This window comes from Gordionus sp. m RMFG-2023, chromosome 1 (genome assembly GCF_954871325.1).
Source record: "Gordionus sp. m RMFG-2023 chromosome 1, tfGorSpeb1-WG-v2, whole genome shotgun sequence".
In the NCBI taxonomy this organism is placed as follows: domain Eukaryota; kingdom Metazoa; phylum Nematomorpha; class Gordioida; order Chordodea; family Parachordodidae; genus Gordionus; species Gordionus sp. m RMFG-2023.
The window spans coordinates 48,166,579-48,310,757 of NC_088775.1; the positions used below are offsets into that span (position 1 = coordinate 48,166,579).

Here is a 144,179-nt window from a genome sequence, read left to right on the forward strand (position 1 = left end):
ATATTAATTTAACATGTTTACAAAACATATCTTTACCCATTTACTAACGATTATGACAATTGTCACTTTTCCATAGTGCACTTTAACTGAAATATTAATTTAACATGTTTACAAAACATATTTTTACCTATTTACTTTAAAAAATCTAGAAAAAGTTCAAAAATAACGATTATGACATTTGTCACTTTTCCATAGTGCACTTTCACTGAAATATTAATTTAACATGTTTACAAAACATATTTTTACCCATAAAAAGTTCAAAAATAACTATTATGACAATTGTCACTTTTCTATAATACACTTTCACTGAAATATTAATTTAATATGTTTACAAAACATATTTTTACCCATTTACTTTAAAAAATCTAAAAAAAGTTCAAAAATAACGATTATGACAATTGTCACTTTTCCATAGTACACTTTAACTGAAATATTAATTTAACATGTTTACAAAACATATTTTTACCCATTTACTTTAAAAAATCTAAAAAAAGTTCAAAAATAACGATTATGACAATTGTCACTTTTCCATAGTACACTTTCACTGAATTATTAATTTAATATGTTTACAAAACATATTTTTACCCATTTACTTTAAAAAATCTAAAAAAGCTCAAAAATAACGATTATGACAATTGTCACTTTTCCATAGTACACTTTTACTGAAATATTAATTTAATATGTTTACAAAACATATTTTTACCCATTTACTATAAAAAATCTAAAAAAAGCTCAAAAATAACGATTATGACAATTGTCACTTTTCCATAGTGCACTTTAACTGAAATATTAATTTAACATGTTTACAAAACATATTTTTACCGTTTTACTTTAAAAAATCTAAAAAAAGTTCAAAAATAACGATTATGACAATTGTCACTTTTCCATGGTGCACTTTCACTGAAATATTAATTTAACATGTTTACAAAACATATTTTTACCCATTTACTTTAAAAAATCTAAAAAAAGTTTAAAAATAATGATTATGACAATTGTCACTTTTCCATAGTACACTTTCACTGAAATATTAATTTAACATGTTTACAAAACATATTTTTACCCATTTACTTTAAAAAATCTAAAAAATATTTAAAAATAACGATTATGACAATTGTCACTTTTCCATAGTACACTTTCACTGAAATATTAATTTAACATGTTTACAAAACATATTTTTATCTATTTGGTTTAAAAAAACTCAAAAAGTTCAAAAATTATGATTATGACATTTGTCACTATTACCTAAAAAATTATCTATCAAAAGATATATAATAGATGAAATTACGTAAAATATAAATATATAATAATCATTTTTAAAATATTTATTAAAAAATATCAATCAAAATAATATATTTAAAAAAATTTATTAAAAAAATATATTAAAAAACATCAATCAAAAAAAATTATTAAAAAAAATCATATAAACACAAAAAATTAAAAATATAAAAAAAAATATCAATCAAAAATATATTTTTTAAAATATTAATTTAAAAAATCATATAACACAAAAAAAAATATCAATCAAAAATATATATTTAAAAAAAAATATCAATCAAAAATATATATTTAAAAATATTAATTTAAAAAATCATATAACACAAAAAAAAAATATCAATCAAAAAAATATATTTAAAAAAATTTATTAAAAAAACATATAACACAAAAAATAAAAAAATTAGCGATCAAAAAGAAAAATATCAATCAAAAAATATATTGTAACAAATTAAAATATATTTAAAAAAAAATATCAATCAAAAAATATATTGTAACAAATTAAAATATATTTAAAAAAAAATATCAATCAAAAAATATATTGTAACAAATTAAAATATATATAAAAAAAAATATAATATTAATCTTAAAAAATTATTAATAATAACGAAAAAATTATTAATAATATAATATTACAAAAATTACACATTGCCTGATTTAACCCGGCAATGTATACTTTGCCGAAATAACAAAATTACCCTACCTACCACTACCTCACATTGCCGAGAAAATTCCGGCAATGTATACATTGCCGGAATTTGCACATTGCCGCTAACATTTATATTGTTCTCAATGCAGAAATTCTATTTTAATACTTGGAAATGGCCGTTTAAGGGCCCATAGTGTGAATGGACAAAGATGCCCTTTTCTGGCTCTGTCCCTTCTACCCCTCTTCTAGCAATCCCTCACAGTTGCCTCTTAAATCCTTTGACACAGTTATCTATTCCATCTACATCAAATTGTGATGATATTACAACTTCAAACATTCTCGAATCTAATCCTGACATTCATATCATTAATTCCTTCATTGACCAATTCCTTGGCCTTCGCAAACCTCGTCTGATCTCCGGAATTCCAAGAGGTGCCAGACAAGTGGTTTCTTCCATCCAATTATGCCCAATGCATTGATAGGCTATTAAAGAACTTCTCTTCTAAGGATGTGTGGTCAGCATTCCTTTTATTTGGTCATAAATCTTTCCAAATTCCTGCTACGAATGGTAATTTTTTTACTAGGAATATTAAACTAGCATCTTCTAATGCTAATTATGAACCACATAATATCAAAACTCATACCTGCAACAAAAAACAGAACGATTTAATTTAGAGGGGAAGCTAATCGATAACAAAATAAACAATTTGGACATAAATGGTGCTCTCAGACTATATAGCTCCTTTGACACACTTGCTCCAGTGGACGCAGTGCCATACCAAAGAATACTAGACAAGTTTCCCCAGACACTGGAAGCTATAATGATTTATGAAATAAAGAACCACCCTTCTCCGATTTTCACTTCGGAAGAAGTGTTTAAATCAGTGAGATCTTTTCAAAAGGACGCGGCTCCTGGATTTGAAGGTATCAAACCTTCATTTCTTCAAGATTTAACTACTCCCATCCTCAATTGGATAAAATAACTCAATTATGCAACAAGGTCATTAATGGTGAGGTCCCAGATTTTGCAAAGACCCTCTTTTTTGGAGCCAAACTTGTCACCTTGAGAAAAAAGAATGGTGATATTAGGCCTATTGTTGTTGATGCTTTATAAGGAGATTGCAAGTTAATAGCTAGCAGAATTTCTGCAGAAGTATCTAATATACTTCTTCCTCTTCAATTTGGGGTTTTTACGAGCTCAGGCTGTGAAGCAGCTACACATATAACGCGTATTTATGCTCAAAATACTACAACTGCTCAACATCTTGTAGAAATCGATTTTACAAATGCTTACAATAGCATTCACAGAAAAGTAATAATTTCACAATTTGTAAAACATTTCCCAATATTTACAAACTATATCCTCTCGTCCTATAAGAAACCATCACATTTGGTATTTGGCCATCATATCATAACCTCTTCTGAAGATATTTAGCAAGGTGAGCCCCTAGACTCCCTATTATTTTGTCTTGGTATCCATCCATGATTTGATTACTAAAATAAACAATGACTGCACGCTGCCCTTACACTTATGGTATATTGATGATGGGGTCATCTCTGGTGAATCTGCAGAGGTGGTAAAGGCTATCAATATTATTAAGGTGACAGCCTCGGACTAGCAATTAATCAAATCAAAACTGTATTGCGATATTAATACAATTCCGCAAAACGTTTTTGGTTTTAAGCATGTCCCCTTGAAAAATCTATCGCATTTGGGCTCTCCCATTGGTGAGGAGTCAGTGAATTCTTTTTTTTAGCGATATGGACGATATTTTTGAAAATTTAAAACGCATTCTTCCTTGTCTTTCGGCTCACAAGGCCTTTTTTTTTAATTCGGAATTTCTTCAACTTCCCTAAAATCCTTTATGCCCTACGATCGAGCCCATTATTTTTAGAGAGGGAGCATTTAGTGACATTCAAGACCAGAATAAAAGTCATCCTTAGCGACTGCTTAAATATCAAATTTACAGACATAGCTTGGCATCAGGCTACACTTCCTTCCAAACATGGCGGTCTTGGTATAAGATCCCCATTGTCGATCTCAATATGTGCGTTCATTGCTACGTATATTAATTGACCAACATCTGTCGGTTCACGATACTTTTTTGAATATAGCTAAGAGAGAATGGGCAAAATCCATCACAACCACAACCCTATTTCCGATCTCTGTAAATCAGAAGGATTGGGATTTACCACTTGTGAAAAACTCCGTTGATTACCTTATTTCTAGTCTCTCACCATTGGCTAGATCCACATTTATTGAACTTATCAAAGATCGGGAGTATGAATTCTTAGATGTTATTCCATCTACCAATCTCATACTCGAATTGGACAACCATGAGCTCAGCTATGCTCTATGTATCAGGCTCAACATTCCCCTTTCAAAACCATATAAATGCAGCAAATGTCATATTGATTATAACAATATGGCGCTGCATCCCTTACATTGTAATTGTAATCCCGGTCGACAAACTCGACACTTGAAGTGCAATCAAATCTCTTGCACGTAGGTCAGCTAGTTTTCCTACCTCAATGGAGCCTTCTGGCTTATTTTCCGATAGTAGGCGTCCTGATGTGGTCACACGTATCCCATGATCTCAAGGAAAGTATCTAATATGGGATTTCTCTTGTCTGGACACTAACTCCCCATCTAATTTTAATGACGGTCTGAACAGAGCTCAAAATTTTAAGATCGGCAAATAGAGCGCTGATTCCTCAAATTACATATTCATACCCATCATTTGCTCCACCTTAACTACACATGGTGATTTGGCTAAAAAATTTTTAAATCGTTGGCCGCCTAATCAGAAAAAATTCTGGGGAGTCTCGCGAAGGTATTTACTTAAGGCAGTGGATCGCAATAGCCATTCTTAAGGCTAATTATGTTTGTTTTATTAATTCGATCTCTTCTGATGATTAGGTGAAGGAGGTTTTGAATAATTTTGTTGCTTTCGCTTTTATTTATTTTGTATTTTACATTTTTTTATGATCTATGCCTCAATATTGTCCTTTTGTTATTATGATTTTTTTTCCGTAATTGTTTACTAATTATACTAACTAGTAGATAGCCCGTCAAAAATGACGGAGAATGAGAATTTTATTCGTTTTTTTAAGAAAGATGTTACCTTTTATTTAAAAATATCCAATTTATATTATTTTTAAACCCCCCCCTCCCCATTTAGGTCAAGTCCAACCAATCATTGAGTCCAACCCTTTAGGACGAGTGGAAACTATTTTTTGAGTCAAAATATATTTAAATGAGCTTTTACCCAATATCAAAATTCTTTGTAAATATATTACTGATTACATAAGACTAACATTTAACATTAAAAAATTTCAAGCCAGGTCCAAACTCATAATATTTGGAAAAAATTTCCAAGCGTCCAAGGCCTTATAATTTTAAAAAAAAATTCTCAAACCTAGCTCAACCCATAATAATTTTGAAAATTTTTTCCTAGCCCGGCCCATAATTTGTAAAAGATATTCCCAAGTCAGATGCAAGCAAATATTAATCTTGAGGAATATTTTCCAAGCCCAGTCCAATCCATAATAATTTTTAAAACTTTTTCCCAAAACCGGAGATAGTTAAATTTCTAAATAATTTATCATCACATGAAGGAGAAATCTCGGATTTACCAATTAGTTGGTTAACTCCTTTTATCAAAAAATTTGATAAGGGCTATATATATCTTTATGTTAAGTACAAAAAAATGCTACTAAATTACAAAAATGCCATTCAATACTAATGAAACTTATATGCAATTTATTTATATATTTTTTAAGAGATTTGTTTTTCTTGCCATATAAATTTAGGTAATTTTTTAAATAAATGATGAGGATTAATTATTATTTTGTGTGTCTGATAAAATTAAGAGCAAATCCTTTTCGAGATACCAAGATAATTATAATAACTATAACTACAATAACTATCGCTACAACAATAATAATCAATCTAATTATGGTAGAAATAATACATGGCATGATAATAATCAAAGAAAACAGATCCAATATGGTGACGGAAATCGTAACATTTACCAATCTTATAACAACAATTCAAATAATTATAGAGGTAGTGACAATAATCAGAGAAAGCAAATACAATTTAACAACAACTTAAATAATTATAGAGGTAGCGACAACAATAATAGAAAACAAATACAATACAACAACAATGATTACAATATGAATATTGAAGAAATTATAGAAGAGAAAGTCCACTCTACAAAGAACAAGGATGATAACGATTTCAATGTTAACAACTTATCTGGGGACATGCTCAATGACAAAGATAATGCATTTATGACTACTTTAAAAGTGAACGATATTGTTACATGTATACAAGTAGACACAGGGTCAAAACACACTATTATACCTCATGGTCTGGCTAAAAAACTTGGTATTAGAGATGTTAAGAAATCCGAGTTACAACTTACCGCTTATGACGGAAATTTAATCAAAATCATAGGCATCACTCAAGTTAAAGTGACTTATGAAGGTATCTCAAAATATTTACAAGCGATAGTAGTCGAATCAAGAAAAAATGCCTTGTTGGGACGTACATGGATCAATGCTTTTAAAAATATTTTAAATAAATTTATAGCAAATGTTGACACAAATCACGAAGATGAAATAAAAAAATTGATTAAAGAGTGTGAATCCAAATTGACTAATGGGCCAATCAACAAAGCAAGTGTCAAGTTACATTTAAGAAGAGATGCCCAACCTAAAATTATACCGCCTAGACGTATTCCTTATTCAAAAATTGATCTTGTAAGCAATGAACTTAAAAAATGGATACATGATAAAATCATTGAGCCGGTGAATGATGTCCGATAGGCAAGTCCTGTTACCGCCGTCTACAAAGATGATGGGAGCATTAGGCTTTGTGCTGATTTTAAGGACACTGTAAATCTAGAAGATTTCAGATACCCTCTACCACGAATCAATGATCTAATAGCTAAACTTTCAGAAGGAAAAAAATTTACGAAGATTGACTTTAAAAATGCTTTCTTACAGATTCCGATTGATAAAAGTTGCAGAAATATTTTAACCATATCTACTCACAAGGGATATTACCAATTTACTAGACTTCCTTTTGGGCTTAAGACCCCATCTGCAATTTTTCAACAGATCATGGATCAAATCTTCGGTGACATGGATGACGTCATATTTTATATTGATGATTTACTTATAACTGGAAAAAACGATGAAGCCCTCCTTAACAACATAAAAAAAGTGTTTGATAGAATATCATCGTTTGGGCTAATACATAACTTCAATAAAAGTGTGTTCTTTAAAAACAAAGTGAAGTTCCTGGGTCATGATATTGACGCCAAGGGGATTCATGCTAATCACGACAAAATTGAAGCAATAATTAATATGCCAGAACCAAAATCAGCTGCTGAATTATCAACATTTCTGGGAATGGCTGGCTACTATAGAAAATTTTTGAACAATTTTGCAGAAATAGCCGATCCACTGTATAAGATTGTCATCAAAGAAAAATGGGCTTGGAACCTAGAACACTTTAAAAGTTTTAATGATCTTAAGAAGTTGATTAGTCTTCCACCTGCTTTGACATATTTTAACCCTGAATTACCTATAGGGATAGCCACTGACGCATCGAAATGTTTAGGAGCTGTATTATTTCATACTGAAAAAGATGGTGAAGAAAAACCTATAGCTTTCGCGTCAAGAACTTTATTAAAATCCGAAATGAACTATACCAATATTGAGCGGGAGGCTCTCGCTATTATGTTCGCTATAAGGAGGTTCCAGGAATACTTAATCGGCACGAAATTGACAATTATTACTGACCATAAACCTCTAGTTCACATCTTTACCAAGGGTCTTAAGGATAATAGCACTATGTCCTTAAGACTTCAGAAGTGGAATATTACATTAGGAGGATATGATTTTAATATAAAGTATAGCCGGTAAATATAATGTTGTTCCTGTGTCTCTCGAGATTACCACAAGAATGTCAAGATGAAACTGTTGAAAATATCACTATAATAAATGAATATGGGGATTTACCTATTAATTTTAATCAAATTCGTGATGAAACTTTGAAAGATATGGAATTAAAACAAGTCATAAATGATATTAAGAACAACAGGTCTATAATGAATAATATTTATAAAAACATTGATTTAGAATTGAATATTATTAAGGATTGTCTTTACAAAAGTAACAGAATCATAATTCCGTCTTCTATGAGAAAAAATATACTACAGTCATTACATGAAGCACTTGGGAGCAGGAAAAATCAAATCCTTAGCCAAAGATTATATGTGGTGGCCTGGTATAAACAATGACATAGTAATGGAAGTGAAAAGTTGTGACGATTGTAACATATATCATGATAATCCTATAAAGATACAAAAACCATGGGTTTCGGCAACCAAACCGTTTGAAAGGATACACGATTATGCGGGTCCGTTTTTCACAAAAAATTGGTTGATAATAGTTGATGCCTACAGCAAATTTCCAATTATTATCCCTGTTAAAAATATTACGACTGATATTACTTTAAAAGAAATTTTTAAAACTATTTCGCTATATGGAAACTAGAGTTACTGATAACTGTACTAACTTTACGAGTAACGATTTTGAAAAATTTTGCAACAATTATGGTATCAAACATGTACTTACATCTGCTTATCACCAGCAATCCAATGGCCAGGTAGAACGCATGGTGAGAACGTTCAAAACACATATGAAAAGGAATATTAAAATTAACCTAGATATCGCACTTGGCAAGTTTTTATTTAATTACAGAAATACGCGTAATGATACTACAGGAGTTACACCATCTCAGAGAATGTTTAATCGAGATATTAGAATAAAATGGGACTTATTAAAACCGTTGGAGGAGAAGGAGAATAAAATAAACGTTACTTTACCATGAAATAGAACCTTTAACGTAAGAGATTTTGTTTGGTACAAAGTACAAGGTGATGATAAATGGTGAAAGGTATGATCACACATAAAGAGAGTGACATGATGTTCCAAATTAAGACAGAGAAAGGTATTTTGAGGAGACATTTAGATCAAATAAGAATTAGAAACTGTTTTAACATACTTATTAATTATGACTCTAAGGATTCTTTTAAGGAGGGAAGTGTGTACAAAAATATAAAAATTACTGATAATAACAATAAAACACCTATTTCTAGACCTGTGCCAATTAAACAAAAACCTGTTTATTTAAAAGACTACATAACTTAAAATATATAATCAATATTAAAATGCGTAAAGTAAATTAAATATTAAAAGGCTTACATTAAAACGCAAAAAATTAAAACGCTGAAAATATTATATAACAATCTTATTGATTTATCATTCTTCATTTATTCTTATATCCAATTTGATGAATTATTATTTCTCATTATTCGTAACTTACTGATGATAATAACAATTTTGAAAAATGATAATAATAACAACTGAGCATTACAAAGTCACGATTTATAAGGACAACTTACGATAAGGATATCAAGCTTGCGATTTAAACAAACCAACGTGGAAAATCGTTTTAAACAAACAAACGTGCAAAATCGATTTAAACAAACCAACGATTGGGACAAGCCAACGATATGATGACTTGTGAAACAACTTGATGAACAAACTAACTACGATAACATAATTAAACTTATGTGAAGGCTTTTTAGAAGAAGGAGAATGTTATATATTCAAATTTGGACAATTCAATTTATATTTGTACTGTTATTACAATTCAATTTATTCAAATTATATTTTTATTTTAGTTACAATTTTATTTTATATGTTAACCTTTTTAATATTATAGTCTAATTTTAATTTGTAAAAAATGTTATATATACCTTACGAAAAGAGAAAGATATCAGTTAATAAAATATATCTCTCCGTAAAATTGTTTTCTCTTCACTTTTCTTCTCAAAATAAATATGGGCTGAATTAATAATTGAATGATATTTATTTTTTGATATCAACCCTTGTAAAAACTCATTTTAAAAATAAAAAATAATAATTTACCAGGATAATAGTTGCTTAATCAGCATCTGTACAATCATTAAGAGGTTAAGACAGGGCTTGTTATCTAAAAAAACATAAGAATAATTTTAAAAATATTAATGTATTAAACCTGAAGAGGAATCAATATTTCAACTCTCTAGAAAGAGTGGGAATATCATCAGAAGCTAAAATTGATGTATTCTAAATGTAAAAAAAATATAAGAATTTATAATTTAATTTACTTGAAAGAATTAAATGATATTTATTTTTTGATATTAGCCCTTGTAAAAACTCATTTCTTGGAAAATAAGGGTGTATGATTTTTATTTGTAAAAACTCATTTTTATAAATAAAATATAATTTACCCTTTCTTCTCAAAATGAATATAAGATGAATTAATAAATGAATGATATTTAATTTTTGATATCATAAATTAAAAATATTATTTACCAGGATTATAGTTGCTTTTTATTTGAGTCTTGCTTTCTTGGATTTCTCAAAATATTTCACCTATAAAAAAAGTAAATAAATAAAATTTTTTATAAATTATAAATATTATTTACCAGGATATAATAGTTGCTTTTTATTTGAGTTTTGCTTTTATAAAAAATAAATAAATTAATAAAAATAAATAAATACGTAGCGATGACATGACGTCACAATGACGTAGTGAGGACATCGGAAAATTATAATATAGATTATATGTTTTTCATTTTATAAATTATACAATTATAAATTAATTAAAAGATTTAAATAAAGACAGTTAATATTTACATGTATTTAATATTTTGATGTTTATTTTTATTTTTTTAATATATTTTTATAAGATGGTTTTTTTAATATATATATTTAAAATTTTATTTTTAAATAAATTGCTATCCAAGATTTTTGCTTAGATGTTTAAATCAAGCAATTATTAGGAAAATTACTTATTTATTTTGGAATAAATATTAGGAAGCAGATTCAAGAATTATGTTGTTATAGGGGGAGGGGTAATTTATAAGATATTAAAATATTATTTTTTGGAACATTTAAAATTAATTAGAATTAACACAATATTTAATTTATTATAACAAATCATATTTTAAAAATATGACAATTTCGAAAACAAATAGTAAAATATTGGAAAATAAAAAAAATTTAAGAGCGAAACTATATTGTATAAAATATTTTAGCTATATAAAGAAGTAAGTAAACCACAATAAATTTTAAATTAAACATTTTATAAAATGTTAATCAGACTATAGTTCATAAACGGAAGCTTAATCCTCTATACGATTGTTGTAATTTTTCAAGATTAAATCTCTATGTATATTAAGCAGAGGTAGTCCATTCAATCTTTCTGATGTCGTAATTCTGAGATAAGTTTATATTTACCGTAACGAAGCAAAGATCCTTACGTTTTTGCTTATTAAATATTGATATTGTTGCCATAATAGTTGTAATATTAATATATTTGGAAAAAGCTAAAATGTATTTTAAAATATGCAATTCGTCCATGGGTTTCTTGGAGGATATTAATCTTTCATACTAAAATTTAAATTCTGAAATGAAATTTTAATTGCCCTAAATGTAATAATTATATTACTTTGACAAAATTATAGTTCATGGCCCTTCTCTGCTATTGCCATTTTAACCATTTGAAAGATGATGAACCAGTAATTCCGATATAATTAAATATTGAGTCTGTGAATAAGTTTGTGAACAATTGGGGCCAAAACCTTTTTAAACACCCCCAAGACCCATCAAAAATAATATTCCACGAGGGTATCATGTTTTAAACACTTACCTTAATTTATTGAATATTAATTTTCAATATTTAGACTAGAGGTGGGCGCGGGCAGTGAAATTACGCGTGACCAATCTATACAATCTCAGGGGGCCCAACTAAAAAAAAATTATGGGGGGCAAAGCCCCCCATACACTCTAATTTGCAGGCTTTCGGCCCGCTTTTGCCCAGCCTTTGGCTAGATTTTATATTAATATATTATACTTTTTTAAAATTAGCTAACTCTGAACAATTATTCTGAATTTTATATTTTGTCATTTATTATATCATGCATACAAAATAAACTAGCATATAAATAATTAAAACAATACAAGACATTTCTAAAATTAATATTTTTTAATACAAAATCTATTTATAACCGTATAAAATATTTTCGATTTATAAAAAAAATTTGCGTCTAGTGATAAAAAAAAGGTTAATTAATTCGTACATATGCCTCAATTGATAATGGTTTTTAAAAACCACATTATATAATATAATTCTTAGCAACTTATATTGACAAAAGGTCCTGAAACTAATATAACTCTCCGTTACCATTTTAGACAATGTTTTATAGAATGGACTAATAAGGAAAAATATATAGGCCTAATCAAATCAACAATTCTTGAAGAAGAGATTATAAACGACCAATCCAATTTATAAACTATATGGTGGTTATTCTCTCAGATGATATGATGGAAGTTAGATAAGTAATCGAGACAATTATTGTGAGATATTAAATTTCCAAAAGATTATCTTTCATTTTTAATAATATATAAACGACTACACAGTTGACCATTATTGCTTAACTAAAATATGCAATCATATGCTCTCAGCAAGCTGTAGTAATAATCTTAACTTATATTACCACACAAATAATAGATGCTGGTTTATTTTCAGTCATAGCCATGATCACGATGTTAACTCATATCAGAATTTATTATGTTAGATAAATTGATAAAACAAACATACTAAAAATCTTTAGAAGAAATTATGTAAATATATTAAAGGTTTAAGTTATTTACCATTGTGATATGATGGAAGCAATTAAGATTATATATTATTGTCGCATCACCTCGAGTTGGTGTATTATATCTTAAAATAAAAGTAGTTAGTAATAATATCAAAAATATACTCTTATTAAAAATTTACCTCGAAACTGTTTTTCAAATAAGAAAAAATAGCTTTCCTAAAAGCACGTAAAAAAGAGAAGAAAATTTAATTTATTACATCCATTGTGGGATGAATAATGAGATGTTTAATTTTTACTAATATTTTTAAATAAATAGAAGGCGTTAAAGATATGAATGCAAATTGTTACTATAAGCATTTTTCATCAAAATTTATTAAAATATTAACTTTAATATATAATATAACTGTCAAATACGCCTGTAAAAGTGGCATTTACCTAATATTTTATTACCAATTATATATAATAGAATTATATTAAGAAATCTCATATACTTATTTGGAACTTTATAATATATTTAGGAAGAGGCAAGCTAATTAAATATAAAAATGAATAAAATAGTTGATTAGTAATTTATATACAATATTAAATTTGTTAATTTAAAATTAATAAATGATTATAGAAATTTAATTAGGGTTATATAATAATTTAAACAATAAAAGTCAATTGAGCTTAAACTGTTAATGCTAAATTAATATTTAGTGAGTGATGTTGATATTCTATTTTTAACACTGAATTTGATTGCAAGCTGACATAGTGAATATATAATTTATATGCATTAACTTATTATAATATTTTAAATAGTATTCATTTAATAAAAATTTAGATAGTCTTATTAATTTTTAAATAAAATTTTAATTTTTAAATAAAATTTTAATTTTTAAATAAAATTTTAATTTTTAAATAAAATTTAGATAGTCTTATTAATTTTTAAATAAAATTTAGATAGTCTTATTAATTTTTAAATAATATAGATTAGATAGGCTTATTAATTTTTAAATAATAAAATTAAATCTATATATTACGTAAGAGAATTATAAAAGAAATCGTTCAGGGGGCAATCAAAACAATTTATTTTTAGTTCAAGGGGATATTAAGGAGCCATTAAAAAAAAATTTTGCTTCAGGGGGCTCGAGCCCCTACGCGGACGTCACGGTCAGGGCGTGAGTGTGAATAAATTTTAAATTCCAAGGCGTGACTGGGCGTGACAGGCCTTCCCAAAATTTTCTCCGGGCGTGATCTAGCGTGAACATAAATTTCCCGTGAATTACGAAAATTTTTATTTTTAAAATTGTTTTTTTATAAATATAAATTTGCAATTTTATAATTATATTATATATTTTCTTATTTAATTTAGTTCTTTATTTATAAACTAAAACATCCGGTATCATTTCGTTAGTTCTATTTTCTTTTTATGTCTAGGCGTTGTTTATCGCGAGACTTTTTGCTAAATTTTGTTTAAACTTTTTAAAGAAATGTCACTTATATTTTATTTGTAAAGATTTTCAATCTTTAAATGCAACAGAAAGTGGAAGATTTTACAAGCTAGGCCAAGAGATAAATGTTGGTGTTACATATGGATAACAAAATATAAAAGTTGTGAACCGGAAAACTCTAATGAATACTATAGGTCTAAATATATACCATGAAATAAAATTTAAGATTAAAAGCAAATAATAATTACTTGTCCATAATCACGGATATTTGGACGGATGACTATAAAAATCTAAGTTTTTTAACCATTAAAGTACATATTATCATTAAGGATTTTAAAACATTTGTTTTGGCCACAAGGGCAATGGATGAAAAAAAACGTCAATATTAAAAGTGTTGTCAATTCAATTTTAGGAGAATATACAGAAGTAGAAAATTACTTAAATAAATGTGTAGTTGTGAGTGATAACGGAGCAAATCTTATAAGTGCATTCAAAGATGACGAAACGCTAGCATGTATATGCCATATACTAAATAATATTATGCATTATATTTTTGACAATTGTTTAACTGAAATAGCCTTAAATATAAATGGTGTAAAAAAAATAGTACAATATTTCGAACAATCTACAGCTAATAGCAAACTAAGCCACACCCTTAAACAAAATGTAATTACGAGATGGAACTCTATATATATCATGATACAGAGTTTATTAAAATTATATTCTGAAATACAGGTGCACTTGTTTAGCAAGCAAGAATTAAATAGATTAGCCACAATTGATATCAGCATCATACACGAGTTAGATAAATTTTTATTAATATTTAAAGAATGCTCGGATAATCTGAGAGCAGATTCTCGTCCCACAATAAATGAAGTTTGTCTATGTAAACAAAAATTAGTAAAATTTTGTTAACCTTCTGAACGTGATACAATAATAATCAAAACCTTAAAATACAGAACAAGATTTCTTTTAAAAGATTATTATGCAGCCACTACATAAGGTAGGCTCAATTCTAAATCCGAATTTCAAAAGACTTAAGTTTTTAATAAAAGAAGAAAAGGATGATATATATATATATAACAATCTTAAAAATGCAAAATGATATAAAATTAGATGATATGCATAAGTCGATGCCAACTATCATTTATAACTTTCCTACTTATCCTAAACTCATAAAAAACTGTATATTCTAAATGGTCAATATCAACTATCATTTATATCTTTCGTAATTCATCCTACACTCATAAAAGAACGTATATTCTAAATGTTAAAGAATTTCTAGATGATTTTGATGAAGCAAGGTGGAAGCAGGAATATTAGTTTCCCTTTTTGAGAAAATTATAGAGTAAAATTTTGTCAGCTGCAAGTTCGGCTTCTAGTGAAAGGTTATTTTCTGTAGTCAATCCGGAAAAAAAAGATGAACATTCTTCTTTTTCTAAATAAATTTCGATTTAAAGATTGTATTTATTTTTGTTATAAATATGGATTATAAAATTAGAGAAATAAATAGAATGAATTCAAAAAAGTGTAAAATTATAGAAATAGTTTTAAAAAATTTAAAACACCGTGAATTTTCGGGCGTGATATTACTTTTCGTGAGCGGGCGGGTCGGGTCAAACATTTTTTATTTGCCACCGCCGCGCCCACCTTTAATTTAGACAATTGGCTTTATCTTTTTTTTATTATCCTATCATTATTTACCCTTACCTGACAAAATCATAACAGTTAAACTTTATTAAAGAAACCATTAATTCATTTGATCTTTCAAATATTTAATTCCAAATCTTCAATAATTAATAAAACTCCTTGAAGTTTAAAATTAACCTAATTACAAAAAAAATGATTTTTGATATTATTGGTAGCTCTTTGTCTTATGAACTCTAATGAAACCTTTGCCCAATTGATGACAACACTTATCAGGCACTTTTATCCTAATCTGAATGTACTTTTTAAACTTCATCAATATATGATCTACTCCTATTAATTTTACTGAGGAAGAGGTAGAAGTAGCTATAAAATATTTAAAAAGATTATACTAGAGGAATTAATGCAATTAGCCCAATTTATCTATTATTAAACCTGCCATTAGGAAGTAATAGTATATTGGCCAATATTACGATCTTATGCAACAAAATCATTTAAGGATAAACTTCATCACAAATTATCCCGATTTTTATTTGGGTCTATCTAGTAACCTGCAAAAATGAAGCTATTTATCACACCTATGTGTTAAAGGTGAACCTAACTCTATACTTTAAAGTAAGTAGAAACGGTGGTGGCTTATAAAAATTTACTAAAAAATAAAGATAACAAAAATATTAAAAAATAAAACTTTTTGCTCCTCTATTTTCTTTGTGAGTATAAAATAAATTAAAAAACAAAATTTTTATAACAATAAATAAAGGGATTCAAATTTAACACTTTTGAAAAATATTACAATTTTTAGAGGAGGGGGGGGGGGCACTTAGCCTCTCTTTAAAATTTGAAAAAGAGGCTAAAAATAAAAAAATTAGCGAGGGGCTTATGCATTACAATACACCCCTAAAGATTAATATATATATATATATATATATAATATTGCAAAGAATGTGACTTATCCTTTTCCAAAATTTGAGAAGTTTTGTACAAAACAAAAAAATTAAAACATATAAATTATATATATTTATACAATTTTATAAAATACTGAATAGATATATTGAAAAATTATAAAATCTGATTCCCAGGTAAAAAAGATAGGCTTCAATAATACAGGTGATTCCATGAATGCTTTCTTTGAATAATAATATGAATATAAAGAAAATCAACAATTTACATTTTTATACCAAAAAATAATAAATTTATATTTAGTGGTAGCCGATAAAAACTTGAAACAGAAATTATATTGTTATTAAAACGTAATAATAATAAATAAAATATATTAATTAGATAATTTTCAAATAACTATTAGAATGCCACTTTTTTGAAACTGATGACAGCGCGCCATTTTTTTGGGGAAATTAGCGAGTGTATTTTTTTGTTATTGAAAATTAGCGGTAGAGGAAAGAAAGGCCCTGCTTTTAAAAGTAGCGTTATAACCTATAGAAGAAAGTATATAAATTAGGTAATAAATAAAAACATGATTGGTATTATAGCAAAATATAAATAATTGGCAAATGACTAAATTAGGATTAATCATAATTTATGTTGTTGAATATGTTGATCGATGTTATTTTATTATTTATTTTGGCAATATTTTTTTTATATATCAATTTGTATTTAAATTTAATCGGTGAAAATTTTATATTAACATTTTTTTTATTACATCAATTTGTATTAGTTATTTTTTTTTATTATTGTTTAAAAAAAAGAAGATATATAAAGAGAAATTGTTTTTGTTGAGAGATAGAAAAAATGTAATTTATCTTTGAAAATAAAAATGTAATTTAAGTAATATAAAGATTAATCTATATATATAATTATAAATAAATATTTGATTTTATAGTAACCATTTCTAGATATTTTTGAATTAGTTACATGAGTGTAAATAATATTTAAATGTTTATATTTTACTGTCTGAGGCGTTAATTTCATATCATATTATATTATGTTCAATTGATTTAAAAAGTATATATTTTACTGTCTGATGATATATTAGATATATAAAAATCGACATCTTTTAAGTTAAAAACAAAGAATAAAATATATTTAATTTTATTATACCAGATTCCATATAAAAAATAAAATTATGTTTATTATGATATTCTCATATATATATTCTAAAATTTCCCAATCAATACGAGCACATCCCAACCGAATCCCTACATTGACCATTGTTATTTTTGGCAGTGCTTGGTACAATTTCTTACCTCCAACTAGATATAATTTGACAGAGAGAATATTTAAAATTTTAATTTTATAGGGCTGAATAGTATTTATGGAATAATCAATTATCCTTATTAAATTCTGTTCATTTGTTTTAATTTAGGAATATTTTATGCAATAATAAATGTGTTCTCTATCTAACAAGTTTAAAGAGTTGGAATAGGATTTTAAAGATTCAAATAAAACCGAGATTATTATTTACGCGAACGGACCCTTATTTTTACCTGAACAAAAATTTGCTAAGTTAAGATATCTGTGAAAATATTCATTAAATTTCTTTTTTTAAAAAAAATTTCAATTTAATAGGGATCTTGGAGAGTGGTGGAAAAGTGATAACTAATAATGATATGTTTGTGTGTTCTACTTGATCTGCAAATGTACAATCACTACTAGTTAGGCATAATTAATGGTGATTTTTTAGTAATATTTTAACATTATAAACAGAAATGGGTTAGTTTTATATTAAAATATAATGTAAAGGTTTATATATTATTTTAGATAAATATTTTTATAAACCTGTAAGCTGTACATATATTCTTATCCATTGAATTCAACTTTTGTCAATTTGTAATTAGAGCTACCGCGATCAACGAGGAAGCCTTGAAAATTGAGTGATTGAATGAAATCTAGAGGATTCTTCGATCTGATGTGATAATCCTGTAAATGATAATGAATTATTTGGGGGAAATGTTTAATATTTTTGAAATTATTTTTAAACATTATTATTAATAATTTAAAATTTTGGTTGAACTTTAATTATCTGCAATAATTCTCGAGTTGAATATATATCACCATCTTGTCGTTGTTTTGACAATTCCCGTAAAATTTCGATAAATTTTTTTGGCTTAAAAAAGATAATTTAATTTTGTTTTAAAATTAGTAAATAAATTGCTAGAAATCAAGTCTCTTTACTTTCTTTTTCACCCTAATATTTTTATCACAATAAATTTTTACACAAGAATTTTAGATTAGATGATAAGATTTCATGAATACCGTTCAACTTGATTGTGATACTTGACAGTTATTTGTAATTTTTAAATGTATAAAAAACGTATACATAAGAGGAACCAACCAAGGACGCACACAGAACCGTTTAACCATTATGATGCAGTCAGATGTTTTCCTTAAATATAAAGGGACCCACAAAAATAGAATTTTTTTTAAATAATACGGTATAAACTATATTTACACAATCCTTATTCATATTTATATATTTTATTCATATATACTTCAAAACTTGAATACTTTATTCCTTAAAAATATCATATTGAAATATTTCCAACAAGATTTTTCGAAATTAGAAATGAAACGACATTTAAACAACGCAAGATGAGGTAAGTGTATGCAAAATTTGTAAATTGGACAAAAAGTAATTACTAACTATGAAAAATCTCCTAAATCTGAGCAAAATCATTTTAAAAAAAGTATATAAAATGATGGAAAATATAAGAAAAATGCAAATAAGGAAATATTTTATAGAAGTGATTGGAGTGGTGATGAGAAGAAATAGACTGGGGTGGTTAGGGTATTCATGGTAGAGATGCACGTTGATGGAGGAAGGAAATTAAGGCTTCGAGGAAAAACCAAGACGACCTGGATAAAAATAAAACGGACGATATGAGGAGAATAGATAGCACAAAGAGCGATGGTCAGGATCGTAAAAAAAGAGAATGGGAATAAGAAGGGAAACGGGGTTAAGAATATCGTTTTAATTTTTTTTAATGTTAAAAGATTGAAACTTTATCGATATAAACATTCAATTAAAATATTGAAAGGAAGAAAATATAGAGGAAGTTAAAAATTAAATAACTTCCAAAATTAGAACGGTTTTCTATAGGCAGCAAATTTCTTGTTATATAAATTCTAAGTATATATGCTTGGAGAATATCATAATAAGTTATAGAAATATTATGAAAACTTCTAAATACATTTCTTTAGAAAATAATTCACTATTTTCTACTAATGAGTTCTTTTTGAAAAAATATTATTTTTAAAAAAAATGTACCATATGTTAGCAAATAATGGAATAAAAAAAGAACGATATCTAAAATCCTAAGTATATGTGAAAATATTTAGATTAATATTCAATCAAGCGATAGAGAGAGAAAATAAACGAAGCTAGTGACAAGGTAAATTCCTAATAATGTAATTGGAGATAAAAATACACTAACAAAATTGTTTTCATTAAGCTATGCGAGTCAACTAGACCATTTTCCATAGATCCAAAATAAAATTCCGTATAGTAAATATGAAATATTAATATTTTGGTTTTAGATATTAGCAACTATATCATTTTAGTTATTAAGAGGAATGAGACAAGGTAACCTTGATAAAGTTTAATTTAAATTTTATGTTAATCTTTTATATTTAGGTTCAGTTTTTATAGATTAGCAATATCGTTTCAAAATATCCGCAATTTATCACCCTTAGATAGCAAGAAACCATCAATAAAAGGTTTTAAATTATATTTAAAAATCACAATGATTTGGGAAATTTAATATAATTAACCACTGCTACATAATATTAGCCATATTTTTAACCTTTCCAGGTTACAATGACAGAATAGTAAAATAAGTTATATAAAAATTATCTATTCAATTAAATCTATTAAACAAAATTAACTAATTTATGCATGGTTGGTGTAATATATTAACTTTAAATAAATTGTATTTTGTTATTTTGGTTTAAGGATACATTTTATGGTAATAGATTAAATACATAAATTATTTTGTAAAAATTTTATTTCATATAAACACCACATTGACGAAGATTACTTTATAAGAGACGTATTAAATTAAAAAGGTTAAAATTATACCTAACGAAAACTTGATATGAAGATATTTCTGAAGAAAAACGAAGAAGCATCAACATCTAGTCAATTCCATATTCCAGAATTCGTCAAAGAAAAAGTGAATATTGAATATTATGTATATAATTTAGAACTCATATTCAAAGTAAAAAATATTGTCGATCAAAATAAAAAAAAGATTTGTTACTAATTTCCAATACCAAATTAATTTAGAGAGCATTAATTTAATAACTTTATTTGATCGTTTGGAGAAAATATTTAAGGATATCTTTAGTATTTCCTACATAGAAATAATTTTTATAATTTAAAAAGAGGCGGAGAAACTATTATAGATTTTTCGATCAAATTAAAAAATATTTGCTCATTATGGAATTTTAAATAGCCTGTTGATTTTTTAAGAGATATTTATATATTAGGAGTAGGGCTACCTGAGTTGGATAAAGAACTTCGGTCAATACAACATGTATTTTAGGAATAATAACTATATTAACGATAATAAATTCAATAATAATAATAGTAATAATGCCAACAAATTCAATCATAATAAATATTATATTCCTAATAATTATAAATCTAGTTATAAACCTAACTTCATACAAAAGAAAGTCATATGCTTTCGATCAGGGTTGGCATGTAGGTTAATTGAGCGGAGGAGTATTTGACTGGTCAAATACTCTAAAATATTATTGGCGAATAAATATTTTATAAATTAATTAGTATGCATTAAAAGCATGTTTATCAATCTTATTAAGTTATAATTTATTAAAAATATATTCGTATCATAAAGGAATCGATAACAAAATAATTTTTTTTAATACTAAAATAAATAAATATAATAATTTAGCTAAGTCATGGTTTATTTTTTAATGAATTTAAATTTTATTTAATATTTCACCCAGTATAAATTATATTGATTCTCATTTATTTTACTTCCATTTGCTACATTTGAATATAAAAATTAATTATATTTTTTACAAAATAATTTATTCAATTCTGGTAAAAAGTTACATATTATATTATATAAAATATTAAGCCAAATTATTGAAATAATTGGCGATAATTATAAAATTGATTAACTTTACAATAATCAAAATCTTTTTTAGTTAAATTTTAATATATTAGGGATTATGGTCAAACCAAAGCATCAAGTTTGAAGACATTTTCAAGAAGTATGCGATGGTAAATCAGTTAAAGCGGTATGCAGGTTTTGCAAGATGTCCTATATTACCCACGTTGATAGAATGGTCAAGCATTTATTGAGCAGCTGTACTATGTGCCCTGCCATAATTAAGGTAAAATTTTATTCAAATTCCAAAATATCAACCTCTATAAAAAATCATATAAATGTAATTTGTAATACTTCTAGCAGCTCTAACGTAGAATTGGGCGAAATTAAGTGAGAATGATTATCAAATCGAAATATTTTGTCTTGTGACTCAAAAAAATTTGATTCCATTATCTCTGACCAATTGATCAATTGTTTGCAAAGGCTGTATATGTGATCAATTTACTTTTCCACATCACTGAAAATCCTTACATCTAAGAATTCTTTAAAAAATTACGTCCTATTTGCTGCTTATCTTTTAGACAAAGCGTCAGGAGATATGGAGGCGAGAGTTGAAGATATAATAGATAAATCTCCTCACTTATCAATTGTATCAGATGGCTGGAGCAACATAAAAAACGTGAGTATTATAAATTATATGGTGATGACGCCTGTTCCAGTATTCTACAAATTTTTAAATAGTGAGGAAAATCGTCATACGGCATATTATATTACCCAAGAATTTAAAAATGTAATTAATGAATTGAATCCGGTAAAATAATATTCTTTAGTTACTGATAATGCCGCTAACATGAAAGCAGCCTAGAATTCTAAAATCTGAATCTATTTAGAATCATATACAATGTTATGGTTGTGCAGCGCATACATTGCAGTTATCCTTTCACGATTGAACGACTTCAGTTACCATATTTCAATAATTAAAAAAATTATTAAATTTTTCAAGAATAAACACATATTAGCTGCAGTATTTTCCCATAATATGAATCAACATGGTTAACCATCTACATTAAGTATAATTAGCCAAACAAGATGGGCATCATCAATAATTGCATGAAGCGAATATAAATATGTAACAAAAGCATCAGTTGTTGTAGAAGCTGTATGTGATATTTGTCCTATAGAAATTACAAAAATATATTAAATGAAGAAATATTTTGAACGAAAAATTTAAAATTTTTAGATATACTTCAAATTTTAGCTACCTCATTAATGAAAGTGCAAGGGGACAAATGTACTTTAGCTCACGTAAAAAACGAGATGCTTGGAAAAACACATAATACAATCCATGATTCTATATTTTCTCCATCTGAAGAAAAAAATTAAAATTATGTTTGAAAAAAGAAAAAATGATCTAAATACATGTGCTAACAATAATGCTTATTTATTGGACCCCCAATATCAAGGGGAGCATCTTACTAGTACTGAACTTGATGAATCATATAATATAATACAAGAATTAGATATTTTACAAGGTGGTGATAATCAAAATATTTTAAGTGATATAATAAATTTCTAAAGTAAAAGCGACATATTTAATAGCCAAAATATGTGGTAAGTGGTAACTTCCATAAGAAACAATCAGATTTCGGCCTCAAGTTGGTGGAACGCATTTTGCCCACCTTGCCCTTTAAGAGAAGTAGCTAATATTTTACTAACATTTCCTAGTTCAACTTCTTCTTCAGAAAGAAATTGGTCAGTTTGGGGAAATATTCATATGAAAAACAGAAATCGATTGAAGACTTCTACAACAGGAAAATGGTAAGAGTATATCATAACTTAAGATTGATTAAAAATATTAAAGAAAATAATGTATTGAATATGAATCGAAACAAGACTCTGCTACGGTGGGCGAAACAACTATGGAATGAATTAAAAAAATATTATGAAATTTAATATTACATAGATTCATTATAATATTATATATATATATATACAAAAGAAACTTAATAATGGCGTAAAAACATTTATTTGAATTTGACCGGTCAAATATCGGCAAAACCAACCACATAGCAAAGATTGTAGAACTCATGCCATACAGATGATTCTACCACGTACACCTCGCCTGTCATTCATTTCCTAACAAAGCTACCATAGATACGAAGATAAATGACTTGCAGTTTACAATGGAATTCGATACCGGAGCTGTGTGTAATGTGATAGATGAAGTTGCCTGGAGTTGCGGCAAACCATCACTATCATATAAATTAGTGGGATATAATAATATCAAAATCAAGTTCTGGGTAAATATACAGTGAAAGTTGAACTAAAAACATTTCAAAACCTATTTGGGTAGTTAAAGGTGAGAATTCCCTTTTTTAAAATGTCTTTTCTTAAAGAATTTGATTTAAAACTTCAAGAAGAAGTTCGGATTATTAATATAAACATGAATGTTTCCACTTTAAATACTATTGCTTCAAAATTTCCTCAAGTTTTTAAGAAAAAATTAAGAGAAATAAAATTCCAACAAGCTGTTTGTTATCCGCATACAACCGAACGCATTACCGATAGCTTTACCAACAAAAAGAGTTCCATTTCCGCTGCGTTGAACCACTGAAGCTGTTGGACAGACATTTAGACGAAGGCATTATCGAAAAGGTAGATCCAACAATTCCAATTACATGGGCTACGCCAACGGTTAATATCTTAAAGAAATCCGGAGCCGTGCGGATATGAGGAGATTTTTGTTTAACAATCAACAAATATTTAGCGATAGATAACGATTTACTATCAACTTTCATTGACCTGACAAATAGGATAGCGGGTGGTAAAATATTTTCGACGATAGATTTAAGAGATGCATTTTTACAATTCGGAGTTAGTCCAAAATGTAGGGACTTTTTAGTAATTTCGACTCATACCGCTACCAAAGAATCTCATTTGGGTTGACTAGCGGTCCGATAATATTTCAACGCTTTATACAAAACCTATTAAAGAGAATTCCTATGATTAGTATATTTTTAGACGACGTAATTATTGCAAGCGAGAATAATTTTGATCATATAGTTAATCTAGAAGAATCATTAAGAAAATTTGATAAGGCTTAACTGAAAACGACGACCGATTAAATTAAAATTGGAGAAAAATCAGCTACTTATTTATGTCATATTATTGACGAATTCGGAATTCACCCAACAGAAGATAAGATTAGTGCCATAAAAAATTGTAAAACACCGTCGTTAAAGAAACGTTCGTTTCTTGGAATGATGAATTACCATGAGTCGTTTCTAAAATATTTACATTCCATTTGTGGGCCTTTAGACCGACTAACGAGTAAAAAATGTTAGTTGGTTTTGGTCAGCTCAAGAAAATGAAATATTTAATAAAGTTAAAAATATATTATCAAAAGATACAATAATTCCTTATTCAGTCTATATCCCTGTCGTGATTTTTTGTGACGCTTCCGAAGATGGTCTAGAAGCTTTAATTGCAAAGATTTCTAACTGGCGAGGAGAAACCGATTGCTTACGCATCGATGACACTTTCAGCGGTTAAAAAGAATTACGCCACCATTGATCGGGAGCCATCGGCGATTATGTTCGCTACGAGAAGTTTCATCATATATTTATGGAAGACATTTTATTTTGGTTACGGATCATAAACCTTTAAAATATATCTTAGGTGAAAAAAGAAACCTAAATAAAATAACAAAACCGTTTAATACGGTGGGCGACGAATCTGTTAAATTATGACTATGAGATAATTCATAGACCTGGTAATTAAAACATATGCGCCGACGCTCTATCCCGTTTGGGGGTAGAGAGAACAAAAACCAATGAAGTTAGAAAAAAATTCGAAGATGAAATCAGATAATTAAAAATTAATTTAATAGAAGATTTATCTTTCACTAGCAGTAAAGTCGTAAGTGAAACGAGCAATGATATCTATCTGAAAGAGTTTATTAAATTAATTTAAAATAATTGGTATATAGATAATATAAATAATTATTCGGAGATTCTAAAAAATTTATTTTAATTAAAGATATTTTGTTCGAAGAAGGATTAGTAATTTATAAAGATAGAATTATCATTCCCGATAATCTAAAGAAGGAGGTTTTAAATTTTATTCATCAAGGACATCCTGGGATAGTGGTGATAAAATCATTATGTAGATACTATGTTTTGTGGACGAATCTTGATCGTGATGTTGAAGAGTTTGTTAAAAGATGCAAGAGTTGTCAGGAAGGAAGGCCGGGATCCAGAGAAGTGCCGTTATGCCATTAGAACATTCCTACCCGACCTTAGGCCCCGTATTTGGAGAGTATAGGTTAATTTGCGTATACGCTTTCACCAAATGGGTTGAAGTTGCAATTTTAACTCATATTAATTCGGCGAGATCGCTAGATTTGGGTTACCTCTCGACATTGTCTCAGAAAACGGTACTCAGTTTACTAGATCTAAATTAAAAACATTTCTTTTTAAAAACAACATAATTTTAGATAAGCCTCTTATAGCCCCAAATCGAATGGTTTGGCTGATATACTTGCGATAAAGACGCGTTTATAAGCTGGAAGGAGATGTGGAACTCCGGACCAGTTAAATTTAGAGAATATTTTAATTACTCACCAAAATATACAACCAGTAAATCCACTGCCGAAATGATGTTTGGAAGGCTGCTCAGGACCATGCTAGATCAATGTAAACTATCTACGATGGAAAAGACTGAAAAAGCATTATAGAAATAAAAATATTAAAAAGATAGGAACGTTGAACCACGTGAATTTGAAGAGAAGAAAAAGATATGGGTAGAAAAACGAAAGGACTGCGGGATGGCATGAAGGGACAGTGGTTCAACGCAAAAGTGCGATATTGTATGATGTCGAGTCTGAGGGTATTATAAAAAAAACAAGCATGCCGACCAACTGAGGGATGCTTATGTACAAGCTAAGGAAATATCCACAACAATGACTGAAGATTTGGAAGATGCAAAACAAAATGAAAATACAACTCTTAAAAAAAGAGTTTCGAAACCCCCATTACGTTATCATGATGAATTCAATGAGGAAAACTGTAATGTATTAACTTTAAATAAATTGTATTTTGTTATTTTGGTTTAAGGATACATTCTATGGTAATAGATATATAAACGATTTATTATTATATATATTTTCTATTTTATTTCATTATATATATATAATAGCTGATAGCCCGTCAAGAATGACGGGTAATCAGAATAATAGTCAAATGAGAGGAATAGATGATCCGTATTCATCCTTACAAGATTTCTATAAATTTTTAGAGAAAAGACCAAATATATTATGAAAAATATGGACTAAAAAAAATATGATTTGTGAGTTATGATATTTATAATTTCTTTTAAGAAATTTTCCACATCCAGGCGCAATGGCTTTTGCTTTCTCACTCCGTTTAAAATCTACATTCTTCTCAAAATATCATTTAAAAGCTTTTAAAACCTTCCTAAATACTCTTTTAAAAAAAGATCTGCCATCATAGATTCGAATCAATTAAGAGGGCACCTGATTATCTCACAAATACTGTGGTGGTGTCCACCCCATTGCAATGGGCTATTTAGAAGATTATTTGCAAAAATAATTGCCATGGGTCAAAACCCAGTGTCTTAACTTATTAAGTATTCAATTAGGATTTGGTGTTAAGGGAGAAGGCATAGCTTCGCATGCCATTTGTAGTCCAAAATCCTCCTTCTAACATGGCTATTATCAAAGTAGACTTTAAAAATGTTTTCAATAGCAAATTTTGTGAACATTTCATAAATTGTTTTTATCCCAAATTTCCTGTTTATTCAAAATTCCTAGAGACATACAACATTAAAACTCCTTTATTCAGCCCACATGTCAAAGATTCTGACTAAAGGATTCAGTAAGGGGAAAACGTCCTAGTTTATATTTCCTTGGTATTCATTATCTTAAATCTAATTTGATTTGGATATAAATATTTGGTATCTTGATGATGGAATAATCTGTGATGCTCTTCCTAAAATAATTGGTTTTCAATTTCTTGAAACCAATTTTAGAAGACTCATTCTTAATAAGTCCAAATCCGAAATCTGTTTCCATGATAACAATATACAAAACCCTCAGCAAAATTAAATTTTTTATTTACATAAATAATAAAAATTAAAAAAAATAAGGAAATTAATTTAAAAAAGGTACACAAAGTTGGATTAACAAAAAAATGCATGCTGGGATTCGAACCCAAAGCCATTAGATTCGTAAGCGACACTTTGCCGACTAGGCCACAGACGTTTTTCAAACTTGAGGACTTTTTAAATATATATGATAAATTGTGACACTGTGACTATCACACCGCTTTTATGTATATTATTATAGATAGATAGATATATGTTTATGATGTATAAGATGGTAATGTTAGATATTTTTTAATGGATGCTTTGATGAATAAGTGTTTGATATGGTATGATGCTTAAAAATACTATTGACTATTACGTTGTGAAAAATTTTAAAATATAAGAATACTATTTAATAGTTTAAATTTTAAAATAGCAACAAATTTTGAATCGTATGTGAATATGTAACACTTAATTATTTTATCTTCTATTTAATTAATTTTGCCAGATTAAATAAAAAAAAATCTTTACTGGGATTCGAACCCCATAACCTTCAAATTTGTGAACGAGCCTCTTGCCGATTAGGCCAAAGATGCTTTTAAAAAATCGTGTTTAAATATATATTATAAATTGTGACACTGTGATAGTGACACGGCTTTTATATATATTATTATTATAGATTATAGATAGATATTATTAGATGTTAATTTTTTATTATATAATTTATAAATTTAAGTAAAAAACATTAAAATAATACATAAAAAGCCAAATCAACCTATATAATAATTTTTATACATTGGACAGGCAAGTTAAACAAAATTTTTAAATAAGTGAGCAAGCAGGTGTACCAAAACTTGCCCATTGAAAACCTCTAATCAGGATGACATCAGAAACAGCAGATCATAATGGATTTTACCTCTGCCAAAGAATCCATTTATAAATGATATGCGTCTGCCACTTTTATTTTCCCATGCATTTACCACCAGATCTGCAAATCACAACATTTTCAGGTCCAATGGGAATTTAGTTAACATCTCAAAGGACGGAACCATCAAGTTGGATTAAGAAAAAAAATTATTGTTGAGATTCGAACCTAAGCCTATCAGATTTTTAATCGACGCTCTTACCGATTAGGCCATAGACACTTTTCAAAATTCACGATTTTTGTGATGTGACTCTGACACTGAGAGTGTGACGGCTTTTATATATATTATAGATATTTAAGTTAGTTCTAGTATATATATATATATATGATGATTTATAAGATGGTAATGGAAGATGAATGAATGATTGATAAGATATGATTCTATGGTGATTTTTATTGGACGAATATTTTTTTAAAAATATAAGAATCAGAGACCTGCAGGCCCGTCCCTAAGCCCGGGTACCAGGGCCGGGTCGTATTTTAAATTTTTAAAAATACCCGGGCCGGGCCGTATTTTTTTAAAAAATTTATACAACATGAATTATTATATTCGTCAATTATATATGGTTATAATGATTATATATAGTTATGATTAATATAATGTTTGGTGAAAGTTAACACTAGCTAACACTCATAGTATCTATTACATAATAAAATTATAGTTTTCCTGCCATGGAATAAATACGCAAAGGATTAAATACATTATTATATAATATATGTTATATTATTAATTAAAATATCATTTTTACTTTTTTATAAATACATAGTATTCTCAAAATATTATCTACACAAATTTTTTATAGTATCAATTTGTAATATACTAAATATCTGTTAAGAATAAAAAAATAAATAATATAGTGTTGTTAAACGGCTCGAGCCGATTTTTAAAAACGGCCAACTCAGTTTTTTATCCAGAAAAATATTATGCAAGCCTGAAAATTTTGCTCATAGAAGGAGCAAAGGTTTAGACATATAGTATCGAAATTTCGAGGCTTAGTCAATATTTTTCTGGCGAAAATATTGAGAACCGTTTAACAACATCAGCATAATATACTTGCTTATTAAATGATAATAATCGCCGAAAAATATGATAAAATACGAAATAATGAATTTTATGTATATACCAGATCGAATATAATTTAAAAAAATTCCGAGCCGGGCCCCCAAATTTTTTTTTTAAATATCCGGGCCGGGCCTAAAATTTTTTAAACTCGGGCCGGGCCGTAAAAAATTTTTGAAAAAAAATCCGGGCTGGGACGTACAAATGGTACCTCTGCAGGTCTCTGATAAGAATACCTATTTAATTTGAATTTTAAAGTAGCTACAAACTTTGAATCGTATCTATTTGATTAATTTTGCCAGATTAAGAAAAAAAAATATTTAGCCAGATTAAGACAAAATTTTTTTGCTGGGATTCGAAACTAAGTCCATTAGATTTGTAAACGACGCTCTTACCGATTGGGCCACAGACACTTTTCAAAATTAACGATTTTTTAAATGTATATATTATAAATTATGAAAGTGCGACTGTCACAGTGTGAGTGTCACAGCGTGACATAGATATCAAAGATCTGCAGAGGTACCATTAGCTCGGCCTGGATTTTTTTTTCAAAAATTTTCTTCGGCCCGCCTTGGTCCCAATTTTTTCAAAATATTATTTATTTTTGATTCTTATAGCTAATAATGGCGATTTCAAATATTTGCTTTTAAAATATACGGCCCAGCCCGGCTCGGATATTTTTTTTAAAAAAAATTTTAGGCGGCCCGGAAAGGGTATATTAAAAAAATTAAAATACGTGCAGGTCTCTGATATATATTATTAAACACCACAGCTGGCATCGAACAAATATAGCTTTAAATTAAAGAATCGCGGCCAAAAGGTTTCGAATATTTATCTCAAACATATATTATTCTTTCTAGTTGATTCTAGTTTTCCTTTCTGAAAATTCATATATTATTTGCAACCATTCTGATGCAAAGAAAGTTATATTTAAATAATTGAGTTTTAATTGGAGGTGTACCGAAATAGAAAAAAAGAAAGAAAAATCTTAAATTCATAATTTTAGTAATATTTCATCATTATATATTTTTTAAAATATTTATTTTAAATTTCAAATAATCACTTGTTTAATAAAGATATATTAAAACTAATAGAATCGGAATATTTTTTAAAAAATAATATATTAAAAATTATATGAACTAAAATATTAAAAACAAGAAGGGGGAGGGGGCGGGAGGAATAAATAGATATATTGTAAATATTGTCTGTCATAGAGCTGAGAACGGAGATAATATTGAATCTGCATATCTCGAGAGGTATCTTCCTAGGTAAATTTTCGTTGGGATCTCCAGTGATGACTTTTTATTAAAGTTTTTAAGAAGATCGCTTCTTCCCAGAAGTTTTCTAATGTGGTAGTAACAAAGGGTAAAAAAATACGCTTTCTAATTGTGAATATGTGTTGCCTTTGGATTTCAACAACCGCAATGCATTCATATTGTGCGATAGATTTCGCAAACGAATCTATAAGGTATAATCACATACCAAAGATTGGTCTTTCGACCAAGGCGTAGAGACAAGGTCTGCTCTTTTGTTGTGAGATATTTAGTTTTGAATTTTTTTTTAGAAGAGAATGAAATATACAAGAATTTTAAAAAAATAAAATACCAATCTAAAAATATAGAGAAGCGCGAGAGACAAGTTATTTTATTTAATAAAAAATAATTTTCACAAACCCCGACCATTTTTATAAAAATAAAAATTTATAGCAAAATTGATTTAAAAAGAATCAACTAAATTTTAGAAGATAGGTATCGGCCAATAAACATGATATAGATGAAAGAAACCAAGAACATAGACCGATACTAGGCTGCATCTCTGCTCTAAATAAATCTTGATATTAAATAACGGGGCGGGGCAAAAATTTTCTAGGCTGATATTGCTGTTACGCCTCAGAATAATTATTAATTACAACATTTACCTGAGCCTTATAACTCTTTCCACAAGAATTATTAATATTCGTTATGCTGTTATAGAATTCGACCTTGTTTTCCATCACAGTCATGGGCCTGTTAGCTCCCCACATACTGTGTTTCATGATGTTGATTATATCGATGGCATCTTTTTCATCGGCTTTTCCCCTTAAATCTAATTTAGCTCTGGCCTTTATGTGTAAAAATAATCAGTAAAATAGAAATTAGTATTTAAAAAATGTATATTTACATAGGCATATTCAGGATTTTTCTGGGGGGGGGGGGCACTATTAGGTGGGTTTATTTCATAATTTTATCGGAGGTCTTTACGACCACTTATTGAAGGTCTTGTAAATATTAAATTTTAATAAGTTTTGAAATATAGCCTTTAATTAAAAAAGTTATTAATTTTTACTAGTTTTTCTTTTAAATTATATTTTATAGTAAAATATTATATACATTAACGAGGAAAATTTTTATTATCTTAAAATGATATTTATGAATTAAGATGGAGGGTTAAGATTCTGTATATTTATGTGTATTAAATATAAAAAAATTTAATCAATGATTTATCCTCTATTTTAATTAACTCATACTTTCATAATTCTGTTATAATAAAAATAATTTCCTTTTTTGAATTTTGAATAAATGAACTTCGGTGAGTCTAATCAGCGATTCCAATTGCCTAATGGTGATGGGTATTCCCAACATATCGCAGCTTTTAGTCCTCAGTTCGAGGTAAAACTCTCTGATTAAACTTTTGGCCCCGGGCATTAATTCGACGTTCGTCACATATGTTTTAGCATATTTCAAGTATTTTTTAAGCAGAACAGTCGGCAAAAGGGATTTCTTTTTGACAATGTAAGATTCTCGAAATTGAGCTATATTCTTATCGTTAATCGTTACATTTGGCTCCAAATCCTATATGATTTTTAATTTTGCGGGAAAGTATTATTTGTTTAGATATAAATGTGTGGTAAACAAGTAAGGTTTACCAATGAACTAAGTGCTTTTAAACAAAATGGATTTTTTTTGAAAATATCCACTCTGTATGATAAAGACATAACATTTCCTTATAAAATGAAAATCTACCTCTAAACACTGCTTACCGCTAAGATGTGGGAGTTTAAAGCGGAGAAAAATGCCTCATTTATTTTTAAATATCTCGAGAAATAATTATATTAGAGCAATAATTTAAATTCTATTATATAGTTTAATAATATTTCTGTAATATGCAGGGACTCGAACATTTATTTATAACGGTTTAGTTTGGTTACGGTTCAATATATAAAGATTCATAATGGTTAAGGTTCTTAAAAAAAATGTATAAAGGTTCGATTCTGTTCACCTAATTTTAAAGGTTTATAAAGATTCAAGGCGGTTATATAAAAAAAATTTATATTATTTTTATTGAAGCAACAGCATTGAATATGATTTTAATTAATAATTATGAATATTATTTATTACAATTTTTGCCATCACTTAAGTTAATATATTGTTTATTTATAAAATAGATGAAATAAATTAATTTTTATTATAAGTATCTATGAATAATATATAAAAATCATAACACTGTAAAAAAATTTTATTAATGTGTTTTTATCCATTTTTTAACCCTGATCATAGAATTCAATGCCTGCTAAATAGAAAATATTATGGTTAGATTTTGATATTGATGGGAAAATAAGCATCAATTTTTTTATAAGTAGGAATTCATGTTCTTTAGAATGGTGCATATGAATAGGTTCCAAATTAGCTCTATGGTCACCTTTAAGAATGATTTTGCACTTATCTATATCACAGGCTGATTCATTTAGGAGAATATTATAAGTAAAAAAGGAACGGACAGGGTTTCTGGTGAGGACCATTTAAATTTTTTCTAAAGAAAATTAAAGTAATATTTATATTATCAACGTACAATAAAAAATATGAGGTCAGAGCAAACAAATATTGTAAAATTATGATATTGATAAACGAATTAGAATATACCATGAATTTGTAAAGCGACAGCATATGGATATTATTAGTTAAATGATTTACAATCCCTCACATCTAAAAAATAATATAAAAAATAGATTTGAACAACTTTGCAAATACTTGCATTCCAAGATAATACAAAATCTATAAAATAAAGGCTATAACAATAGTAATGCTTTAAAATACAAATGCCAAAATTCTATAAAATAATATATAAAACTAAAACCTAAATTTGGTCATTTTAAAATTTATATGGTAATAATGGGTTTCCATCAAACTACTTAAGGGTAGGTGGTGCTATTATGCTTAAATTAATTAAATAAATGCAATTAAATCGAAAATCTACAAATTGGTTATTTGGACATTTTGCATACAAAATAGGAATATGGCTCAATACTATAAGATGCAGTTAAAAATTGAGGATCAATTTAAGTCATAGTGAAAAAAATTAATACATACTTTTTATGGATATTAAATAAATATTATGATAATTCAATCATAAAATATTTAAAAAAAATATATATATATTCATATTTGTAAAAGTCAATTTTATATATTATCATATTTTTTGATAGTATATAAAAAATGGTAACTCCCCGCCAAGTTACACCACTAATAAGAGATCTTCAAAACCCGATTCTATCAGAATACCCAACCTACCGATCGGACCAGTTTGGGTCAGAAAATTATGATTAACTTTTATTTTCGTATAGAATTAATGTTATGTTGGGTTGAATTTTTCTTAAAAAAAAATTTGGGGTTAGGTCGGGAAAATGCCTTTTTTCATACGAATCGGGTCAAATTGATCCCTTAAAGGTTTTAATTTATAACATGACAAAAAATATTAAATATATTTATATGATATAAAACTTTGAATACGTTGCTAAAATAGGAAGTAGTCTTAATCTGAAGATCCCCGTGATTTTTTGCGGATTGAATTAAATTTTTATGGCTGAATTCGCTATGCAAGGCTATCACATGTTCAGAGAGCATTGCGTCCATTTCCTGATTAGCCCGATCAGTCATAACGAATATCAAATCGAATCTTGACAGGAGAGACGCACTCATTCTAATATACCGTTAGGCATGATAACGCAATAAAAATTATGTGATGTGATAAATTATTAAATACAACAGAGAATATTTTAATTTAAATAAAAAAAAACATGAGAGTTCACAATTAAATTTACTTTATAATTTTTTTTATTAATTTATAAACTTTAGTCATTTCTTACTATATATGAAATAAATAATTGTGGTTCTTCAATAATTTATTTAAATATTTTTGTGTTCGTAATATAAAATCACTATGGTAAAATTAAAACTAAAAATGTAAAATAAGAAATTTGTAGTCTTTTTAGGATGTTTTAAAACAAATATACAAAAAATAATGGTTATTAATTGCGCTGATAAGCTTAAAAATTAACAGTTATCGTTATTAAAAAAAATATACAGTTACCATCGTCACCTCAAAAAAGGTTTAATGGTTATGTTACCGTTGTTTATAACATGCAACGGTTACAAAAGCTCTTCGTTACATAATTAAAAAAAAGAATATATTGAATAGAAAAATAAAGAATTTAATATTCATTTCTTTCTAAAATTTAAAATAAAAAAGCATATAAACGAAACAAGTTTATTCGTAATTTATTGTTTTCTTGAAATTAATATTCATTTCTTTCTAAAATTTAAAATAAAAAAGCATATAAACGAAACAAGTTTATTCGTAATTTATTGTTTTCTTTTCCGTTTAATAGCGCATTTCAGCCAGCTTCCCTTTTGATTCCCTTTCTTCATTTTTCACTGTACTGGACATCGCTATATGTAGGATCCATTTTTATCATGTCATCCGTTATCACTTTCATCTCTGTCCTTTTGGGTCTTCCTCGATTGATCTCTTTACTTTCAAGGTGCATCTTTTATCTAATCAACTTTCGCCCAACATGCTCAAATAACCTCAGTATTTTTCTCCCACCGTTCCAACGTTCTATTCCAATTTTCTTGTAATCATTGTTTGTTTTTCTCCCTCACTCCCTCATACATACCCCACACTACCATCTAATCATTCTCATCTCCTTTTTTTCGAATTTAGCTTCACGTGCCATTTTCATTGCCAGTGATTGAACCATCGACTATACAACTTCTCAGATAGCTTACGTAAGCTTTTCCCTTTCAACTTTAGAGACTTTTTATTTCTTAGAATAGACGACATCGTTCGAAACTTTTCCTCCGCATATCTGATCCTTGCAACAACAACATAATTATCTGGCTTTAACTTACAATAACATAAGAATCTCACTTTTTACAAAGATTATCCTTTACCAATATCCTCCGAGATTGAATGTCTATCCTCCTTTTCCATCACAAGGCCAAATGCCGTATTCCTACATGTAAAGTAACTCGACCAATCATTATCTTTGTCTTTTCTGTATTCATTTTTAGCCTTTTGCGTCCATAGCCATCTTCTATCCAATAATTTTATCCTTCAGTTCTTCCTCGTTGTTAGTCACACGGTCATCAGTCTATAATAGCCCCCATGGAAGTCTTCCGCGCATCTCTCTATAACCGCGCACATTACTGGGATAAATAAACATACAGAACGAATCCTTCGTGTAGTCCTCTTCATGTACTTCAATCCGTTTTTTGCCCCCCCCCCATATGTTGCCATTGCCATAATCAGCCATTCTTCTATGCCTGATTTTATCAAGGCCCATCTACAGTGGTATATTGCTTAAAAATTTGGATGGGGTGGGAAAGCTACGATTTTTTCTATATCAAAAATATGATATATATAAAATCGATTTTTTTTAATATTATGAATAGAATAAATTTTTTATTTATTTATATTTTGAAAATAATGTCACAAATTTAATACCACCGATATTTATACAAATTAAAAAATATATAAATATGAATTTAAAAATTTTCATTAATCTTTCATTTCTCCGTTTCCTTTGGGCTGTATTTTTTTTAAAAGGTTTCATTCACCTGCGATAATTTCTTTTCCATATTTTGATATATGGATCTATTTCAATATCGAAAATCCATTAATAATGAACCTTAAATTTGACAAATTATTTACTCAACTAGCTCGATTATCTACAATGATCAAAATAACAAGATGAAAGCCCCATACTTGAGCTATTTCAGGATAAAGTATCACACTGCTAAGAAATTTTTCATTAGGAATATCTTCATCGATATATTGCCAAAACCCAGCAATCGTTTCATATTCATTTCATTTGAATATTTTTTTTATTGCTTCTTGCCAAATCACACATCTAAGTTTTTAGGCCAATTTGATTTTTGAATAAAGAATATATCGAACACATATAAATAAAATATTCTAATAATTTTACCCCTCGTTTTCAAGGCTATTAATTAGACAGGACTGTATGATACTTTTTACTTATATCATAAATTGTTAATTTTTAATTTAATTAAGTCTAGAATTTTTTTAATGGTATATTTTTAAATAAAAGTTTAATTAATGAATCGAGCGACATCAGTAAATATTTACCTATAATACCGCGTCTATATGAGAGGAGGGTAGGAGTGATTTGACTTCATTTTTATGGAGGGGGGGGGGGGGTAACCCTCCAAAGGAGGGTATATAAATTTATTTCTCATTAATTCACATATACAATTTTAATAGTTTGAAGTTTTACACGCTCGTGGTAAATGCTTAGATACGGTTAGTAACAACTAGTTAACTATAACTATATCCAATTAATATTTATTTGTTATTCCAAGTCTAATTAATAATGAGGCCTGAAAAGTTTTAGAATTGTTGATTTTTTAAAGTAATATCATGGGGTTGTTATAGCATAATGGGCAGGCAAATATTGAGAAAGAAGGGCACAAATTTTTAGGGGGATGGGAGTAGATTTTGGAGGGAGTTCATCTCTAATGAATTTTCTGTCATGTAGATGCTGCATATATAATATTTTATTGCCAGTGATTTATTTATTTTTAAATCTGTCAATCAATAAAAAAAAAAGTTCTTTGACAAAAGAACATCGAAGAACTTATAAAAATATATCACAATTTATTATTTCTTTCAAAATAAATTGAAGAATCCTAACAAATAATAACCTCTATTTCAAATTTTAAACATATAAAAGATTTTGTTATTGGACTGTTTCTTGCCTGTAGTGTTGTTAAATCGGCTCCATCCTAACAGTCAGAAATATTCGATAAGCCATGAGACAAGAAAATTTTTTTCAAGGTGGAACTATCTTTAAGTTTAAACTTTGATAGAGGCTAAGATGATCGTTTTCTCTTAAAAATTTGGTCTAACCTTTTTAGAGTTGGCTCAAAACCTACGAAAAATGGAGCTATTTATCACGATTACTTGTTGATGGTGAACTTCACTTTATATCTTAATAAAGCAGAAGTGGCGAAGACTTTTCTATAAAAATAATATGACTTTTTGATTCACTATCTTCTGTGTCTAAAAAATATATAAAAAAGATTTTTAAACATATATCAAATAATACTTTAAAAAAAATATCAAAATTCTTTGAGGTGGCTCAGCCTCTCCGCAAAATTTAAAATGGGGGCAAAAAAATACTAGGGGAATTGTCTCCGTAACCCCCCCCCCTTGGCAATATACCCCTGCCCATAGTAAACTGGGGCGGCATTTTGTAAAACACCTTCCAACAAACCCATGATAAAAAAGGCCTTTTTATTTTCAATTTAATTCATTGTAAATATAAATTCCATTTCAGGTAAATATTTAAGTCTATTTTTTCATTGTATTTCTCCCAGTTAAAATAAGACAGCGCCATGGTCTATTAACTATTGAAGATTGTGAAAATGAAGAAATTCAATTACCTATTGCTTTTGAATTTCTTGTTTTTTGTTAAACAATACAATCAGGCATTCCATTTTTAAAGTTTAATATATTTTTATTATAAAATATTTAGTTAAGAAAGATTAGTTTTATTTTACAAAAATAGTAAATATTTTTATTTTACGAATAACAAAAGTTACGTTACACAAACAAATATAACGGTTATAGAAATTCTTTTTTAAATCTTCATAGGAGAATTATGTAAGAGTTTTATCCTGTAACGAAGCGCTATTTGTAACTTTTTGCCCAATCCTAGCACTGATTAATATTATAAACATCGACACTGGTTTATCTTCTAACTCTAACACGATTTAACATGAGAAAATTCAATTTAAAATTCTTATAAATAAGATAATAAATCCATTGACTGTTAAGACAATTATATTAAGAACTTTGTTATCATTTTTGAGTTTTATTAAACAATATTTAACAAATTTTTGTTTTCTCAAAAATTTCAAAATTAACACTTAAATCAACAACACTATGATGGCATAACGTTATTTTCGATATAATTAAATAATATAATCACGAGACCTGCAGAAGTCAAAAATTTTAAACCGGCTCGAGATTTCTTTAGCCGGCCCGTAATTTTCAACAAGAGTAATTTTAGCTGAATTTTGTAAATGGTTTCAAAAGGAAATAAAAAATATAAGCAGTAAATGAATATGAAACACTCAGTTATATGATTTTCTAGCGAAAATAATTTAAATTTATCTTTTATAAAATGGGACTGGCTCATATTTTTAATTTTTCAAAATTTTTTAGAATATACAATTTTTTAGCCCATCCCGGGCCTGCAGGTCTCTTATATAATCTATAAATTGAATGGGCGAGGGAAATCAAACTTCAAATTTTCCCCAATGCTCTTAGAATTATCATAATGACCTGAGCCATGAGGATTAGCGGCCGAAATTATGGAACCTCTAGATGGGAGTGTACAATTTATGCCTAAAAACAAAATTGATTTTTTAAAAAATGAATATATTTTATAAGAATATAAATTGAGCCTTGGTTTTTTCGAATTAATATAGTAAATCTTTTAAAAAAATTAAGAACATTAGAAAATATACAAATATTTATTTATAAAAAATCTAGCAATCATTTTAAGGTTGTTAATTTATTAGCTAACCCAATTTTTATTTAAAATGATATATGATGTGAATTTTGCGGTCAAGTAATTGTAATGAATAATTGCAAAAAAATTTTTAAATCCTAATATTTTATGCTAAATATTAATATTTAATATATTAAATTTAATATATATGAATATAAATTTACCTGCTTTAGCTAAACTAACGCTCTGTTGTTCCATACATTCCAAAAGAGATAACCTTTGCGCATTGGGCATTTTATCCAACTCGTCTATGCAGCATACCCCGCCGTTATCGCTCAATATCAAGGCTCCGGCTTCGATTGAATAATCTCCTGAATATTATCAAAAAAATTATAAAATACTTAAAATTACTTCGAATTCTATTTATATTATTAACTTAGGGGGTTATATTAGCCTGGAAAATTAGCCTTCCATAATATTTGCCATAGGAAAATTAATCCATTCCAAAAAGAACCCCTTCCTTTAAAAAAAATGTTTATTTAAAAGTTTCAAAACTTTCGCATTATTGAAATCATATTTAAAAAATTTGAAATTTTCTAGAATTATGTTTTGGATATGTTTCTATTTTTGCAAGCTTATTTATTTATCATTAAAATTTCAAGTTTGTAAATTCATTTCTTTGATGTTTTGGGCAAGGCCTAATTTGAAAATAAGAACAATTAGGCCACCTTAAAACTTATTACTTAATTACAATTGCTGAATTAAATTAATCGTTTAGTTAAGGTCCGTGAAGTTGGCCCGACAATTTTTGATTTTCAATGGTTTATCAGTTGGTGTGATTAGTACCCAATTTGTATCGATTTGTACCGTTTTAGTTCGATTTGTACCGTTTTAGTTCGATTTGTACCATCACCGTTTTTGAGATATTCAAAGAACAAAATGGGGGGCCAACTTCACGACAGCCCCCCAACTTTTGAACTTAAAAATAAAAAGTGAATAGGTCGATAGATGATTTGCACCGTTTTCAGTTCGATTTGTATCATCACCGTTTTCCAGCTATTGACAGTTGAAAATATGGCGCCAAAAATAAAAAACACTCAAAATTTATTTTTTTAAAATTTTTTTTAACGTACAAGGGTAGAGAATTTTTTTCTCTTCCTAATGATGCCTCAAATTAAGCTTTATCTTTATTATTTATTTCGGAAATCAAATTTTAAACCTTATATTATAGCGTGAAGTTAGCCCCCCCCCGATATTCAAAATTTGAGATTTTTCAAATTTTTAAAACGAGATTGATTTATACCCGATTTGTACCGTTTCAAACTCAATTTGTACTATTACCGTTTTCCATCTATTGACCGTTAAAGATATGGCGCCAAAAATAAAAAACACTCATTTCGAAATAAATAATGAAGATAAAGCTTAATTTGAGGCATCATTAGGAAGAGAAAAAATTCTCTACCGTTGTACGTTAAAAATTTTTTAAAAAAATAAATGTTGAGTGTTTTTTTATTTTTGGCGCCACGGTCAATAGCTGGAAAATGGTAATAGTACAAATCGAGTTTGAAACGGTACAAATCGGGTACAAATCAATCCCGTTTTAAAAATTTGAAAAATCTCAAATTTTGAATATCGGGGGGGGGGGGCTAACTTCACGCTATAATATAAGGTTTAAAATTTGATTTCCGAAATAAATAATAAAGATAAAGCTTAATTTGAGGCATCATTAGGAAGAGAAAAAAATTCTCTACCCTTGTACGTTAAAAAAAATTTTAAAAAAATAAATTTTGAGTTTCTTATCCGCTCCTTGCTTAGGCTCTCCTTTATTTTTATTGTTTATGAGACCTTTTCTAGTAACTTTATAAAAAAACGAAATGTAAAAGGAAAAATAACCCAATGATAATGACCAGCTCAAGGAAGAAAAGTAAAATATTTTTTCTTAAATTTTAAGGGAACAGATAGCTCTAATTTTAAAAATTTTACAATCAATTTATTAAATCAACGTGTTTCAATGGAGACTATTTATGTATTCAAAAATCTTTTAAATTTTTTTTTATATTTTATTTTTAAATTTCATACTCTGTTTTAATTGATTTGTGAAGAATTTTTAATTGAAATAGTGTAAAAATTATAATAAATTTTTTTTTAATCATAACCAGAATTTCCATCCTTCGTGAGAGTTATGGTAAGACCTGCCTGGGTTGTTGAATTACCACAAACGTATATACCATTAGGTGCCAAATTGGTTATAGCTTTTAACATCTTTATGATAAAAAAATTCTTTTATAAATTTTACTCGTGAACGTTAGCCCAGCCCCCCCCCCCCAACCCCAACTCTATATATTAGCTTCCAATTAATCTAATATTTTCCTATAGAATGGTCATTCCAGGTCAAATCGATCGAAAAAGACACATTTTCAGCAGACCCCTTTTAAAATTGTTAAAATCTTCTATATTATTTAGATAGGTAAAAAAAATGAGAAAGCTGTTTATTTTAGCTCGGGGCCTTAAAAATGCGCAATTCTTTTTTCGATAGACCTTTAGAGATTTTTTTGTCTACAACATAATATTTATTTATACTATAAATAGTATTTGAGATAAACAGATTCGAAAGTCGTTATTTTTCGCACCTTTGAGGTCCTGTATCTTGAGAATCAGATGTGCTAGCAAGTCAATATATAAGGCTACATCATTTTTTACCTGTCTAAACAATTCCAAAATTTTTAACAATTTGAAAAGGGGTCGACTCATGATCGATTTGTCATGGAATAGGAAATAACAAAAAAATAATTAGACCAACTATATAAAGCAATCATTCACTTTGTAAGCGTAATTAATAGACATATTAAATAGAAAATGTTTTTTACCTGGCTTTTACCTATACCGGGATCCCCGACCAACAAGATGTGTATTTCGCTACGAATGGACAACTGTTTCATGTTACAGGCATATTTCTCGACACCCCCAAACAAGGCTAAAAGTAACGCCGATTTAACGATCTTCAATAAAAAAAATGTATGAGTCATAGGAAAAGGTATAAATGGTAATTAAGAAACTCCAAGAGGGGGCACTATAGCCCGTTTTTTTCTATTATATGGCAAGAGCCACTACATATAAAAAAAGAATAATAACAAGTTAGTGTAATTCAAAACATAATGTAGAGATTACAATTGTAACATTAACAAGATAGAATGATAGGAATAAATAAATTCAATTTAAAAAAAATCATTCATAGAAAATAAAAATTTTTTTAATAATATGAATGAAGGTTTTTCAAAAGAAATGGGATATTAAACAAATTAATGTCAAATCGGATTTTAAGCTAATGTTTATTTAATCTATACAACTTATAGTGTACTCTTGTGTTAAAACCTTATGACCATATATAGTAGGACATAGCGAGTCACGGAGTAAGTTAAAGGTGTTGGGATTTGCCTGGATCTTTTTGATAGCGTACAAGTCTTTCAGGCTAAATTCTAGTTTTTGCTCGTAAAATGGGTCCAGTCTGTCACTAACTAAAATTATAAGATTCGATCAATGTTATTTCGATTGCGTAATTCAAAAGTTTTAAATATTAATTCAATATTTTAATCGCGACTAGTAAAAGCAGGCCCGTAGCCATGAAGAGCTCTGGGACAATGTCGCCTTTTTTATTCCTCGGGAAATAAACTAGTTTTGGTGAATTCGTCGGTTACCATGATGATTCTTCTAAACTTCTTGAACAAGAAAAGATAAGTTAGTCAATATTAGCAAGATTTAATTATTTAAACAATTAAAATACATTTTTGCAAACAACTTCCTGCTTATCACGCGATGATACCTAAACGTTAATTAGACCAATACATGTCAACTATTAATACAATATTGGAAAAATATTGAAAGAAGATGAATAACTTTACATGAAGAAGATAAATACTTTTTCAAAATACCTATTTTGATTTTCCCAGTTAAGTTTAAGATATTAAAAATGGCAAATTACTTCCTACCCATCACGTGATCATACTTAATCAATTATAGATCTATACATATCAAATATTAAAATAGATCCAAAGAAGAAAAAATAATTAGAAAAATGTTGAAAACTTTAGAGTGGGTTTTATGGTTATTCCCGAAAATGGCGCCCATACACTTTGAAATCGAAAATGTAAATATAAGTTAATATTGAAATTAATAAATAATCGATCATCTTTTTTTAGTATTATTATAACTATTTAATCCTGATTTAGATTTTTCCTATGGAAATTCACAATGATATTCTAATCAATACCTTTCCATAAATATTACTAATAAGGCATGGGCTTTATCTATCTTTTTTATTTCCCATGGACATTTAACCAAGTGGCTTTCCAACTTACGCACACTTTGGTTACATTGTTTGTTATTGAAACATATTTGTGGGTTAAAAGAAAGGATAAGAAATATTTCAGTGAAAGTATTATAATAACAATCATATAATAAAAATTATAATGAACTAATCTTATTTAGATAAAATTAATCTTTTTGATTTGGTCAAATAACCACATTTTAAAAATGATTAGTTTGCTTGTTTGATTTGTGTGATATTTTGTTATAAACAATTGATTTATCCTCAGAAAAAGGGGGTTATAAATCATATTTATCATAATATAATTTAAAAACTAGCCTCTAGTGTAGAAAGGAGGAGAGGGAGAGTTTCAAAATAATTAAACAATTGCCACAAAACTAATCATTAAGATATTTTAATTAAGGGTATTATAACGTATATTTTAAATTAGGGGAATGCATCAGAACACTCAATTGGGAAATAACAGTAGCTAAAATTAAAAATATTAAACTCCATTATTTATTAGTCATAAAAATAAAATTGTAAATTTGGTTTAAAAGTTTTATTTGAGGATATTCATAATAGTATTCGTTTTAAAAAATGAATGATTTTCTTCCCGACTCACTGATATCGACTAGTTAATTTTTTGTTTGCACATATTGAAGTTCTGATTGACAGTCAGCTTTTCATTTGAAAAAATATCAAATAAGCTTAAACTTATCAATATATATTTTTTCAATAATTTCCTGACCGGATCTCTTGATGAATTAACTATCTACAAAAAAATAGTATACTAAGGTAATTAAAATTATGATAAATGATATTTTTCAATCTAAATCTATAACTTCTCTAATTGAAATATTAGTATTTAGTTTAAATCGCGATTTAAATCAAAAAAATCGATATTTTAATTTTAAAAAAGTCACAAGTTTTGCCAACCTTATCTCTTAGGTTACCCGCAATTTTTTAATCCAGTTAGATGGAATTTGAGAGGGTTCAAGCGTAGCTCTGCTATTAAAAAAAAATGACGATTACGTTTGCTATGACTAGACCTGCACACAGCCGGCTCATGCCGGCAATTTTATTCACGCCGGAAAAGCCGTAGATTATGATAAGAGGCGCGGCCAGGCTAGCCGCCAATTTTTTTGTGGAGGCGGCGTGGCCTGCATAATTTTTAGAATGCTATTTATATTTATATATTATTTAAATTTGAATATTAACATTAATAAGATTAAAATATGAATTGTACTCTTTTGGCACATAATAAATTCATGTAATGATTTACATTCCTTCATATTCATGCATCATATTTAAAATTACACAAATATTAATACATCTTAATTTTTTATATGGACTTTCACATTTTAAACCACCCTAGTTTGTTTATTGCCAGCTCTGATCGAGTTTTTTTAGCATCTCTTTTATGTTTTGATATGCTGCTAGATTTGATGCCATTTATTCTATAAATAATAAAAGAATAACTGATTTCCTAAAAGTTTGAAATTAAAATAAAATTATTATTAAAAAATAAATTGTCTATAAAAATAAAAATATGATATTTTATTACTCGATAGATTTGCCTGATATATCTATAAAGGTGCATTTTTAAACCTGATTGATTCTGGATCAAAATACTCTTCTTTCTCTTTTGATTTATGGACAGATCATTTCAAGCGTCGAAATTATATGACGTGTAGTCTTAGTCATTTAAATGAAAATTTTGATTTAAAAAATTTTACCTAGGCCACTAGAAAAGTGAAGCAAAGGCATACTGGTGAAACTATATTATCTGAGATCGATCGTATAGAAAAAGAATTCGATGTAAAAAATCAAATAATACAGATGTTGGGGCTAACATTAAAAGAAGCGTCAGATTGGAAGATTATGAGCATCATTTGTGCTTAGGGTATGGACTTCATGATTTAGTTATAGTGAATGGCATAAAAAAGTTGCAAGAATTAATATTCTGATTATAAAAAATTAGAAAAATCATTTCAGCCCTCAGATATCGAACAGCTGATTTGAAATGTGAAATTAAAGATTGATTCTGATCCATTGATAAACATTTTGATATCTCTGGTGAGGCTAATAATATAAATTGCATTGCATCTACATATCTAATTAATATGAAAAGCTTTAAAGTTAAATTGCCCTACCTTCTGCAACAGTATATTAATTATACTAGAAAATATCCGTGGTGTTAAGAAAATTTTTATAAATATTATTCTCAATAAAATTGGTAAACAATCCTTATAATTTTAATAATTAATGAATGAACTTTACACATTATTAACTCCATTCAGAGAGAAAAGCTTCCATAAGTTTTCAATTATCGAACTTCAAGTAATTTATTTTATATTATATTTTTATTAATAAAATTATATTTTAAACATTAGATATTAGCGACACTACTTGATCCGAGATTTTAAAATCTTTAAATTGTTACAGAATATTTAAATTCGAATTCTACGACATTATTGCAATTTTTATAGACATTTAAAACTTTTAGGGTATAATAGAAATGCACAGAGTGAGATTCAAGTTGAAGATAATGGGCAAACATCCAGTTCATATATAGCTAAAATAGATCGTAAAAATTCCCTTCCAAGCAACGATTATAACAACATTAGCAATATAGAGCAAGATCAGCCAACATAATATAACAGAAGAGGATGTACTAATATTTTGGAAAAAAAAGGAACTTCCTAGACTTGCTAATTTAGCTAGGAAGGTTCTGTATACCTGCAACCAGTACACCCAGGTGACGAATTTTTTTAATCGCTGTAATACTCAAGGCAAAAAGAAAAAAAATACTATTTATTCATGACAATTATAATTTTAAAAAATCTGATTTAATTTATTATATTTATTACTTTATATTTTGTTTACATTCCAAATTTATATTTAATTTTTTTAATAAAGGTCAATAGAATGTTACTAATATGTGCTATTTATGTGACTCTGATCTGAGTAAAAATGCAATTCCTTAGTCTATTTCTGAGAAAGATAAAATACATAAATTTAAATAGGAGTGAGACAGAAAATAATTTAAGAAATAAATTAATTTATATATGTTAGAACTGAGAGTGCCCAAATAAATTAAAAAATAAATGTAATACATTGAATTATAAATTAAATTCATTAAAAATTTTTAAAAATAGCATGCTGCGACTGCCGCTAATTTATTAGGCGGTTACAATGGCTCGCCACTTAACGCCGATAAATAAATTTTTTTAAACCGCCATCGTCAATTGAGGCTTCGGCACATAGGTCTCGTTATGCCATATAAATATTAAAATAATACAAAAAAATTTATAGAGGACGTTTTAGGATAAAAAAGTGATTACTATTACAAATTTCGTGGAGTGTAACTGAACTATCCTCAGGCACTGGAAATACTCAGCAGGCACCTTACATTATAATTACTTATTACCATAATATTTTTAACGTTCTTAATAGTAAATAATATTTAGTAAGAGTAGGGATTCGAACTTTTATCTATAACGGTTCAGTATGTAAAAAATTATACAAGTACGGTTCGATTACGGTTTTTAAATTTTTTTTATAAATTTTCGATTAGTTTCTGCTAGTAAAGGTTCATTACGATTAGAAATTTTTTTCTAAATTATTTTTATTGAAGCAACCATCGTATAATGATTTTATTTATAAATATTATTTATTAAAATTTTTGCCATCTCTTAAGTTATTAATATTGTTTATTTATAAAATAGATGAAATTAATTTATTTTTATTATAAGTATCTATGAATAATATATATGAATCATACCCCATTTCTAAATATATTATTTGACGTATAAGTAATATATTTTCTAATATAAGTGGATTCCTACTTGATCGTTGTGACGACAACACAAAAGGCCCTTTTAACAGAAACTTGTGTTGAAGGAAACGCAAGTACTATAAAAGCAAGTTTATATAAATTTGGATATTCAAATTTTGATTCCCAATACATAAAAACTGATGATTTTTTAGATTAATTAAATACAACTAAATCAAAAATTGGTTATTTAGATATTTTGCATACTAAAATATAGGAAATAAGAATGCTCTAATATTATATGAAGCAGTTAAAAGATTGTAGATCAATTCAAATCATAGTGAAAAATTAATAAAAACCTTATGGACATTAAACAAATATTTTGATCATTTAATAATTATAAATAACGACGCAGATATGGTATAATAAATACACCAAAAGGAAAAGAATGTAATAAAAGGTAAAATTATTTATTTTATTTTGGCTGAAACCGGTTCAAATCGGTTTAACTTTTTTTCTAAAGATTCTTTTTACTCCTTCAAGAAATATTTACATCGGTTCGGTTATGGTTCAGATATCTATAAAGATTTATAACGGTTTAGCGGTTCATTCGTTCACTCAGGGTCCCTGAGTAAGAATAAATATGACATGATAGGAACATAGAAAACTAGTGTATATTTATTTTATAATATAAAATATAGAAAGATGGTAAGATGACTAAGTTATAGCCGCTTTCGGGTAAGTCATGGCTTATAAAAAATAACTATTTAAGTTAATAATCCTGCAAAACTATCAAAGATATATAATGTTATTATTTCTAGGAAATTTTAAATTTATCGTTTATATAGCTGCAAGTTCCAATTTTTTATCCAATTTTCGCTAGTTTGTAATATGCTATTTTATTTTATCAAAGTAAGAAGAACAACACTGATTGTGAAACTTTAAAATATATTGTGATGCCAATAAATCTTCAATCGCCCATCGTCTATCTTCATGTTTGATTGGGATTTTTTTTTTATTTCCGTCAAATTTCTATTATATAGAACCTACAACCAGAAGGATTAACTGACTTTCGATTTGCCAACTTTGACCGTAGCTATGAATGGATTGCGCTATCCCCAGCAATCTCAGTCTTCATATATCTTCCGAACCATCGAGCATATCAATTGGTCTTCGTATTGGTTACAATATAGTTTATTCTTTCAACTGTTTTCTTTGCAGCATAAGAGTTGAAGAAAATGGTTACCATCCATTGAACTGCCGATTCCCTAAAGGCTGCCATCCCAGGAATAGCGTAGTCAACAATATAATATTCAAAGTACTAAAAAAGAGTCAATATAACATGCACCCACGAATCCTTAGGTCAAGAGGCCATACGGTTTAACCCTAATTCCATGGGAAATGGGTACCACTCTGCTTGGGATTACACTTGTGTAGACATATTTGCTAACTCAAACACATATGAAAACTCTTTTTTAGTGGAGGAAATAAAAAAAATATTTCGAGTTAAACAATATTAAATTCGTTACTGTTGTCACATCAACCCTCAGAAACTAGTCATGAGGCACTTTATTTCCTAGAGGAGATAGTAAAAATAATTATACGTGCGAATCAAAAGAATATTTTTATATTCGCCAGAACATTGGCTTAGAAAATTTACCGGTCAAATTTACATCAATTCATGACTCCATGTGGCCTATGTTCCTTCGTTTATAATTTTTATTAGTCTTTTGTTAAATATATTTACTTTTTTTGTTTTGTTTTAACTATATCTAATGAAAAATTAAGTCCGATGAATGTAGCATCTAACGGACATCATCATCTCCATAATTAAATACGTTAAATGAAGGCCAATTAGACACAAAATTACAATTAACCTAAGTCGCCAGGCTTTAATACCTTCATTATGAAACAACGGAGATGAAGTTAGGGAACAATAAACGTTCTGATAACATCCCTTGGAAATTGAGTCGGTCCGTTGTTTGGGACTACTCATTAATAGATACTTGCAACCACAAATGATAGCAAGTATTTTACAGAAAGTACAGAATCTAATAAAATATTTAAATACTCATCATCAAATCATAATTTTATCCCGTTAATTACCACTATTGGAAATTTGGGGGATCTCTCCTAAAATTTATAAAAATAATCGGTAGCATAATTCCCGAAAGTTTCTATATTCTATAAAAAATCGGATTAGAAGTATGTCAGTCAAATTTGATCATAATATGGGTACATGCTTATTAGATAATGTTTTTTAAACATATTTTATTTAAAATGTTTTTTTTTTACATATTACATATTTTTTTAGTTTATTTATTAAACATGGAAATGCTAAGTATAGCTATGCAGATAAATCTATTTCAAAAAGTATTTGTCAAATTATTTGTATTTAAATACTTTCTTCAAAAATTTACATTTCTTTAAAATATTTTAATCTTGTTGAAATACTCTTTTTCGTATTTTTTAAAAAATTGCCCAACCATACCCATGGAAGGCTCAATGTGTAGAAACTTAATGGAAATTTTATTCCGCTGATTGATAAATTCGATTTTGAAAAATTAGTTCATAAAATAAAAAACAACAAATACAATTCTTACAAAAATTGTTTTTTTTTTAAATTTTACTTTCATATGATTATTATATTTGAAAATAAAGATGTTATATCTTTAAATTAATATCAAATATGTAAAAAATTAAGTAAATATATTCTTAGTATTTTATGTGGCTTTAAGCTACTAGCTAAACGCATAGTGTTTTGTGAAAGATTTTATAATTAATAAATTCACATACTAGATAATCAGTTAGTCTAGTCAATTACGTTCAAATAAGCGTAATTGCTAGCTTCATATTATGCAAATGCAACATAATTAAATGAATAAACAAAAATAGTTAATGAATAAACAAAAATAGTTAATGAATATATAACAACATGTTTAGTTATTAATATAAATTGATAATACTAAGAGTCTGTTGAAAGATATCATTCTCTTCATTCCAATTGAGATTACGGATGGAATTGGCCTCGATGTACAGGGAAAACATACACTTTTCCTTTTTCCCTTTTATTACAAAGGTTAAAATAAATATATTCAAACCATTATTTCAAATAATATTTGAAAATTTTTATTATGCTATCTATTCTCATTATTTTTATATGTTATAAAAAATAGACATGCTATTAAACATAATAAAAATTAATAAAGGCGCTAGAAAAAAAATCTTATGTTTGTTAGGTCCATTCATTATAAAGCTATCATTTTAACCTCTCCCATTTTTATTTTTATTATACTTATAAGCTATAATTGACAACTTAATGGATTATTCAGTGAACCTAACCTATTATGTTTAATCATTCCAGATCAAAGATCTTCATGAGCCAGACCGGCTTTTAAATAAATATATTACATAGACTATAAAGCATTAATTAGACAGGGTTTATTCTGGGATATACAAAACCTGCATTATACAAGTAAACCAATACAACTAAACCCGCATAAAAGTTATTTAATTCAATCATCGGCTTTATACAACAACAAATGTTAAATTATATATTTATAAGGAATATTTTTTACCATCAGATTGAGAAGCTTTAACGATGCCGCTTAATGTAATTTGATCACCAGGCAGGCAGATATCTATCAAATCCCTATATAACAAACATTCTATGCTCCTTGGAATTCTTCCAACCTCCCTTTCTACTTCAGTTTTGTTTTCTTTTAACGAGTCCTCTTCGTTCAACTCTTGCAACCTTTATAAAAAATGCAAGACAGAGATAATAGATATATGTACGTCTCATTTTAAAGTTTTAATTCGTACATTATTAAGTCAAATACCATTTTTATAGTCTTTAAAAGAGTTCCTATTAGACCAAAATGAATATTCAAAAACAATATAGGAATAATAAAATTAATTTTTATTTCGCTTATAGATAGAGATATGGAAATTCTTTTTTTAAGCCCAAGCCGACCCGTGGTCAAGTGACAATTTTTTTAAATCTAGGACCAGACCCAGTTTGTTGAGACCTGAATCTCAAAAGCATATAAGGAAAAAATCTAACTTAAAATAATTATTTTATTCTCTATTTTAATGTTATGCATTAAATTCAGGGTTGTGCATTTGACCGGTCAAATACGATTCGGTCAATTGACAGATACTTGACCGGTCAAATTCAAATATGTTTTTTTACGCCAATTAACTTAATTTTGTATATATAAAATATTATAATGAATCTATGTAATATTAAATTCCATAATATTTTTTTAATTCATTCCAGTTATTTCGTCCTCCGCGGATGAGTCTTGTTCCGATTCATACTCAATATCATTATTTTCTTTACTATTTTTAATCAATCTTAAGTAATGATATACTCTTACCAATTTTCCTGCTGTAAAAGTCTTCAATCAATTTCTGTTTTTAGTATGAATATTTCCCCAAACTGACCAATATCTTTCTGGAAGAAGTTGAACTAGGAAATGTTAGTAAAATATTAGCTACTTCTCTTAATGGACAAGGTGGGCAAAAAGCATTCGACCAACTTGAGGACGAAATCTGATTGTTTCTTATTTCACATATTTTGACTATTTTTACTTCAGAAACTTATTATATAACTTAAAACATTTTGATTATCACGACCATGTAAAATACCTAATTATTATATTATATCACATATTTCATAAAATTCAGTACTAGTAAGATGTTCCCTTGATATTGGGGGTCCAATAAATAAGAAGCATTGTGATGACATGAATTTAGATTATTTTTTCTCTTTTCAAACATAACTTTAATTTTATTTTCTTCAGATGGAGAAAATATAGAATCATGGCATGATTGTTTTATGTGCCAGGGATGCGAACCAGAAATTTTTTTTGCCCGGGTTCGGTTTAAGGTTAAAAAAAATAAGTGAGTTCGGTTAGGGTTCGGTTCAGGGAAATATTTTTGATCCCGGGTTCAGCTCGGGTTTAAGACTTTTGAATTCATAAAAAAACAATATTCTATATTTAAATCATAATTAAAAAACTAGACATAAATTTGGTATAAAAAATAAATTTTTTATTTTATTTATAGGCAAAATATAGTTAAAAATACAAAGCATAGTCATGTATACATTTAAAAAATTTTATTTAGACGTATTTCTTTAAATTAACAATATCCAATATAATAATTTTTAATTTGACTTGTTCACTTTCATTTTCCTCTAATTAATAATCTTTGAGAATAAGTTAAAAATAAAAAATAAATGGTGTAAATGAATTTAATTGTTTAAAATTTATTAACAATCCAATAGGAATCTTTAAGAATAAATTTTAAAAAATTTAAAAATAGAGTAAATGAATTAAGTTGTTTAAAATTTATTAACACTTCACTTAATTGGAAATTTGAAAATATTATAAAATGTCAAGTAAATTATTAATATTTGTATTTACAATTATACAAATATTATATTAATTTAAACAATACACTGAACCCGGGTTCAAATAAAATTCCCTGATTCGATTCGGGGTTTTGAAAATTTTATAATCGGTTCGGGTTCAAATTTTTTTCCCAAAAACCCGGGTTTTTCCAAATTAAGCATCCGTTTACGTGAGCTAAAGTACATTTATCCCCTTGCACTTTCAACAATAAAGTAGCTAAAATGTTGAGTATATCTAAAAAATTTAAATTTTTCGTCGAAAATATTTCTTCATTTAATATATTATTTGTAATTTCTATAGGACAAATATCACATACAGCTTCTTCAACAACTGATGCTTTTAGAGTTACATATTTGTATTCGCTCCATACATTTTATTAACGATGCCTATCTTGTTCGGATTATTGTGCTTAATGTAAATGGTATGTTGATTCTTACGGGAAATGTGTTTATTCTTGAAAAATTTAACATTTTTAATTATCGAAATATGGTAACTGAAGTCGTTCAATCGTGAAAGAATAACTGCAATGTATGCGCTGCACAACCATAACATTGTATGTATTATAACATTTTATAGGATTAAAATAGATTCAGATTTTAGAATTCTCCAGGCTGTTAGCGGTATTATCAGTAACTAATTAATATACTTTTACCGATTCAATTCATGAATTACATTTTAAAATTCCTGGGATAATCTGCCGTAAGGCGATTTTCCTCAGTATTTAAAAATTTATAGCTGGAACAGGCGTCATCACCATATAATTTATAATACTCTAGTTTCTGATGTTGTCCCAGCCATTTGGTACAACTGCTAAGTGAAGAGCTTTATCTATTACATCTGCAACTCTCACCTCCATATCTCCTGATGCTTTGTCTAGAAGATATATAGACAGCTGCCTTTGCCTGGGTAAAGTGTAAATAGAACTTCTTTTTTTAAAATATTCTTGGATGTAGGGATTTTCAGTGTTGTTGAAAGGTAAATTGCTCGCATATACAGCCTTTGCAAACAATTGATCGAGCTCATTTTTTTCTTTGGTATTCATTCTAACTATGAAACTGGTTATATAAGATTGAGATATAAATTTAATTGCCTTGCTTGTAGATTGATCAGAGATAATAAAATCAAATTCTCCTGAGTCACAAGATAAAAATCAATTTGATAATTATTCTCACTAATTTCACCCAATTCTTCATTAGAACTAAAAGTATTACAAATTACATGTGTGTGATTTTTTGTCGAGGTTGATAATTTGGAATTTGAATAAAATTTTTCCTTAATTATGACAGGGCACATAGTAGAGCTGTTTAATAAATGCTTGACCATTCTATCAATGTGGGTAATATAGGACATCTTGCAAAACTTGCATACCGCTTTAACTGATTTACTATCGCATACTTCTTGAAAAATTTTTTCAAATGCTTTGGTTAGACCATAATCCCTAATATATTAAAATTTAACTATAAAAGATTTTGATTATTGTAAAGTTAATCAAAATTATTTTATAATTATCGACCAATTATTTCAATAATTTGCTTAATATTATATAAAATATAATATATATAACTTTTTACCAAAATTGAATAAATTATTTTGAAATCTGACCAGAACAACTAAAAAGAAAATTACAAATTCAAATGTAGCAAGTGGAAGTAAAATTAATGAATTAATATAATTTATACTTGGCTAAATATTAAATAAAATTTAAATTTATTAAAAAATTAATCATGACAGCTTTCTTATATCTATTTTTTTTAGTAATAAAAATTATATTGTTTTTATATTGTAAAATTTTTTAAATTTTAATATAAAATTACCATTAAAACGATTCCTTCGATACAAATATATTTTTAAATAAATTGTAACCTAATAAGATTGATAAATATCCTTTTAATAGTGCGCACAAATTGAGCGTTTACGTTTTGCCGTAATTTTTAAATTAAAAAACGTAACGCGTCCCTTGTTTAAATGGAGGTTGTCTTTTTATTAATATCCGTCGATTCAAAATTTTATATAAGTTCAAAAAAGGATTTATCTTTGAAAATTATTATCGTATGCGTTCTTATTTCTTTAATTTCTAAATATTCCTTTTTAGGATATAAGTAGGTTATTTATATTACATTTTATATAATATTACAAAACGAAGAATAAAAAAAGTATAGAAAAAGCAAACCTATTTGGGTTTTTTAAAATGGTTGCTAACGCCAAACGGTAATTTTAACAATTTGAACAAGGCTATTTGAAATGCATTTACGCTTGCAACGCAGCGTTTGAAACGCTCAATATGTGCGCACTATAATTACTAGTTAATTATATTAAAATATTTAATCGCCAATAATATTTTAGAGTATTTGACCGGTCAAATACTCCTTCGATCAATTGACCGATATGCCAACCCTGATTAAATTTAAATAATAAGCAATAAGTTGGATAATTTCAAGTTTTATTTATCTATTTTATTCTATTTTACAAAATATGAAATGAAAATAATGAATAAAAAATATTTCCCACCTCTAACTTTTCTTATTTTTCAAATATATTTTAATTGTGATAAGCAATCGGGTAAAATAGCTTCTTGAATATCAATAAATGACCATAATTAATAGCATTGGTTATAAAAAAAATTAGGTGGTTAGATCATAAATTTTAAATAATTGATAAGGTCATCTAAAATCCTGCCTTCAGTCTCAACGTGGTAGGGGAATGGCAACATTTTAAGATGGCTAATTGAGGTTAAAGGGTTCCCCCTGATCTGAGATAGAATAAGATAATCGTATCTTCGATGGGTTGTAAAAGTCAACAAAGAGATTGATGTTAGGAAGAGCATCAGATCAAACTTGCTCCATAATCATATATTCGTTACAAATGTCTAAGGCAAGGAATGATTGGATGAGTAGATGCCATCTGATTGAAATCGAGGGAACAAGACCTAGAGATCGACGACAAAAGATGATAGTAATATATAATTACATGAAAATACTAGATTCGATCACGATGCCCAGAATGACGGAAAATAGACAAAATGGATTAGAAGAAAACAGGCTTACCCGGTGAATCAATAGCCACTAAGCTAAGACAAAAATCTTTCAATAATAAGTATAAATAAAATGGAATTTGAGGCATTAAAAGATAAATGTATAAAAATTTTAAATATAATACATAATAAAACGTGTCACAGTGCATTTTGTGAAAAATGCAAAAATCATGAGTAAGAATCGAACTAGCAACTAAAAGGCTTATTTATTTTCAAATTGTTTATCTTTTACTATCATAGATTTTTTATATTTAGAAATTTGTCACAAGTGGATAGTAGATATACTAATTGTGGATATATAATAATTAGGGGTGTATCGATACTAATTTTTGAAGGTCGATTTGATATTAAATTGGTATTTGCCGAATACCTATCAGATATTATATCTGATTTTGTATTCTGTATTTAATTTTTAATGCATCTACTCATCCCATATTTTTTAATAGTATAACATCTATAATTTAACTATACCATGACATAAGTCATTTAAATGTATTATAATGATCAGTTATAGTTTATATTCATGAATCTAAAAATATATAAGATATTTTTATTGATAAATCATTTATTTTGAGGTCAAGGGTAAAACAATTTATTTCGTAGGAGAACCCTGAGGCCATGCCAGGCCGTCTAACTATTTTATTTAATGATTATAATTGCTATATATAAAACAATGGCGGTGTAATTTACAATCGCGGATTGATATGATAATATGTTTATTTATTTATGTATTTGTATGATTGACGTCCGGGGAAAAATTTTTGGGGATCAAGTGGTCAAGGGTAAAACAAAATAAATGATTTATCAATAAAAATATCTTATAAAATTTGAAATATTTTTTTTAAATTAAGACGCCATTTTATGGGATTGGATCGGAAATTATTTTAATATCTGCCGATAACGGATATTTTAAAATAAGTGAAAATTGGCCCAATCCGATAAAAAATATGGGTACAGCCCTAATAATATCTTTATTGAATATTTGATAATAGTAATATTATATCTTTTCCATAATATTGCCGTAATTGAGAATATTCAATAAGTAAAATAATAATCGATAATATAATGTAATAATTAAGGTTTTATTATGAATAATATATTAAATCTAAGGCATGACATTTTAAAAATCACTAAAACGCCAATCACGACATCTTCCCCCTTTAATAATCCTACAAGTTCACATTAGCCTGGGAGAAGGCGTCATGACTGATTCACAAACTCTCGATAAATTTATAACATTTACGCATACCCACATGAATACAAAGCTTTCCACTATACATACACTTTCCACTTTCTCTCTCTTCTGAAACTATGCATACTACTTTCATAAAGAACCCAACTCCCGCTTTGAAATCAATTGGATGCATAGTTTCCACATATCATCCATAATTTTTAACACAATGACATATATCATAAATACATAATTCTTTCACACCCTTAATGTATATCATCTACATAATTTCCGCTCATTAATATAAAAAAAAATCATATATCTAATTATTTCTCCAATCTTCCATTCCCCAACAATATTTCATCTATCTTGTTTTATATCTAAATTGACGTATAGCTTGTTTTTCTTATATCACGGTAATTTCGACTCATCTTTGGTAGGTTCTGTTGCCACCCTTTCGTCCTTAACGATATCCTTTCTTCCCTAGTTCCCTTGCATGTACCAACGTTCAATTCTTATTTTCTCAACCAACTACATCTCCCACATGACCATAATTTATCCCTTAAACCTATGGCTTCCAGGTATCATCTATGCTTCCTCCTCCTTTTCTTCAAATATTTTTTTTTATCCTTTCTTTTTCGATTACAACAATAGCTGTTATTGGTGGGTTCGTTATAAACTTAAGATACAGGAAGGGGAAAGAGAATTGGATACCTGATTTAATGTCGAGGTTATCCATCTGATATGCGAAGATTGGGATAGTGTGAGAAATAGGAATAGGATAAGTAAGAGGGAGAATGGTGGGTTAAAGAAGTAAAGCAGGAAAATAACCATGTAAATGTAATAAGGCTAAGGAAGTCGAAAAAATGTGTAAATTGGGAAGTGATAGAAGAGGCGACAAGGCAGGGTTTAGAATTGAAAAAAAAGTGAAAAGTAGTTTGTAAGTGGATGTAGAAGGAAGTAGGAGGAAGGAGTTGAGCATAGTGGAGGGAAATGTTATGCAGGGGTATATGGCTATAATACTGAAGTCTTTAAGGGGCATGGTGTATGGAGATTGCATACTGGATGTAAGGAGGTGGAGAAAGAGAAGCGCGAGAGTACGGTGGCCGCAAATGAATTCAGATATTGTGAGAGTAACGCGGGGGTGTGAAATCGGTAAGGAGTGAACAAATGTACCGGGTAGGGATAAAAAAGATATATGAGAAAAGGCAAAGCGTGCTGGTGAATGAGTGCATGTGGATTTTTCGGAGTTGGATAAGTACCTTTTTTTTGATGGTAATGCCCATAGCAAATGGATAGATCTTAATTGGGTAACTGTATTGACGACGAAGATAGTAATAAAGAATATTAAAGATTTTTTTGGTGGTATAATTGAGACTACAGTTTTGGATGCGGAGAGGGGTGGTATTTCAGGGTAGGGGATTTAAAGAATTTATAGACAGGGTGGGGATAATACATATTTTGACACCACCCAATTATCCAAGGTCAAATGGACAAGCGGAAGTGAGAAAAAGAGGAATAGGACATGGTTGAGGAGGAGAATTGATGTTTGGGATTGGAATGCCAGCATGGAGTGGACCGTGCAAGTGGGAATGTAATAATTAAAGTTGACACTTCAAAGATAGCTAAACCATCAATCACGACAGAAATCAAAAAGGATTTACTTTTTTACAAAAATGATTTGGAAAGTTTTTTTAGATTTTAAAATAGTTATATTTAAGCGAGCAGAAACCCCTTTAAGAAAGAAGTGTGAATTATATTTCCTCTTTTATTTAATGATGGGAGAATCTAAAATTTGCCTATCTCATGAGTATGAGTAACAACTTTTATTTTCATAGGAGATAAATCCGAATTTTTTATTTTATAACATTTGCAGAAAAAGTTTAACCGTAATGACGCTATAGGCTATAGAAGCCCTGTAAATAAGGAAAAAATCAAATAAAAAATTAAATTGTTTAGGCATCTGTTGCCAACGACCTATTATGATAAAGATAATGTATAGGAAAGATCAGGGCTAGTATGAGCTATTTTTATCAGGATCATCATAGATCCGAAAATAATCGTCATATCTGAATTTACAAAACATCGCGAGATGGGCCAAAAAATTACTACTTATTTTTTTTAAACATGAGAAAAATTTAAAGGAATATGAGGTTAATTTGTTTAGATTATTTCAATAATTACTTTGGCGACCAACCTTTTAATGAAGGATGTGACGAATAGAGAAACATCAAAAGATAAAGGGCTAATGGTGAGTGTATCTGTAGCTAGAATGGCCTTATTTTATAAGTTCCAAGAATAGAGCGGGACGGAAGTCATCCAAACCCCCCGTTGTTTTCATTTAAGGAATTAAGAGAAGAGTAAAATTCATCTTAGTGCGTTGAGATTGAGTCTAGGGTTGGTATATCATATTGGGTGCGGGAATAATGATAACTATCAGGATTGGTCTAACCTTGAATTCATAGTGGCGCGATTGCGATTTAACAGCTGATTGATTTTTAAAATCTGTTTATGAGATCAATTTTTATTTGTTAATATTAATTTTATCTTTAATTCAAATTTTAATAATAATCTAAGAAATAATGATTTTAATAGAGAACAATTGATCTCATAAACAGATTTTAAAAATCAATCAGCTGTTAAATCGCGATCGCAATCGCGCCACTATGAATTCAAGGTAAGGGTGTCAATTTATCATCTAATATGACTTGACTGGTTGCACAGAAAGGTCGTCAAGGATCAATTTCTCATTGTAGAGCTTGACTTTGTGATAGGATTCGATTATTAGAGTGATTAAGTATGGTTTAATATTTTTCGATTATTAAGTTCTCATCCCTTTGCATACATATGTTAGACTAAGAGATGTAGAGGTGGCATTATTTTGTTAGTGCTTTGCATAAGACAATCAGAGACCTGCAGGCCCGGCCCTAAACCCGGCCCAGCCGTATTTTAAATTTTTTTAAATATACCCGGGCCGGGCCTAAAAATATTTTTTTTAAACATATCCGGGCCGGGCCTAAAAAATTTTTTTAAAAATATATCCGGGCCGGGCCTTAATATTTTTTATAAAAATTTTTACATTATGAGTTAATGGTTATAAGATTATATTATATTATAGTTATGATTAATATAATATTGGGTGATGGTTAACACTACCTAACACCCACAGATCGATCTAATTATTAATTTCCTGCAAATTTATTCAAAGTATAATATATTTTTTTATAATTCATATCTAAATTTTTACAACATATTTTACCAAAACAATCAAATAAAGGAATATCTTAAATAAGCCCCAATATTCAAGTATTATTAATATATTTTTTTATAATTCATATCTAAATTTTTAGAATATATTTTACCAAAACAATCAAATAAAGGAATATCACTTCTTGAAGTTTGTAATACCTTTCAAAGCGAAAAAGGAGAAATAAAATTGATTTTACTTAATATAAGGCATTTTTTAATTGAAAAATTTGTTTTACACAAGTATCATTTTATTTCTCTTTTTCTCTGTCCCAAATTCAAGCAATTACGTATGTTGTCAGGGACAGATCGCAAGATGACGGAAAACTATATAAAAGATAATATTAAATTACAAGAGGCTCAGGAAGTAAATGAAATACCATCGACCAGTCAAATTACGACTGTTGTTAAACAAACTGAATCGTTTTATTACAAATGGGGCGATGGTAATTCTGGTAATATGTCAATACCCGATGATGAATATTATAATTACATAAATAAAAAAATAGATGAAACATTTAAGGTGGATAATTTGTTAGAGTGGTGGGCGGTTCATCAAAGCGAATAAGAAGTAATCTTCAACCTGAAAAGGTAGATATGCTTCTCTTTCTTCATGATAATTTGTGAATTTTTAATATCTTTCTTGAGTATAGGGTTTCGTCAATCATGCTGGTTTTTTACTTTGCAAACTGTCAAATATTTATTGCATTTATTATATTTACCTTGAGTCATGAAAGTTTTTAATCCAACATTTTTCATTATTTTTTTTTACAATATTATATAATACAATTATCTTCTTTTGTTAAAAATTTATATTATAAAATAAATTAAATTAATATTGTGCAATTAGATTATATTTTCAAAATACTATTTATTATACATGCATTTTTTTAAATAGCGATTTATTTTTATTTTATAAATTAAATTGTAAATGAAATACAATATATTATATTCTCAAAATATTTTCCATTTTTATAAATTAAATATTAGTTTTATTTTTTTTAAATGCAATATAAAATATAGTATATGCTCAAAATATTATTACCATTTTTATGAATATTAGTTTTATTTTTATAAATGCAATATAAAATATAGTATATGCTCAAAACATCCATTTTTATAAATAACAGTTTTATAATTTTTATAAATTCAATATAATATTCTCAAAATATTAATGTATTTTTTAAATAATAAGCGATAATATTCGCTGAAAAATATGGTAAAATACCTCATAGGTGAATTTTTGTATATACCAGGTCGAATATAATTTTAAAAAATTCCGAGCCGGGCCTGAAATTTTTTTTAAAAAAAATATCCGGGCCGCGCCTAAAAAATTTAAAACCGGGCCGGACCGTGCAAATGGTGTCTCTGCAGGTCTCTGACTAAAATAAAGATAACCTCTCTACAGTTGAGGGAATAAGATTAAAGGATACGTTGATAAGTAGTGATGATAAGAAAGAGGATGATTGTTAGCAATCTTTGGGTATATATAAAAATGGGTAGTTTAGTTATCAAAATCCACGAAAATGTAGTGTGGGTGATTGGAATGCAGTAGCTAGCTACGAAGTAAATGAATTCGGCAAGCTAACCAGAGTTTGGACAACAAGAGCCATCAAAGATTTTGAGAAAGGTCTAATCATTTTTGAGGACCTAAACCTTTAGGCAAATAACTGATTTATTCATAGCAGCCGGGTAGGATTATGTGTTAGACAGTTTGATACAGAAAAATTTTAACTAAAAAACTTTTAAATATTTTATTCAGCATTAAAAATTGTGACATTAATATTAAACTGATTATTAACTGAATTTAATCTTGTAAAACAAGTATCAATATCTGAATTTGGTCAATGAAAATATATGATTCATTACAATTAAATTTCAAACAATATGTGTTTATAGGTTAAATTTCGGTTAATAAGAGAAAATTAAATGATTTAAAACAGCTGCAGGAACAGCTATTTTTATATAAAATATGCATAATCGAAAATATTAGAATATTTGTTTGGAGCACTAAAAAAATCTATTATTTTTATAATCGTATCGCATATTTTTTATCAACACATACATATGTTTTCAAATTTTATCATAGCGTTAACATCATAACGCTTCATATTTATAAATTTATACATATTTATTGACATTATTTTTTAATAACGCAACGCTTGAACATAACGCGTTTACTATAAATGAGTAGTGCTGTAAACGTTACCACAAAAAAGAAACGCGTTACCGTTACTCGTTACCTTTTCAAAAAAGGAACGCGCGTTACCGACTTTTCAAAAAAGTAACGGGCTACTCGTTACTTAAAAAAGTTAAATATATACAAAAATAATATTAATTTTTTCCGACAATATATAATAAAATAAAACTATACAAAAAGAATTAAAAAAATATTCATATATTTAATTATAATATACATAAAATTATAAAAAAATAATATATTTTAAGATAACATCTTTATGTAACAATTTTTTATTTATTTTTAGTAACAATTGATTTCAAAATTTTGATCAGACAAACAAGAGTGCTTAGTGCTCAACACAGCTGGTTAAATAATGGGATGTTATATATAGTATTTTAATAATAAATAAAATCTATAATGAAATTCTCTGTAAAATATTGTTATTGGATTAATCCTAGCTACGCCACTTTTTCATATATATTTATTATTTAAATAAAGTTTTTTAAAATCATTATTTTTTATTCTTTAAATTTATTAACAATTATAGTCAAACCAAGCAATACTAAACAAGAAATAGAAGATATAAAAAACTTAATATAACACTTTGAACCAACACCAATATTTTGTTAATTTTGGGTTTTTAATGTTGGTTTCCAGCCCAATACTGTAGTATAATTTAATTATTTATATTTAGGGCTGTGCCGATCCACATATTTTCACCGATATGATCCGATATTGCTCCAAAACTTATGCGATACTGATACCGATCAGATATTTATATTGTTTTTTACCACCCCCCTTTGAACCAAATGTAATTAAGAAATCAATATTTTTTATGCAAAAAATCAAATTATGCATTTAATTTAATTTTTTTTAATTCTACAATTAAGACTATAATTTAAAAAACATATATTTGATACTATATCCATTTTATGTTGTTATGAATTATAAAATTGTATTTAATATATAAAATTATAGTATATTAGATTTTTTAAAATAAATACGAGTCTCTAGATTTTCTGGCAATAAGCTTCTACGATATGGAGTATCTATATTCCCTGCAATAATGTAGGTAAACTATGATGTCTGAAATTTAATTTTGACTTTAGCATCATAATTTGTTCCATAGATAACGCATTTTGCAAAATTATCTTTGTCTTTTGTAAAATATTTCCATAATTCAGATACCATATTTAAAAATATTCTTTTATTTAAAGTATAATTAATAAAATTGGCGTTATTATTTAAAAAGATTTAAAATTATTAAAACTTTGGGTGTTCCTTTCTATTTTAATAAAAAAAAACTTTTAAAATATTATCAATCTATTTTAAAAAAGAATAAAATTTAAAGGGTGTTGTGCCTTTGCATTATTTAAAAAAAATTAGAAAATATTATAATAATGTAAAATAAATATACATAACATAAAATAAAATAACAAAAAAAAGAAAAGTAAAAAGATCGGATCGGTTTTTACGGGTATCGGCCCGATCCGATATTTTTTAGAAAATTATAAATATCGGTGCCGATCCGATCCGATATTTAATATCGACATAGCCCTACTTATATTTTAATTCCATGATAAATTTTTCAAAATATTATGAAAGAATATTATTCTATTATTAAATTAATATTTAAAATAATGATATATTAATTTATCTTTTTACCTTCAAATGCTTTTTTAAGTTTGAACTGCTGGACATTGAGGTTGAAATATTTGTGTTGTGATATAATTTACATTTCGAAAGTGTAGACTTGGTACCATTAATTTTCTTTATTGGTTTATGTTAAATAATCTGATTTTCTTTGTTATACCTTTAGGTGAAATAATTTTTATCTTATATTAACATTTTTTTTATATCATATTATTAACATTACATTTTTTTGATATCAATTTGTATTTAAATTTAAACGAACATTTTTATTTTACATAATTGGTTATTTATTTATTTTTAAAAAAAGATATAAAAGGAAAATTGTTTTTGGTTAAAAGGGAGATAATAAAAATGTAATTCATAAAAATAAAATGTAATTTTTAATAATAAAATAAAATTATTATGAATATTCTAATAATATATAATAGAGAATTCTATCTAAATACATCATGGAGGCCAAATTATGTCCGAACTTCGCGTAAGTATTATCTCAAAATTCGATCTTGATTTTATTATACATGAATTCTATATTACGCTTTTATAGATTATAATTCTTTTACGATGGATGCATTAAATAATTTCACATATATGACCGAATTCGTCAAGCTGGATTTCCCTAAATTTAGTAACGATGACAGCGCTTATATAGGGAAATTGCAAAATTTCTTCGACACTAGCAAGATCTTCAACAGAGAAAAGGCCGCGTTGTTTTTCCAAAGTCTTCCAGATGATGAATTCAATAACATGGAGCAATTTGCACGGAAGCAGACTTCCAGGACCCAATCGCTCTTCTTGGCAAATTCAAGCTACAACATCCGTAGAAGACTGAGAACGTCAAACTCTCATTATTTTATGCTGCCACTCAAGGCAAGGATGAGACGTTCTCAGCTTGGGTCACACGCATAGCAAGACTCAATAAAGAATGCAAATTCAATGGCTTTCAGCGCATTATTGAGAAAGTGAGAGTTGCTCGAATTCCAAAGATGTCAGGAAAGCGGTCAGGAGCTCTATGATTATAGAAGATTACAATCTAGGTCTAGAGGAATACACCGCGGAGCCAAGTGACATCAAGGGCGTGATGAAATTGTTTCATTTGCACCTAGAGTACAAGAGGTTAATCACATGGGCAGAGCCAAAAATAGCCACGTAATCATAAAACCCATTCAGGACTCTCATGCACATAGTAAATCTCTTACCAAGCAACCCCAGCTCATCAATGACAATCGCCACGGACAACATTTCGATGAACGTTACGATTGCTGAAACAAACGATACGATGGATGGCACGACAACTTCCACGACAATCGTTTTGATCAAAGCTACGATAATTGTCACTATAACCGCAACCGTTTCGACAATTGCAACGATTACTACTACGACGACTCATACACAGACCTTAAAGAATATAATCTGCAGAATTTGGAAGTGTACAATCTGGGGGTTAACGATACCAGATATGACGCGTACAACGTAACGGTGAGCATCAACAACATAACCACGTTGATGCAAGTAGACACCCAAGGTACACTATACTTCCGAAGCATACAGCTAAGACTGAAGGCATAACCACGATACGTAAGACGGATATGAAACTGACATGGTATGACGGCAACGCCATCAAGATATTAGGTCTGGTCAATGTGAACGTTAAGTTTGAAGGTAACCCACAAACGCTGGAGGCCATAGTTGTGGATTGTGATAAAATCCCCCTGCTAGGGCGTATGTGGCTCCACGCCTTCAACAACATATTAAAAACGTTCTTAGTGGGTAATGTAGAGAATGATCTCGAGAAGGTGATCTCGACAACAAAAAAAGACCTCGAATCACCTTACTCCTACAAACCCAAAGTGGTCAGACAAGAGAAAATCCACTTGAAGCTCGATGCCGTGCCTAAGATCATACCTACAAGGAGAGTTCCATATGCCAGGGTTGATGCGATGACTAGTGAATTGGACGGCTGGCTGAAGGACAACATAAACCTTGATCGAGAGGATAGATTCCCGATGCCATGCACAAGCGATCCGATTGGGAAGTTAGCTAAGGGCTGCCTTTACCTCACCAAGCCATCGTTCGGTTTGAAAAGAAGACTGCACCATGAACATGGGTGGCGTATTGCGTGGCGATCATGAACGTTAAGGACGTTACCACTCAACATATCCAAGGAAATCATAAGCCGGATTTCTTTGGAGGGTGGAATGTTAAATAATCTGATTTTGTTTGTTATACCTTTCGGTGAAATAATTTTTATCTTATATTAACATTTTTTTTATATCATATTAACATTACATTTTTTTGATATCAATTTGTATTTATATTTAAACGAGCATTTTTATTTTACATAATATGTTATTTATTTATTGTTAAAGAAAAGATATAAAAGGAAAATTGTTTTTGGTTAAAAGGGAGATAATAAAAATGTAATTCATAAAAATAAAAGAAAATTATCATGAATATTCTAATATCTAAATACATCAGTTTAAAATATATTTCAAATTGGGGCCAGGGAAGGGTTAAATCATCTTCATCTGAAGAAGTAAGTGCTATGGACATAATATTCTTAAAATAAATTATAAGAATAATAATATCATAATTAACATTTACTTTGAATTTTGATTGAATATTAATTTCGACATAAATTTAACAACGAGAATTTAAAATAAAAATGAAGGCAGTGGTTGATATGAATTAAAACTCGGATTAAATTATTTATATTAATAATTAAAAAATAAAAAATAATAAAAGTAATTTTATAATACAATAAAATATGTTTTTCTTTTTGTTTATATTTTTTAAGAAAAAATATAAAGTAACGAGTAACGCTTTGCGTTACCGTTACTCAAAAAAAGAAACGCGTTCCGTTACTCGTTACCTCTAGAAGAAGGTAACGAATAGCGTTACTTAACGTTATTTCACAGCACTATAAATGAGGCCTTAATGAAAATTAGAAACCCTGACCAGGCATTGTAATGTATAAATGATTACTTTATTTTTTTAAGAAAAATTGAATATGCACTTTTAAATAAATATTACATTTTTTGTTTAAACCTGAATTGATTTTAAACTCGTTGACAGTATCTTTCCTTCTATAATATTTTATTTTCAATTGTAAATAAAATAATTTATTGATGAATAAAATATTTTAGATGTATCTAAATCAAATAATTTTTCATTTCAAAATTAAGAGTACATTAGATAAAATTTGTCTTTTAAAAATTGTTAATAAATAGCGACACTAAATTTTTTCTTCTTTACGAATAATTCGAATATTGTTCGTTTGGAATAATATTCGAATAATTGAAATATTCCGATTGTGCAAATTTCTGATTTAAATAAAAGTGTGCAAAAAATGTTTAAACGACTAAAAGCGAAGAGAGAATAAATATGAAACAAAGAATAAAAGTTTTTTTAATTTAAAATATAAGAGAAAGCAAACAAGACCATCGAATTCGTACTTTATCGTTTGCGAATTAATGAACTGGTTAAAGGAAGAATCAAGCAAGGGAGAAAAACTGCGGCTATTGCATGCATCCGCATTACAGTGATTCGGATATGATAGCTTTCCATCTGTTAAAACACGTGCCTGTTTAATTTTTTATTTTATGAAATTTAAAATTTTGATAAAAATAATTATTGTGTTTGCTGAATTATACTTTTGTAGAAGATCTGCATATTTATCATGAGCTTTATAATTTATATTTTGTATAGTTCCTGCAAATTTATTATATTATTCAATTTGAATGGTGGGCAAAATAAAAGAATAATTATTTATAAACGATTTTTGTTTTTAGTTTATATTATTTTTTCGAAGGCGCTTTTTTTAAGTTTAAACTTTTTGTAAATTTTTTTATGTATAATTTTTTGATATCTAATTTTAACTTTTTACTTTATTTTATAGTTTTATTATAACTTTGTAAGTAAAATATTATATAACTTGTTTAATTCATTTTATTAACTCGTTGGCATTTGTTTCGATTTCAAAATGGTTAACTTTAAAGTTGGTTTCACGTCTTCATCTTTTGGAGCAAATTTCTTTAAAATATTTTTTTGAAAATCTTACGCATTCTAATGGTATATTTCCCAAATGCCCATCACCTTCTTTTACCCCCCCCCCTCACCCCATTCACTTATATGAACGTTTTTCACCCTTTATTTATTAAAAAATATCGATCTTCCTAAAATTAATTCAGATATAATTTCTTATTCAAAATTAATTTAGAGACAAGGTAAATTTTTGATAAATTTTCACTCCATGATTTTGTTTGTAAAAGAAATTTATATAACTTTTTTCTACAAGGAAAAATAAATTTTGAAAAAAGAAGAATATTTGCAATTTTTTATATAGTTGAGCCAGGCATGAGTTAAATTTTTTAATCGGCAAGACTTATTTCCACTATGGGAAATTTTTAATATTACGAATTAACTATATTGTGATAAAAAAATAATATAGATTTTGCCGAACCCCTCAATCGTTTAACAGGTCCATGATTCCTTTTGATATTTTAATGTTTAATACACGATGTTATACTAACGAATATAGTATACCTAATTTACCTAAAAATATCTTACTATTCTCCACAAATAGTAGTAACTAGTGTTGTAAATGAACGCGTTTATTTTGAAACTCGTTTTTTTGAAAAAAATGATGAACGGCGTTTTTTTTTATTTTTGACGAACTTTGAACGTGAACACATTCCTTTTTTTATGACGAACGCGTTCGAATTTAAAATTCGTTCAATTTTAAAAACAATTTTTATTTTTTATTTATTTGAAAAATTTAATATTAATCCGAATTTTTTAAGAAAAAAAGTCTTATATTTTATAATCAACTGTTTTTCCTTTTTCACATTTCAATTTTTTTTATTGAATATTATTTATATTTTAATTTAATAGACTAGCATAAAAATGGATATTATTATTTCATGATCATCTGATTCTGAAAATTCAAAATCCTATGGCCCAAATATGATAAATATTTTACAGTTAACATCCTATAAAAGGAACTACAATATTTACCAAATGTAAAATATGCCTAAAAAGTTGTATATCAGTTTAAAAATCTTCAAGTTCCAATTTAAAACGACATCTGATTGTAATATAAATTATTTTATTTTATATAATATAATATAACTAAGTAAAATCATTATATTTGAAGAAAAAAGGCATTTGGGCTATTTGACCCCAACAATAATTATAGTTATTTTAAAATTTAAAAAAAATTAAGTCGAAATTATGGTCAACCAATTGATAAACGCAGTATTAAATGAGATTAATAAAAAGTATTAAACCTATCGCTATCAAATTAATTATATATTTTATTTTTTTTAAAGATATGAACACATATATATGAAGATCAATATATTTTTCTGCAATTATACATCCAGTATTAAAGCTTCTATGGTTATGGACGTTGTTAATCGGCTTAGCCGAGGTTCGAACAGAGCTGACCCAAATTTTGGGTCGTTTTTTCCGACTCCGACTCAAAGTTTGGGTCGTTTTTTCGACTTCGACTCAAAGTTTGGCTAGTTTTTTTCGACCAAGCCGAAAAAAACGACCTCGACACCAAAATATGGGTCGTTTTTTTAACTCAAAGTTTGGGTCGTTTTTTTCGACACAGAGATGAAGTTTGGGTCGTTTTTTTCGACACAGAGATGAAGTTTGGGTCGTTTTTTTCGACACAGACATGAAGTTTGGGTCGTTTTTTTCCACTCCGATTCAAAGTTTAGGTCGTTTTTTCGACTCAAATTCAAACTTCAGGTCTTTTTTTACGACTCTTATTTAAATTTTTTTTAAGAAAATGGTTAAAAATAGATTTTGTAAAATGTTAAATTAAAATTTCAGTGAAGATGTACCATAGGAAAGTGATTGTAATAATCGTTATTTATGAACTTTTTTGATTTTTTAAGGCAAATGGGTAAAAATAGATATTGTATACATGTTAAATTAAAACTTCAGTGAAGATGCACCATAGGAAAGTGACAATTGTCATAATCGTAATTTTTGAACTTTTTTGATTTTTTTAAAGCAATTGGGTAAAAATATATTATGTAAACTTGTTAAATTATTTCGGTGAAGATGTACCATAGGAAAGTGACAATTATCATAATCGTAATTTTTGAACTTTTTTAAGACAAATTGGTAAAAATAAATATTGTAAACATGTTAAATTAAAATTTCAGTGAAAATGTACCATAGGAAAATGACAATTATCATAATCGTAATTTTTGAACTTTTTTAAGACAAATGGATAAATAGATATTGTAAACATGTTAAATTAAAATTTCAATGAAGATGTACCATAGGTAGGTGACAATTGTCATAATCGTCATTTTTGACTTTTTTTAAGGCAAATGGGTAAAAATATATTATGTAAACATGTTAAATTAAAATTTCAGTGAAGATGTATCATAGGGAAGTAACAATTGTCATAATCGTCATTTTTGAGCTTTTTAGAATTTAGATGTTCCTTGGGAAAATGACAATTATCATAATCGGTATTTTTAAACATATTAGATTTTTTTTGACGCTAATGGGCAAAAATATTTATTTTTAATATGTTAAATTAAAATTTCACATAAGATGTACCATCTAAAAGTGACAATTGTCATAATCGTTATTTTTAAACTTTTTTGAATTTTTTTAAGACAAATGGGCAAAAATAGATATTGTTAACATGTTAAATTAAAATCTCAGTGAAGATGCCCCATATAAATGTGACAAATTGTCATAATCATTATTATTATACTATTTTAAATTTAATTGAAGCAAATAGATAAAAATATATACCGTAATATTTCCAGTGATGAAAAACCATGAAAAAATTATAATAGCCATGTTGGTAATTTTTTTCAAATAGATAAAAATATATACTGTAAACATGTTAAATCAAGATTTCAGTGATGAAAAAATTATAATAGCCATGTTGGTAATTTTTTTGGAATATTTTGAAGAAAATGGCAAAAATATAAATTATAAACTAGTTAATTAATTTTTCAATAAAATGTGCCATAGAAAAGTGACAAAAGTCATAATTATTTTTAAACTCTATTATCAAATAGTAAAAATCTTATTGGTAACATGTTATATTAATATTTTAGTGTAGAAGAACCCTAGATAAAGATTCATGGTGGCAAACTATCTCATATAAATACTTATTTATTTTTGAAAAACTGATTTTATTTAAAATTAGTATTTTTTTAAAAGGGACAAGTCAATAATTTAGCCAAAAATAATAACTAAGCCTCAGATTCCGATAATAGATGTTTAGACCTTAATACCATCTATGAGAAAAATGGTTAGCATAATATTCTAAGTACAATTTAAATAAAAATTGTTAGTATAAAGTGTCGAAAAATAACGTTCAACACTTTCCTGGCTACATGGAGTATCTATAAAATTTAGCTTCCTGCGTTATTGGGGATTGTTACGGCTTCCATTTTTTTTAAAAAAAATATTTTTTGAATGTTTTTTTAAATTTTAACTTTTGGCTATAAAAAATACATTATTTGCATATAATATATTTAATTATTATTTCTTGTTGTCGCTTCCTATCTTTAGAATATATTTATTTACCACTTTGACTAAACTGCAAATGTTAAGTTAAATTGCAAAGGCCAAAGTTAACTGCCCGTGCTTATGTAAAAATTTTCATATATTATCTATTATTTGTAATGAGATTTATTTTCCTATGATATAAATAACTTATAAAAATTTAAATTATTAGATATATTTAATAATCAAGGAATATACAATAATAGTTGAATTTTCTTTATCTCATAATAAATAGTTTAAATCCTTTAATATAATTATATTAAAAATATTTATAATTAAATTTTAAATTTCAATAATATTAAATCCGCAAGTTGGCGTGTATTATTTTAAAATACTATATAAAAAAAATATAATCATTTAAAAATGTTATATATCAGAATTTACTCGCTAAAACATTAAAGGTTCATTTTAATAAGCTGAATTATCATAATACGCATGGTGGAGGGCTATGTATAATATTTAAAACAAAGTTATGCCGGTAAATTGTTATCATGGAAACAGATTTCGGATTTGGATTTATTAAGAATGAGTCTTTTAAAATTGGCTTCAAGATATTGAAAACCAATATTTTAAGAAGAACATCACAGATTGTTCCATCATCAAGATGCCAAATAATTATATCCAAATCAAATTTAGATTTAAGATAATGGATGTGATAATAATACCAAGGTAAAATAAACGAGAACGTTTTCCCCTTGCTGGATCCCTTTGTCAGAATCTATGACATGTGGGCTGAGTAAAGAAGTTTTAATGTTACAGTATGTCTCTAGGAATTTTGAATAATCATTTGGGATAAAAACAATTTATGAAATTCACAAAATTTGCTATTGAAAGCATTTTTAAAGTCTATTTTGATAATAGCCATGTTAGGAGGAGGATTTAGGAATACAAATGACATGCGAAACTATGCCTTCTCCCTTAACACCAAATCCTAATTAATAAGTATACGTAATAAGTTAAGACCCTGGGTTTTGACCCATGGCAATTATTTTTGCCAATAATCTTCTAAATAGCCCATTGCAATGGGGTGGACACCACCATAGTATTTGTGAGATAATCAGGTGCCCCCATAATTGATTCGAATCTATGACGGCAGGTCTTTTTTTAAAAGAGTATTTAGGAAGGTTTTACGAAGTGAGAGAGCAAAAACCATTACGTCTGGATGTGGAAAATTTCTTAAAAGAATTAATAAATATCATAACTCACAAATCATATTTTTTCCCCCATATTTTTCATAATATATTTGGCTTTTTCTCTAAAAATTTATAGAAATCTTGGAAGGATGAATACGGATAATCTATTCCTCTCATTTGACTATTATTCTGATTCATCCATCGTCAAATGAAGGTAAAATTTATAATTTATCCATATGGAGAAAATTCTGATTACCCGTCATTCTTGACGGTCTATCAGCTAGTATTGTAATAATGGCAATAAAAACAAAGTGACTATTTAGGAAAAATATCACTAGCAAGTATGCAAAAATTATTTAAAAAAAATTAATTTATCTTACTTATCCTTTAAAATGTGCTCATATTTAATTTATAAAAACCTATATTTGTTCTTGCAATTTTTCGAATCAATTTTTGATAAATAATATATGGAATTTATCTTACTTTTTAGGTAATAATATAATATGATTTTAAAATATAATAAACAAAAGATAATTTAAAATTTTTTATAGAATAATAATACGCCATCTTGCGGATTTAATAATAATGAAATTTATTTTAATATAATTTTAAACGAATTATTATGAGATAAGAGAAAATTCAACTATTAATGTATATTTCTTTATTATTGAATATATCAAATAATTTAATTTTTTATATGTTATTTATATCATAGGAAAATGAATCAAATTTAAGCATTTGCAGTTTACCTTAGCATTTGCAGTTTACCTTAGCATTTGCAGTTTACCTTAGCATTTGCAGTTTACCTTAGCATTTGCAGTTTACCTTAGCATTTGCAGTTTAGTCAAACCCTTTATTTACTATATTTTTTTAAATTAAATAGTACATATTAATATTTATACCATATATTTATATATTATTTTTTAAATTATTTGCAATCTTATTATTTATTTATTTTTTCAAGCATTGTTTCTTTTTATATTTTAAAAAAAATTTCTTTTTTCAAATAAGCAGCCAAAAATAAATTATAATTACCAGAGTTGTTAAGGCTCCTTTTTAAAAATAGCTAACTCCCGCTCCTAACTTCTCAAAAGAAGCTAGCTCCCCTCCAAGTAATGGAGTGCCACTCAATCCTTTCCTTTGATTTTCATTCTTTTAGAAAGTACAAAACAAAATAATAATTTTTTTATCAAAAAAGTTTTATTTTTAAATATGTTTTTCTTTTATATATTAGAAATTTAAATAATTATTAAATATTAATTTAATTATCTGGTGGAATTATAAGCACTATAAAAAAATTCATTCACTCATTCATTTTATTTAAAATTCATGTTTATATATAGAAAACACATTATTATTGAAAATGGACTAAAATGAAAATAATAAACAACACAAGTAATACCAAGCCCCATTAAAATAATTTATGATTTTTTCATATTCATATCATTTTATTTATTTATCTTGAGTTAAATTAACTATTCTAACCCAGAACTAAGTATAAGTATTAATCCTCCTCCCAACTAAAATGAACCATATTTGTTTCACAAACATAATCCAATGTAAATGTTTAAGGATTTTTCTGAACTAGAGTGGAATCTTTACTTAAAATATATTGATTATTAATGATCTTATCATTCAAACATAACATCATTATATGACATAGATCATTAATATTAAAAAAAATATATAGATAATCTTGATAGCTATTTTATTAAATATAAATTCTAATTTTATATTAAAATCTATATTTTTTTTTATATTATCATGCATAAAAATACATAGTAAAAAAAGAAAATACAAAAGTGAAGCAGAAAAACTTCATGAGAAATCTTGTAACGAACTTAAGATTGCTGGTGAAAATCCAAAACAGCAAAAGTTGTCTTTTTTCAATATAGCAACTACAAACTTATAAAAAACATCTTCATATCTTGAAACTTCTTCAGACTCCCCTTTATGCACCAAAAAAGGTGATAGTACAACGTTGCCTGACATTCTAGTCAATACCATAAAAAGTTCACTATCACATCTAAAAAAGTCATCCATCTTTATGTTTATTACAAGTATCTTCACCCATTATAAATTTTGATTCATGTTCTAATATACTGATTTTTCTCATGCTCAAACAAACGACAAAAATAGCATATTTAACATGCTCAGAGACTCCAGCTTCTTATTTACCTTTACATGATAGGACAATTTCACCAAATATTCCAATATCATTTCCTTCAAATGATAATAGCATTCCTATTCTATCCCTAACTTTAAAGGAACCTTCATCTTTATCTACATTACAAATACCTTCATCTTTCTACATTACAAATACCTTCATCTTTATCTACATTACAAATACCTTCATCTATATCTACATTACAAATACCTACATCTATCAATTCTAGTCGAATACCCGGCTTTTCATGCACAGAAGCAGCAAATTAAAAAAAAAGATCTCACCTATTAAGTCAAATTTATTTCATTTAAATTCAAATCTTTTTTATACCAACATCCAATCCAACCTGTGGACCTGAGACTAAATACATCGCGTTTGTATTATAGAGTAGTTATGGAAGATAAAGTATCACGAAATTGGCTTGCTATAATTAATCATGAAATTAAAGCTATTTACTGCTCAATTTGTATAGCTTTTACTGGTTATGAAAATTCATTTTCAAAAGGGTGCACCAATTTTAAATATATATTCTGTTATTGAAAAGTCAAATTCTGTCGATTTTGAGCCGTGCGTAACTTCTTTTTTTACAAATATATTATATTATTAGATTTCGTTTATTATAAAAATATTTCAGAGCTTTTATTTAATTATTTTCAATATTTTATTTTTTTGTTTTATAAATATTTTGTTAAAGAATATTTTTCCTCAGCCTTCCATATTAATAAAAAAATAAAAATATATATAAAACAATTAAGATTTAGTAAATATATTACAAGAAATAATAAGAATTATGATATAAAATTATGATATAAAATTATTACTAATATATAAAAATATGGGAAGATTATTTTAAATCATTTATTTATTAGGGATAGGCTTGTTGCTGGCCATTAAATGAATGAAATAATATATGTAATAAAGTTCATAAATTAATGAAGAATAATGCATTCAACTCAAAGGACGAGTAATTCTTTTAAAATGATCATATACATAAATATTAAAAATATAAAAATTATTTTAAATTTTAATATAGTATTTTAGATTTCAAATAAAATCTTATATTTCCAGGCCGCAGACTAGGTAAAAGCGGACCGTAGGCCCTTTTTCTTAAGAAATCTCCCACGAGGCCTTTAGTCTCCCAGTCCGCCCTTGATATTATCCCAGTTTCAAAGGGCAAGCTGAGAGGATGGTAGCCCTTGTTAAAAATTGGATTTAAAAGGCCAGAAAGCAAAATAATGATAACTGGTTAGCGCGTCTGTATTATAACAATTCGCGTAACCGAGAAGGTATAAAACCTTCTGAATTATTTCTGGGTCGAAGAACAAATGTACCATTAGATTTATTGAGACCCAAAAAGATCTATGCATACCCTGTGATTGGTATGAAAAAACAAAATTTAGTGAGAGCCAAATAGTGGGCATGTATATTTGTCAATAAAGAGAATAAGTGGGTTAAGGGCAGGGTATAAAACTATATAGGATCGAGATTAAATAAAATCATACTAATAAATGGCATTACCATCATTATACATAATGATCAAGTGCGTTTAGGAGGAAAAATGTAAAGTGCAATATTGTGAATTTCATTTGTCTTCACCATAAAATGGTAGTTTACAGTTTGCATAATATTATAGTTTAATATAAGTAACACCGATGAACTTTATAGTACAAAAGTGGGTAAATTAATACGATATAATATCGTAGTGTAACATGCATAGGAAAAGTTAAGTTTATTATGTAGCAACTGTGTACTTGGTGAATACAAAAGTAGGTTGTTCCATGTATAATGATATAATATTTTTGCTGAAATAGCATAAAAAATTATAATTTTATTATATTCATGCAAGAACAATTGTTCATTATATCCGTTTAATAGCATTTTGTTGGATTAATGGTAATTAGTAAAATTGGTTAAAGAATATTGATAATTAACATCATTATCATGAAAGTGAAAAAAAATAAATAAAACTTGGTTGGTAATATTGATGGCAGGTTCAATGAAGTTTTTTCTCCTTTGGATTAGTTTTTTTTCGTTTTATTACACACATCACATTTTTGACTCAATAATAATCACTAATATTAATTAATAATCAAATCATATTTATATCATTATTTTTTTGAAATTCTTTTCGGAAAATTATTTAATAAAAATTTAATCGCTTCTCATTGTTGTGTTTGTAAAAATTATGTTTTTTTTATTTGTGCGCGACTTTGTTAAGGTCGTTTATTTTTTTTACCTTTCATTCAATATTTATTTTTGTGTTATAAGAAAAAAGACACAATATGTAATAACTTTTTGGGGGTCGCGATTATTATTTTCGATTTTTGTAAAAAAGAAGAAATATATATAGAGATAAAAATAGTTTTGAAATTATTACTATGTTTTTTTGTCGCGATTGGATTTTCATAGAAAATAATAAAGTATTTAAACCAAAATAGATTTTATTGGGATTCTACGAATTTTTGGTAAAATATTTAAATCAAAATAGGTTTTATTTTAAGAGTTCTACAAAACTCATGTTTTAACCAATTCGAAACTCTTGGATTTCGAGTCTTGTTATGTCCAGATAACCATAAAAATACCTAAAATGGAATGGATATTAAAACTTCTACCAAAGATGATTTGACTAATGCCGTAAAAAAAGGCGATGTTTTAGATGTCAAACGGAGGTACATTTGATTAAGCAGAAATGGATAAGACTACTATCGGCCAATAAAAGAGGGTTAGATATATCGGAAATAGATCCAGGGCTATCCTCCCGCAAGATAGATCCAGGCCCATTCTCTAGCAATACTACTATGTAAGTATGTAAAAATCAAGAAAGAAAGAAAGATACTGCTAATAAAGATATGAACAATGTTACAATAAAGGAACTAACAATGCTAGCCATTTATAAAGATTAATGATAAATTTTTTTGATTTATATGTTATTTTTTAAATATATATTATTATAATACAGGAAACAGTGCGTGCCTCTTGCCCGTGAAGGGGTGGCATGTCATAGGATTCTGAAATATGAATTATTTTAAGTTTTTGATATTATTATATAATAGATATGTCAATCAAAAATTCTATAATTTTTGATTGGTTATTAATTAAAAATATTGTTAGTATAAGATATAAAAGTTGTATGGATATATTTTTTTAATATTAATGTTCAGAACAAATTTATATGAAAAAGAATAAAATTGCAGCTATTTAATAAAAAATTGTAGTTACATTGATCTTAAGTAAGTATAATAAAATATTTCAAAGATTCAAGGGCTAATAAAATAACTTCATCATGTTTTAATCTTTTCTTTGTTTCCAATATTTTATCAAAAAGGATATCTATAAGGGATGCCTTTGCCTCAGAATCACTAAAATCATCAAAGTAAATAAATATTTTATCCATCGTCTTAACAACAAACGTTGCTCTGGTTCGGGACAATCCTGCCGTTGTCAACGTGATTATTTATTATTTTGGAAAAATTGTTTTCGCTGCCCTCACTCTATATAAAAAATATATACAAGACTAGTTAAAAAGTTCATGATAAAATTGCCTGAAATTCAGTGTGGGTTGGGTACTCTATATATGCTGAAATAAATTTCCCATCCAATCAGATTTTTCAAAATTAAAAATTGATATCAGTAATGGATTCAAAATTAAGAGATTTCAAATCCCCATGGATACCATATCCCAATACGACATATATAGAATATTTTGTCTAAATTCATTATTATTATTTTTATCGAAATTTTAAAATATATAAAATAAAAAAAATGCAAATGGACTTGGGCACTATAATTTGAGTAATAATTTGAATCCATGTTAATTATATTTTGAACTTAAATAATTAGTAAAACCTGGATAGTTTTGCATTTGAAGCATTCGAAGGCAAGTTTATAGCATTTCGGTTTGATGGCACCTACCCTAATGACGTTACCCTTAATACAAATGTATTTTTGATAAAGATTTGATTTTAATTCTTTGTAAGATATCAAAAGATCGAATCGGGTGAATCTGGCTTCTATATAAGGTACCTCGGTTTCGTCGTCAAATTTGGCAACTTTTGTATTAAAAAAAGATTATAATTAATAGCAAAAATTTTTGAGCGAGCCTTTCTTATGAGAAATTTAATAAAAATAATTGAAAGGAAATTTTTTTAAATTTGTAAAAAAATTTTGAGAAAATCAACAATAAAACCTCAGCGTTTCAGTTATTATTCCAGGAATAATATAAGACATTTAGTATCAAAAAATGAATAAAGCACTTACAAGCAGAGTCTGGACACCACTATTTTTTCAGGTTAAGTACAAGCCCAGATCCCGATTTTTTTTAGAATGGTCGGTAAGGATCGAGGTTCAAAATTTTTTTTAAAATGGCGCTCGGTAAGGGTCCAGACAAGCCTAGCCCAAGATTGGTTCGATCCAAATCTATTATAAATAAAAATTACTATAATTTCGAATATTTTTTAGTCTAGCCAAAGTTATATAACTTTGATATTCTTTAGCCATCAAGAAATGCAGAGCACAGTTATTATGGAGAATCAATCGTTAGATAATTTGCTTACAAATGCATCTTCGTAAGAAAAATTTCAAAACAATGTAGATTGTGCAGGATATGTATTATGGTACCATATTCCTTTAATACTATTGCAAAAAATCACTATAGTATTGTTAAAGATTTCTTATCCTTTGTCAGAGATTTTCTTAAACACGTAGAAATATCTTTCATTCAAAATGAAATTGCATAAGACAAATATGCCATACTTGTTGGTTTTAAATAATATCGCCTAAAACATTACACAAAATAAGGCTTTCTGGAAACTTTTATTTCTTAAAATTATGATAACAATATTTGAGAGTAGAATTAAAGTTTGTAATTATATTATAATGTTAAATATAAAATAGAAATGCAGATCAAAATACATGCCTTTTATTTTGTCTTAAGGCTGATGAGACAAAAGATGCATGAGGTTGTGAAAACATGAGCATAATTATTCGCTATATTTTTTCTGGAGAAATCAAAAAAAATTTAATCGGAATTACTAATTTACAGTGTCTTATTGCTGAAAGCATTACTGATTGCATTTTAAAGCAACTTAATGCGTTAAATATTAATTCAATGAATATAATAAGCCAGGCATATGATGGTGCAAACGTTATGTCTGGCCGAAATGGAGGGGTGCAAACCCTGCTTCAAAAAAAATTAATAAAACTAACCATAAGTTGCACCTTGTGGTTAAAATTGGTACAATAATATTGTTGTCATTTCTAATTTTTTTAATTTATCCAATGCATTGTATAATTTTTTTAGGCGTTTTAACGTATCCTGTAAATATACAGGCCATACTCTTAGAGACTTTTAGACCAGAGGTAGACTGATAATTTAGAAACATCTCGAATTATTTATGAGAATTTTGAGGTTGGTGAAATATTATTTTACTTTTCTAATAGAACTTTTAATTCAGAGGTTTCCACTCATGATTCAATCGAAGCCTCTGGTCTTTTATCTCAATGTGATAATATAAATTACGTAATTTTAGCCATTATTATCTATGAAATATTAATAACAATAGATTCACTAAATAAGTATCTACAGTCAGTAGGTACTAATCTAGTGATGCTAAAAATTGTATTGAATCCAATCAATATCTAAAAATAAAAAAGAGATAATTCTTTTGATTTGATTAGAATTAAAACTATAAAACTTTTAGCAAAATTTAATTTAACCCCCCAAAAATCATCAAGGGTACGTAAAACGCCTTTAGATTTTCAAGATTTTTTAGTCGAGACAAAATTACAATTTGATTGTGAAAAAGACTCCAATTAGAGTTCTTTAAAAAAGTTATTATGAAATTTTAGATTTATAGATCGTTTTACAGATTTACCGAAGATGATTATAATTTGTTATCATGTTTTAATACTTTGTCTCCCCTTGATCCGGATTTTTTATACCAGATAAAATGGCTCCATTAGAGTCATTATTAAACTTAAATTGAAACACTACATCTGAAATGAAAGTAACTAAAGAATTATTAGTCAAGGAAGTTAAAAAAACACCTAATTTTGAAATCTTAAATATAATGTATAAAAAAAAATATTATCTCGCATTTAAAGAATTATATAAATGCTACTCAGCAGTCATTATCATTGGAGTGTCAACGGCTTCTTGTAAGGCCTCATTCTCTACACTAAAGAGAGTTTTATCTAGCACTAGAGAATCAATGAAAGATCAATGTAAGCAAAATTTAGTGTTGATGGCTTATGAAAAAAAGATAACACAAAATTTATCATTTAAATTATTTATGCTACTTAAAAATAAAAATCGTCATTATTATATTATAGTATTATTTTGTATATTCATATTATAGTATTATATTGTATTTATATTACATTTTCAAATTTTTAATAAAAATAGCTAAAAAATTTATATGTAAGATTAATTATTTGTTATATTTAAAAAAAAATAGTGCCCCCCTCCCAAGTAAAAAGCTGCCCCCCTCCACCAGGAAATTCCTGGCTACGGCCCTGGGGAAGGGGGGAGAGCAAAAATTTTGGAGGGCGAGTTGGGAAATTTTTTAACATCATAAAACGAATTTTTGAGTTATTTGAATATAAAATTAAAATCTACAAATGATTTTTTTTGAAAAATGATAAGTTAATTTAATGATTTTATAAATATGTTGATATCAGGTGCGTACGCAGCGAAGGGAGGGCAGAGTGACAAATCCCCTCTTCAAAAAATCCAGATGCCAGTTTAAATATTATTCAAAGATATTATTGATTACTGCATATATATTTCATTTTAATTTATTTATCACAAATACACTACTAATTCATTCTACGAATTAATATCGATTTCAAAATTTCCTTGGCGTTATATTTATCCATCATTTTAAAATTTCTCAAATCATTAACTGCGAAACTAAGGTACAATGGTTCAAAAATATTATATCGATATGATTGACACTATGAGAATAGCTAAAAGAAGCATTATATTGGCTAAGGAAATTAGGGCATATGTAGATGACAAATTTTAGCGCTGTGCCAATATTTAAATGACCTGTTTATATATACGTATATCTTAGAATTGGCACTAAATTGATAGCTTATTTTTTTATGTATAAGCATCTTGGAATATCGATATAAAATTAAAACTTGTTATAAAACAATTATCATAAGAATCAGAATTCTTGATAGGCAAAAAATTGTTAAAAACCGATCAACAACATAATCATTTCATTTGCAGATGCTCACTTTTCATTAAAATAATTTTATTTGGTAAATTATTTAAAATTTTTATTAACATTAAAAGATGGTTATGCATTAAAAATTTACTTCTTGTCTTGTGGCATTTACAAGATATACTATACACATTTATAACATATTTTTATATCGGAACAGCCCTAATGAATTTCATAAATTATCTAGCTCGACTCGAAACAAGGCAAGCTTATCGTTCCAATAATAATATAGGATCAGTCGAAGAATACCACAGAATAAATCTCTTTATTCCCCTCTTGGATACTTTTATAGCTAAAATGAATGAAATTTCTCAATTAATCAGGCAGCACTTAAAAATCTGCAAATATTATTACAGCATAATTCTTCCGAATCTATTTCAAATCTTGTAAGAGAAAAAATTAAATATTTGGTATTTTTAATTCGGGGATGTTAAAGTATCCCATGATGTATTACTAGCTGAATGCAAACTATGGTGTAAAAGGTTAGATATGATTGATAATGTTCCAAAAAGCGATATAGATGTTTCGAATAATTTTAAACCCATTTTATACTATTTTCTTAATGTATAAAAATTTTTATAAATATTTCTACTAATTGAAAGAATATTTCCTTCTTTAACAAAAAACATACCCGAGAAGAAGTGTTGTTAAATGTCTCGATTGGAACCAATTTTTAAAAACCAGAAAAATATTGCAGCCTCGAGATCTAGCAAATTGATGTCCAAACCTTTGTACCTGAGCAAAATCTTAAGGCTAGCGTAATATTTTTCTGAATAATATATTAGGTTAACTTTAAAATCGGCATAAATTGAGCCGTTTAAAAACATTACTAAGAAATACTAACTATGAAAATAGATTGAATGGGTGTTCGCCTTTCTTAATAAACATAGGGAGTTTAACACCAAGCACATCACTGACTTTAACTCAAGAATATTGAATTTTACATTATAAATTTATAATAAGTTTCTAAATTTACCATTTTTAGATACACCCTATTTTTTTAATGAATATTTTGGAAATTTATATAAATGTAATAATTTGTGCATTCTATATTTCCAATATTTTTTTAAAATATATTTAAATTTATATATCATAAAGTTCTTTATCGATAAATTTATCATATAATGATTCATATGCTGATATACATTTAATATTTTACAATTAATTTATATTTGAATATGTGTATTAGAAATTGTCAATTTTCACTAATATTATTGTTAAATGGTTTGATTTAAGTTTTTTAAATCGGCTTATATCATAAAGTTCTTTATCGATACATTTATCATATAATGATTCATACGCTGATATACATTTAATATTTTACAATCAATTTATATTTGAATATGTGTATTAGAAATTCTCAATATTCACTAGTATTATTGTTAAATGGCTTGATTTAAGTTTTTTTAAATCGGCTTAAATCGAGCCGCCTAACAACACTAGTCCTAATATGAAACTTAAAATATTCATAGTCCTTAAATAATTTTCATAAATAAATTTAATTATCCACCCCCCCCCCTCTCCCCGTAACAAATTCCTGCGTACGCGCCTGGTTGATATATTTTAATTGTGTATGATAATATAGGGATTCAATTATAAAATATATTTAATTAAAATATTTATAACTATATTACAAAAGATATTATGATCAATGATTGAGCAGTGTAAAACTAATAAGAAAATAAAGCATTAAAAATATAATTTTAGTTGAGATGTATTTCTAAATGCCTTGAAAACATTTCGAAACTTAATAGTTTCAGTATGTTTTTTTCATGTCCTAGTAAAATCAAGTTACCCTTTTTTATATCACTACTCGAACGTTTACTTGATTTAATAATTATTTTTAATGATGAAAAAGGTGGATTATATAAACTAATGCATAATATTGGAAAAACATTTGGAAGTGCATTTTTATATGGATATAAAAATTTGACAAAATGACGTAACACAATCTTTATAATTTTCTAAACTTTTAACAAATAATTATTTAACAACCTTAAATTCATTTACTAATCCTTTTTCAGTAATATTCTTTTTTAGGAAAATTAAAATGGTCAACTTCAAATTGTTAATATTTACACCAGAGACCTGCAGGTCTGGCCTAAAGCCCGGCCTGGGTACACGAACCGGGCTGTATTTTAATTTTTTATATAGCCGGTGTAGCAGTAAAGGATATTTTCCTGTTACTAAGTATTCTTTTATTGTTTAATGTTTATCTTATCTTATTGTTTGATATTTATCTGTTATTGTTTGATATTTATCTGTTATTGCTTGATATAAATTTATAATTATAATTTTAAATGTACCAATTTAAGCAGTAAAGGATATTTTCCTGTTACTAAGTATTCTTTTATTGTTAGATATTTATATGTTATTGCTTGATATAAATTTATAATTATAGTTTTAAATGTTAATTATAATTTTAAATGTACCAATTTAAGCAGTAAAGGATATTTTCCTGTTACTAAGTATTCTTTTATTGTTAGATATTTATCTGTTATTGCTTGATATAAATTTATAATTATAATTTTAAATGTACCAATTTAAGCAGTAAAGGATATTTTCCTGTTACTAAGTATTCTTTTATTTATAAATTTATATCAAACAATAACAGATAAATATCTAACAATTAAATACTTAGTAACAGGAAAATATCCTTTACTGCTTAAATTGATAACAGATAAATATCAAACAATAAGATAAGATAAACATTAAACAATAAAAGAATACTTAGTAACAGGAAAATATCCTTTACTGCTTAAAATTTAAATATATATTTAATATAGGCATCTTCAGATCATTTTAATTGTATTAAAATGTAATATATACTCAATTTTTTGTGATAATTATGTTTCCTTTTTTGTAATATTTTTTCTTTTTATAATATTTTTCTTGTTTTTTTTGAAATAAAATTATGTAGCCAGTTTAACATTATTGCAATAAAATAAAGTTTCAGTTTAAAAGAATAATTTAAAACATTAAGATTTTAATTTTAAATTTTATTTAATATATTTCTATATAAAAAATTTTTGTATGTCATAAATATGTGTTAAATTTTAATCACCTAAAAATATAATTGTTTATGAATCTAAAAAATAAAATGACGATTTTATGAAGCCAACAGGAAATGATTAAAACATAATCAGAGTGATAGATATTGATTGAGATTCTTTGATGTAATAGAAACCCTCATTTGTCTATGATTTGCTTAAGCTTTTGTCTTTTAAAATTTTAAGGCTTGAGATCCCATTAATACGATGATACATACATTGTATTTAATTAAAATTTTCTGAAGGATGGAGTTGAATAAACATAATTTTAACCTTAGGAAGAAAATTATAACAAATAATGGGTTAACAGATAAAAATTATATAGGATATCAAGAATTGTAAAATAAATAAATTCCCTGAAATAATTATATAAGAGAATAGAAAATCATTTTTATAAACAATTAAATATATTTAAAACTATTAAATCTATTTTAAATAAATTTTTTTACAAATCAAAAATGGCCGCCAATATTTTTGAAGCGATGAAAAAATATATAATAATAAATATTTTACAATTTTAATGGCCGCCAATATATTTGAAACGATGAAGAAATATATAATGAATAAATATTTTACAATTTTAATGGCCGCCAATATATTTGAAACGATGAAAAAATAGATAGTGAATAGATAATTTACAATTTCAATGGCCGCCAATATATTTGAAGCGATGAAAACATATCTTAAAAATGAATCCCGGAAAAAAACCCCAGAAAAAAAAACCCCGAAATTTTTTTTCGAATTTACTTAAGATCTAATAATATCGGTATATTTTTATTTGGATTTAATAAGGTATTGATAAATTAGTATTTTAGAAAAAAATATTATAAAAATAATAAATTTCTTTAGGCCCCAATTCATTACTTAAAGATTTCTCATATACCTTCTATAAAAAATGCTTAAACAAGAAAAAATTACTTATTTTCGTAAAAATTATTAGCTATAGTAATAAATACAATATCCATCCTTAATTAGAGGAGACTGGGGTTAGTCGAACCAATTTTTACAAAATGGCTATAGCTCCTGTTTTTTATAGATAATTTAAAAAATAACATCTTAAGAATATAATCATTTTTTTTTAAATTTTATTTTTTGTAAAAGTAAAAATTTTGTTCAACAAGCCCCAATAGCGGGGTAAGGCAAACCACTTCAAGGGGCTTGTTAAACCTTTGGTTTTTTTAGGCCATAATAAATTGAAATGCATTTTTATTTATTAATAATGATATGTATAGAATAATTTTATTGTTCAAAATATAATAATACTTATAAATTGAAGCTAATTATATATAATATTTGAAACTTAATTTTGGCTAATTTAATAAACATTTTGGACATAAAAAAATATGAATTTAAGGAGAGATTAAGATTTCTTAGCATAAATCCTAAATACCAATCATAAACAGCCATGAAATTGCCTTTTCAAGATTTTAAAATTTTTTTCATTATTAACTGCCATAATTGACGTGTATGGTTTAGCAAAGCCAGCTAGCTCTAAATTGACAAATAATGATTGAAATAATATTTAGATTTGATAAATACTCATAAAACTTACCCACATTATAGAAGAGTGTTTAAACTTTGCAATAAAATTTAATTTAAATATAAATGATTATATATTTTAATAAAAATTAAAATTCCGTCATGTAAAATCTTTTGAAAATTTCATCAAAATGTTATTTCTTAAATAAAATTTTTGGTAATTAATTATTTCAAAATATTTTTTTGTCCATAGATGTATACTAATGAAAACTATATTAGGATAAAATTTTAACCTTCTGGTGTATTTAATTTTAAAATGAGATTAGGTGGTTTGTCAAGCCCCGGGGTTTACCTAACCCCGGTCTCCCCTACTATATAGTAGACTAAATTTGACAAAATTTGCAATAAGATCTGTTTATTTTATTGATAAATCATTATAATTATGATAATTATACACTATAAAAAAACTAATAGTTATTGTGAATATACTATAAAAAACTCTACCAGTAGTACAACGCCATTTTATAATTCACTCAATTTAACCAACACAACTCTAAAACTAAAATAATAAATTTTCAACTTCAAATTTTATTGGTTAAATATATTTTAAAAAACGTAAAGTAATTAAAGTCATCATAATTATAAAATCTAGTCCCTTTTATACTTTTGGAGATCACGAGTTTTACACGTGATTATAAAATCAGGCGACTATTTATAAATTTGATAAATATTAAACGAAATAATTTTTAAAAATAAATAATAATATTATGACAAATATGACACGCTCTCCATAAATGAACTCATTCGACACCCATATTGTTCGCTCCGTTGTGATTTTAGAATATACATTTTAGAAATCTAATTCATCATGATTTTTCTCATTTAACCATCAAATTTGATACAAAATTTTCTAGAATATATATATTACGTCAGTTGATTCCTTATCTGAATAAAATAGAATGTCATAATATTTCATAAGAACCAACATGAATTTATCTTCCTTCCCATATCTTTGATAAGTGGTTTCCTTTTCAAAATCTCAATAGTTTCGCTAAAGCAGGAATTGGCTGTATCGTTTATGATCGAATATTAGTTATCTGGAACCAACTTTAATAATTTGCCTCCGTAATCCTCAACTAATTAGAACGAATATTGTTATTTGTACCCAACGTTAGTGATTTGACTTCGTAGTACCGAGTTTGAAAGAATTTTAGCAATTTGCACCAACGTCAATGATTTGTCTCGTCTTTATTGAGCTTGATTGAACAAATGTTTCCCAAAATTTCTTTTTTTTATGTGAGTTGATAATCTATGACCATTGGCACAATCAATTCTTGATTTATTTATTTTTTTAAAAAAAATGCCCCTTCTACTTTTTCTTTGTAATACAAAATAATTCTTCACATATGATCGTCGATCTTCATCCCTTCACTCTATTTGGTTCGATAAACTCGTTCTCTTTCCTTTTTACTTCACCGCTCCGTCTAATAATTCACCGATATATAAAAAAATATTCAAGCTTTACCCATATTTTAAGGTCAAAATTTCCTATACTAATACTATTAACATTTTTATCGAAATTTTAAACATCATTTTTGTATCCTTCCTCTTTTAAAATTCATTCCAATATATTGAACTTTTATAAAATTTCGAACAACTCTTTTGTATCCCCGTTAAAATCCATCTCAATATATTAAACTTTTACGGAAATTATAAACGTCTCCTTTGTATCTCTCCTTTTAAAATTCAACCCACATATACATATCTCAGTATCCCCCGATTCCCCAATGAGTTCCCCAAATATTTCCCAATGAATCCCCCCGAATACACCCCAATGAGTCCCCTGATTCCCCCCGAATACTCCCCCATAAATCCCCCTCCCCGAATACTCCCCAATCCACTTTTTTAAAACAAGAAAAATATTTAACCTCGAATTCATTATTTTTTTAAAAAAAATCTTTTTTTATCCAACCCGCTGTTATATTCTACTCAATTAACCAAAAATACGTTCTAAATTAATTTTTTTTTTCAACAAAATTAATTTTTTTATCAGCCCAATTCCTTTTATTCCTTCACATTTTTATCCCAAATTAAAAGTAAAAAAGATATTAAATATCTTTTTCTTAAAAAATTTTTTTTTTAGCATCTTCCTTTATCTTAATTATATTCTTTGTAAATCATCACTCTTAATAAGAAACCCCCTATTTTATAAAAAGAAACATTTTCCTCTCATGATATTTATCGCCTTCGTGAATATTTTTCCTATTTGGAGCCAACTCATTTTTTTTAAATTATTTTATCCTTCGACTTGTTATTTTAACCCATTAGTATCCACCTCACTCCCTTTTTTTTTAAAAAAAATTGCTATCTCTTGTGAACTCGATCGCTTTGTTATTTTGAAAATTTTTTTAGCATCGCCACATAACTACATATTAAAGTATATTTTCCAGCACTTGCCATTTTCGCTTTTTTCAACGCTTATATTTAGCAATATTATTGTAAACTTTCGCCACTACATTAGTTCGCACAAGTTAATTTAAAATTCTCGCTCTCATTAATTTCTAATTTTGGCTCCTACACAAATTAATTGACCTTAGCGCATATACTGTTCTCTTAATTCACCGCAGCACTACATTGAAATCTATAAGTATTTGTCTAGCACTATGATTTTCATTATTTTATATGCACCCCACAAAAAGGTGCAACGCACATTTCTAAATTCTAAACCAATAATTCCTCTCTCATTACATCCTTTGTCGTTGATTTCACATTTATATATTTCTCTTTTCTCTTTTAATATAAATCTCCCCCATAATTGTATTTTACTTTCGCTTTTTGCGCTCTCAATTTACGTTCTCTCCAATTTAATTCAACACGCATTTGTACACTTTATTTTCCATAATTAATAAAATCACTCAAAAATTTCAACAATAATCCTTTTTTTAAAGCCAAATTACTTATTTTATTTTTAGATTAATACCACATTTTTTCAATACCTTCACAACAATAACTAACCATACATTAACTTTCCCATATCTCTAGGTAATATTCATCGCTTTAAATATAATTTATTAATGTAATGCTATCACATTCCCCGTAAGTTTCGGTCACGGCACCATTATGATAAATATATACTATAAAAAAAACTAATCGTTATTGTTAATATACTATAAAAAACTCTACCAGTAGTACAACGCCATTTTATAACTCACTCAATTTACCCAACACAACTCTAAAACTAAAATTAATAAATTTTTAACTTCAAATTTTATTGATTAAATATATTTTAAAAAACTAAAAGTTATCATACTTATAAAATCTAGTCTCTTTTATACTTTTGGAGATCACGAGTTTTACACGTGATTATAAAATCAGCTATTTAAAATTTGATAAATATTAAACAAAATAATTTTTAAAAAATAAATAATAAAAATTATATAATATTCACAATAACGGTTAGTTTTTTTTATAGTTATAATTATCATAATAGTGCTGTGACCGAAACTTAAGGGGAATGTGATAGCGTTGCATTAATAGATTATATTTAAAGCGGTGAATGTTACCTAGAGATATGGGAAAGTTATAGTATGGTTAGTTTATTGTTGAGAACGAAATAAATTGAGAGCGCAAAAAGCGAAAGTAAAATACAATTGTGGGGGAAATTTATATTAATAGAGAAAAGAGAAATATATAAATGTGAAATCAACGACCAAGGATGTAATGAGAGAGGAATTATTAGTTTCGAATTTAAAAATGTGCGTTGCACCTTTTTGTGGGGTGCATATAAAATAATGAAAATCATAATGCGAGACAAGTACTTATAGATTTCAATGAATAGTGCTGCGGTGAATTAAGAGAACAGTATAACAGTGCGCTAAGGTCAAATAATTTGTGTAGGAGCCAAAATTATAAATTAACGAGAGCGAGAATTTTAAATTAACTTGTGCGAACTAATGTAGTGGCGAAAGTTTAGAATAATATTGCTAAATAAAATATCGTCGAAAAAAAGCGAAAATGGCAAGTGATATGTAGCTGTGTGGCGAAGCTAAAAAAATTTTCAAAATAACAAAGCGATCGAGTTCACAAGATATAGCAAATTTTTTTAAAAAAAAGGGGAGTGAGGTGGATACTAATGGGTTAAAATAACAAGTCGAAGGATAAAATAATTTTAAAAAAATGAGTTGGCTCCAAATAGGAAAAATATTCACGAAGGCGATAAATATTATGAGAGGAAAATGTTTCTTTATATAAAATAGGGGGTTTCTTAAAAAGAGTGATGATTTACAAAGAATATAATTAAGATAAAGGAAGATGCTAAAAAAAAATTTTAAAGGAGAAAGATATTTAATATTTTTTTACCTTTAATTTGGGATAAAAATGTGAAGGAATAAAATCATTATGGAATATTAGAGATTGGGTTGATAAAAAAATTAATTTTGTTGAAAAAATTTAATTTAGAAGGTATTTTTGGTTAATTGAGTAGAATATAACAGCGGGTTGGATAAAAAAAAATTTTTTAAAAAAAATAATGAATTCAAGGTTAAATATTTTTCTTGTTTTAAAAAAGCGGATTGGGGAGTATTCGGAGGATTCATGGGGGAGTATTCGGGAGACTCATTGGGGAGTATTCGGGGGGATTCATTGGGAAATATTCGGGGAACTCATTGGGGAATCGGGGGATTGTACTGAAATATGCATATGTGGGTTGAATTTTAAAAGGAGAGATACAAAGGAGACGTTTAAAATTTCCGTAAAAGTTTAATATATTGAGATGGATTATAACGGGGATACAAAAGAGTGGAAATTTTTTAAAAGTTCAATATATTGGAATGAATTTTAAAAGAAGGTTACAAAATGGTGTTTAAAATTTCGGTAAAAATGTTAATAGTATTAATATAGGAAATTTTGACCTTATATGGGTAAGGTGCTTGAATATTTTTTAATATATCGGCGAATTATTAGACGGAGCGGTGAAGTAAAAAGGAAAGAGAACGAGTTGATCTAACCAAATAGAGTGAAGGGATGAAGATCGACGATCATATGTGAAGAATTATTTTGTATTACAAAGAAAAAGTAGAAGGGGTATTTTTTTTAAAAAAATAAATAAATCAAGAATTGATTGTGCCAATGGTCATAGATTATCAACTCGCAAAAAAAAAGAAATTTTGGGAAATATTTGTTCAAGCTCAATAAAGACTACGGAGACAAATCATTAACGTTGGTGCAAATTGCTAAAATTCTTTCAAACTTGGTACTACGAAGTCAAATTACTAACGTTGGGTACAAATAACAATATTTGTACTCATTCGTTGAGTATTATGGAGGCAAATAATTAAAGTTGGTTCAAGATAACTAATATTGGATCATAAACGATACAGCCAATTTTTGCTTTAGCGAAACTATTGAGATTTTGAAAAGGAAACCACTTATCAAAGATATAGGAAGGAAGATAAATTCATGATGGTTCTTATGAAATATTATGACATTCTATTTTATTCAGATAAGGAATCAACTGGGGTAAGTAAAAAATATATATTCTAGAAAATTTTATATCAAATTTGATGGTTAAATGAGAAAAATTATGAATTAGATTTCTAAAATATATATTCTAAAATCACATCGGAGCGAACAATATGGGTGTCGAATGAGTTCATTTATGGAGGGCGTGTCATATTTGTCATATTATTATTATTTATTTTTAAAAATTATTTCGTTTAATATTTATCAAATTTATAAATGGTCGCCTGATTTTATAATCACGTGTAAAACTTGTGATCTCCAAAAGTATAAAAGGGACTAGATTTTATAATTATGATGACTTTAATTACTTTACGTTTTTTTAAATATATTTAACCAATAAAATTTGAAGTTGAAAATTTATTAATTTTAGTTTTAAAGTTGTGTTGGTAAATTGTTAGAGTTATAAAATGGCGTAGTACTACTGGTAGAAATTTTAAATAGTATATAATTTTGACAATAACGGTTGTTTTTTTTATAGTGTATAATTATCATATGTATATATAAATTTAATAATTTAGAATAATAATTATATGGGTTGACATAGAATATTGAAGGAAATCTCCCTCATAAAAATCTGGATGGCTTCGCACTACATCACGGTATTCCTCGCAAAGTTTCTTTAGCCGATTTTGGGTATTGTAACTCTGCGATTTTGCTTTCGGTGTCCAACTACCTACACGCCATTGTTCAAATTTGGTTTCATCGGCAGCCACCTCGCATTTCATTTTTTTAATGAATACCCAGATTGATGGGTGTTTATTCCCAACTAGATTAGAAAAACGATGATTACAACCTTGAGAATTGCTTCTTGTAACCTTCCTTGATACTCCATTGATGTAATTTTTATCGAAATATTCAAGAATATCCTTACCATTGCTGGGAGTAACCGATCCAAGGAATGCCATTGCATTGCCCATATCACATAAAGGAACAAATGAAGCCGTCCATCATGCCACAAAAGAAGCTTTGGGCTTCATCAGTTCTGTATTTGCTTTCCAGACCTAGCTTTTGAATTTTTCTATGGGTACTTTGACACAAATGGTAAAAGCATCCTCTAATTATGATGTGATCCCCTAATTGAAAAAATAAATATAAATAATTTAAAATATTAATAATCATACCAATTACAGTTTTAACCGCGTTCATAGCAGACTTTTCGAAATCCATGTATATATAATGAATCAGAAAATAAATCTCGTTCTTGACATTTAGACATTATTACTTAGAATATTTTTTCGTAAGTATTTTGTGTTTTTTTTGGAGTTTAATAGCTGTTAATGATTGTAGCATTCGCTTATAAAATTATTTATCAATAATAATTATTGCTAGGAAAAAATTAAGTGAAAATTGAGAAGAAAAAAATTGAGAAAAGATCATAAAGATTAACAATGACTTAAACAAAATGGAAAGAAAAATATAAATTGAGAAAAAAATTTAAGAAAAATTGACAAGAAAAATTTTTTTAAAAATAACGATTTTCTTTTTTTATGAATTTTTTTCCCATGGGGTTTTTTTTCCTATTACCCTTAAAAATCAATACGGTATTGATTCTACAATACCAAAATATCACTATGGTATTGAATCTACAATGATAATATCAATATGGTATTGAAATTACAATGGGTAATGATATCACAATCCTACACCGGGCCAGGCCTGAAAATTTTTTTAAAAAAATACCTGGGACGGGCCATATATTTTAAATCTCATAAGATATAAAATTTAAAATTAAATATAATATAATATATTTTTAAAAAGACCGATCGGGGCTTAAGAATATAAAACCCGGGTCGGGCCGAAATAAATTTTTGAAAAAAAAACCCGGGTCAGGCCTTGCAAATAATAATTCTGCAGATCTCTGGTTTATACAAAAAAAAATGGAAATTTTTTGGTCTTAGGATCCTCTTTTTCTATATATTCTGCAATTATCATGTTTTTAAAGACCCCTTTTTCAACTTTCTTCCAGTTGGTAAAACCCGTTTTGGTATAGGTTCATTCACCGTTGTTTAAGTTATAGACCCTACAAGGAAAGCAAAAAATGCATCTGCTTTAATTAATTATTCTACATTTGCATTTATAAAACTTTAGAAGAAAATCTTCCATTATTAGTAGCAGTTTTTTTGAGTGATGTTGGCATAGTTTGTAATATCTGATTTATATCAGTTGGTTTTAAAAAATATTTGTAATAAAGATAACTTAAAGATCTAACTTCATCTCTTTGTTTCGGAAACTCAGATTCATTTTACTTATTCTGAATTTTGGCACCCTTTATCATTTTCCCTTCATCCACCAAATTAACTACATTTACATTTTCTCTTTGTTCCTCATTAAAATATGTGGTGCGGTTGGCGCTATTAAGCTTCTTAGCTAGTGTTGTTAAAAAAGTCCAATTCGCGATTTATAAAAATGGTCCGATTAAAATTTTAAACAAAATAATATTATGTAAGCTTAGAGATTTTTCTCAGATAGTGTAGCAAGGTTTCGACCTCTAATTGCCAAATCTCAAGGTTTGCATAATATTATTTTGGCTAAAATTTTAATCGGGCCGTTTTTAAAATTGACCCAAATCGGGTTTAACAACACTAATTTCAGCAGATATGAATATTTAGTCTTTTTAAACTGATAGTGGTTTGGACAGCAGTTATTTCTCTCCTATTACAATCTTTTTTAAAAAAAATTAAACCAAAAAATATTCTGACCCAAATGAATATTTGAAAAAAAAAATTTGAGGGGAGAGGGGGGGGGGGGGGGGGGTTGGGGCAAATTTTTTTGGAGAGGTGGAGGCTGTTTGAAATTGGGGTGACTCCCACCCAAACACGCCTAGAATAGAGCCTGTAATGAACATGTTTTATTAATAAATAAATAAGGATATCCTTGTCCCATAAAATTTACAGTCTAATGATGCATATATTGGTTTAAAATTTAATTTATATATATATATTTGAAATCCTCATCTTATTTTAATTCTAAATTAAAAATTTGCATACATATAATGTTAATTATTTTAACAATTAAATAGGTTTTTATATACTTAAAATCCTTATAAAATTTTAAATCTAATAATGTGTATATCGATTATAGAATATTGTTTTCGAAAATATACTTTCGGATTTTTGAATCTATATTTTATTAGATTTTCAATAAAATAATTAGTTGGAAAAATATATCTTTATAAAAACTTTAGAGAGGTATATTTTGGGAAAAATAAATTTCAAAATATTTCTAATTTCCATGAAATTCTTATATTTGTAGACATTTATAATGTTCAATCATATGTATAAATTAAATAAAATTTCGAGGAAATTTTAAAATATATTTATCTCTTTATGTTTCGGTTTTGCAGCCGATAAATTATTTTGAATGGTTAAAAATATAGGATCGATAACTTATAAATATTTTAATATTATATTTCAAAATTATATATATAATTAATCAAATACATGTTAATTTAAATCTTATGCATATGCTATTCTAAAAAAAATATTTTGTGAAACTAGGGAATCTTACGGTTAAAATGTCAACATATGAATGAATTTATCCTTATGGCTAAGCATTTATATTTATTTAATAAATACTTCATTTAGAGAATATCATAGACTTTATTCAATTTATAGAATTCCTTGTATAAAATTGTTTTTTAATATATAAAAAAATTATAACTATATAAAAATTTTGTTTTTTAATATATAAAAAAATTTATAATTAAAGAAAAATTTTTAATAAACTTTTCAATTCCAAAAATTATCACTGCATATTAGCGTAGAATCCTTAAAAACAATATTTTGACTAAAACAACGTAAAACCTGTCTCCACCAAATATATAAATCTGCAGGTCCAATTCCTAAGCATTCAATGCACCTTTTTTAAGTTCTTTTTAATCTTTTTCTTTATTTTTTTTTATATTTTTAATATATTCTTATTTGTTTTTTTAATATATTTTTAATTTTATATTGGTCATATTTGTATTTAATTTTTTTATTTTATATATTAAAAATTTATTTTAAAATTCTTTAATGCACAGTTATAAAAATAAAACAAAACAATGATAAAAATATTAAAAGAATATTAAAATTATCATTAACGTACTATATCTATAATCTATATAAAAATATATAATTAAAAGAAGGGAAATTAAAAATAATTTGAAAAAAAAATAAAATTAGGTATGGTCGGCGGAACTTAATGACACATGTATGGATATGCAATTGGATCGACAGATTTCGATTGATATTCTTTGTCGAAGGTAAAAGCCTTCTTTTGGAACATTTGTGATTAAGCGTAACCTTTACCCTATCGTTTTGAATAATTTTAGGGCTTGGGGTCCAAATGATCCACAGGTGTCTGAGCCTACCGTAACAAACAAAACATTGTTAAGGTAGCTATATTTATTTGTTTTTGTATTTTGCGCTTTTGTGGTGGAGTTAGCAGAAAAAGATTTGGCAAAACGATCTACACACATATAATTCTAAGCGAGAGGTAAACCTTTCTCCAAGGAACTAGCGTCATACAATCCGGTCTGGTTTGATTATCAGGGCTGAGACCAGAAGGTTCCAGCGTTGAAGAAATATTTGTGGATTTCAAGGTTCTATTAATGATTGAATTGATGGCATAGTGCCTAGGTAATCTGCCTTTGTAGTGGGTGGTGTCCAAGATTATCAATGTGAGTTTTACTAGGACACATGATGTAGGCGTTAAGACTTCGCAGCCTTAACGAAGACCTATAGCTATTCTGAGTTCTTGGTTGGTAAGTAACAAGCCTATATTAGAGCATGTACACCTAACTATTTATATCCAAGGTGGCATGGGTGAAGCTGGAATTATTTGATCTGGCAAAAGTCGTATTGTTGTCATTATGCAAAATTGGGGTTGGGTTTAGGTGGAGAAAGAAAGATGGAGAATTTCTTTGAACAGCTTTGAAGTGTAAGTATTCGACGCAATGCTGTATCAATGGTAAATTCCAGTATCTTTGTTTTATAGAAATTGGATATGAGCGGTTTGGGGCATTTTTGCTCCAGAGGTCTAGTGCTGCAGTATGATGTGGGTAGTCCCCAAGTGTGTATCGAAATTTAGCAAATGAAGATAAAAAGGCTGAAATGCTCAGGAATATGGGGAATTGGATACCTATACCACCTAGCTTTGGTGGAAGGCAGCTTGCATCCAGGAGAATGATGAGAATTCGATATTTAAAATAGATTCGAGAGTATTTTTTAAATGGACTTGAGGGTCTAAGATATTTCAGAGGACGTGAAAATTGTTGATAAACGAAAGGTATGTAAAATATTTGGAATGAATAGAAAATTATTAAATAAATAAAAAGCCTGATGAGCAGTAAATGTTTTAAAATATTTTTCATTCTATTGATTTGACAAGGAATTCTTTCTAAAATGAAATATAGCATTTTTTCCTCCAATGGGTGAACCTAAGTGGGTAAAGCTAGACTATAATAAAATTTTCGGGTGGGTAGTAAATTCACACTTAATAGGGTTTAGTGACAGTCCTGTTATAGGGGTTAAGCGATTTATAATTGTAGGAATTTTTATGATTTCATTATAGGGGCCCGCTAGTTCATCATCCAGGTACCAAACATTTAATTTAGGTCATAATTTGAAGAGATTTCTTTTATGATTAGTTGAATACCCTGACTGAATAATGAATGACCTAAAGGATCTCCTTGTTGGATGCCTTGGTTAGAGAGAATGATAGAATTAAATTTTAAAAAAGTGGATTGGTTGTAACATGCCGCAATGTATGTTAACTAATCTGGGAATATTTCACAGAAACATGTGTATTATGGAGGATGACACGTGTCGCGGAGTATATACAGGAGCAAATCATTTTAAAAATTATTCGCTAGAAGAATGACCCTATTACATTAGGTCTTATGTCCCCATTTGTTTTATTTAGGGATATTAAGCGGGCTCCAAAAATGATGGGCTGAATGATTTTATATTTGAAAAATATGATTGAGCAATACGGTAAATTGTGTAAGTGTATTTGATATAGGGGTAAAGTTGGTTTAATTATATCTTGTAGATAAATGACTCGAAAGCCATCAATGCCTCCAGAAGAATCTTTAATGACATGATTGCATCCAAAATCTCCACCTCAGTTAGTGGAATGGGATTATTAGATGGTGGAAGGATGATTTGTGAAAAATTTTGAGGATATTTAGAATTCATGGCCAGGAAAGTTTTATCATCATTGGGCGCCAAAGAATCACTGGATAAAGCTATGTTGATAGCTGAATTTACATCGCATAGATTTTATTTTCAATAAGCTTAGCCTTTTTTTTTATCTGTCAAAAGATTGAAAGAATTATAGGTTGTTTGGGTATATCAAATAGCTAGTATCATTTGAATTTAATGTTTTTTTGATGTTTTGTGTTAAATTTGATTTTGATGTTGAAAGGTGTAGATTTAAATATGTAATGATAAAAGTTTAATCCAATTATCTAAACTTTTAATATTATTATTTAAGGAGGTTAAAATAGCTAATAGTTTTTGTGAAAATAGAATTCGAGCACCTTTTGGAATGCGAGCTATTGTGGGTGGGAAACTTTCCTTCATAAATTTCCCTAACCATTCATGTGCCTGAACAATAGAGGTTGAACTAATATTATTATCTGGGCTTGGAGATATAGATGTAGGGAATGTTTCTGTATTGAAGGTATTGTTGAAACTTGAAATTGTAAGAATTGGTTCCATATTAATACTATTAATAATGGCAGGATAAGAAGATGAAGGCATAGCAGGTTCATTATTGTTAAAGAAAGTCACTGATGAAGGACATCTGTTAGTATATTTACTATGACAAATAATTTTATTCCCTTTTATTAGGGATACAATTATTTTGCATGTGGGACTTAACACCATGTTTCATATTATTTTTATAAATAATTAAGATTATGGCGTAATTTGTATTGAAAGATTCTTGATTTACAAAACAAAACTTATCTAAACTTACGTGATACGTGATAAAATAAAAGCGTTTTCGCCCTCTGGTTGTGGATACAACAGAGACGTTAGGTTTTCCTCAAAAATCCATCAAATTGGATAGTTAATTAAGGGGAAGAAATCACACGTGGGCAAGCCGCACATACTTATACGCACAACAGTCCGAGAACTGATGTTTAAACTTCTATAGACTAATAACAAAAGGAATTGAGCAAAACAAAAGCCTATACCCGAAATAACAAAAGCCTATACCCGATATCTAAAATTCAATTAGAGTCAGCTGGCTGGATAGGTGATTTATTGTGTTAATATAGTTGAAATATAAAGTATAAAACCGCTTTTTTTAAAATAAAATTTTTTAAAAAATATCAGATTTAAATACTCATGATGAATTGATTATAGAAATTGAGACACGATAACAAAAATCCGATATATGAAATATATAAAAGATAAATAACGTGTATAAAACGAGAATGATGAAGGAGGTGGTTAATGACAACATGGACAATGGCAATAATGATAACTATTACATATGAAGATATAAATTATAGAAATTCATATATAATTATAATAATAAATAAATTTATTACAATATTATACTTATACAAATTTTAAACAAATGCATTCACATTTACAAAGTTATATTAAATAAATTTATTAATTATGCTATAAATTATAAATATATACATATACATCAGGGTTGGCATATCGGTCAATTGACCAGAGGAGTATTTGACCGGTATAATATTCTAAAATATTATTAGCAGATAAATATTTTGATATAATTAGCTAGTATGTATTAAAAGCATGTTTATCAATCTTATTAGGTTACAATTTATTTAATATATTTGTATAATGAAGGAATCGTTTTAATTACGTGGATCAATTAATAAAACCTATGCAAATATTTAGAGTCTTAATTGGTCCTAAATATTCTTCAAACCAGACATCAGCGGAATCAAAGGTTAATGAGTTATAAGCAAAATAAGGAAAGTGTGAAATTTTGAAGCTGGCTGAACGATTTGAGTATCAAATACCGAAAATTATACCATTGTGTAGCCCGTTAATTGTTCCTAATTAATCTTCTACACGGAGAGCAGCGGAATAAACCGTCACTGAGTTATGAGCAAAATAAGAAAGTGTTGGCACTTTTCCAAAACCTAAAATAAAGATTATATTTTGAAACTTGGCAATTATTTAGTATTCAGTATCTACGTTAATAATCTCCAAACCGGATATCGGTATCACTAACCGTAACCGTTTTAAAGAGGTAAAGTTAGCGGAATTATTTTTAAAAAGTGAGGATCAATTACAGAATATTATGCCAATGTGTACCCCGTTAACTGATCCTCCAGAATCTTTAAACCTTATACAAGCGGAATGAACCGTTCTGAGTTATGAGCAAAATAAAAAATGTTGGAACTTTGCCAAAACCGATAATAAAAAAAATTATGTTTTGAAAATTGGCAATTATTTAGTATTCAATATGTGCATTAATAATCTCCTAACCGGATATTGGTATCCCTAACCGTAACCCAATTATAACCGTTGTTTTAAACGTGAAGTTAGCGGAATTATTTTTAGAAAGGTGAGGATCAATTACCGAAAATTATGCCAAAGTGCAGTGCGTTATTTGATCCTCCAGAATCTTTAAACACACCAGTGGAATGAACCGTTCGTGAGTTATGAGCAAAATAAAAAATGTTGGCACTTTGCCAAAACCTAAAATATCGAGGCGATAATATTTTTCTGATTAAAATATTGAGTTAGCTTTTTAAAAATCGGCTCAAATCGAGCCGTTGAACAACACTAGAACGCCATTCGTTATCTTCTTCTAGAAGTAACGAGTAACGATAATGCGTTTCTTTTTTCTGAGTAACGGTAACCAAAAACGATACTCGTCACCTATAATATTTTCTTAAAAAATATTAAAAATAGAAAAACATTATTTTATTGTATAATAAAATTACTTTTATTTATTTTTTAATATAAATAATTTAAACCGAGTTTTTAATTCATATCAACTACCATTCCTTCATTTTTATTTTAAATTCTTGTTGTTAAATTTTTAGTCGAATGTTAATCTAATAAATATTCAATCAAAATTCAAAGTAAATGTTAATTAATATTATATATTATTATTCTATTTTATAATTTATTTTAAGAATATTATGTCCATAGTACTTACTTTTTCAGATGATGATTTAACCCTTTCTTGGTCCAATAAAGAAAATTAAGGGTACAAAGTCTACACTTTGTAAATGTAAGTTATGTCCCAACGCAAATTTAGCCTCAATGTCCAGCATATCAAACTAAAAAATATGAAGATAAAAAGATGAATTATTATATTATTATTTAAAAAATTACTTTAATAAAGAATATTAAATCATGGGTATTATAAAATAACCATTAAAAAAAATATTCTTTCATAATATTATGAAAAGCTTAATCATTACATTAAAACCCAAGATTAACAAAATATTGGTCTTGGTACAAAATATTATATTGGTTTAAACAATATCTTCTATTTCTTATTTTAGTATTGCTATTGGTTTCTCCCCAAATTGTTAATAAATTTAAAGAATAAAAGTGATTTTAAAAAACTTTGTCTAATAAATATGTATTTTAAATAAATATGGAATAGAACTATGAATTAATATTGTTTTAGAGAACTGAACTTAGATATTTTTCCTGATTCCTTTTTAAATGATAATTCTGAATTCTGAAAAAGATAAGAAATTGAAAAATTTTTTTGGCAATTATGATTTCAATTTTGAATGTTTTCCTTGACAATAAGCTTAGTGAAAAATGCAATTAAATTTTTAAAAGATTTATCTTCAATTATTGAAAAAGCTAAGTTATTTTTAATAAAAAATTCAGAAATTAATAACATTTTAATTAAAAAATTATAGACTGTACATTCCTCAAAAATGAAAGAGATTAATGAACATTTAAATAATAATAAAAATAAAAAAAATTGAAGCCAATCAACTCACACTCATTAGGGTGCAGAATTCATCTATATCAAAAATAAAAATAGCTAGCACAATAAGCTGTTGATGAATTATTTTTAATTTTGTAATTGAAGAATTACAATCATTTTCAATTGTAGAGAGCACTGCATTTATTAATATTATCAAATTGCAGCCAACTAAAAATGTGATATCTAGGCCTACCCTCGTATTAAAAATTAACAAAGCATATGACACTATGGCAAAGAAATTAGCGGATGTTTATCATTGGTATATAAATATATATTTCATAGATTGATAATACTGTTTTTTATAAATGTTTTTATTTAGGGATGATGATATACTGGCTACACTCAGACACTCTTGAGAGGGTTTCAGCCAGCTTAGCTTGTAAAAGGCTAAACCAAAAACATACATTTGATTATCTAGCAAAAATAATCTTTGAAATTTTACCACATATAAGATACAAAATAAAGTGACCAAATGCATTGCCGAAAATGCTAGAAATTATATAAAAGCTTTCAAGTAAAAATGTATAATATATTTTAGGGATGTACCGATTTTTTTATCGGATCGGATTGAGCCGATATTTCACCCATTTTAAAATATCGGTTATCGGCCAATATTATAAAATTTTCCAATCCGATATAAAATGGCGTCTTTAACAAAAATAAAAAGTTATAAAATTTTTAAAAAAGTTTATATCTAAAATCATTTATTTTTATAAATAAAATCGAAATCTCTTTTTGTATATTTTTTTAATAATAATAATTAATAAACATTCTGCCATATTGTTATTTTTTTCGCGCATTCTGTTTATAAAAGTGTGCGATAATCTCTTTAGAATCTGTTTTTAGTGAAGCTGGTTGACAGTTACAATCGCCGCAGGCTGACCTCTGATAAATTTGAAATTTTGGTATTTCTGAAAATAAATCTTCGATATATTAATGTTAAATATTATTTTAAATATTTATTTCAAATTTCATAATATATTTGTTTATTACTTATATAGATTAATGTTATATAAAAGTGATTTAACAATAAAAATATTTTATATACTTTTAGAATTGCAAATAAATTGAATATAAAATATAACTGATCATTAATATATTTAAATGACATAAGTTATGGTATAGTTAAATTATAGATGTTATACTAATAAAAAGTATATTAAAAATTAAAACCATTGGTATCTTTACAAAATACAAAAATAGATATGATATCGGATCGGTAATAAGCCGATATCAATTTAATATTGGGAATATCGGATCGGATCGGCCTCCAAAAAGTGGTATTAGTACACCCCTAATATGTTTATTAAAAATTTATTAGAGTATATGAACAAGGAGAGGAATCGGATGATGAAACAGTTCCTCTGCCATTTGATCTAAATGAAAATCAAAATACTAATGATAGTATTGAATACTTACCTAAGCATCATTCCTGTTTAGCACACACTTTAAATCTCATTGCAAGTGTTAATATTGAAAAGGTAGGTAATGATGTCCATTTTTAAACCATTTCAAAAATTACATTTTCTAAGTGTAAGATATTGTGGAATAAACATGGGTCTTCAAACTGTGCAACCATTTTTAAAGAAAACATGGGAAGATATCTGATTAAACCGGTTATAACAAGATGGAACTCTCTTTATAACTCCGTGAAATTAATATATAGTCTTATTAAGGAGAATTGCTAAAAATTTGGCGAATGAGATAAATCTGAATTACAAAGATTTTCAAATGACGACAAGTCATTCATGAATGAATATTGTATGGTTAGTGTTAATTAAGAAATATGATATGTATATATATGATTTTGTAGGTTATGGAACCGATTGCTACCTCTTTCAATTTTAAAGAGAGAAGAAAAAATGCATTTGGGATATCTCACTCCCACGATAACTATTATAATATTAAAACTTTAAAAAAGGCTTTAAACAATTTCAAGTTATAAGCCACTTATTAATTCAATCCTGGAAGCAAATATTGCTTACAATTTATATTTTGATTATTTTTATTTTCAATAGATTCAAATGCATCTATAAAGATGAATATATACTATCCGCAGTAATTCACCCGCTATTTAAATTGGATTGGCCCTGTATAAAATTAGAGATCAACAAAGGAAGAATGCTAGAACTTATTTCCAGTTTGAGAAAAGATCTTGATAAAGAAAGAGCAGACTTAATTCCTTTGTTCAACACACATACATGAATATTTTCTGATAAAGATAAAAAAAAAATTTGATGAGGAAATGAATGAATATCCTTGTGAAGATGATCTATTGAGCTTTTTTCAAAATAAAGATAATTCTTTAAATATTTTTAATAAATTCCACAAATTAAAATTTTTATTTATTAAATATAATACAACTCTCCCATCCTCTGCACTAATTGAATGTGTGTTTAGCATGCCAATTGTATTGAGCATAGCTCTTGTTTGTCTGATCAAAATTTTGAACATCAATAATTGCTAAAAATAATTAAAAAATTGACAAATTATATTATCCAATTTTTGTATAATTTTATTTATTTTATAATTATATATATGAAATTTTTTTTTATAAAATGATCATATCTTATATATTCTTTTTGTATAATTTTATTCATATTATATATTGTAGAAAAAAATAAATATTTTTTTGTATATATTTAATTTTTTAAGTAACTAGCAACCCGTTACTTTTTTGAATAGTCAGTTATGCGTGTTCCTTTTATAAAAAGGTAACGAGTAATGGCAACCCCTTCCTTTTTCAGGCGCAGTAATGGTAAGGCGTTTCTTTTTTGTAGTAATGTTTACAGCACTATTAAATAAAAATACTCAGCAGTAAGGATAAATCCATGTAGACATATTAAAAGCATATGCATAAATTTAAATTAACATTTTTTTGATTAATTATATTTGTCATTTTAAAATATAATTTTAAAATAAATATTAGAATTTTTTTAAGTTGAAAAAAATATCAACCCAATAATTTATCAGCTGCAAACCCGAAATATAAAGAGATAAGTATTGGGATTTCAAATATATAAGAATATCCCAATTAATTTATTAATAAAACATGCTCATTCTTTTAAATATAATATTGTCTCAAAATATTACAAGTTTTTATTTTAAAAAATTTTTCCAAAAATATATAATATAAAAAAATTATTTTATATATTTTTGAAGTTAACCCATTAAAATGATTTTGAAACAAATTATTTGACTCGTCATCGAGATATGTTTTTTAGACTAAGGAATGTCTGGAAAATATTCTAAATTTTAGAATAATTATAAGAAAAGGTGAAAGAATTTTCATTTTTTTTTCAAAAAGACTCCATAGAAATTTTTATAAGTCAATGGCAAGTAAACTATAGAAAAAATAAGTTTATAAATATATTTTTTAGATGAGATGAAAGATTCCATTTTAACAGTTTTGATAATTTTATAAAGTAACAAAAATGTATTATATTACTCATAAAAAAGTAATTGTTACATAGCTCTTTTTTCCATTCCAATATAGGAATTCAAAGATATATTATATAATGTAAAGCTACCTATAGTAACTTAATTTTAATTCTAACTTTTTTCCCATCTATATTGAATATTGTAAGTGTGCCATATTGAATTAATATTATATCTAACTGAATTACATTTGTATAAATAAATTTAACTTTTCAAAATATCACAATATATTGATTAAATTTATTTTAACATTATGATAAGCTATTGGGACATTTTAAATATTTTATATATAATCATATGTACCTATGTACATCAGTAATCATTGAGTAGTTCAAATAAATAAAGAATAGTTTTGAATATAATTAATTTATAAGAGAGAATTAAATAAGAACTATGCAGTAATAATTCCAAAATAAAAATTTTACAGGTTTTATTTATTCTAAAATATTACCTTGATTTTCAGGGTTATTATTTTCATGAGTGGAAGAGTTTTGAATTGCACTATCTTCTTCATCTTTATCTTTCTTTGAAAATATCTTAGGAAAATATTTATTTTATAACAATTTTATTCTATCTTACATGATCAATTTTAATTAAAATATACAAGATAAATATATTAAAATTATCTAGGTTGAATATAAGATAAATTAAATACAATAAAAACTACAATTATTTTTTAAATAACACTAATAAAAGTTATTTCAATAAGCAATAGGTTGACACAGACTGGCCATCCCATGTAAATTTTTAAAAAGTATTTTAACTCAGATCATAAAAGTATTTTGAATAAGTTGTCTGGACTCAAAAATATTTATTCCAACAAAACTTTAGAATGGGCTTTGACCTATGCCAACCATTAATAAGCAATTAAAATTATTATTATTTATTACATGATAGCATGAAAATCCCATGCATTTTATAACTTTTTCAGGATCCTCATATAACTTTGATTTAAAATTTTCAAAATAATTTTTTATACCTATTATATAAATTTTAAAAAAATATAAAAGGAAAAATAATATCCTATTCAAGATAAATTAATAAATAAATACTTAGATGATCTGATACATATTGAACATCTAGATGTATGGCTCCTTTACTGGCAATTTTCTCCTAAAAATATATTGTTCATATATACAAAAAGCAAAATTAACTTTGTTAAACTTTTCACTTTTTAAAAAATTTATAAAAATTCCAATTAATTCTATGTATTCCAATTTCTCTTAATAAAAATTATAAAAAAAATATAATATATTTTTAAATACCCTCACAAAAATAGTTATTCAATCCAATAAACTTATTGTTTTGTGGTTTTTTTGGTAAAGAATAGTTCGTAATCTCTGATATTACTGGAGTTTCTAATAATAGATATAAAATATTACAAAATTTATTATTTTATTTTTATCTGTACTTTTCCCAAAATATTTATTTTTTCGCATTCAAAATATTTTTAAATCTTATGCGTGTATGGTGGTTATGTGTAATTTTTTAGTTTTTTTTTTAAAGATTAAACATTAAAAAAATTTCCAAATGGATAAAAAATTTCAACAATAAAAAATATTTAAGCTCATAGATAGCATTCAATAATAAATAGAGATGAGATTTGATTTATATATTGCTATTGAAATTAACTGTTTTAAATAGAAACATTGTATTGTAACTTAAGATTTTGATGAGATTTTACCACCTAAAATTTTTTAACTTTATGGCTTCATTAACAAAATTCTTTAAATGGTCCTAACCAATGGGATAAAAATAACTCGGTTAACAGGGGGTATTTATTAAATTTTAGTGTCTCCATTTGGCTGATGAAGTCTGGAAGGAAATTGCTGGCTGCAAATATATCTATACATGCATAATTTCAAGCTAATACTTTTTCTTTGAATGGTATAATAGTTATGTAATATGGTCTTTTTCCATCAGTTAGGTTGAGTCTTATGGGTTCCAAAAAGATGGGTACCCTGTTATATTGATTTTAGCGAGAATTTATTGTGATAGCCTACGACTTAACTACACTCTGTATTAAATACAAGCTTACCAAAGAACATTTGTACCCTAAACCGTTAAACTACTGTTATGCGGAGTTCTTCAGCAATAATATGAAGTTCCAAATTTAGGAACCAAGGCAACTTAAAATCTGGCATCACTTCCAGATAACAAGTTCGAAATAAGGAAAGCTACAGAACGAGCAATTAAGAGGTTAAGGATTTTTATAGGGATTTATTCTCCATCTCGAAAGAGATAAGAATACCATAATTTAATAAAAGTAGAAAAGACCAAAAATCATGTGACATTCTGTGAATTAGACATGTTAAATTTATCATATTTACCACGGTCTAATCCATATTTCTGTTAAAATTATCACATTTATTTATATACCAATATCAATATCCAAATCTTTCATTTAATTAATTATCTTACATATATATATATACAGTCATAAACATAATATTAACAATATCTAAATATTTCATCAGCGTCTACATGACAGAATTTTCACTGGATGCAAACCCCCTTCAAAAACCTTTGCCTACCCTCCTAAAAAATTTACCACCTGCCAAATATCAATATTATGTAAATATAAAGGATTTGTTTTGTAAATACAAAGGATTTATTTTGTAAATACAAAGGATTTATTTTATAAATACAAAGGATTTATTTTGTAAATACAAAGGATTTATTTTGTAAATACAAAGGATTTATTTTGTAAATACAAAGGATTTATTTTGTAAATACAAAGGATTTATTTTGTAAATACAAAGGATTTATTTTGTAAATACAAAGGATTTATTTTGTAAATACAAAGGATTTATTTTGTAAATACAAAGGATTTATTTTGTAAATATAAAGGATTAATTTTGTAAATATAAAGGATTTATTTTTTAGATAAATCAAGTAAAACCTCGATTATTTACAATGAATTCATTATTATAGCATTATGAGCTTGCTAAAATATCAATTTAAAAGGATAGTAGAATTTGGAAAACAATGTATTGCAATATATAGATTTGGTTGATGAATTATATTATAATAGTTCTATAATAAAAGTATTAATTTCCTATTTCATCTCAAATTTAATAGATAACCCCCCAAAAAATATATTCTACCCCCATTAAAGCCGCCTACCCCCTACTCTCCTCAAAAAAATAGGATGCAAATTGTTCCTACCCCTCCCGCTCATGTAGACGTTGTTAATACCATACTAATCTTACAAAATGCAGACAAAGGAAAAATTAGGTGGTGTGAAGAATAAAAAAACAATATCATTTTTTCCAAAATATATTAACTAAACGTATATTAATATCATTAACAAATTAACAGATATAACAAGAAAATAGTTTTTTTTTAATAAGAAAAATGTTATTTTTATTTTTTGTCAGCATCTAAAATATATAAAAAAAACCTTAACTCTGTTTAAGCCAACAATTGTACTAGAGTTATTTTCGGCAAGAAGAAAAATTCCCAAGGTAATATTAAACTTGACCTTTACAGGGCTTCCATTGTATAGAAACTCACATTACAAGCAAACAAAATATGTAAACAATCGTTTTATCCTCATTCATTCGAATATCATAGATAAGATAATTTTAAATTTTTCAATAATCCATTTTAATTGTATTGAAACCAAAGTTTTATAATTTGTTTGAACCAAAACCCATTTAAAAGATTATTAAAACAAACCCCACTTTAAAGTTGATTGAAACCAAAACATATTTTAAATTTATTAGAACCAAGTACCATTTTTAAATATTTTAAAACTAAAACCCATTTCAAAAGTTATTGGAACCAGTATTCATTCTAAAATTTACTCGAACATTTTTAAATTTATTGGAACCAAAACCCATCTTATAATTTTTTGAAAGCAAAGCCCATTTTAAAATTTATTGGCACCATAACTCATCATTACTTCTCCCCTCAATTTCAATTAAGAATCTGGATATTGGTCTGAAATAAACAGTAAAAATAATAAAAAATAGTTAATTAAATATTTTATTTTTTATATAAGTGTGGCCATAGGCGTAGCCAAGATTTTCTTAAGGGGGGAGGGGATTAAAAAATTTCTGGAGCGAAGCCCTTAGACACCATTTTGGGTGGGCTTTCGGCTGGGTTTTTATAGTCTATATATAGTCATAAAATATTTTTTTTACAAGATAGAAGGTTAATTTTAATAATAAAACAAAGTTTGGAACAAATATGAAATATATTTTTATTAGTTTATATAAAACTAGTAGAAAGCCCGTCAAAAATGACGGGAAATAAGATTTTTATTCATTTTTTACGATAGATGTCATGCCAGGTTCAAGCTCACAATATTAGGAAGCATCCAAGATCTTATAATTATAAAAAGGTTTATCAAGCCCAGCTCAACCCTTAATAATTTGTAAAAGATATTCCCAAGTCAGGTGCAAGCTAATATTTTTTGAGGTTCCAAGCACAGTCCTACCCATTATAATTTTGAAAATTTATTCCCGTCTTGGTGATAGTTAAATTTTTAATATCATCACATGAACGGGAAATATCTGATTTACCAATTAGTCTAATATGGAAAAAAAACATGTAAATTCCAAATTAAGGGAAACTGGGAAGGCAACCACTTATTAGAGAATCGTGACAAATAAAATAAAAATAACCGACTCTTATACTTTTTTGTAATATGATCAATTAAAATTATATCTAAAAAATATATTGTTTATTATATAAGGTTATTGTTGTTTTTCAGATATATTTAATGTATGTCTTGCATTTCTGAAATAATTTGTCAAAGAATTTGATAAGGGATATATATTTTTTTATGTTAAGTAAAAAAAAAATGCTGTCTATTTAAATTACAAAAATGCCATTAAACACTAATGAAACTTATATGCAAATTATTTATATATTTTTTAAGATATTTTTTTTTATTGACATATAAATTTAGGATAATTTTTTAAAAAAATAATGAGGATTATATATTATGTATTTGATAAAATTAAGAGCAAATCCTTGTTGACATTTTAATTTTTGATGGAAAAAGCGACAAAATAAATCTGGGCGGTCGTCTGGAGAGGAAATAATTAATGTATAATTTTATATCATTTAGGGTTGTAGATGAAAGTAATGACGGATTAACAAACCAGTGTACAAAACACATTACGTCCTGATAAAGATGATATGCCCATGCCTTGGGATACTGGCAAAAGAAGAACGCAACGATATTTCTGTCAATTTCAGCATTGGTATCCCCATCTAAAATAGAATCATGAACGACAATGTTAACTCAGCCATAAAACGGTCGTAAGTATTGTTATAAAGGCCACGACAGAACTACTGCATATTTTTCCATTAATAAAGTTGATGAAATTGGCTGTATTGTACATTCAAGTTTGAACACGCCAAAACGATATTTCTGTCAATGTCAGCATTGGTATCCCCTTCTATAGAATCATGAACGACAATGATAACTCAACCATAAAACTGTCGTAAGTATTGTTATAAAGGCCACGACAGAACTACTGGATATTTTTCCATTAATAAAGTTGATGAAATTGGCCGTACTGTAGATTCAAGTTTGAACATTCCTCTAAATATTCATGAAAGTTTCTCAGAGAATCGGTTAAAGTAATATTTATATTAACTCCTAGTGAAGTGAATGATAGTACAGAGTTAAATGTTTATATTTTAAAAAAATAGGCGGAGGTGGCATAGGGATTGTGGTAGTGGTGATAGAAATATCATTTGGAGAACTGGGTTAAAATAAACATAGATATAAAATATAAGATAAAAAAAAACAAAATAAGCCTCCAGATGAGTTCATTTCAAATGTAGTTCTTTATTATTTTGTCTACCAGTAACTCTAGAACGGGTAAGGCGTTTATTTAATCGTCATTATTTTCTTCGCTTATCTTTAATAATAGATTCATCATGTTTTGTAGCAATGTGAGAAATTAGGGTTAGCCTAGACAAATAAAGAAATCAGGCAAAAATATAAATAAACTATTGTTGAAATTAAACAAACATTAAAATAATGTAAAATTGGTAGATGGATCAATATTAGATGCATATTTCTAGTAGTTGGAGGGCTATCATCAAAGAAATTTTTTGGGAGACTTATCAAGCCTATTATGATATTCTAAAAGTTAAAAAATAACATGAAGAATGTAATGTTATTAATATTAAGGTTAATTAATTGTAAGGTAATTAAAAAATAAGATTATAAAATGAGGGGAAATGAAGGTATAAATTATTATATTATAAAAATAATAAAAATTAAATTAAAGGAATTGATAAGGTTTTGAGAAATAGTGGTATAGAGATAGAAAGAAAAGAATGAGATTATAAAATTTAGTGATGAATAAATTCATTAAGGGAGAGGGAAAAAATCAGGAAGGAGTTATTTATAAGAATTGGAGATTATAAATAAGTTAGGGAAAGAATATTTAAATATTTGAATAAACTTGATTATCTTCTTAATTATTGGTTATGAAAGAAAAATATGAGTATAAAAAATTGTAATGTAAGTACTGACAAAAATTATGAGTATTTTTAAAATAAATATACAAGTTGAGTATTTTGTAGAGATTTCATTAATGTGTAATTGATAATATGAGATGAAAATTGATAAGGTAATCTAAAAAATAAAGAAAGGATTAAGTAAAATAAAAAGTTAACCTGAATCTTTTTATTCACACATTTATTTCATTCATATTTAGAAAGTTGAGGGAATATTGTTTATATCAATTCAAAGACGATTTTTCAAATATCTCAATCCATGTTAGGTATGTGTACACCATCAATTCTCGAAATTTCATTCATCTGTTTGTATAAAATAAATAAATAAAATCAACAAATAAAATAAATACGTACCGATGACATGACATAGCGATGACATGACGTAGCGATGGCATGACATAGCAGTGGCATGACATAGCAGTGGCATGACATAGCGATGACATGACGTCACGATGACGTAGTGAGGACATCGGAAAATTATAATATAGATATAATAAATTATTTATATATACATTAATACAAAAGCAGGGTAATAATTTATTCCAATTTAGTCAAATTTCTTTATAAAAAAGTAAGTAGGCATATAGTTGATATTCCTCTATTATATAGAATTGGTTAGATAATATTAGGTAAAATTCTACTTCAGACATATTTGACAGTTATAGAATATATTACAATTAATATTTTAATAAACTTTGCTAATCAATGTTTTTGAATAAATATAAGCAACAAGTTGCATTCAATTATTTAACGCATCTATCTATTTTTTAATAAAAAAATGATATTTAAAATAAATCTTCATATTATTCATCCCACAATGAATATACCTTATTAGATATTGACGCTACTGAAATATAGAATTATTTTTTTCATTTATATTCTTTAAAAGATATTTTCTGATGTCCTTATCAATATTTTATAGTCTTCTATAAATATATAATTAACTATTGGTAAAAATTATTTGATTGTCATATGATAATTGATAATATTAGATATACTGTAAATCTACGACATATCAGTGACGTCACTAGGGGGAGTGGGGGAAGACAGGGGCTCGAGCCCCCTAAAAAAATTGAATAGCCCCCTGAAGCAATAAAATTTTTTTTTAAATGGCTCCATAATATCTTGAACTAAAAATAAATTTTGATTGCCCCCTGAACAATTTTTTTTATAATTCTTTAGTAGTATATAGATTTAATTTTTTTATTTAAAAATTAAATAGACTATCTAAATTTTTATTAAATGAATATTATTTTAATTATTAGATTAGATTAATACATATAAATTATATTTTCCTTATATCAGCTTACAATCAAATTTTATGTTAAAATAGAATATCAATAGCATTCACTAAATATTAATTTAGCATTAACAGTTGAAGCTTAATTGACTTATATTATATAAATTATTATATAACCCTAATTAAATATATATAATCATTAATTAATTGAACAAATTTAATATTGTAATTAGCCGAGTTCAAAATCACTAATCAACTATTTTATTCATTTTTAAATTTAATTACCATCCATCTTCCTAAAAATATTTTCAAGGTCCAATTAAGTATACGAGATTTCTTTATAAAAAGTAAGTAGACATATAGTTTATAATCCTCTATTATATATAACTGGCTATAAAATATTAGGTAAAATGCCACTTTTACAGACGTATTTGACAGTTATATAATATATTAAAGTCAGGATTGGGCAGTATCGCGGATATTTGTATCTAAGTATCTTGTATCTTTTATTAAATTTTGGAAAGTATCTTGTATCCAGTATCGAAGATACATATTATTTAAAAGTATTTGTATCTTAACCAACTTTGTATTCAAAAAGATACAGATACTTTAAAAAAAAATTATATTAGTTAATTTAAATAGTATAAAATTTAAAATGATATTGTTTTAAAATTTAAATGAAAAATTTAATAAGAAGTTAGATATTTTAAGGTAATGTATGATATACGACGTTGGTCGTCATATAGCAATTTGCTAACAATTAGAACTACCATATTTTATTTGAATCGTTTTATATCCGTCTATTAAAGAAAATAGAATAATATGTTTATCTTCGTCTTCAGATGATTCTCCAACCAAAAAATATAACTATAAATTTAAATTAAGTATTTTAAATGGGAATTTTTTTCAAGTACTTCAACATGATCAAAATAAAATTACCACAGAATCTAAAGAATGCCACTAATTTATAGGTGGTATCATATTCATTATCATTTCATATTCCATATATATCTGTTGCTAAATTTAGAAGTATTTTTAAATAAATTTTTATATTATTGATTGATAATGAAATTAAAATTATATATAAAAAATCAATGAAAAGGATAAGAACTCTAATATTGATAAAAAAAGAGGTTGTTAATTTGAATAATAGGCCAAAATTTAATCAAAATTTTTGGGGCACCATTTTTATATGATAGATAGTACTTAGCAATATTTAATCCACCTTTCATATGTATTTTTTTTAATTTTTACATATATGCTTAAAATATAATTTTCTTTATAAAATTAATTAAAAGAAATATTTATTAAATATAACGCAATATTACCCTCCTCTGCCCCCGTTGAACGATTATTTAGCTTTACTAATATGGTTAACAAACCAAATCGTCAAACATTGAACGATAAATTATTTGAAAAATTAATAATATTAAAAAACAATGCTGATTTATGATGCTGATATATTAATATACTAATCATATTATTATTAAAATAAATATCGCATTATCTTATATAATAAATTTGTTATTTTCTACAATTTATTTTCATTTTTATAAATTTATATTATAGATAAGAAAATAAAGCTTTATACATTTTGATTTTGACTTTTTAAAGTTTTTTTAAAAAAGTATCTTGTATCTTAGACACTTTTTTAAAAAAAAGATACAAGTATCTTGTATCTTATATCTTATTGAAATTTTTCCAAAGTATCTAGTATCTTGTATATTAAATACAAAATTTTATAAAGTATCTGTATCTGTATCCGAATACAATTTTCTGAAAATTTACCCAACCCTGTACAGTTAATATTTAACAAATTTTACTAATAAATGCTTTTGATCAGGGATGTGAACCCCTCGACAAAAAAAAGGGTCCGGGTCCGGGTTCGGGTCCGGTAATAAATTTAAAAAGGACCCGGGTCCAGGGTTCGGGTCCGGGTTCAGAGGAAACATAAAAATAATGACTCAAAATAAGACTTTTTTTCATTCATTTTTTATTATACTTTAATATAAACACATTTAAAATTCGAAATGATATAATTTATATTTTAAATATAAATTTCAATCGCACAATCATGATATCTTCTAAAATATCATCCTTCAGATTTCCACGTAAATTAGTCAACGATGAAAATCCACGTTCTACGCTTACCTAAAATAGATAGTCATTTTTATAATACATAAATTATTGTACTTGTGTCGCCGGTACAGCCATGACGATTCTAGAAAAGGTATATTTGAAGAATTTTAAAATGTTTGCATCTCTATTTATTCTCATAACTTCCGAGAACTTTTCTATTAAAGATACAATAGATATTTTTTGCTCCTTTCTATCAGATGATAATTTAATTTTTTTTTATCTATCTAATATTAAAATTTCCAGATCATCAATATCGTTATCATTATCAATGTTATCGCTACAACCAGTAGATATTGTTGTAACCACCAATGTATTGTAAATAATAGAGTTTTGGATATGCCATAAATCTTCAAGATGGTCTATAGCCATTTGTTATTGCTCACTACTTAATAAAACGATATCGCGGGTCTAAATATATCGAAGCATATACAACACTATTTTGTAAATATTGTTGCTCTCTTATTTTCGTATTTTCTAATACTTCATTTGAAAAAGAACTTGTTAATCAACATAATTGTTCTGCTTGCACTCGTAATGTTGTTATTTTTAAAGGAACCAGCACACTAGTAAGCTCTTTTACTTGATTCCAATCATCTTCTGACAAAATGATTTCACATGCTCCTGTGATAAAATCATTACAGAAATCTTTCAAACTTAATAATCGCTCTAGCATCATACATATAGAGGACCAACGTGTTGTGCAATCTAAAATTGCCATTTACATTTTCATGGATTTTAATATTCTAACAATTGTGGGAATTCTTAAATATTTTACAACATCCCTTGCTTTATCAATTATAGTTTTAAAGTGACTATTTTTTAGGGAGATTCCACGAAAAAAATTAATAAAAAAAATTTTACATTATTTTTTAAAAATTAATAAAATTATAAAAATTTTATATTATTTTTTTAAAAATTAATAAAATTATAAAAATTTTATATTATTTTTTAAAAATTATATTTTTACATTAATTTAAAAAAAAAAATTTTAAGTTAAAAATTTTTAACACCCTGAATCCTTGGACCCTCCACTTTTTAAAAGGGTATGACTAAATACTGTCTTGCTAAACTGTCTTTCTAAAAAGCAATTAATCATAATCAATCATAATTTGATGATATAATATCTTTTAAAAAAAAAATTTCAAAAAAATATTTTTTATATTTTACATAAATCAATTTTTAATTAATTAAAAAATTGATATTAAATATCAAATAATTTAAAATTCTATTTTTACTTATTGTTATTGGGGAAAAATATATTTACTAGCTTATTACAACTTTTTTATTTTTCAATTACAAAATTTAACAAATTTATATCCATAAGAGGGCGTTAAGTACATAAATATGAAAATATATTCTTAGGAAACCAGAATAAATATTGGATAGCGCTTTTTTTGTATTTGGGTGTAAATACATGTGAAAAACCTAAAAAGAATTTAAAAAATATGGGTTTCTTTGAGAATTAATTAATGAGTAGGTTTAGAATCGAAAAATTGTAGAAAGTTTGTAAGGAACATATTGCTGGCGTTATTGATCAAAATTGCTTCATAAAAATTTATTTATTTCTTTTCTTTCATTCTTTCTTTCTTTCTTTCTTTCTTTCTTTCTTTCTTTCTTTCTTTCTTTCTTTCTTTCTTTCTTTCTTTCTTTCTTTCTTTCTTTCTTTCTTTCTTTCTTTCTTTCTTTCTTTACTTTATTTATTTCTTTCTTTCTTTCTTTCTTTCTTTCTTTCTTTCTTTCTTTCTTTCTTTCTTTCTTTCTTTCTTTCTTTCTTTCTTTCTTTCTTTCTTTCTTTCTTTCTTTCTTTCTTTCTTTCCGAAACTTCAAAATAGTCTTAACCCCTCCGATATCAGCGATATTCAACTTCTTCAATTATACGATAAATATGGCGGATATGAATGGCTCGAGGCACTTCCAAGCCTAACCCTTGATAATCTCTTAACCAATGACCAACTGAGAGTTACCATAGGATTTCGACTAGGATGCTCGCTAACACATTCACACACTTGCCACCTTTGCAACCTACCCGTACAACCAAATGCAAGACACTTCCTAAACTGCTCCCGTAGCCAAGGTCGCCACCTTCGGCATAAAGCAATAAATAAAATCATCCATAACGCTCTCAATAAAGCTAAAATTCCTAACATTCTAGAACCAACAAACCTCTCTCTACAAGATGGTCTCAGACCTGACGGTTTAACCTGCATCCCATGGTCCAATGGGAAATCCCTAATTTGGGACGCTACCTGTGTCTCTTCCTTTCCCTCATCAATTAATTCAAATCCTCTTACTAATGGCGAAAATAAAAAAATCAATAAATACTCAATATTAAATAATTTTATTTTTCAACCCATAGCATCTCAACTAATGGTAATTTCTCCCAATCAACATATTCATTCATAACAAACGAAAAACGCGAGTCAATCTTCCTAAAACAAAAAATACATTTAGAAATTTTTAAACATAATTATACATGTTTTTTAGGTACATTTTTACTATAAGCTCTTTTTAGAGCCATCGATATTCCCATAATTTATATTTTAATAATATATATTTTTTTTAAAAGAAAAAGAAAGGAAAAAGCAAAATAAAATATATTAAGTTTTAAAAAAAAAAAAATTTAGAATATTTCCATTCATTCTAGTAAGCATCATTAACCTACTTTTTGCATATCAATATTGTTTGGTATAAAAAGCATTAAAAAATGAAAATTTTGACAGCATGATCATAATATTGATAAAGAGTGATGTGAGTTTTTAGGTAAAAACCTAATAATTAATAAATATCGTAATAGTTTTCTCTATTTTGAGAATATAAATAATTATTAGAAAATAGTAGATTTTTATTAAATTTAGATTTTATAAATTTATATTGGGCATTTTGCTTTAAAAAAATTAATTGATTTATTGAATAATCTTCAATGGCTATAAAAGATAATTTCCAGATAAAACTAGTAGCATATTTTAAATTTACCTTGATTGCTTGGAGTTCCTTAATGGATTATTAATGATGCTAAGATTAAAATTTCCAGGTTAACAAGATAGCATATTTTAAATTTTCTTTGGTTGGTTGGAGTTCCTGAATGGATTATATCAAGTGATGCTAAGATTAAAATTTCCAGGTTAACAAGATAGCATATTTTAAATTTACTTTGGTTGGTTGGAGTTCCTGAATGGATTATATCAAGTGATGCTAAAATTTCCAGGTTAACAAGATAGCATATTTTAAATTTACCTTGATTAGTTGGAGTTCCTGAATGGATTATATCAAGTGATGATAAGATTAAAATTTCCAGGTTAACAAGATAGCATATTTTAAATTTACCTTGATTAGTTGGAGTTCCTGAATGGATTATCAATTGATGCTAAGATTAAAATTTCTAGGTTAACAGCATATTTTAAATTTACCTTGATTAGTTGGAGTTCCTGAATGGATTATCAATTGATGCTAAGATTAAAATTTCCAGGTTAACAAGATAGTATATTTTAAATTTACCTTGATTAGTTGGAGTTCCTGAATGGATTATCAATTGATGCTAAGAAGAAAATTTCCAGGTTAACAAGATAGCATATTAATAATATATTCTAAGAAGAAAATTTCCAGGTTAACAAGATAACATAATAGTAATATATTCTATAATTTACCTGGGTTGGTTATGGTCTCAAATGATGCTGGAGAAAATATTTTAGATAAACTTTCTAAGCAGGCAAGAGCCATAATATGATTATTTTATATAAGATTAACAAAAAATATACCAGTGCATTGTTTGGATATATGAATGATATTGTTTTTAAATATCCCTTTACCCACACATAATGGCCTGGTGCATTTGTAATACATAGTAATATTATAACTATCATATTTTCTAAAATGTGAAGGAATCATAAGGTAATATTTATATATTAAGTATATTGTTAAATTGAGCATAAAAATTTTAAGCTTAAGCAAAATTTAGGAAAAAGTCACGCGACAAAACACAAAAAAAAGTATATCATACGGAACGATATGATCGCCAATATCATTGATTGAGAACAGATACTTCTATCCAACATAATATGTGGGTCTACTATTGGGTATTAAAATCCATCGATTATCCATTAATATTTTTATTATATCATCTGAGAATTCATAACTGTACTTCATCATTTTTGGATGCAGGCCTTTAAGAATATAATAATTATATACATTCAATCTTTCAAATTAGCATGTGTTGTTCACCATTTGCCATGAAAGCAGGGATTTATCAATATAATTTTATGTATTCAAACTTTCAAATTAGAAGCTATCAATTTTACATTAGACATAATGCTATTATAATATGTGATGGTATTAAGTTATTTTAAATTCTATCAATTCTCTTATAGTTGGTAAAAGAAACAAGTAAAATATAAGTTTAATAAAATTTTATTTCTACTTTAAAAAATAAAATAATAATAAATTAAATTATAATATGTATATCAACGACTGGTATATATACTGGTATTTGTAACAAAACATTTAAATTAATACTCAATAAATTATTTTACAAATTTGAATAAACAACACAATATGTAACAAAACATTTAAATTAATACTCAATTAATTATTTTACAAATTTGAATAAACAACACTATTAACATTCCCCTCCTCGACAAAGCATCAAGTTGCTGCTCAGAGGGCGCATAAGTCTGTCTGATGGCGAGAGTCCATACGTTTTTGTAGGTTAGAAAAGTTGCTGTACGTTATCATTATTATAAGGATCAAGTTTGAATATATGGAATAAAATTTTGGAATAAAAGAATTTGGAATAAAATTTTTGGAATATAAGAATTTGGAAAAAAATTTTTGGAATAGAAGAATTTGGAATAAACTTTTTGGAATAAAAGAATTTGGAATAAAATTTTTGGAATAGAAGAATTTGGAATAAAATTTTTGGAATAGGGAATGATGTAGAATAAAAATTTTGTAATATGGAATGATGAATATATAGAATTCCATAAGAATGATAAATCAACAAAGATTATTATATAATATTCGCGTATTATGAAATTTTGCGTTTTATATTTTATTAAAAATTTAAGTTACAAAATCTTTTAAATAAAAAGGTTTTTGTTTAATTCTCAACGGTCTGAAAGGTACCTTGTTATTTTCACTTACTTCTACACTTCCCTCCTTATAAGAATTCTTAGGGTAACTTTCAAAATATTTAAATCTATTAAAACATTCTCTTTTACGCAATTGGTCTAATTGTCTCCTCACAACACCTTTATCCGTATTCACCTGGAACATGGTGTCACTCTCTTTCTGCGTGATGTTGCCTTTGCACCACGTGTCATCGCTCTGTTTCTTGTACCAAACGAAATCTCCTATATTAAAGGTTCGATTTCTCGGTAGCGATATATTAACTTTGTCAATTTTTATCCTCCAATGGTTTTAATAAGTCCCATTTTATTCTAATATCGCGGTTAAACACTCTTTTGGATGGTGTGACACCTGTAGTATTATTCGGTGTATTTCTGTAATTAAACAAGAATCTGTCCAGTGCAGTTTCTAAGTCAATCTTTATGTTTCTTTTCATGTGAGCTTTAAATGTTCTCACCATACGTTCAGCTTGTCCATTAGATTGCTGATGGTAGGCGGATGTTAGTACATGTTTTATTCCATAGTTACTACAAAATATCTCAAAGTCTTTGCTTGTAAAGTTGGTACCGTTATCTGTAACAATGGTTTCAGGTATGCCAAATAGTGAAATAGTTCTAAAAATTTCTTTCAACGTAAATTCAGTCGTGATGTTTTTCACGGGAACTATAATTGGGAATTTACTATAGGCATCGACGATTATTAACCAATTTTTTGTAAAAAATGGACCCGCATAGTCTACGTGAATCCTTTCAAAAGGTTTCGTCGCCAATACCCATGGATTTTGTATTTTCTTTGGATTGTCGTGAAAAATATTACAATCGTCGCAACTTCTAACTTCCAAATCAATGTCGTTGACCATACCAGACCACCACATGCGATCTTTGGCTAAGGATTTAATTTTACCTGCTCCCATATGACCTTCATGTAGTGCCTTTAATATGTTCTTTCTCAGACTTGTTGGAATTATTATTTTGTTGCTTTTGTACAGACAATTTTTAATAATACTAAGTTCATATTCAATATTTTGATAAGTTTTGTTTTTGATAGGCACATTATTTCTTATATCGTTAATAACTTGAGATAATTCAAAATCTTTGGACGTTTCATCACGTATTCGGTCAAAACTAAGAGGTATATCGCCAAAGTCATTTATAATTGCGATATCATCAATAACGTCATCATCAATTACTTGTGGTAGTCTTGAGAGGCAATCGGGAACAACATTGTATTTACCAGCTTTATATCTGATGTTAAAGTCGTAACCCCCCAAAATTATACTCCACTTCTGTAACCTTAATGACATAAACCTCTTTTAGATGCATCAGTCGCAATTCCGATGGGTAATTCAGGATTAAAGTACGTCAAAGATGGAGGAAGGCTAATCAACGTCTTAAGATCATCAAAACTTTTGGAGTGTTCTAAATTCCACTCCCATTTTTCCTTGTTGACAATCTTGTATAAAGGATCAGCTATTTCAGCAAAGTTGTTCAAAAATTTTCTGTAGTATCCCGCCATACCCAGAAACGTTGACAATTCCGCAGCTGATTTAGGTTCCGGCATTCTAACGATCGCCTCAATCTTGTCGTGGTTGGCGTGGATCCCATTGGCGTCGATATCGTGTCCTAAGAACCTCAGACTTTTTTTGAAGAATAAGCTTTTTGCAAAATTAGGCACTAAGCCATAAGATAATATTCTTTCAAAAACTCTTTTTATGTTGTTGAAATGAGCTTCGTCACTACTTCCCGTTATTAATAGGTCATCAATATAAAAAATGACATCTTTCATGTCACCGAAAATTTGATCCATAATCTGTTGGAAAACTGCAGAAGAAGTCTTTAACCCAAAAGGAAGTCTAGTAAACCGGTAGTATCCCCTGTGTGTGGATATGGTTAGTATATTTCTGCAGTTTATGTCGATAGGGATTTGTAAGAACGCGTCTTTGAAATCGATCTTGCTAAATTTCTTCCCCTCCTTGAGCTTAGCTATAAGATCGTTTATTCTTGGAAGTGGGTATCTTAAGTCTTCAAGAGCAGGATTAATAGTGTCTTTGAAATCGGCGCAAACCCTAACGCTCCAATTTTCTTTGTAGACAGCGGTTATAGGACTTGCCCATCGAACATCCGTCACCGGCTCAATGACTCCCTCGTCTATCCATCTTGTAAGTTCTTTAGTTACAGCATCTATTTTTGAATAAGGTATACGCCTTGGTGGTATTATCTTAGGTTTGGCATCATTTCGTAAATGTATCTTGACGTTAACTTAGTTGATTGGTTTGGTAGTCAGTTTAAATTCACAATCTTTTATTAATTTATTTATTCCATCTTCATAATTGATATCGATGTTTGCTATAAACTTGTTCAAAATATTTCTAAAGGCATTGATCCACATTCGTCCCAATAATGCATTTTTATTAGACTTTACGTTCCCTGCTAGCAAGTGTTTGGCGATACCATCGTAGCTTATTTTAACTTGAGTTACGCCGATAATTTCAATTAAGTTTCCATCATAAGCTGAGAGTTGTAGAGTGGACTTTTTAAGATCTTTAATACCATTTGTTTAGCCATTTCATGAGGTATAATTGTGAATTTAGATCCAGTATCGACTTGCATTGTAACGGTAACATCGTTTATTTTTAAGGAAGTCATAAATGCATTGTCATTGAGTTTATGCTCGGTTAAATTGTTGATATTAAAATCACTATCATTATTATTTTGTGTAACATCATTTTTATTTTCCACAATCTCTTCAATATTTATATTGCAATTGTTGCTATTACTTTGGCTCTGATCATGATATTGTATTTGTTTTCTTAGATTATAGTTTTTCCATGTATTGTTTCCACCATCTCTATTATTGTTATGACAGGCATTATTTCTATCATAATTGTTTGAATTGCTATTATCGTGCCACCTGAAGTTTCTTCCGTTATAGTTTGAATTGTTGTTGTTTTGCCAGGCATTGTTTCTATCATAATTGTTTGCATTATTGTTATTGTGCCACATGGAGTTTTAGTTTGAATTGTTGTTGTTTTGCCAGGCATTGTTTCTATCATAATTGTTTGCATTATTGTTATTGTGCCATATGGAGTTTCTTCCGTAATAGTTTGAATTGTTATTCGAAGATTGGTTATTACGAAAATTTCTGGAGTTACCCTCACTGTCTCGAAAATTATTGTTTTGATAGTTTCGGCTAGCATTATCATTAGGCCTAAAATCATTATAATTCCTCTTCTTAAAATCAAAATTTTCCTTACGAGTGTTACGTCCATTATAATTAAAATTATTTTCTCTAAAATTATTACGTTCATTATCATTAGAATTATTCTCATTATTACTAAAAGTACTTTTGCATGGTATTTTATCAATATTTGAATTAAATTTTTTTTTATTTTTATCCAATTTTTTATCATTGTCTACATAATTTGTATCGCTAACGTCTGGTTTAATATTACTACCATCTAACTCAACTCCTAATTTAATCATCTCATCTACAGTCCAATCCTTATGCTTATTCAGCTTCCTTCTGATATGATCGTTTAAAGTAGACGTTATCAATTTCTCCTTAATTCTACTGTCATCTATGAAATTGCACTTCTTATGTAATTTATGTATTCTATAGAAAAATGTGTAAAAAGACTCGTCGTCACGTTGTACCGCTAAGTTAAAATTTTTTGTTTTGGAAATCTGAGATAAGGATCGCATTTAGCAGTAAGTTTGTTGTCCATAATAAAAATTTCACTTTAAGAAAATACTATATGTTTTAAGTTATGAATTTCATATCGAACAAAAAAATTGAGTTCAACGTCAAACGGAATTAAATAATTCAATGTCTTTAAATTTTATATCGTTAAAGCAAATCAAAAAAAAATCCAATGCTTTAATTTTGAGTCGTCAAAGGAAATTAGATAATTCAATCTCGTTGAATTTTAAGTCGTCAAAGGAAATTGGATAATTCATTAAATTTAAGTTTTTAAAGAAAACTAGATTATTCTAAATCTTTAATTTTAAGTTATAAAAGAAAATCAGATAATATTTTGTCTTTATATTTAAATTATCAGAAAACTATAACATAAAATGTCTAATTCGTAATAAATTTATATACTATCATTTGTAGCATAATAAGCGTATCAAAATATAAATTGGCGTAAAATTGTAAGTTTTAACATTTTGCGATCACGCAATTTACCTTTTGTTTATGTATAAGTATATGTCCTTCGAATTTTATTTTCTTTTTACATTTGTTTTTTAATTTAAGGCAAATTTTTTATATATCATTTATTTACTTCTTTTTTTTTACAAAAACGTGCCGGGGCACCATAAAAGAAACGGATTCAGGTCTAAATCGCACTAATCAAAATAGCATAAACATACTCACTTTATGTTACCACTAGAAAATTTAAATAATAAATAACATATATTATAAATATTTGTTTAGAAAGATTAATAGATAAAAAATATATACATGTGTAATAAATATTACATATATATTATATTAAATAAATATAATAAAATATTAAATATATACTTAAATATTACATACATATATAATTAATAAATATACCATATATAATTTACCTACATATTATAAATATGCTGTTATTATAATATATAATCAATATGTTACTTAAATATATATATCTTAAATAAATATTTTAAAATATTAAATATATTTAAATATTATTTATATGTATATTACAAGTATAATAAATTCATATACCATATATAATTTACCTACATATTATAAATATAATCTTATTATAATTTAGGTATATATTATCTTAAATAATATCGATATACAGTAAAATTAAATATATATATCTTAAGTAAATATATTTAAATATTATTTATATGTATATTACATGTATAATAAATATATATACCATATATAATTTACCTACATATTACATATATGATGCAGTGGCGTAGCTACGGGGGTGGTTTTCGGGTTTGGAGATTATTTTTAGATTATAAGTTCAAAAGACTTAAAAGTGATTTTATATCAATTATATTTTTCTGGTTTTGATGTTTGTGGAAGGATATTATATTACTATTGAAATTATTCTGGATAGTATTATTATAAAGTCATTGAGAATAATCTACTAAATTATAATAACATATTATTGATGTATTAAAATATATTTATTATATATTATCGAAGATATGGTTATTTGTAAGATAAACCCGGCCGAAGGCCTTTGCAAAAGAGCCGAAGGCCCGTTAAAGGGGATCTGGGAGGCGAAACCCCCCAGCTATATGTATGGACCCCCTCTAAGGAAAATTCCTAGCTACGCCATTCATATGATGTTACTATAATTTAGGTGTATAACAAGTTTACTACTAGGGAAGCAATCGAAATTTTTTTTAATTTTTATTTATTAGTAAAACCATAATAAAATAAAATTAAAATTAAGTAGAATTCATCTTTGTTTTTGAGTAAAATGTGCTAAATTATCAAAGTTATTGCTAGATTTCAATTTTTTTAATAATTTTTTTTCAATCGAAATAAAAAATAGATTTAAAATTTAAAAATATTTTTAATTTATTTATTAAAAGTTAGTGGAATATCATAAAATTATTTTACAAATTTCTAAATTAATTGCTTAAAATAATTTGGTGCATCAATGGTATTGTTTATAATTATTAGGTGTCAAGGCTAAGCGAAGATTTATAAATTCCCTTGCATGATAAAAATATCCTTCACAATCTTAAACTGATATCTATAGATGTTTTAATATTATATATATTTTTTTATTATATTAGTCTTAATATTTTTATAATATATATTTATTTAAATTATATGCTCATACATATGAGGAAAATTAGCACTTATTTTTATTTTTTAGATAAATAAAACGTTAAATAAAAGTATATCAAAATTTATCTATAAACAGATACAGATACCTCTGAAGTAGTATATAGATACAGATACTTTTTATACAACTATGATAATCCTAATAAATTTATAATTACAATTATTGAACATTAATTATTGCTTTTAAAAATGAAAAATATTCTTACTCATGATATAGTTTATATTTTTGTTTGTAGAGCGATAACTATTTTTATCTATTTTTTTGTTTATTTTTTTTGTAGAGCGATAATACTTTTATCGATTTTTTTTTGTTTAATTGTTTTTTATGTAGAGCGATAACTATTTGTATCAATAATATTTTGTTAGTTTTTTTTTCGCAATAAAAATTTGATTAATATTTTATTGTTTGTAGAAATATATATAAAGTGAAGAAAAAATAAAATATAAATAATATAGTTGTTTTCATTCATTTTTTCCCCTTGCTACAAAATATTTTGTTTTTTAAAAAAAATTGCAAAGAGAAAAGTAAAATTAAAATTAATACCGGAAAAAAGAAGTAAAATAAATTTACGTTAATTAAAATTTATATATTACTATCATCCGATTTTAATAATACTTTTAAAAAAGTGATAGTGCCTATTTAAAATTTTATGATAAAAACTTTCTTTCAATGGTTCAATGGATCCTTGTTTTGATACAATCTTCATCATTAGATTTCTCTCTAATGGGGTTGATAATAAATCTAAAAGCCCTAATCTCAATCATTCAGTGGACTAATCTTTTAAGATGTTTTGTTTATAATTCCATATTAAATTAACTGAAGGTCCAACCCTATTAAATTATTTAAAAATTAATATTATTTAGAGTGACCAAATAGATATTTTATACCTTAATAATGTTAATATAAAAAAATAATAATTTAATATACAAAATATGGTTAAGGACATCTAGTTAATAAAATATTAATATTCATGATATTTGATTAAGTCTCTTAAATATATTATTTAGTTTTTATTTATTTTGTTAAAATATATTTCAATAAATAAAAATATTACCAATAGAGCATTATATGTACCAGGATTAGTTGAATGTTGCTTTTATACAAGTAAATGATAATGGCAAATGTTAAAATATCGAGTGTGAAATTATTTAACTTCTTTAATAAATTTCTAAATGTTATTGTTATCTTCGTAACTTATTGTCTTAAACCTAGCAAAAACATTTTTAAAAAAATTCACTAATAAATCTTTTATTTTTTGATAAAATATTTTATTTATGTATGTATATAAAAAAATCAACATTTACAAATTTATTGTTATAAAATAAAACTATAATAAAATTAAAAACGGATATTTATTGATAGTTTTAATATTTAAAATTTACTAAAAAAGAAATTTTATCTAAAAATTCTGTAATATCAGAAGTTCTTTCATATATTTGTGTTAAATTTGTAATATGCTCATCGATTCTTTCATATTTTCTATTTCTTCGCCGCACTCTAGATCTAATTATTGATCTGGATAATTTTGAAGTCGTTAGAATGTTGATGACCTATTAAAGTTTTTATAAGAATGTAAACATTTGGGTGAGCGTGTGCCGTTTTTCTTTTTAAGGCATGATGAAACCCCTCTAGATGATTTTTGGTGCGGGGACCATCGACTTTATATCTAAATTATATAAAAATTTTAAAAATTAATTAATTATATTTTAAATGCCTTGTCCATATGCCATGAGGAAATATGGCATTAAGGCCTAGCCATGTCGTATCCATATACTCCATAAAATCCATGAGCATGGGATTTTCAGACGCCATAATATAACAATTTTGCCTTACCCTAGATATATCTTCCTCCTTACAAAAAGGCAAAGTTGTCATGCGCCTAACAACTTTGTGAACATTGGAGTGGTTCAGGTACAAGCTTACCAACCCTAAAGAATGACATCTTCGCCATAACGCTTGCGAATAATGGAAAAAACATCTTATACAAAATTATATTAGAATATAAATCATAAATTTAACCCTTTATAATCATGCTAGGAAATACAAACTTGAGAGCTGATATAGAAGCTGCCTCAAAGTCTGTTTGGCCAAATCAAGGATTAAAGGTTATCTGGCGTTCGGCGCAAAAATTAGTAATAATTTGAAAAAGCCGGATATTTTCTTTTGTCTTGTCCGGAAGGAGAGCGTAAATAATAGGTATCATAACACCTTCATACATAACATGCAAGGTATAAAGTTGATAAAATAATGTAGGAGCTTCATGAAAAGTTCCATCCATGTAGATCTTGTTAGAACCCTCGGTCAAACGCAACATGGAATCAGTACCAAAAACATATAAGTTACCTGTTCCATGGATTAGAAAACGTTCATTGCGAGTTGTCATAGCATATTCTGCTGATAACTCAATATCCAAAATTGAATGAGGCATAGGGGGCCGATATTTCATAAGGAGTCAGTCTATGTGACTCCTCAAAGATATAAATGATGGTATCGCCTCAGAATAGTTTTCTATTTCTGGATCCTCCAAACATCTCTTATTCATAGTTTGTTGATAAATGTGTAATATTTATATTTCGATAGTTTAATTTCAATAATATTAAATGTAATTAGTTGCAGTTATATTTCAAAAACTAGTTACATAATAAGTTACTTTATACAACATTCATAAACGCATATATTTAACATAAAAATTTGGATATAATAATTATAATCAATTATTTGAAAAAAATATACAATTTATTTATATAAAAAAAATAATTAAACCGAAAAAAATATCGGACCCTAAATCTCCGGGTATACAGGCCAGGACGTATTTTAATTTTTTTTTAAATATACTCAGGCAGGGCCTGAAATTTTTTTAAAAAAAAATACTTGTGCCAGGCAGTATACTTTAAAACCAAATATTTGAAATAGCCATTATTAGCTATAAAAATCAAAAATAAATATGATATATTTTTAAAATGTCCGAACCAGACCTGATAGTAAGTAATTAATTTAGTAGTTTATTCAAAAATAATTAAGTCTTTGTCGTTTTCATAATTATGTTCTATGATTTAATTTAGCAAAATTAAAAAAAAACATTAATAAAATTATTTTAGCATATCCTTTATACTTAATATTCTTTACATAACATGACCCTTTTTAAGAAACCCCTTTTTTTATAAATAAATATTCTCTTCGCATAATTATATCCAATTTTAAACTCGTGAATATATTCTTCCCTTTAGAACCAACTCATTTTTTTATTATTTTCTCCTTCGCGTCTGATTTGTTATTTCAACCCATTAGTATTCACCTCATTCCTTTTTTTGTGGCTATATTCAATGTATATTTTAAAAAAAATCAAGCCTCTCCCCCTCTAAAGCTTTATTTAAAAATATTTTTTTAGTTTTTCTAGCGCTTGCTACTTCCCTTTTTATTTATATTCAACGCTTTCGTCGCTACATTATTTTTGAACACTTTAATTAAAAATTCTCGCTCTCGTTAAAACTTTGGCTTCTACCAAATTAATTCATTTTAGAGCACCATTATGCCGTTCTCTTTATTTATCACCGCACTATTCCATGAAATCTCCAAATATTTGTCTCGCAAGATGATTTTGAATATTTTATACCCCACAAAGTACAACTCATTTCTAATCTAGAAACTAATCATTTCACTCTTATTACATCCCTCGTCGTTTTTTAAACCAAAATTTATTATCTCTTCACACATTGGTCACAAACAAAATTGTTTATCTCTGCAAAAAATTATACATTCATATAAATTGAAATCTCTTTCCCCTTCGAGCATTAACTTTCGGCACTACTCTGAATTTCAATACTTATACATTTTCACTCCCACATTTATATATTTCTGTATTAATATCAAGCTCTCCCACAATTTTACTATGAGCGTTTTGAGCTCTCTATATAATTTATTTCTTTGACTCCAAAATAATTTAACACAGCATTTGTACACTTTATTTTCAATAATTATTAATTAAACAAATCAAAAATTCCAACAATATATTTTTTAAAACTAAATTTCATTTAAAACAATTATTGATCACAGATGATCCAAAAAAGGCCATATCAATCAAAATTTGTCGATCCAAATGTATATTTATACATGGGTCATTAAGCCCCGCCGACAAAACCATTTCTCTTCTTTTAATTATACATTAATACCTAGAATATAGATAGAGTATTATAATTTTAATAAATAATATTAAAATAATAAAAAATATATTAAAAATGAAATATATTATTTAGATTATAGAGAGAAATGTTATGCAAGCTTTAGATTTTGATCATAGGTGGCACAGTGGGTTGAACATCTAAAACAAAATCTCGAGGCTTACATAATCTGGATAAAATATTGAGTTAGCCGTGTTTATTAAAATGAGCTGTTTAACAACACTATCATTTTGTATAATAACAATGAACCAATTTTAAAAGATAAAATATATTTTTTATTATATAAATAATATATAGATAGAGCCTATAACTAGCCAAGATGCTAGTACAAGTGACTTATCACAAATTTCTGATATATCTACATCAAGTAATTTAAATATTTCGAATATATTCAAAATGACTCCGACGAAATCTCGTCGGAAATGTATATACTGCAATACACATTATAGTTTAAATACAGCCACAAGTACGTATTTTTAAAATTTAATATACAATTATAATATATATTTTTAGCAAATTTAAAACGACATATTTCTATATCCCATTCTCATCTAAGAATAGAAAATAAAAATAAAAAAATTAATTCTTTAGTAGGAATAAGGAAATTACTTCCTCATGAAAATACGCAATTAAACAAATTGATTATAAGATATATAATAAAAAATAACATCTCATTTAATAAAATAGAATCTCCATTTTTCCGAGATATTTTCTCATTTATATTTAAAAATGAGAAGATTTGGTGCAGACAAACTGCTGCCTGCTATGTAAAAGATTTATATCATAAATCTAAAAATAAAATTATTAAAGACCTTAAACAGGTAAATAGTAAAATCAGCCTGACAACTGACTTATGGACAGGAATAAATTCCTTCTCATATTTATCAATAACAATACATTATATTGATAATGATTGGAAATTTGTTAATCTCCTACTTGATTTAATTGAATTACCTCACCCACATACGGGGACAGAAATATCACAATCTATCCAAGCTTCTCTCGAATCATTTAAAATTCATGATAAAGTTATGGCGGTTACTCATGATAATGCTAAAAACATGTTAGCAGCATCGCGTATATTGAGTGAAACTTATACAGAGTTATATGGTTCATCTTTGTATAACCATAGGTGTCTTGCTCACATAATAAATATTATTGTGGGTGAGGGAATGATTGTTTTGAATGATAAATTAGAAAAAATAAATAAATTTGTCAAAAAATTGCACACATCACCAAAATATATGAAAGAATTTTTAGACATAACTGGAGGTATACGCATACCACTTGATGTCGTAACTAGATGGAATTCTAAATTTTTGATGATATCCTCTATTAACAAAGTAATTATGTTTACTTTTTATGTTTAATATTTTTTTTATAGAATTTAGATGCAGTCAATAAATTGGGGAAAAAAGGGAGCCACCAAGATGGCCAATTATTTATAAATAATGAAGAATCAATTTTTTTAAAAGATGTAGAGGATTTTTTAAAACCCTTTTACAAGATTACTTTAGAAGCTTCATCAGCTACAAATACAACCATTGGCTCATCTGTATTATTCATAAACTGCATTGAAAATATTTTAAATGATTATATTACTGGTGATACCGTATTGAAAAATACAGCGGAGGTGATGTTAACAAAATGTCAAAAATATATTAAACATATGACATCAATTTCCAATTTTATATCAAGTATATTGGACCCTAAAACAAAGCAGAAATTTTTACCTAAATTTATAAATAAATCGGAATTTTTTCATCAATTTAAAACTTTATATACGAAATATAACAACACATCAAAGTCATCAGCCTCTGAAAATGATATCTTGGATAATGAGGCATTACCATTTTCTGTAAGCATGCATAACATTCTAAGAAAGTAAATATATGATTACATATATATATATATATTTATTATTTAGGGGTGCGTTACAAAATGATCCATTGACCGACGAAATATCGCTTTATTTAAGAGAAGATGTAGCAAGTCCAATAACAAATGTATTAGAATGGTGGTCGAATAATAAAAATTCATATCCTAATTTATCTTTAATGGCTAAAGATTTCTTAGCTCAACAAACCACGAGTGTTGCTAGCGAAAGAATCTTTAGTAAGGCAGTCGAATGTATAACTAAAAAGAGAAATAAAATGTCGTCAACAACACTCAAACATTGCATATCTCTAAATTGTTGGGAAGTTGATATTGAATAAAAATTTATTTTTTAAATGTATATGGCAGTAGTATTATAATGTAACTTATTAATTATATAATAATGGTTTACATAAAAAAGCGCAAATATTCTTTATATTGTTTTTCAATATATAAAATTTAAATATTCGTATATTAATAAAATACCATAAATTCATGTGTTAATTTTTGTTATTGAACTCGTCATTACCAGATAAGTCCTATTTTTTAAAATATTCTTGAGTCATAAATAAATTTTTAAATGAGAATTATCAGCTTATGAATTAATTTACTAAAATATTTTTAATATTCATTATCATCTTTATTAAAAAAACACTGAAAAGTTTTTAAAGGAGATTTATCAGCAACTTAATTAATTTTTCGTAACTTTAGTAAAGGTGATAGACAATAACCTTGAAGCAATATTTATTGATTGATTGTCCGAAAAATAGATGAAATGTTATAATATAAGGCATTTTCAATCATGGAAAAAGATTGTGAAATGAAATTGTAAATAATTTTCATATGTTTTTTTTTCGTCTTGCCTTTCTTTCTTTCTCTGGCTCATAGGAAATTTAAATATGCCTATTCTTTAAATTTTTTAAGTATCTAATAAAAAAATGAATCAGTTTCATCGATACAACACCACTACAAAAATCTCAGTATATAGAAAGGATAAAAGAATTTACGATTGAAATTAATTATGATCAAAATATTTATGGTATTATAAAATAATATTTATTAATATTAATTAAATTATAGTTATTATGCAAAAGAAATTAATGGTGCCAGATAGGCGCTAAAATTATTTAAAATAAGAAATAAAATCTTAAAATGTGATGAATTATTCAATTTAGGCAAATAAATAAACAAAACAACTTATAAAAATAAGGAAAAATATATGAAAATTTCAGAATATACTATTTTTTAAATTAAATTTTATTTTTTGATTTTAAAAACATAATAATTGAAAAATCATTTTTCTAAAATTAAGGTATGATATGGTTATTTATTGAATTAATTCATATATCAATTTTCACGTGGAACCAGATACTGGATTAAGAATAAAAAAAATGAATTAGAAGTTGCAATCATCAGATAATTCCGATGATCGATCATAATCACTCTTATCTAGGTTTGATTTTGAACCTCAAATATCAATATTGAAAAAGATATTTTTGTATAATTTATTTTCTAGGTTTTCAAAGATATTTTATTTATTTTAAACATTTATAAGTTTAAAAAAAATCAATTGATAGTTAAATATATATATCATATTGAATCCTTTAAATAAATTGTAATTTACACCCTTCTTTTGTGTGATATAATCTTGACTTCATTTATAATTGAATTTTCTTTGCTTTTGGGAAAAAGTGTAAAATTAAATTTTAATCCACGTCGATGTTAGTTACATACAAAAAAATCCAAAAAGTATTTTTAATCTAATTACCTTCTCTCAACATTAATATCCAAAAAAGTAATCGGTACTTTAGTATTAAAAATGAAGCATATATTTTTTAATGTTTACCTAATAAATTTTAAATAACTAATAAAAGTTTAAATTTTTAAATCGGTCCGTTATCACTTTTAAAATTAGATGGAAGGGCGTAAGCTAAATCCTAGCTCGTTTCAGCAATGATTCTAAAGATCTTAAAATTAACGAATATATTAATTGTCATATGTCACATCCTCATTTAAATTTCAAATTAACATGTTTACAATTTATTTTACTCTGTTACTTCAAAAAAGTTAAAAAAATAATGATTATGAGAATTATCACTAGTCTATGGTATATCTTCACTGAAATTTTAATATAACATGTTTACAATATATATTTTTACACATTTGCTTCAAAAAATTTCAAAAAAACATATAAATGACGATTATGACAATTGTCACTTTTCTATGGTATATCTTCACTGAAATTTTAATATAAAATGTTTACAATATATATTTTTACCCATTTGCTTCAAAAAATTTCAAAAAAACATATAAATGACGATTATGACAATTGTCACTTTTCTATGGTACATCTTCACTGAAATTTAAATATAACATGTTTACAATATATATTTTTACCCATTTGCTTCAAAAAATTTCAAAAAAACCTATAAATGACGATTGTGACAATTGTCACTTTTCTATGGTACATCTTCACTGAAATTTAAATATAACATGTTTACAATATATATTTTTACCCATATGCTTCAAAAAAACTTAAAAATGACGATTATGACAATTGTCACTTTTCTATGGTACATCTTCACTGAAATTTTGATTCAACATGTTTACAATATATATACCTTGCTTTAAAATAATTTAAAAAAAGTTCAAAAATAACAATTTATAATTTTAACCTGTTCCTTCAAAGAAAAATAAATTCAAAAAATATTAAAAATAACTTATATATAACTCATATAGTTATTTTAATGACAAATTCTCACTTTACTTCTTTTTGTTTATCTTCTCTGATTAGTCGACTAAATTAGTCGCTTTTAGTCGACTAATTAGTCGTTTTTAGTCGACTAATTAGTCGTTTTTAGTCGACTAATTAGTCTTTTTTAGTCGACTAATTAGTCGTTTTAGTCGACTAATCGACTAATTTAGTCGCTAAAGTTTTTAGTCGATTTCCTCGACTACGACTATTAGTCTTAGTCGGAAGAAATCAACTAATTAACAACACTACCCGAAGCAATATAAGCACCATCAAATATGCATTTAGCATGACAATCAGCTACTCTACAACGATATTTTATAATGTCCCTATTTTGACAGTGAAATCTATATAGATAGTTCTGAAATAAGAGTAACATTTTCCCCTTTTGGCTTTTGACAAAACGAGCCTCTAGTTAATTAAAAATAATATTAATGCAATTTATTATAATTATTTTTACCATAAATATTTGAATTTAAGTCTAATAAGACTTGGGCTATGTCAAGAGGGGAATCTAGATTTGTGTCAGGCACTATGGGAGAAACTTGTGCTTCCAAATATGGAATACCATTGGATGAAACTAGATTATAAAGAAAATCGTCAAGTTAAGAATTTTTAAAATTTTTATTTACTTGAGATATCAGGCACTATGAGAGAAACTTGTGGTTCCAAATGTGGAATACCATTGGATGAAACTAGATTATAAAGAAAATTGTCAAATTAAGAATTTTGAAAATTTTTATTTACTTAAGATATCAGGCAAAATCACAGAATCTTGTGATTATGTTTATGGAAGACTAAGATGGGTGTTATTTTATTAAAAATAAAGATGTTTAAATATCTTAAATATTTATTTTATTACATTTACACTTCGCTGTGTGTTCTATCGTGATTATTATGTCCTTTAATGAGAGCTTAGCTCTACCAGAACAATTATCACGACAACTTAAGTGTATAAATTTTTTGTTGGCACTTTTTGTACTCGTACCCTAAATAAATTATTAAATGATTTCCTTTTTGAGTTTTCTTAAAAGTAAAAAAATATATAAAACAATATTACTTCAAATTTAATATTTTGAATCTTAAGGTAACATTCCAAATTATTGGCAACAGTGGCTATCATCTATAAATATTTGAATTATTTTTAAAAATTTATTAAGAATATATAAATCTATATTAAATCAGTGCTATTATAATTATTAGAGTAATACATATAAATTAAATTGTTACTGTTAACAATTGTAAAAATGGAATATCAAGATCACTCACAATGTCAAATATAGTATTGATAGTTTAAGCTTAATTGATTTATATTTTACAATCTTAATTAATTAAATATAATCATTTATTAATTGAAAATAAAATTAATCCAATTTAATGGTGTGATTTGTGTTGTCAAGTTTAATATCAATAATCAACTAAATCACTCTTTTTTAAATTTAAGCCTTTAAGAAAATTTCTAAAATTTAAATCAGTATCCAAAACTTCTTAGTGAAAACTCTAACTATATTTAATTAATACATCTTTATAAATTATATCATGATCATTAAGTTCAATATCAAAATTTAAGCCTCTAAGAAAATTTCTAAAATTTAAACCAGTATACAAAACTTCTTAGTCAAAGTCAGTATTCAAAACTTCTTAGTGAAAACTCTAACTATATTTAATTAATAAATCTTTATAAATTATATTATGATCATTAAGTTCAATATCAAAATTTAAGCCTTTACTAAAATTTAAACCAGCATACAAAACTTCTTAGTCAAAGTCAGTATTCAAAACTTTTGAGTGAAAACTCTAACTATATTTAATTAATACATCTTTATAAATTATATTATGATCATTAATTTCAATATCAAAATTTAAGCCTCTAAGAAAATTTCTAAAATTTAAACCAGTATACAAAACTTCTTAGTCAAAGTCAGTATTCAAAACTTCTTAGTCAAAGTCAGTATTCAAAACTTCTTAGTGAAAACTCTAACTATATTTAATTAATACATCTTTATAAATTATATTATGATCATTAAGTTCAATATCAAATCAGTATTCAAAACTTCTTAGTGAAAACTCTAACTATATTTAATTAATAAATCTTTATAAATTATATTATGATCATTAAGTTCAATATCAAAATTTAAGCCTTTACTAAAATTTAAACCAGCATACAAAACTTCTTAGTCAAAGTCAGTATTCAAAACTTTTGAGTGAAAACTCTAACTATATTTAATTAATACATCTTTATAAATTATATTATGATCATTAATTTCAATATCAAAATTTAAGCCTCTAAGAAAATTTCTAAAATTTAAACCAGTATACAAAACTTCTTAGTCAAAGTCAGTATTCAAAACTTCTTAGTCAAAGTCAGTATTCAAAACTTCTTAGTGAAAACTCTAATATATTTAATTAATACATCTTTATAAATTATATTATGATCATTAAGTTCAATATCAAATCAGTATTCAAAACTTCTTAGTAAAACTCTAACTATATTTAATTAATAAATCTTTATAAATTATATTATGATCATTAAGTTCAATATCAAAATTTAAGCCTTTACTAAAATTTAAACCAGCATACAAAACTTCTTAGTCAAAGTCAGTATTCAAAACTTTTGAGTGAAAATAACTATATTTAATTAATACATCTTTATAAATTATATTATGATCATTAAGTTCAATATCAAAATTTAAGCCTCTAAGAAAATTTCTAAAATTTAAACCAGTATACAAAACTTCTTAGTCAAAGTCAGTATTCAAAACTTCTTAGTGAAAACTCTAACTATATTTAATTAATACATCTTTATAAATTATATTATGATCATTAAGTTCAATATCAAAACTTCTTAGTAAAAACTCTAACTATATTTAATTAATACATCTTTATAAATTATATTATGATCATTAAGTTCAATATCAAATCAGTATTCAAAACTTCTTAGTGAAAACTCTAACTATATTTAATTAATACATCTTTATAAATTATATTATGATCATTTTCAATATCAAAATTTAAGCCTAAGAAAATTTCTAAAAAACCAGTATACAAAACTTTATATATTACTTGCACTTTTAATTTTTTATCGCTTCAGATATGGCGGCCATTTTTGAATATGTTATTTTGAAGACGTTTTAAAACATACTCAATTTATGCTATTTTGAGCAATGCTATTTAGTGGTCCACCGAAAGAAACAAGTAAAATTTTATTTCTACTTTAAAAAATAAAATAATAATAAATTATAATATGTATATCATCGACTGGTATATATATTGGTATTTGTAACAAAACATTTAAATTAATACTCAATAAATTATTTTACAAATTTGAATAAACAACACAATATGTAACAAAACATTTAAATTAATACTCAATTAATTATTTTACAAATTTGAATAAACAACACTATTAACAGTTGGATAATGCTAATATTCTAAGAATTTAATCTGTCTTGATTTCTTACCATTGTACACCATCTGCCTTGAAAGCAGGAATTTATCAGTGTAAATTTTATATGTTGAAACTTTAAAAATTAGCAGTAAACAATTTTACATTATATACATAATAGTAATACTATTGTAGATGGAGTTTGATTATTTTAAAATTTAAATAAATCTCTTGTAATTAAAATGCTAATATGTATTCATGTCATTAGCGTACGCAGCGGAAGAGGGAGGGCAGGGAAACAAATCCCCCCCAAGCCAAAAAATGCAGATGTCGGATAAATTTTTCAAAAATAAGTTGTATTATAATATTTAATCCATTCTCTTTCATTTTAAGTATATATTTAATTACATTTATTTATCACATTCATTTACTAAGTTATTTAACAATTAATTTCGATTTCAAGTTTTTATTGGCGTAATATTTGTCTATTTTATAGTCAAATAATAATTATGAACATAAGAAATTTTTTTAAACATATTGATGATGATGAAAATCCTAGTCATCTTACAAAAAAGCAAAAAAGTACAAATAATTTTATAACATTTCATAATTAGCCTAGAAGTAAGACATAAGCTTCTTAAAAAGGTAATAAAGATTCCTAAGATTAATATTCTATTTAATAATAGATTTATATTACACCCCTCAAATTTCACACAAACTTTATGTGCTAATTGAAAGTTAAAATTTCAAAACAGCTATTTTACTAGATGGTTGTGGCTAGAATTCTCTATCTGAGACAATGGAGCTTATTGCAAGTTATGAGTCCTGTTAGTTAAGTCAACAAGTACAAAGATGCTGGATAAATCTTTGACAATAAAACAAATTTATCACAAACGCGGTGAACCCATTATTTCTTCAAATTAATTGCGGGGATATGATCCCCATTTTATCACATATTGACAAAAATAGGATTTAAATAGCAAAAGAAAATAGAGATCAAGCTAACTATTGAGGCTACACTATATTGTGGATTGCAGGGCCCAGAATTACATGGTCATTTGGATTCAGGAATAATTATAATGAAGGTAATTTTTGTGGTCTTGTAAAATTTCAAGCATTAGGAGATTCTGTAAACAGAATTATTTCTGAAAATCCCTGTCCAACAAGGAGAAAGACATTGCAAAAAGCTTGTCCGACGAGATGGAGTCTTTGCCATCAAAACAGCTTTTATAGAGTTAGAAGAGTTGATTATTATGCTCTTACTGAAAAATCACACCTGAAGGAGATATATCCTCAGAAGCAAGCATATCATTGGTTTCAATAATTACTTTTTTTTCTCATTAGAATATATATTATACAACTATTTTATGTATTTTTAAAAACATAACATTGACTTGATTGAAACGATGAGAATAGCGGAGAGCATTTTATTAGAACTCAGGGAAATTAGGGCCAATGTTGTTGAAGAATTTTATATTTTATATAAAATTTCTGAGTAAAAAGCTGAGCTATATGAGATTAACATTTTCTCCCTCGACTTTCAGCGAGGCAAGCTCATCGTCCTAACATTAATATAGGGTCAGTAGAAGAGTATTATAAAATAAATGTCTTTATCCCTCTCTTAGATACATTTATATACAAATAGAACGGGTTTTAATTCATCAGACAGCACTTAGCAGTCTGCAGATATTACTTCCACAAAAGCCTTACCAACCTTTTTTAGATAGTAATAGAAAAAAAAAATATTTATCAGATTTTTTTCATGAAGATGTTAAAGTATCTTATGATGCCTTATTAGCTGAATGCCAACTATAGTATATAAAAGATTAACTATGGTTGATATAGTCCCAAAAAATGCTATGGATGCTTTGCATCATTTCATACATTTTTAAGATTATTTTCCCAATGTATAATAAATTATATATATTAGCAACACTTCACATTAGTACTGCAACTAATGAGAGAACATTCCCTTCTTTAAGAAGAATAAAAACATTCCTAAGGAGTACAACTTCTGACATTATATTGAATGGTTTGGCCCTTTTGAATATTCATAGGCATTTGACGCCAAGCACAGATGAGATAATTTAACAATAATACATATAAATTTATAATATGCTTCTTAATTATTTTATGTGCGAATAAATATTTTAATTATATTTTTTCATGAATACTTTTTAAGTTATTACAAACAAAATACAATTATTCCTAAGAAACTTTTGTAATAATTTATATTTCCAACATTTGAATTTTTATACTTTATATATAAATAAATTTTAAAGGCTCAAATTTAAATTTCTATTTTGGGTCATTTATTTTATAGTGATTTCTGATTTATATGCTGGTTATATTTACTTAACATTTTATAATTCACATTTATATTATAGTTTTTCATATGCCGCCGGTTATATCCGTTTAATATTTTTTTAATTCACATTTATTTTATAGTTTTTTATATGCCAGTTTATATACTTATTTTTTATAATTCATATTAATTTAAAATTCTGTATTAGAAATAGTTATTAGTCCTAAAAAAAATATGCTTGATATTTTTAAATAACAATGATTTTATTTTAAAAAATTTTAAACCCCTCCCCACACCAAATTCCTGCGTACGCATGATTCATGTATTCCAAGAATTTAATAATTATCATCTGATTGAATTTATAAATATACAGAAACATAAACTTAAAAGTTTACAAATATCATTGAACTATAATCATGAAATGATAATATCAATTATCAGCTGATTTTGAATTCATAACTAAATGCTTTTATCTATATTTGTGCTTTAGATAGAATGTCCTTAAATTGAAAATTAATATTTAGTTTCATGGATAGATATAAAAAATAATAATAACAACCGTTAAAAAATATATTTAAAAAAAATATCAAATACGTGTAAAAAATAAATTACTAAATATAAACTATCACATATTTACACTTATAAAAATAGAATTATTTTATGAATTCTTGTATAATTTTATTATATTTATAGATCTATGGTGTAAATATAATTTTTTTTTAATAAATATAAATAATACAAAAATAATACATTTTTATTATAAAAATAATTGACTTAGGAGACGGCCTTCTAGTCAGCTCATACGATTGAGTCGAACATATGACATATTTGACTATTATTAAACAATTTGACTTAATATATTTTGTAATTCAGTTTATAAATCTCTTACAAATCAATCTAAATACATCAATTAATCATCATACACAATTAACAATATATTTGAATACAATTTATCATATTATCAATTGCCTTTAAGGTTTAATTCTACTAACTCTATTCTCTCTATTTTGGGCTCTCGATTTGGAAAGGTATAAATTGTTTTCTTATCCGTTTTGGATAACAGTTACTTGTACTTTCATTCTCTATCACCGGATCAGCGTCTACATGACAGAAAATTTGATGGAGGCAAACCCCCCTCCAAAATCTACCCATACCCACCTATAAAAAAAACAGGCCCTTCGGCCGCAAAATTTCACCCTCGATGGTATAATGATTTTATTTAAAAAATCTTAAAATAAGCCACCATTTATAACCTTACAACTTAATTCTATTTACAATCTTTCAAGCCTATTTAGGGGAAAAAAAATTAAAAAATTTGTTGGTGATAATCAACTTATATTTAAATAATGCAATCTTTTCATAATTTGGTTGATATTCTCTTTATTTTCATAAAATATATATAAGTGTATTAAATGAGATAACATATTAATATTTCTATAAAAAAGATCTAAAATATTGTAAAAAATATAAGAGGAGTAATTTTAAAGAGGTATATTTAGCTTGATTCCAAATACCTATATTACCTTTTAATTAATTAAAAACATGTATTGTAAATAGAGCTATTATATAAAATATTAGAATAAAGAATTATAGTATATTTTGCATTGAAATTTTGAATTTACATTTTTTAAAAAGAGTATATATTCGCTGTGAAAAAGATACATTCCTTATTTTATTAATAATTTGGATAACCTTTTAGATGTTAATGCAAATTGTGTTATAATATCATCAATTGCAAATTTTTCAAAAACATCACAGTAAATTTTTTAAAAATGGGTCTGAAATTTTATTCCGCTGAGTTTTGTTTATTTTTACTTTACTCACAGCTTTTTCGGCTGAACAGGAAGTTGTAGGAAGGGTTAATAAATATTTATATAATAAATTTAAATTAGAATAAGAATTTAATTGATTTAAAGTAGGTATGGTAATATAAAAGAATATTTTATCCATTTTTTTTATTTTGGTCATGATTTCGCTGTTGATAATTTCTTTGGTAGTTTGATCGTTTGCAATACCTTTAATTATATACAATTACAAATAAAATATCAATAAATTACTTTCATCAATATATAACGCGTCATTCTTTTTAACTTTCAAAAGATCTTCGCAGAAAATGATTGATTGAGACTCCAAATTTAAAAAGCGAAAATCATTATATTAATCAACAATGTTTTGGGCATCCAATTGATAAGTATGACAAATTTCGAATATTTGCCATCCTTTTATTTTTTCATTATCCATAATTCCAGGGTGAGTAAAAATGGATATTTGTGATAAAAAATTTAAACAATCATAATTTAATCGATCATTTAGGTGGTTAATTATTGCATTTAGCACAGGAAAAAATATTTCCGTTCTATACCTATAACAATAAATAATAATTAAAAAATTTAATTTATACAACTTGTTCAACATAATTATTGAATTCTGTTTGGTCCAATTTAAATATTGATTTCATATTATACAAATCAGTTATCACATTATTCTTTTTCAAAAAACTATTAGATAATGAATGTAATTTAAAAAAATATTGTCTCCATTAGCTATATTTTAAAATTATTTATAGAAATAGCAACTAATATTAACCTTTTAGTCTTTGTAATTTATTTTTTGTATGTTGTATTAATTTGGTTACAATGGTCAAATCATTACCAACTGCCTGCATTTCAATACAAACCTCAGGTGTAAAATATTTCTTTCAAAATAAATAGACTTAATATGAAAATTTCATCCTTAATTCATGATAATAATCCATCGGCAATGGAAGAGGTGCTTGGGTCATTAGAATCTTTTAATTCAACTAATGATGCTAAAATATAAACATCTAAAAAAAATTCTACAAATTTGTAAAATGATGACCAATTTCTGAAAATATAAAAGTTTTATTAAAAATATTTTATTTATCTTGTGTAGTAATACCGACTACTAATTTATAAACAATACGACTACTAAT

The 144,179-nt window shown here is 26.7% G+C and overlaps 2 protein-coding genes and 2 long non-coding RNA genes across 11 annotated transcripts; all 4 read right to left on the reverse strand.

The window, feature by feature from the left end:
• Positions 1-17,080: 17,080 nt before the first annotated feature.
• LOC135931378 (DNA helicase MCM8-like) lies at positions 17,081-106,852 on the reverse strand. 3 transcript variants are annotated; one of them, XM_065468442.1, is made up of 17 exons: positions 106,821-106,852; positions 106,382-106,466; positions 79,125-79,327; positions 67,883-68,010; positions 51,309-51,484; positions 50,697-50,795; positions 43,022-43,164; positions 42,517-42,648; positions 41,806-41,911; positions 39,874-40,020; positions 39,441-39,543; positions 34,620-34,809; positions 32,418-32,684; positions 31,772-31,954; positions 18,703-18,795; positions 18,468-18,608; positions 17,081-17,165 (listed from the first exon to the last, which is right to left on the reverse strand). In XM_065468442.1, the coding sequence occupies exons 1-16, from the start codon at positions 106,839-106,841 to the stop codon at positions 18,489-18,491; spliced, it is 2,196 nt and encodes a 731-aa protein (XP_065324514.1). In that variant the 5' UTR covers positions 106,842-106,852; the 3' UTR covers positions 17,081-17,165; positions 18,468-18,488. The 3 variants fall into 3 exon arrangements, with proteins under 3 accessions (XP_065324514.1, XP_065324513.1, XP_065324515.1); XM_065468441.1 differs by having other exon boundaries at positions 34,611-34,809; XM_065468443.1 differs by lacking the exon at positions 106,821-106,852 and having other exon boundaries at positions 34,611-34,809; positions 79,125-79,205; positions 106,382-106,426.
• Positions 106,853-118,788: 11,936 nt separating this feature from the next.
• LOC135922866 (uncharacterized) lies at positions 118,789-119,070 on the reverse strand. Its single transcript, XR_010571057.1, has 3 exons — positions 119,033-119,070; positions 118,949-118,990; positions 118,789-118,900 (listed from the first exon to the last, which is right to left on the reverse strand). It is a non-coding gene; the product is annotated as an uncharacterized LOC135922866 (long non-coding RNA).
• A 4,857-nt stretch (positions 119,071-123,927) lies between these two features.
• On the reverse strand, positions 123,928-124,620 carry LOC135926653 (GATA zinc finger domain-containing protein 4-like). Its single transcript, XM_065462583.1, has one exon. It carries the CDS (start codon positions 124,618-124,620, stop codon positions 123,928-123,930), a length of 693 nt encoding a protein of 230 aa, XP_065318655.1.
• A 6,104-nt stretch (positions 124,621-130,724) lies between these two features.
• LOC135931134 (uncharacterized) lies at positions 130,725-138,672 on the reverse strand. 6 transcript variants are annotated; one of them, XR_010572952.1, is made up of 10 exons: positions 138,600-138,662; positions 136,597-136,659; positions 136,399-136,525; positions 136,284-136,333; positions 136,169-136,231; positions 135,997-136,116; positions 135,301-135,947; positions 135,182-135,259; positions 135,063-135,140; positions 134,485-135,021 (listed from the first exon to the last, which is right to left on the reverse strand). It is a non-coding gene; the product is annotated as an uncharacterized LOC135931134 (long non-coding RNA). The 6 variants fall into 6 exon arrangements; XR_010572955.1 differs by having other exon boundaries at positions 134,487-135,021; positions 135,182-135,409; positions 135,789-135,947; XR_010572951.1 differs by lacking the exon at positions 134,485-135,021 and adding an exon at positions 130,725-130,900 and having other exon boundaries at positions 135,182-135,947.
• Between the last annotated feature and the right edge of the window lie 5,507 nt (positions 138,673-144,179).

Coding starts and splice junctions, on each gene's coding strand:
- LOC135931378 (XM_065468441.1), bottom strand. CDS start 106,841: ATGGGATTTTCATGCTATCAT. Junction 79,328..106,381: donor TAATAACCCTGAAAATCAAG/GTAATATTTTAG, acceptor TTAATACAAAAG/TTGCCAAATTTGACGACGAA. Junction 42,649..43,021: donor CTACTATATATGGTCATAAG/GTTTTAACACAA, acceptor TTTTTATTGAAG/ATCGTTAAATCGGCGTTACT.
- LOC135926653 (XM_065462583.1), bottom strand. CDS start 124,620: ATGCGATCCTTATCTCAGATTTCCAAAACAAAAAATTTTAACTTAGCG.